This window comes from Triplophysa rosa, linkage group LG8 (genome assembly GCF_024868665.1).
Source record: "Triplophysa rosa linkage group LG8, Trosa_1v2, whole genome shotgun sequence".
Taxonomy (NCBI): Eukaryota; Metazoa; Chordata; class Actinopteri; order Cypriniformes; family Nemacheilidae; genus Triplophysa; species Triplophysa rosa.
In genome coordinates, this window is record NC_079897.1 from 1,311,635 (window position 1) to 1,450,418 (window position 138,784).

The 138,784-nt window shown below is 38.7% G+C and overlaps 8 protein-coding genes and 4 long non-coding RNA genes across 16 annotated transcripts in view; 5 read left to right on the forward strand and 7 right to left on the reverse strand.

The window, feature by feature from the left end:
• The window catches only part of LOC130557580 (mannosyl-oligosaccharide 1,2-alpha-mannosidase IA), a 150,960-nt gene extending 144,435 nt beyond the window's left edge, over positions 1-6,525 (reverse strand). Inside the window, exon 1 of one of the 2 annotated variants that reach the window (XM_057339462.1) lies at positions 4,827-6,523. In XM_057339462.1, coding sequence (XP_057195445.1) covers positions 4,827-5,375 — 549 coding nt within the window. In that variant the 5' untranslated portion in view covers positions 5,376-6,523. Of the gene's footprint in view, positions 1-4,826 lie in introns of both variants that reach the window. The other variant, XM_057339461.1, reaches the window with a different exon arrangement.
• A 2,343-nt stretch (positions 6,526-8,868) lies between these two features.
• Positions 8,869-39,707, reverse strand: slc9a1a (solute carrier family 9 member A1a). The gene is made up of 12 exons (XM_057339582.1): positions 38,434-39,707; positions 22,724-23,184; positions 22,336-22,586; positions 20,426-20,643; positions 19,632-19,834; positions 18,111-18,200; positions 16,910-16,980; positions 16,545-16,721; positions 16,347-16,461; positions 16,155-16,253; positions 13,899-13,980; positions 8,869-13,217 (listed from the first exon to the last, which is right to left on the reverse strand). The coding sequence occupies exons 1-12, from the start codon at positions 38,690-38,692 to the stop codon at positions 12,925-12,927; spliced, it is 2,319 nt and encodes a 772-aa protein (XP_057195565.1). The 5' UTR covers positions 38,693-39,707; the 3' UTR covers positions 8,869-12,924.
• Positions 39,708-60,724: 21,017 nt separating this feature from the next.
• On the forward strand, positions 60,725-73,222 carry fam110d (family with sequence similarity 110 member D). The gene is made up of 2 exons (XM_057340995.1): positions 60,725-61,008; positions 71,136-73,222. The coding sequence occupies exon 2, from the start codon at positions 71,771-71,773 to the stop codon at positions 73,049-73,051; it is 1,281 nt and encodes a 426-aa protein (XP_057196978.1). The 5' UTR covers positions 60,725-61,008; positions 71,136-71,770; the 3' UTR covers positions 73,052-73,222.
• On the reverse strand, positions 68,101-71,947 carry LOC130558535 (uncharacterized). The gene is made up of 5 exons (XR_008963437.1): positions 71,837-71,947; positions 71,121-71,259; positions 69,993-70,126; positions 69,001-69,129; positions 68,101-68,848 (listed from the first exon to the last, which is right to left on the reverse strand). It is a non-coding gene; the product is annotated as an uncharacterized LOC130558535 (long non-coding RNA).
• Positions 73,223-77,492: 4,270 nt separating the features above from the next.
• LOC130558134 (uncharacterized) lies at positions 77,493-81,137 on the forward strand. Of its 2 annotated transcripts, none has more exons than XR_008963396.1 (3): positions 77,493-77,708; positions 77,978-80,148; positions 80,260-81,137. It is a non-coding gene; the product is annotated as an uncharacterized LOC130558134 (long non-coding RNA). The 2 variants fall into 2 exon arrangements; XR_008963397.1 differs by having other exon boundaries at positions 77,978-78,092; positions 79,716-81,137.
• A 4,668-nt stretch (positions 81,138-85,805) lies between these two features.
• Positions 85,806-89,997, reverse strand: LOC130558335 (uncharacterized protein C1orf232). The gene is made up of 4 exons (XM_057340697.1): positions 89,734-89,997; positions 88,311-88,388; positions 87,796-87,905; positions 85,806-87,138 (listed from the first exon to the last, which is right to left on the reverse strand). Exons 1-4 carry the CDS (start codon positions 89,812-89,814, stop codon positions 86,790-86,792), a joined length of 618 nt encoding a protein of 205 aa, XP_057196680.1. The 5' UTR covers positions 89,815-89,997; the 3' UTR covers positions 85,806-86,789.
• A 5,151-nt stretch (positions 89,998-95,148) lies between these two features.
• Positions 95,149-99,885, forward strand: LOC130558034 (leukocyte elastase inhibitor-like). Of its 2 annotated transcripts, none has more exons than XM_057340243.1 (8): positions 95,149-95,199; positions 95,569-95,745; positions 96,403-96,900; positions 97,034-97,156; positions 97,257-97,374; positions 97,484-97,626; positions 97,730-97,897; positions 98,832-99,885. In XM_057340243.1, exons 2-8 carry the CDS (start codon positions 95,578-95,580, stop codon positions 99,234-99,236), a joined length of 1,623 nt encoding a protein of 540 aa, XP_057196226.1. In that variant the 5' UTR covers positions 95,149-95,199; positions 95,569-95,577; the 3' UTR covers positions 99,237-99,885. The 2 variants fall into 2 exon arrangements, with proteins under 2 accessions (XP_057196226.1, XP_057196227.1); XM_057340244.1 differs by having other exon boundaries at positions 97,037-97,156.
• A 1,126-nt stretch (positions 99,886-101,011) lies between these two features.
• On the forward strand, positions 101,012-103,430 carry LOC130558592 (uncharacterized). The gene is made up of 3 exons (XR_008963445.1): positions 101,012-101,092; positions 102,104-102,170; positions 103,308-103,430. It is a non-coding gene; the product is annotated as an uncharacterized LOC130558592 (long non-coding RNA).
• Positions 103,431-107,658: 4,228 nt separating this feature from the next.
• Positions 107,659-110,977, forward strand: LOC130557865 (leukocyte elastase inhibitor-like). Its single transcript, XM_057339970.1, has 8 exons — positions 107,659-107,766; positions 108,039-108,215; positions 109,161-109,322; positions 109,564-109,722; positions 109,812-109,929; positions 110,005-110,147; positions 110,240-110,407; positions 110,482-110,977. The coding sequence occupies exons 2-8, from the start codon at positions 108,048-108,050 to the stop codon at positions 110,884-110,886; spliced, it is 1,323 nt and encodes a 440-aa protein (XP_057195953.1). The 5' UTR covers positions 107,659-107,766; positions 108,039-108,047; the 3' UTR covers positions 110,887-110,977.
• A 13,186-nt stretch (positions 110,978-124,163) lies between these two features.
• LOC130558030 (uncharacterized) lies at positions 124,164-127,260 on the reverse strand. Its single transcript, XR_008963378.1, has 3 exons — positions 127,127-127,260; positions 126,525-126,649; positions 124,164-125,093 (listed from the first exon to the last, which is right to left on the reverse strand). It is a non-coding gene; the product is annotated as an uncharacterized LOC130558030 (long non-coding RNA).
• Positions 127,261-133,571: 6,311 nt separating this feature from the next.
• hmgn2 (high mobility group nucleosomal binding domain 2) lies at positions 133,572-136,402 on the reverse strand. Its single transcript, XM_057340113.1, has 6 exons — positions 136,194-136,402; positions 135,036-135,071; positions 134,852-134,881; positions 134,698-134,748; positions 134,426-134,485; positions 133,572-134,275 (listed from the first exon to the last, which is right to left on the reverse strand). The coding sequence occupies exons 1-6, from the start codon at positions 136,206-136,208 to the stop codon at positions 134,240-134,242; spliced, it is 228 nt and encodes a 75-aa protein (XP_057196096.1). The 5' UTR covers positions 136,209-136,402; the 3' UTR covers positions 133,572-134,239.
• Positions 136,403-137,116: 714 nt separating this feature from the next.
• dhdds (dehydrodolichyl diphosphate synthase) overlaps positions 137,117-138,784 on the reverse strand; it is a 23,528-nt gene continuing 21,860 nt past the window's right edge. For both annotated transcript variants that reach the window (XM_057339109.1, XM_057339110.1), the window contains exons 8-9: positions 138,226-138,333; positions 137,117-137,847 (exon numbers count right to left, since the gene is read on the reverse strand). In XM_057339109.1, coding sequence (XP_057195092.1) covers positions 137,605-137,847; positions 138,226-138,333 — 351 coding nt within the window. In that variant the 3' untranslated portion in view covers positions 137,117-137,604. The remainder of the gene's footprint in view (positions 137,848-138,225; positions 138,334-138,784) is intronic.

The following is a 138,784-nucleotide window of genomic DNA, read 5'->3' on the forward strand; positions in this document are numbered from 1 at the left end:
GAACGGTACGTCTGAAATATGGCAATATTTTGGCTTCAAGAGAGAAGACGTGTCACAAATGCAGGCAGTGTTGGGTGTAACTAGTTACTAAGTAATTAGTTACTGTAATTTAATTACTTTTCCCTTGAAAAAGTAAAGTAAGGGATTACTGTTATTTTTTCTGTAATTTAATTACAGTTACTTCTGATGTAATTAAACTAAATACTTTGTGTAATATGTGTGTGCAATAATGGAATTGACATCAAAATTCAAAGTCTAACTTTAAAATCCTTGCTTTAATGTATAATTCTCACATTTGTAAACTTTGGTCAGTTAATAATACTACTTTATGTAGTTTATATTATTTATTTGAATGAATTAAATAAGCCGTTTCATGTCTATCCCTGAATCACTTAACTAATCAAGGTTGATGTAGGATATAGAAAGTAATTAGTAATAAGTAACTAAATACTTTTTGGAGAGAGTAATTTGTACAGTAATCTAATTACACTATTGAATAAGTAATTAGTAACTAGTAATTAATTACTTTTCCAGAGTAACTTACCTAACACTGAATGCAGGTACTGTGTAAGTCGTGCCGCAAAACTGTGGTCACGTCGAGAAGAAATACAACTAATCTCCGCAGTCATCTGGAACACAACCACAGCGAGTTGTATGAAGACTTCCGAAAGTTTAAGGCCAAATCTACCAAAACTGCTAACGAATAGCCAAGTAACAATACGGGAGTCGTACAGACAACCATCGATCGAAGTTTTACAAATGCAACGCATTATGAAAAAACGTTGAAACGCCACAAGGAATTAACAGATGCTATCACACGCTTTTTAGCTAAAGCTTTAGCTTTTTTAGCTATTTATTTTTATTTAAAAAACAGGCAGGGCAAGGAAATATTTTGTTTAAAAGATGCTCTTGTTTTAAGCTGATCTTGATGATTGTATGGTTACATGTGAATAAAAAGTAATGTTTGAGAGTAACGCATGTTGTGTTTGCAGGTCTATTTTAACAGCAAACCAGAAATCAGAATATCTGCTGAGTTTTTAGTCATTCATAGTGTTTTAAACTAAGTCTAAATGTTTGTCTCTTCCTCAATAGTTTTTTTTATCCTGAATTAGATTTAATTACATCAGAAGAATATCTATTACCTGTTTATTACAGTACGATAATTACATGAATAAATGATTTTTAAAAAATAGCTTATAAAACTAGCATTTCTTTTGGAAATGTTATATCGCAAAAAATACCGTTATCGCAATATTCAACAACAAAACCGCATGTCGCATATTTTGTTAATATTGTGCAGCCCTAGAAAAAAATTCCAATCCAATCTAAACCCTAAACTAACCAAATGGAGTACAAATTATCACATCTTCAGAAAACTCTTTCTAGTCAACTTTTCTTTTTTTCCCGATTTTATTATTGAACACAGTTGTTTAATCAGGTTGTGTTGATCTGTCAGGACGAGACACACACTCCACAGGTGTTCGTCAAAACACATTGAAAGAGCACACGCACAGGATTCATGAATATTTAATTCATCACGTGATGTTAATGGAAAGCATATGACACAGTGGCTGAATCTCCTGAATCACCTGATGATGAATCGCTGACATCACATATAACACAAACACGCACAGATTCATTTCATCCTAAAATCAACATGTTATTTACTGTCCTAATGCCTACGAACACAACAGCTCTCTCATCCTCTCAGCTGACCACAGTCTCAACCCGTAAATCCCTCCGATTCTATTGTGCCGTGTGATGACCGAAGGTTTCCATACAAACAATTAACAGTGACTTTGATGGATTGGGTTGTAAATGATCCATCACGCTCAATTTTTGTCCATTAGAAACATTGCAACAGTTTTTTGTTGTTGTTGTGTAACTTTGATATCGATTCTCTTCTTTGCCAAACTACTAATCCAAATTAACATCATTTACTGCTGGAATGTTTCTCCTATTTTCTGTGTCCAATAGTTATTATTAAAGCATTTGGGAAACCAAATGGAATCAAATGACAAAGGCTCAAATCAGATTCTTCATTGAATGACTGAATGTCCCGTTTCATTCCGAAGCGCAACCAATGCAAACTGGGCTGCCAACGTCGACTTCAACTCAAACAGATTTGTTTTGTTGTCAATTGATTGTTTTTGCATTTTTCTTTCTTTTCAGAGTCCTGTCTACAGTATGAAACACAGGCCGCCCTACGGCTCTGGAAACTCTCCAGCACTTCTGGCACAGTGAAATATAATATAACAATAGAAAACACAATGCAGGATTTCAGACTATAGAGCAAAACAAAGATCTCAGTAAACATGGCACATTCGGTAGAAACCGTGACAGAACGTATGGACAGATATTCAGATCCGACGTCAGCTGAAACACTGTCATTCTGCCGCTCAACACTAACAAACTCTGTCATCACTTACTCATAGTGATCTAAACACTAACATCCTTCTGTCCACACCACACAAAAGATGAAAACTTGATCATTTGTGTATATACAGTATAGAGACTCTTATGTATAGAAACTTCAGTTTAGAACGCGATATAAATAAGAATATAAGCAGTGTTGGGTGTAACTAGTTACTAAGTCATTAGTTACTGTAATTTGATTACTTTTCCCTTGAAAAAGTAAAGTAAGGGATTACTCTGATTTTTTCTGTAATTTAATTACAGTTACTTCTGATGTAATTAAACTTAATACTGTGTGTATGTGTGTGCAATAGTGGAATTGACATCAAAAGTCGAACTTTAAAATCTGTGCTTTAATGTATAATTCTCACGTTTATAATACTTTGGTCAGATAATAAGAGTACATTATGTAGTTTTATATTATTGATTTGAATAAATTAAAAGAGCCGTTTCATGTCTATCCTTGAATCACTTAACTCATCAAGGTTGATGTAGGATATAGAAATTAGTAATAAGTAATTAAATACTTTTTGGAGAGAGTAATTTGTACAGTAATCTAATTACACTATTGAATATGTCATTAGTAACTAGTAATTAATTACTTTTCAGAGTAACTTACCCAACACTGAATATAAGAGACCTGCGTGTGAGATTTTAGATTCTGAGCTCAACCCAGTATGACGTGTCAGTGTCACGCTTTGCCTCGTCTAGGCGTGAACATGACACGCATGTATGAAGGTGGAGTAACGTTAGCAGAACGGGGTGATTTTCGAATGTTTTTATAATTCATGACGCGTACTGGTGTACATTGTATTTTGTGTACATTTACGACTTTGTGCGCACACTTTAGACGCATTTTAGCACGTAATCCCACCCCCCTACACCTAACAATTGGTATATTATATGATATAAAACACAACACATAACAGGCAGATACGGCTACAGATGCTATTTATTCAAAAAGTGCAGTTATTCCAAGCGTTCTGTTCTTTGTCCGCCGTAAAACCGGTTCCGGTTGCGTACAATTTCAAAAATTGCCGCCGGTACGTCAGCTTCGATTGTGAAATGGCATTGGCTCTCGTGAGTCTCGTGACTGGTTAGGTCATTAGGTTGGCTTAACGCCATTGGCTGTCCTGCTCCGATTGCGTCACACGCTAAACTGGGGTGTATACGCCACTGCGTGCTTTCCTGGCGCGCGGTCGTCTGGGATTAAACCTACTGTGCTCACACGATCGTGCGGCTTTAAAAGACTCGGAATGCAACGCGACCTGTTCGTAGTGTTTTTAATAAATGCTCGTGGCTGACTTCTATTTTCTTGTTGCGTGTTTTTTAATCGCCGTGAGGTGGGTAGATTTAGGGTAGGAGTGGGGTTAAGTGCTCTAAAATATATACAAGTACAAATAATACGTATTTATAAAACCGTTTCAGTTTTACAAGTGCTAAGAACTGAGCGCGTCATGTTGACGCCTAGGAGGAGGCAACTGACACGCATTTTCGAGTAAACCGCCGTGTCTACAACGCTTCGGCGTGATACCGGGTTGCTGAGCTCAACAGTAACTGTACTGTGACCCACTGCAAACACCAATATTGATCTTTTTTCCAATAACAAAAGACATAGTGTACAACTGAAGTGTCTTTTCAGTTCAACAACACTCGTTGTGACAGAAGAAGAGCTTTACACAGCACACCAGGACGGCTCTGATGGATATTGATTCAGCAAAAGAAAGATTTGAATGCCAGACTCCGTGTAAACTGTGCCTATTATAAACGCAGAGCTTCAACCAAACCAACTAAAGCCAAGCATGAGAAGTCACAGATAGATGTCAGCTAGAACAGCGAGATACCAGTAAAACCATCTCACTGCTTATGAGAACTGGATTCATAGGGGAGACCGGGGCTAGTTGTCACAGGCACCGTGTCTCAGTATCTATAACATTTTAAGTCAAAAATCTTCCATTTTGAATCATTGAATCATCCAATTCACAAATGTCTCACTCCTATTGGTTAGTAAGGTGAGCACAATAAAACATGCAGGTCAATAACACCATACAAGCGTATGGTGTCTAATAATAATTGTCATCGTGACAACTTGCCCCAGGGGCTTGTACAAGGGAGGTCAAGGTATGTTAAGCAAATGATATCCCCTCTCCAGGGCTCATGAGATAATCGTATGTGTAGTGAAACTCACTTTCAGTTATGAAATGTGACAACTTGCCCCAGTCTCCCCTATAGCTTGAGTTTAAAGGCAATAAAAAAATGTAATCATTGAACTTCTATTTTAAGTACGCTCTTTACAAAAACATTCTTTTAGTCACGGTTTCATATCTTGCCAGGTTTGAACCTACAACCCTTCGCTTACCAGCACAGAACCGCTCGGCTCACACACACTGCGTGCACGCAACACGTCTTACCTCTTTGACCTTCTCTCTCCTCTGAAGCGTCTGAGGATCTGATGGCTTTCCCTGGTCCTTCCCCAAGGGTGCTTTCTGCAGACACTTTTTAAAACTCTCAAAGTTGAATCCGCCGATGTGTTGAGCGCCCGAGGTTACCCGCTCGTCCTTGGGCGTCTGTTCGTGCGCCCTCGCCGGGCTCCAGTCCTCCTGCGTCCTACTCCCAACAGATCTCTCCACAGTTCTCGCTCCATGGGTTACCGAAGGCTTGCGGCTCACTTTCAGTTTAACATTCGCGTCAGCACCCTTTAAACCCACCCGTTGGTGCTCTTGGTCTCCGGGCACCTTTTTGGAAAGCTCCCGGGCGTCGCTGTCGGAGCCCACGGTCACCGCCGGGTTCTCATTTTTGGAGAGAAAGATGCGCTTCAGGCGCACGGAGTCGGGTAAGAAAAAGAGTGCCCCGAAGCACAGCGTTACCAAACCCGAGAGAAAAAGAAGAAACACGAATTTCTGAGAGAGACGAAGCCCCATGCCCGATGCGGAGACACCGGGTAACTTTCGAAACACCATCGAAACTTTCCACTATTCACGCTACGCACGGTACTATACAGTAGATGCTCTCTATGTCTACTTAAAACTCGCGTCTTGGTCAGAAAGTCAAAATAACAGCGCTGTTGTGCAACCTTAACTGTACACTGGACAAAGTGACACAATCTTTCCAAATCTATCGATTTAAGAGGCCACAGGTTGCGTCAACAAATGTGCACACTGCAAGAGCGTCATTGCGCATCGGTGTGGCCTTTTAACCAGCTTCCTGTCGTCATCTCATCCGATAAACTAAATGCACTCAATCTTCCAAATTAAAGCACCAAATTATAGTGTCTAATAACTATTAACATGCGCTTTCAACACACTGACAACAATGCTTATAGGAAACCAAAATTGAAACTTAATGGCCTTAAAATGAAATCAGCTTTGAAACAGAGCGCAATGTTATATGCACATGCAAGAACACATATTTAAACGCCTGTTTGCTTTACATTACAAGAAAACATCAATGTGTTTCCAAACACGCTGCTGCTGTCTACAGATGCTCTCGCATACGCGCGTTGCCAAATAGTGCAACGCTGAAGTTTTTTGCGCAGAGTGAATAAAACAGCACATATCGTGCAGATAACCTCGCAAACCGCAGCGTCAAGGGTCGCTTCTCAACATCTATGTGCGTTTGGCACGCTGCACATCACTCCAAGAGACGAGCGCATTGAAGAATACATCCAAAGATCAAAACGAGCGTCACAGCACCGACGAGACGCCGATAATCGTTCCGAGTGTTTGTGAAAACTGTTGGTTTTCCGTTCAGACGCCGTGCGAAAACTCTCCCGCGTTCCCAAAGTCTACGTCCGATGCATGGAGAGGGATGCGCGCGCTCCTAAAATATGAACGACGAAAGCGTGGATCGTTCTTCCGAACAGGAATGTAATGAAAACGCGCTGTTTCTTATTCCCATCAGCGCCCGTTCTGCTCCGCGCTCGCCTGCTGTCACCAGTGAAGAAAGAAGCGCAATGGATGTCGCGGAAACGCCGCGGATGGTGTGTCGATGCAAAGCCGTGAAACGAAGCCGTGATCAGATGTGTGATCCGCGCACATCGGCCGTTGTGGAGCTGTAGGACTCCGCGTCTATCCGGGCGGTCTGCTGCAAACGCCTTTGATCAGCAGCGGTGAGGGGGAGCGCGCCTCTGAACACCGCGACGCGCGCAAACGCGAGCGCATACAGCCACCGCGCGGCGTGTTTGGGTAATGCAGGTTTTCTCTAAGAATTAGGTTTGTTATTGTACAACCAATGGAACACTTTAAGGAAGATTAGTAGCGTTGAACCAGATTACACTCGCTGTACAACATAAACATTTTATAAGCAAAGTTAGAATATGAGTTCAACAATAAATTCTGTCATCATGCACATCACACTCATCTGGGTCAAAACCTGTGTGTGAAGATATTTTGAGAAAGGTCTCAGTGGCTTTGAAAGTGATGAATAATTTACCGCATTGCTAATATTCTGATTTGAGAACTGCACACATTTAAACTCTTCCAGCAGTTTGTCTAGATTTAATTTGGCTTAAATGAGCGAAACGATTTGCACTTTTAAAACAAATCAGCAACACCAAATCTAGGCAGAGATCAATACAGAAGTGTAAGAGAATTCCAATCAAACGGGACCAAGATGGAGAGCAGTTTTCCCGAAACAAAATAAGACAAATGGGCCGATTAATGTGGTGCTGGTCATTAGGGGTAAACAAAGACCCAATCACAGCAGAAAAGTTGATAGTTACAGAGAAGTTTAGCAGAGGTCGAGAGAAAAAGAAGTAGAGTGCAACCGGCAGCAGAAAATTTCCATTCGGTGTTGATTGGTCAGGTCCCACGGGACGACTATTTAAAGGCAAATCTAACGGGAGATTAGACCAGATGTTTCATTTAGATGAAGAGGGGAAGGGCCCATTTATAGCAACAGTGCATTAGAGAACAGAAACTTAAGTCAATACTTTACTCAGCAAAGTGTACAAGAATAAAACGAAGGTGTTTGGTTCACATTCAAATGATTTGGAGAGCGAGAGGAAAACAAATATAAAGTTTTCAGCATCATGTTTTACTTTACAAAAAGAAAACTTTTTAAGAATATTTTGCGTACTAAGTACTAGTATACTTGTGTTTTTTTCAATGAGAAAGACATTATGTCACAACATCCCAGTATTGTCAATAACACAGTGATATAAAAAAATCATAATTATCGATACCATATTACTTCTAGCCATATCATAATGTTGTAAATAATTCAGCATTCGCTTTGTCTTTTAAGTGTAATTTGTTTGCCAAAAAAAAGCACAAAATGAAATTAAAGATGAATGAACGTTTGAATTTGATTAGCCTATCTGCAAAAACGTTTTAAAAGATACCGTTATAAAACCGTTGCGGCGGCGGCGTTTTGTCGTGATAACCTTGACGTGAAAATCTGATATTGTGATAGCCCAGAAAGACATAAAAAGTAGACTGAACGCATACTTTTATTTTTATAGTTTAAAAGAGGTATACTAATAGCACTATTGATTGAAAACTACATCAATACTCTTATTGCTCTATTACATAAATATCCCTAACCCAAACTCTCTGAAATAAAGAATAAAATGCTCATCTATATTCACAGCTGCGTATTCTGATTTATTATTTGAATATCTCAGTAATGGGATCTCAATATTACATTTCTCTAAACACCCCAGAACAATCCCAGGAAAATAAGCAGATTTTGATGCAAATAGGTCACATTATCCTCACTCGAGCGTATCGAGCTTCACGGTTCAGCTTCTCGTCAGCAGAAAAAAACCGACAAGCCAATGAGTCACAGCAATTGAACAGACACCCAAACAGAAATAAATACACATTATTGCGGCTGCTTGGCGTTCTACAGCATAAACTTTGGCGGAGAAGTCTGGGATTATTCTAAAAAAAAAACTCCACAGGTCTGAGAATATTGAAAGAGAGACTTTAAAGTCTGATAGATTTAACGGGATAGTTCACTCTGTCATCATTTACTCACCCTCATGTCATTTCAAACTTGTATGACTTTCTTTCTTCCGCAGAACACAAGAGAAAATATTTTGAAGAATGTTGTTAACTGGACCCGTTCACTTGCATTGGTTTTGTGTCCATACCATGGAAGTGAATGGAGTCCAGTGCTGTTCGGTTACCAACCTTCTTCAAAATATCTTCTTTTGTGTTCTGCGGAAGAAAGAAAGTCATACAGGTTTGAAATGACAGAGGCGAGTCGATGACAGAATTTTCATTTTTGAGTTAACTATCACTTTAAGCGTCCAACACTCCTTCATCAAGAGTTGAAGTTCGGCTGTAAAATACAGACACTCATATTTTAGTATTTGACAATTGCCATTAATAAAATCAACTTTGATGTTTTATATATACATATTTTCGTCCAATCTATTCTATTTATTTGTAATCATACAACAGTCAAAAAAACAATGTTGCAGTTGTAATTTTGCATTACATGGTATAGAATAAATAATCCATTATTCAACATTAAATGAACAAAAAATAAAGTAGATTACAGTACATAAATGTTGAATGCCTTTGTCAGGCTCAAAATCTAATTGTAATAGTGCGAAACATTATAAAAAATGTAATGTTTGAAGCTTTTCATATATTTAGTATTTATGTGTTATTTTTACTGTTCATCTTCAGAATTTCGTAGGGTAAACATAACACACAAAAAAATCTGCAACCCAATTCTGCAGCCCTTGCAATACAACAGCTCATAAAACAGATGAGGTCAGGGTGGAGAAGTATGTGCGTCACACATCGACTGGTGAAACATGGGCTCTCTCCGCTGGTTTATATCTGAAGCACCAGTTCAGATATAAACCAGTACAATGAACATACAATGAAATAAATGGAAGGGTAAATATCATTCTTTTAGCAAATGAACTTTATTCGCTTTATCTTCCAGGACAAAAACTGTTTGTTAGTTGTCAGAATGCAATGAAGTGCTGAAGCTACAGGCCACAAAACAGTGAAGTGTCACATTCGCTTACATTTTGATATAGATTTTATTTCCCATTGTATATAAAATAAATATTTGATGGAGAATATACGCACATTATCAGTCGAGTCCAGTCAAAAGAGGGCTACTTAAACGGCAGAATAGGCAAACATCACGCTGAAAGCACATCAGTAAACCCAAACACAACGACGCCGTCAGTAAACACCTGCCGTCCTCATCCGAGTTCACCATATATTCACACAGAATGGCTTTAGTTATTGCTATATTTTAAATGGTTTAAAGGTTCTGTTATGATAAAGTGCTTTTGCCTCCAGACTGAATGAAGAGTAACACAGACAAGAGATGACATGTCTTCAAGGTCTAAAGGAACACCGAGAAAACAAGCCAACAGTTACCATACTGCACACGAACCAAAACCCTTAAGCCTTTCACACATGCAAACACCTTCTCTACTGTGTATTTGGTGTCCTTGGGAAAACAGAACAAAATTCACGAACATTTGAATGAATTTAAATAAAAAATATAAAGAAAGTACATTTCAGAGTTAAATTCTTATTAACTACAAAACAAAATGTCCTCCAAGTTAAACTCCTAAAGCTTTCACTCGACGAACATTCCCATCTATCCATGACCAAGAAAACTTTTTAACTTCAGGGCTTTTCAAACATTTTTCTGGCACAGCTTTGTCAAGTCAACATTCAAACTTTGTCTGAACTTTTCTTTAGTTTAGTTATTTATAATCCATTTGGTGCCGCTATAGTAGCACAGAAATAATACACAACCTTTAAAACCCAGTTCATCACGAATAATCCACAACCAATAAAAAACCCTAATGGTCACCCTATGAATAAACTCTGAAACTGAAGATAAAGTTCAGGATTAGATCACATCATTTGTTTTTTGCTTGTCAGAATGCAGTAAGCACAATCAGGACTAGTATTAACACGAAACACAGGCACATTTGTACCTTCGTCTGCATTTTACATCACTTCCTACTAAAAATACAAACAAACAAAAAAAGAACAAGGAGCTCATGCAATGAACTGTGAGATCCTTCTTGCAAAAACAATAAGCAGTGATATGAGAAATAAAGAGCATGTACGGTCATATGAAGCATCTGGAAGATTGAAGATTTTGTAATCAGCATTCAACACCCGCACTGGTCTATAGATGAACACACAGCAGCTTCATCTTACAGCACAACAGACACACAAAAAACAATGTAAACACAAAACGTTCATTTGTAAAAACAAACTCAAAAGGCAACTGAAGGCAAAATAAAGCTGTTATAAATCAAATATCAAGTAAATGATGTTTTCCGAGGCGCCTCACAGACAGGCATTAAGTGAACATAAGAAAAATCTCAACTCAAGACTGAGCTATATAAAAAGAATAGGAAAATAAGATCAGACGAGCCGAAATGCAAAACCAATATATAACCACACTTATTAATAGTCAGAACACCCGCATTCAAAACCAACTCCAGAACGAGCCGGAGGGCCGTTCCACACCATCCACACCTGCACATTTCCACTGAATTTAAATGTGTTGTTTACACACGTCTGCATAATCCACACCCCTCTACCGAGTGTTTGTCAAGTGTTTCAGCTCTATTTAACACATTTTAAAAAGGCATTTAGCTCAATTCTACTCTAGATTCTCTCCAAAATCCAGCGCAGTCAATGCAAAAGATCATTTAAATGACATTTTTCTCCACACTCCTCTTTTTGGTATTAGTATTATAGTGGTGCGTAGCTCCGTTTCAAGAACAAAAGATAATGTGAAATGAAAACTCTCGTGAATACTGAAGTTTGTTTACATCACGACTACTCGACCCGGTATTGACATACTCGACCCGGTTAAATAAACAGGAACAACATAAACCATCCCATGCCCCTGAGACTGCACCGGCATCGGCGACACAGACATCTATTTTAAAGGCAAAAGAAGCATCCACGAAGGCAAAACAAGCACAGAAAGTTTGAAAAATAACTGAGTCTGTTAGCATTAATACTCCGAAGCACATCATAGACATCAATGGATCTTTAGAGTTCACATGTAAAATATATCGCTTTTTCTCAACATAGCTCACAATAAAATAAGTCTAGTCTACTCTCTGTGCATGCAAAATAGATTTGGATACATTACATTTTGAATAAATTCATTTTAAAACGTCCTGCACTTAACAGAATGAAACGAGGACATGTCTGGATCTCCTCATCTGAAGGACAGCGTTAGCTCACTCGGTGCAAATGTATTCAGGATGAAACTTCTTTCATTATTTACTCGCCCTCATGAATATCTAAACCCATCTACCGTTATTTGATTTCCCTGAAAAAAAACGTGTTTTTACATTTATGGGTGCTTTAAAGCATCTTGCATGCACGTCAGCTTTACATTTGGTGTTTGGGATCGCAGGGAATAAAAAGCCTGATATTGGCGTCGCTAGCACCTTAATTCTTAAACGTCTCCTGCAATAAAAAACAGCATACGGGGTTGAAAGCGAGTAAATAATGACAGAATATTTGTTTTGGGATGAACTGTTCCTTTAAAGCAGCGTTTAGAGTTTCAGATCACTCTCTGTGTTGTCATGACCAAAGCACTTGAGTGCTTTTAAAGGGAAAGCAGAATAATTCCACGCAAATCCTCTTTGTCATTAAATAAAGTAAAAGCAAACAGTTCACGACAGATGAAACTGGTGGTTCAGATGGATAATTCTGATGGTCCTGCGCACGTCCGACAAATGTACAAAGGCAATAACGTGTCCGGTTTTATATTGCTCCTGAAGTTTAAAACCCCTCGAGGTCAAACAGAAAACATAATTCACTCCTGATAAAATAAAAAATCAAGGCAACTCATGTCCTAAAAAACCACAAAAGTGTAATGAAGGCAATCGATGCTTTAAAAACAACCTGAATCTAGTGTGAAATTAAACCTTTGGTAATGCATAGTTCTCTTCTCCATCATTCATGTGTCTATCCCACAATAAGACTAAACTACACCGTGTCTTAACCAGAGGTGCTGCGACAAGATCGAACTGAGAAACGCTGAATTTGATGTCAAACAGAGAATAAACGTTGGATGACCAACAATCGCTTTGAGATGAAGCCTGATGTCTGTCGTGTAAGACTCTTTCACGTCTTTGCATTCGATCATATTTCATTCAAATTTTAATTGTGAGTTCACACATTATTTAACACTGTGTATGTACTCTGGGTAATATACTGTGAAAATACTCACAGGTCATACAGAGCGAAGTTGAACTTTTAGCGTTTGTTTTATCAATGTTTTTATTGTTGCCACACTGTTTCTGGTTACGACATGGTGTCGAGTTCAAAAAAAGAAGAAGATAATATTAATAATATTTTGATTGCTCCTTTTTCTTTTCTTTTTGGTTCGTCTCTTTCCTTTCCCTGACGTCCTCAATTTGGCTTCCTGCAGAATAAATCTGTCCTCCCGTCTCAGTGTTATATACAGACGCTCTGTCAGTCTCGCGCGTCTCAGAGGAAGCTGATGGACCCCCCAGCCTCTCAATAACGCCCACCGGCTGGCTCACGGGAGGAAGGGCTCATCTTCCTCATCCTCAGCGCTGGGTCCCGGGTCGCTCAGACACCGCTGCAGACGCTGCTGCGGCTCTTTGTCGTCCTCGCCAGTCTCGTCTTTCTTCGCGACGAGAGACGTGGCTTTCATGACCAGGCCGTCCCCGTCCTCGTCCTCCTGCTCATAGCTGCTCTTCTTGAATTCATCCACCACACTGACGGACTCTGGAGACTGCGGAGACGCCAGTTCGACCTTGATGGTAGGGATGTCCCCGGTCACAGGTTTGATGACCCAGGCTTGAGGGTCTGTGGCAGGGGAAGAACATACTTAAATCCACAATTTTATCTCAGATAATACTTTTTTTTTCTTGAACTACTGCAACACGGATCATTTCTTAACTTCCGAAGTTTGTCTTTTGTTTGTGCCAGCTTCTGTGGCTTTTTTCATGGTGAGAAAAAAAGTTAACTGAATTCAGTTTTTTAACTGAATAAAAAGGTCTCTTACATGTTTAAACCCAGCATAAATAAAACGCGCTTTAAGGAGAAAGGATTTTAGAAGCACGTTGGTGGATCTTAAAAAGGTAAAGACTAAGTACAAAAACAGGTATAAATCTGATCCCATTGGTATGAAAATTGAACTTTTGGGAGATTTTTGTTGGTGTATAGATCAAAGTATGTTGATGTATTCTAGCTTTCAGATCCTTAGGAGGCATTGTGTGATTTTCAAGACCTTTAACTTCACGGGTAACCATAGATACCATATTTTCAGTGCTTTTACTTTTTATTTGATGTCTGTTAAGGTATGAAATCCTGGGTTCAGTCCAGTATGCTCAGCTGAACTCTATCAGTAGGGGGCGCTGTGAAACCACCTCTAGTCTTACTAGCATGCACAACTCGATGGAGTCAAAGACATTGAGCTCTGACAGATGAGAACGCTCAGAACTCAAAAGGGATCCTCAGAGTTACAGCAGAATAAATCAACCTCACCAGAAGCCAGACGCGCTCGTGCGATGGTCGGTGAATCAGGGGGCGGAGCTGGAACGGTGAGGTAATTATTCACGTGTGACATCTAAAGACAAAAATATAAATCCACAAACAATTATGTAACAGCTTTTACATAACACTGCAAACAAATTATTTTCCAGACATCCTTAAAACAAGACTTAATGTCTCGAGATGCAAAACGACACAAGCATCTTGATTTCAGAGAAATCGGACAAATATTTTGTGGTGTTTTAGCTTTAAACAAGAGAAAGGTGTTTGCCTTTTTCCTTTTGAATAAAACCTTTGGAACCCCACTGGCAAACAGCTTCAGCATCTTGTTTTGAGCAAAATTATAACAATCGTGTTGGATTTCTCTGAAAGCAAGACAAGATTATTCGCTTCTCAAGTCAATATATCATGATTTAAGGATATGTAGATAAACGTATCGGAAAAACAATCCCGAAAAATATTACAAGAAAGATTTTTTCGCACTGTGCCAAATTTAAACAGCCAGTGGATTATGTACATTTGTTATGAGATAAAAATCAAAATAATAAATAAAATGCACGCAAAACTGCTGGAATCGAATGCAAGTTTTACAGTATTACTCTTAGAAATGTTCATTGCTCATTGAAAGATACACTGGGAAATGTCTACACTGGGTTCCAAATTATTATGCAAATGATATCTTTCTCTGGTTTTCCTAATTTGTCGATGCAAATGACAGTCAGTATAATTTTAAAGTAATCAACAGTTAGGGTACATTTGGAATTTTATTGAACAAACCTCCCACTGACAACAGTATTTATTTAAAAAATGAAAAACTCAAAATGCACTGTTCCAAATTATTATGCACAACAGAGTTTGAAAACATTTCATAGGTTGTAAAAAACTGAAAATGGTCATTTGTTGAATTTGCAGCATTAGGAGGTCATATTTACTGAAATCAAAAGCTATTTCAATCAAAAACATCCTAACAGGGCAAGTTACATGTTAACATAGGACCCCTTCTTTGATATCACCTTCACAATTCTTGCATCCATTGAACTTGTGAGTTTTTGGATAGTTTCTGATTGAATTTCTTTGCAGGATGTCAGAATAGCCTCCCAGAGCTGCTGTTTTGATGCTAACTGCCTCCCACCATCATAGATCTTTCGCTTGAGGATGCTCCAAAGGTTCTCAATAGGGTTGAGGTCAGGGGAGGATGGTGGCCACACCATGAGTTTCTCTCCTTTTATGCCCATAGCAGCCAATGACACAGAGGTATTCTTTGCAGCATGAGATGGTGCATTGTCATGCATGAAGATGATTTTGCTACGGAAGGCATGGTTCTTCTTTTTGTACCATGGAAGAAAGTGCTCAGTCAGAAACTCTACATACCTTGCAGAGTTCATTTTCACACCTTCAGGGACCCTAAAGGGGCCCACCAGCTGTCTCCCCATGATTCCAGCCCAAAACATGACTCCGCCACCTCCTTGCTGACGTCGCAGCGTTGTTGGGACATGGTGGCCATCCACCAACCATCCACTACTCCATCCATCTGGACCATCCAGGGTTGCACGGCACTCATCAGTAAACAAGACTGTTTGAAAATTAGTCTTCATGTATGTGTGGGCCCACTGCAACCGTTTCTGCTTGTGAGCATTGGTTAGGGGTGGCCGAATAGTAGGTTTATGCACAACTGCAAGCATCTGGAGGATCCTACACCTTGAGGTTTTCGGGACTCCCGAGGCACCAGCAGCTTCAAATACCTGTTTGCTGCTTTGCAATGGCATTTTTGCAGCTGCTCTCTTAATCCGATGAATTTGTCTGGAAGAAACCTTCCTCATTCTGCCTTTATCTGCACGAACCCTTCTGTGCTCTGAATCAGCCACAAATCTCTTCACAGTACGATGATCTCGCTTAAGTTTTCGTGAAATATCTAATGTTTTCATACCTTGTCCAAGACATTGCACTATTTGACGCTTTTCGGCAGCAGACAGATCCTTTTTCTTTCCCATATTGCTTGAAACCTGTGGCCTGCTTAATAATGTGGAACGTCCTTCTTAAGTAGTTTTCCTTTAATTGGGCTCACCTGGCAAACTACTTATCACAGGTGTCTGAGATTGATTTCAGTGATCCAAAGAGCACTGAGACACAATACCATCCATAAGTTTAATTGAACAATATAAAATCAAATGTTTACGACACTTAAATCCAATTTGCATAATAATTTGGAACGCAGTGTAAATCTCATATTGACCAAATATCATCTCAAACCTTTTCCAGATCCTTCATCCTCTTGCGTTTAATGAGGAACTCATTCCATCCGTCCTCATCCGGATCAGCCACCAGAGTGTGTCGATTGTACGACCTCAGCTAAAAAACACAGAAGAGAGTCAAGATTGATCACGCGATATCAGTCAAGAGGTTAGTCACGTGAAGACAGAACAGGAAGTGATGCGTGCTCACTCTCAGACGGGTCTTCTGCAGGTTTGTACGCAGGATCTTTCTGATCTCCTCCTCGCGGGCTTTAGACACCTGAGGCAGCGCTCTCTCCTGAGACGGCTTCTTGGGTTGGATGTTTCTGGAAGACATTTCAGTAAAGTTCACTACAATGTGATATTCCCTCACGCTCGCATGCAAATGTAGACGTCCGGTTTCACTCACTGCATGGATACGGTGGATGGCATAGCAGAGGGAAGTTTGGAACCTCCGCCGCTCTCCACCAGCTCGATGGCCTGTTTAAACTCCATCTTGTGGTAGAAAGCAATGAGCTGCGGTTCTTTTGAACGCTCCCCCGCAATCAGACACTTCTTCACATACTTCTTATTGAAGCGGTTCAGCCTGAAAAGAGGAAGGACGGGGTGAGCCACCGAGATGAGACACTGAAACACGTCTGAAGGTCCGCGCGGAGATTCCGCGGATTCTGACTGTGTTATGCTACATAACAACACAATTCTCTCAAAGAGCAAAACATCCTCAAACAAAGCTAAAAACATCTCATAAACTCTTCACATTTAAATGGAACATACTTGTCTTTCCAGTGATGATGTCCGTAATGTCCGCAGATGTCCTCGATGCCCGTCAGCAGGTGGTCCAAAAACTAAAGACAGCAAAACGACACGATTGAAAAACAAACAACATCTACCCAATAAAGCCGAGAATATAAAATATTTAAAAAAGGTGATCTGCCGACAGAAGGATGACAGACGAGACTGAAAGAAATATCTGCCCGCCCCGCCGTCACGAGATGCACTCAAACAGATGTCGCCATAGCAACAATCAGTTTTATAAGTGATGAATAAATTCAGATTTGTGAGCAAACGCTGTGTTTGGACAACAAAAAGCCTCTTTTACAGTAAAACGTTCACAAAACTAGTTGCAAATAAAAAGCAGCAATAATACAGACAAAATATCTATTATGTATTTACATTGAATATCATGGCGATTGTGACAACAGTATGGTCATCCCTCTCAGATACAGACACACGTCGAGAATTATAGTTGTTGATAGTGAGATAAAATATTTCAAGGAGTTTTTCATGGACACAAACTACCCAATAGCAAAGCTCTGTTCTGTACATGTGGTTCGAGTTCGATCTAGACGTCTGCACGTGGTCAGATGACTCCAACGGCTGGATCTCTTTTCCTGGAGGTCCTCACAAAACCAGTCAAGAATGTGTCTGTGTTTCAAAATTCAAACATTCCAAACATTTAGCATCGTGACCTGATTTTCAAGACGGTTAAGTGAACGTAAGGCCTAAAGTCTCGCTACCATAATGCACCTGGACATTTGCCTCCAGATTCTTAGATTTCCAACACTGTAACACAATGATTTTTACTGTACTTTATCCTTAATAACTGCAGCAAGGTGCAGGTAACGCTAAAGCTTGGACTAAATGCTTGTTTGAGCGGTCTTAACTGAAAACAACTTGCAAAGATTGGCCACCAGGTGGTGCTCATACACAATCTTAATGTTGAAGAATGTTGGTAAGCAACAACGGGACAACACTGACTTCCATTGTGTGAACAAAATCACCCAGATAATTCTTAAAATATCTTCTTTTGTGTTCCCACACGAGTTTTAAATAACATGACGTAGCATAAATGAGAACATAAAAATCTCTTTAACGCAGCATGGCTACACAATATATACATACGTTATCTCTAGAAAGGTCATCGAGTTAATTCACCGAGCGTGACGTTAGAGATGATATGAGAAATGAGTTGAACCTGTGTGTGAATCTCTTCATTGATAGATCGCTTGGTTTCTTGTTTTTTCTTCACTGCCAGAAGGTCAACCAGAGGTCGAATGGTCATACCCTGCCAAAACAAAGAGACAAAACAGACAAATCATCATGTGCTTCTGCTCACATTCAATCCCATTTAAATGTACCACACCGTGATCCCAGAGCAATGACGTTTCACTGTCTATACATCTGTGATAACATGCATCCAAACCGTCTAGACCGCTAAAAGAGCGGAAGACCGCCGGCACTTCCTGTCCTTGAGGAAGGAGCTGTAATTCATAGCGTGTCATCGCTGGTCAACAGCAGGATTTGTCATACTGTGCCGAACAAACATTAAGGACAGGAGGGAAGCACTGCAGCGTCTGTTACGTTTACATTTTCCGAGGTGGCAGGATTTTTCCTCAAGGTCGGAAGCTAGTGGAGATCAAACTACGCCGCAGACGGCGATAACAAATGCACCGTCATCCCTGCCAGAGCCAAACCAGCTCATGTGCAGAAAGAACTCAATGTAAACCACACCTGCATCAATATACAGACACCCAAAATGTCTGTGGATTTCCAAGCTAGTCCCAACAAGAAATGTTCTTTAAAACAATAACAATATGCTTAAGATTCTAAAACGGATTGGTACAGCGTGCTTAACAAGAAGATAACCTCATGAAACAAAGCAACAAGAGCAGAGAAAATCCAACATTAAACTATACTGATAACCATTTAAAGATCTTTATTTACTTTAAAATGTTGTGTATATTTTTATCGTGGCAGTGTCAAATCCTGCAGGAACAAGTCTCTGAACCACATGTATGTTGTAATGTGTTCAGATTTTGTTATTGAGTACAAATGCATTCACACACTACCAGAAACACTTGTGGTGCTCTTGTATAACATACACCACTAACAAACATGCTACATATTCACAGAAAACCACAGACTTCGACTTCCTCAAACATAATTCAAATCTAGCATCAATTACGGCAGCGTTGTCATTGCTGCAAAGTGCATCGCCACATCACGGTCACGGACAGTGGTGAAGTGAGGCACAGAAAGTGAAAAAGCGGGACAAGCGCATCATCGTCTAAGGCGAAGAGCATTGCCGACTGTGACGAAGTGCATGACCACTGACACCAAGTGCTTCACCAACTGTGTCGAAGCGCATCATTGACTGGCTCACAAAACTAAAACCACACACCATCGTATAACAAGTTTTACACACTGACCCTGAACCACTCCAAGATAAAACACCTGTTGCAGTATAAACATCTCACACTTGTATCTCATTATGGTCTGTGTACCGTACACACGGAGTTCCTGCAGGTCCGGGTCCGTTTCAGCACAGAAAGCATCACATCATAATACGAATCATTACAAACCAAAGTGATGCGGGTTACTTTCTCCACGGCAGCTCAGATCTGTAACTACAGCACCATTAGAGAGCCCTCACCGCGCTGCCATACACCAAACCTTCATTCAACCGCCTGCGACAACAAAAGCAACGGACACTGACCTGCACAAACACCGTAAAGAAGATGACGGTGATGATGGCCGTGAGGAACATGTCTTTCCTGGCGAAATGATTTTCGTCCAGGAGGTAAATCAGAGAGAACGCGATCGCCCCCCTCAGGCCGCCGTAAGCAATGATAAACTGGTCTTTAGTGGTCAGTTTCACAATACGAAACTTATTGATCACCAACGTCAAGCCAATGACACCTGTGGAGAAATTAAACACTGAATCAAACACAAGCAGTGATATGCGGGTCACCAGGTTAACCTTTAGGATATTAAAATGAATCATTTCTGTCATTTGCATTTACGTCCATAAATACCGATAGCGCTCAGTTAAAGGGATGAATGACACCGTGTTTTCCTCACCCTCAAGGCACCCTAGGAGTACATGACTTTCTTCTTTCAGACGAATGCAGTCGGAGTATAATGCATATAATGCCATGGATGCACTTTTTGGAGCATCAAAATCTCATCCCCCTTTCACTCCCCATTATAAAACTTGGAAGAGCCAAGAAAAATGGTACATAACTCCGACCGTCTGAAATTCGTCTAAAAGAAGAAAGTCATATACACCTTGACGGCGAGTAAAACATGGGGTCATTTTGGTTTTCCACTGAACTATCTCTTTAACTTCAGTGTCATCCTTGCAGGTTGAACATGGCAACAAACATGGCAATGATTAGAAACTGATTCTTTATAAAGACACATTTTTTTGGCCTGACAGTTTGATCGCACGGGTCTCTTATTGAGACTGAACAGGTTTAGATTCTTCCAGATGTCCGGAGCATCACTCACCCAGAACACGGGCCACCAGGCAGAGAACGACCGTAGCAATCACAAAGGTCCAGTTCCAGTTGTGCTTCCCGGCCACCGTGGACACGCCCAGGAAGATAAAGATGAGCGTGTCGCTGACGCTGCTCCACATCTTCAGGAAGTACTTGATGGTGGTGTGGGATTTGTGGGATATGTTGGCCTCCACGTAGGGACGCATCACAGCACCGCATGCGATCAGACTGCAGACAAAAGATGAGGTTTACGTCATGCAAAGTGCACGACACTATTAAAATATCATCACAATGCTTTCTAATCTAATCTCTAAACACCATACAGTATTAATACAAATGATCAAAAGAAGCAAAGAACTCTGCGTCAAACTGTAATAGACTTTTGTGAGCTGTGTTAAATCCCTTAAAGATGTTTGTCAAAAGGTACGTGTAAATGAAGATTATTTTCAGAACTGGAAAGAGTTTAGTAAGGGGGATTTTGTCGTGGTCCTGATGTGACAATAGCAAATTGCTGCACTTTCAGTCATTCGTTACCGTTCCGTACAGGCGCTTTGCATTGCATTAGCACACACAGCACTGAAAGGAACAGTTCACATTTAGCTCAACGTGTGAGGAATTAATTCACCATCAGAGGCAGCGGGGGTCATGACAACTTACAATTACGTCAAAGTGTTCACAGACATACGGGGGTGTGATTCTTTAGAAATGTTCCACCTAATGAAAGTATGTCTTACAATGAACTTTACAGGCCTCAAACCGCTGAGGGTCTCAAAAACATCATCGGTGCTGAACATTAAACTCCTGTGCCTCCTCTAAAAGACCCTCTCAAGGGTTTGAGTATTTGTGATTTCATGGACTCTAATAGTGTGTGGCTTTGACGTACGTTTCCTTCTAAATGTTCTTTTATAGCTAAAATGTCTGCTTGACCCAGATAGCACAGGTACATCTGTACGACGTCTCATAAAGGTCTGAAAAACATCTGCTAAACGTCTAAGAAAGAGCATTTTTACATTCATTCTAAATCATAAACATCTTACAGATGTCTTCTAGATGTCTATGTGACGTCTCAGAGACGTACTGCAGATGAGCACACAATGTCTTGTAGATGTAAATGCAGACATTAAATAGATGTCTGCCAGATGTGTGTCAGCTATCAGGGGAGAAATTATCAATATCTGTCTGTCTGTCTGTCTGTCTTTTAACGGACAGAATTTTAAATAATAATTTCCAGACCATTCAGTTATTTCGACCTGTCCAGCCTTGTCTGTTGGAAACCTTCAGACGTGTGGTGATGTACGGCTCGGTCTCCGAACCCGTCAACGCCACGCACTCGCTCCATCACTGACTTTCCTGTCACTGCATCATAACTCAAGAGCTGTTTACAGCACTGAAGCGTTGAGAGACCGCTGACATGCTTTATTTCATGAGCAGATGAAGCAAACGCAAACACGGGCTATTGATCAGATCTCATCTCATAGTGTCTGTGACGGGCCAGCACAGGCCAATAAATCGCAGGATGTTTTCAGTCTGAGATATCAATTGATTTATTATCAAAAATAAAATAAGATCGTGTGCAGTTCTGTGCAAATGTTTCTAAAAGACACCTAAAACGCTCAACCTTTAAATGACTCATTAAAATGACCACAAACCTTAAAATAGGCCTCATTTACTAGATAAATATGTGTTTATTGGTCTTACTGTGTATGGATTTTCCCTGCACAATATTTCAAATATAACATTTATCTTCTGATCATCTTTCATTAGAATGCAACAACTGGATCCACCTCCGAAACAAAGTTACTTTTTAGATGACATCACAAATCCCTTTGATGCAGCGAGTTTGAATCTTGTGACCCGTTTCATTTTAATATGAATATGTAATATAACATTTCCTAGTGAAGTTGTTGCAGAACACCTTACGCCATAATGCCCGACAGGTGGAACACCTCTGCGGAGAGATACGCCAGGTAGCTGTAGACGAAGACGAACAGCGGCTCGATGACACGGGTGTGAGAGGTGAAGCGTGACGTGAACGCTGCCAGGATGCCATACATGGCACCCACCATGATGCCGCCCAATGACACCACCAGGAAACACACGATACCCAGAAACACATCTGTGACGGTGATGGTGCCCACGCTAGAAAACTCCTCAAAGAGATGATAAAGAACCTGCGGAGCGGGAACGACATCCACACTTCATTAGACACGAAGGCCGTACATATCATCCGCACCGTATGGAAAAATCAACCGTAACGGATGGAATTAGGATGAAATAAATATCGAATTTGTATGCAAAATGAACTTACCACAGTGACGGCGTCATTCAGGAGAGACTCTCCGAACACCAGGATGTGGAGCAGTTCATTAATGTGAATCTCCTCGAACACGGCCAGGACGGCCACGGGGTCTACAGCCGAGACGACGGAACCAAACAGCAAACACGACAGAAGCTCTACCTTCCCCAGGTAATCGCCCTCCAGCTGACACACGCCATACAGAGCACCGCCGATGAAGAACGCATTCCACAAAGTTCCCACCACCGCAAACATGAGGATGGTGCCCAGGTTCTCCGTGAATGGCCGCATAGGCAGAAAATAGCCCGCGTCGAGGATTATGGGAGGCAACAGGTAGAAAAAGAAGACCTTGGAGCTTAGCACTGGAGGATCCTCGCCCACCAACTTTATAAGACCACCGATCAGCAGACCCACCACGATGAGCAGACAGCTCTCGGGTACGATATTGGAGACTCGTGGAATCAGATGAAACCCTGTCAGAGAGAAACGAAGGGTCAGAAAAAAGGATGAGAAATGGAAAATTCGCACCTTGTGGTAGTCATGCCAATTTCGCATCATACAAGCATACTAATGGCGCTACAAAAGGCTTTTTTTGTGCATTTTTGTGAGATTTACTAACTTTGAAAACTGCAAATACGGCATGTTTTTTTAAGAGTAATGTTTTCACAAAGCAAACACAAGGCTTAACTCATGACAGTTCACAAACTAATGACACGCATCACGACCTCACAAACACTTTACAGTCACAAAAGCAAAGTTCACTATCAGTCTGATGAAAGGCACCGAACTGGTCGAGCACAGCACAAAGAGAACACATTTCTCTGGAATCACGTTTCTTTCTTTGAAAGTGAAGTCAAGTATGTAACTGTATGTTGCAATTCTGTGGTTTGAGCTGGAACTAACAATATCAGCAGTTCCATCGAATAATGGAATGCATAGTCGATATAAAAAACTGGATGAGTAACAACTTGTTATTACTGAACTCGGACAAAACAGAAGTGTTACTTATTGGACCGAAAACTGCTATACGTAACAACCAAGAATACTGCTTAACTATTGACGGATGTTCCATAAAATCCTCGTCATCAGCAAAGAATCTTGGCGTTTTATTCGATAGTAATCTGTCATTTGAGAGCCACGTCGCCAACACCTGTAAAATTGAGTTTTTCCATCTTAAGAATATATCTAAACTACATCTGCTGTCAATGTCAGATGCAGAGAAGTTCATTCATGCATTCATGACATTGAGACTAGATTACTGTAATGCACTGTTAGGTGGTTCCCCTGCAGGATTATTACAAAAACTCCAACTGAAACGCGGCAGCTCGAGTTCTTACACGTACAAAAAAGTATGAACATATTAGCCCGGTTCTGTCAACCTCGCACTGGTTACCTATAAAGCATCGCGTTAACTTTAAAATCTTGCTTATTACCTATAAAGCCCTACATGGTTTAGCTCCTCAGTACTTGAGTGAACTCCTTTTGTATTACAGTCCTTCACGTGCATTACGCTCTCAGGCGTCCTGTCAGTTGGTAATACCTAGAATTTCAAAATCAATTGCAGGTGGTAGATCCTTTTCCTATCTAGCGCCTAAACTTTGGAATAGTCTTCCCTGCACTGTCCGGGAGGCAGACACACTGTCAGTTTAGTTTAAATCTAGACTAAAGACGCATCTTTTTAATCTTGCATACACTACTCTTCCATAATATAAATCCTCTGAGGGTTTAGGCTGCATTAGTTAGATCAACCGGAACCAAAAACACAACTGATGTACTTGTTGCATCAAAGAGTGCAGAAGAGTACTCTACTCTCAGCCAGTCTTGTCTCATTGTTCCAAGGTGACCACAGCGAGCAGAATGCAGTTCATGGCCTGACCTGATGGTAGAGCGGAGACCTGACAAGAGCTGAGATGATAGAGCTGGATAAAGAAGGACGCGGTCACCTGACACGTCTTCACCACAAAATTGCAAATGCTATTAGATTATTAATGATAATCTTAAACTATAATTTACCTTATTAGTACGTTTATTTATTTTTATTTAGCCTTGTTGTGCAAGCACTGTCGAGCTGCTATGATACATTTCAGATTTTTTTATTTAACAGGTATTGATTTATAGGCGATGTCATATTGCCGCAGTGGGTCTCCGAGGTGAAATGAGTCACTACGGAGTCAGTAATACTGTAGTGAAGCAGGTGCAGCATGTGTTTGTCACACAGATCAGAGATCAGTCCCAGGAGACAAGCGGCTAAATTAAAACCACGTCAAGCCTGGAAGAATATACGACTCCGAGGAAAGAACAGATCTGTCCGTAATGTCTTCAGACCTCCACCTGAACATCCATGTTGTGACAATCAAACATCTTTCACAACATGAAGATACTGTAGTATACTACAGTGCTTACTATAGTATAGTATAATTACTACAGTATTCTGTAACATTAACTGTAGTAAAGGCATATATAATAGTCAATATTGTTGTATACTACAGTACATACTATAAGGTTTAAAAACACTGTATACAGTTTACTATAGTATGGTTTAAAATACCATAGTATCTTATCATGTGGGCACCTGATGTCACTGCATGCAAGTGTAAGTCTTGGAGCTATTAACTTATTACCCAGTGGTACCGTGTTTTTATTCTAAGCTTATTTTTTGCACAATTACACAAAAATAGACTTGATCATTTGGTTTTAATACATCAACAAAAAACAAAACTGCGGCTATATTGTGAAACACAACGACTATAACATACGGCTTTGTCCAATCTTTAGTAAAACCAAGGGTACTACACTTTTACTATAGTAAAACGTGGTTAATTTTCTTAAGGGTACATTGATAAGCGTTTGGGTATCAGAAGGTTTTAAGCTTCACACTGGCCTCAGGACACTGAACGACGCCCCCCAGGACTGAGTGAATTATTCAGAGCCGTGGGCTGCTGGCAGGGTGGCACACACCCTGAGGCACGCTGGAAAACAGCGTGAGGTCTGTAAACATGGTACCTGTGTCCTGCGTGCCAGCGCTCACAGAGTACATCCAATTAAAAGGTGCTCATTAACACAGAACAAATGTCAAACATCGCAGCGCTACACAAATAAAATCCTCAGACAAGCTGCCATCTAGATAACTCATCCGCTTCACACGGGTACTTGTTCTTCACCACAGCCTGGAAACCGTGCTTATAGCTGGAGAGAAAACACAAACCAGAAATACATTTGCATTCAAAATTAGTTTCATTTTATCTTCATCAAATGTGTCCAAATTTCAACGGAGGAACTACTTTACAGATAAGAGCATGAGTAACAAACGATATAACCTACTGTTTTGATACATGATGTATTAAAGCAGCTAATGGTTATAATAAATTGTTTGCACAAGCATCGTGTCGGAATAGAAAATCTTATGTGCCAAATATTTAAGAATCTTGCATGATTACTTTGAACAGCTTTGCATTAAGAAACTGAAAGTAATACGATCCACAAGAAACATTTTACTCCGTTCTTTACTGCGATACTGATCAACGACATGAGAGAGAAGTCAAACTCTCAATTAATTCAATTTCACTGGAGACTGGAGATATATATAGAACATAGACGTTATCTTCGTGATGGTTTTCTGCCCTTTGTGTTCGTTTCCAACTGATTTTAAACAGACAGCTAATACTCCACACGTCACAAACACGTACATCAACCAACCTGAATTAAAACTCAATGTAAATATTTATTCTGTGTTATTAGCAAAACTCATTCTGCTCAAGGGACATTTTTTCATTTACAACAACCACAAAAGCTGCTTACAAATAACACAACGGAAGGCAAAGTTTAGATTAAACAGCAAACATCTGCTTCTCTTTTTGTGCTTGCGTCTCTCCTTTAAAGGAGACATCAGATGAAAACCCCACTTTTTCTGTGTTTAAGTGCTATAATAATCGGGTCCCCGGTGCATCTAGCAACCCAGAAAACGTGAAAAATAAGAACCCAGTAAGTTTGTTTTGGTGTGCCTTTCCCTGCAAGCATGTGAGAAATCGAGCCGTTCAGATTTCGCTCCGGTTGTGACGTCCAAAGCGTATTTTATTATAATGTTACCGCCCCTTAATCTACACAGTTCCACCCACCGCGCTCCGCCATTGTTGTTTTCACAAGCGACAGCGGTGTACGTGACACCATGGCTAAAGTTCGTGGACAACATGCAATGTAGTCGCTGCACAGAGCCCAAACCTAGGAAGAGACAGGAGTGGATTTATTTTATTTTTAGTGGAAATCCATCAGAAACCTTAAGTAAAAACCTGCTTGTTTGCGCGAATCACTTCAAACCGGAGTGCTTCATCAACCTGGGACAGTACAAGCAGGATTAGCTTCAAAGATGTTCCTCAAGAGGGATCGAGACCGACTGAACGAGACAAAACTGCCGATGTAAGTAATATTTATCAACAGTCTGAATTGTTGTAAATGTACCGTATATGTAGGAGGATAACGTTAGCATATGATAGCGAAGGGAGCTAAGTCAGTCACGGGCTAAATAGAACATTCAAAGCCAGTGTTAAACTTTCGGTATATAAGTGCAGATGGACACGTGGAGTTTAGCTGTATGAATGTTAATACATTATGTGCGTTAATATGTTCAGCTGCGGCTAGCTGTTTGTTTTGTTGAACAGGTGCGAACACTGGGGTTAGTTTCGTTTTAAACGTCTCAAATCATTCGAGCTTAGGCTGAAAAATCTGTCACAGCAAACTAGCTCTCAAGTTGTGTGTGTAACGTTATAACTTGTCAATGACAATCGCTAAAATCCATGTAATTCCGCTGAGATCTGCAGTGGAGTCCGTGGATTTTAGGTAAGCATACACGCACAACGTAAGCACATTAGCTGTTTGCTGTGACTTATTTTTTTGTCTCCGGACGAATGATTTGAGACGTTTAAGATGAAACTAACTGCAGAGGAATTCAGGAAATATCATTTAGCTAAACCGTTGCCATGGCAGTACTACACGTGTGTTGTGTTGACACGCCGGACAGAAGGGGGGTGGGGTTCGCTGTAACTCATTATCATTTAAAGAGACATGCACCAAAACGGGTTGCTGTGAGCATAGCTGTTTTTGACGAGGCAAGAAGGGTTTTGTTTACACAGCCATTGAGTGTTTTTAAGCAAAATATGTTCCAGACATTTCATGAAGACCCTAATAAATCCTACCAACTTGTTGAAAGTGCTCGTCTGAGGAGACCTTTAAAAGAGTCTAAAGGCAAACACATTTGCAAGCAACCATGCAAGCACACAAACGCAGACATGAATGTTTTGGCCGACACATTGCGAGACTTCTGCACCGTTCTGCTGGTCCTGGGGTGCAAACAGACCTCCAGACTCAAGGGGGCGCTGACGTGTTCATTAAATGCAACAAGTGCTCCGGTACGAAACACAAACACAAACTTGTGTAATTCATAACATACTGCATTTCACTCAACTGGACACAAAATCAACGCTACGCAGCAATAAATATCTTCATTTACTTGGGGAGGCCTAAGTGCTGTAGTCTAAACAGCTAATAATCTACTTTATTAAGCACTAGAGCAGATTTTTTGTGGCATCTTATCTCAGTCTATGACACTGTGTTTTCAGAAGTATTTTCCTGCGGTTCAGAATCTTCAGCCACAAGTGTTTGGATTATTCGGAGAGAGAAATGAAACTGCTGTCGCTCCTGACGTCCCATAATTACAAACTGCAAAGTCATCGTGATTTCTACTGCAGACCACCGGAGATGGACACATCCTGAATGTTAAACTGGCTTTCACACAAGGGCTGGGGAAGAGGACAGTATACACAATGTGACGGTAGAAACGTCACCTGGCAGAGATTGCAGTTAATCCACAGTACATAAATGTGCACAGCTAGCGGTGTGCCAGACCGGTTTAGCTCAACTAGACATAAACCTGTCAAAAGAAACATGGAGTAATGTGAAAATACACAGCAGAACGAGTGCTGAAGTCAAAACAAGGAGGAACTTATAAGTACGTCATTCCAGAGTCACCAGCATCACTACACCACACCACAAAGTCAGGCGGGTCTGCGCAAACTGCGCGTCCTCTTTATACAGCGCGAGCTCCAGTTATAAAGTCAGGCAGTGTGAGGTTTTATGCCCATTAGCTTTGTTCATATTTGTTTACAACGCAATTTGTAGCCCGCAGAGCAGCGAGCGTCACGTGACGAAAGTGAAACATTTGTTGAAATCACGATTCCGGCTTAACATTGTCACGTCTATCAGCCCCTAATCTAATATTATTTAAGTGTTCCCTTCATTTTTCTCCAAATTTTTATGAAAATTATTCATAGATTTATGTAATATATTATTATATTACACTTAGGCACATACTACAAATAGCAGATTGTGTATAATACAAATAACCTTGAAGTCAATGTAAAAATAACATTACACATACATTATGTATAATGGTAATAATAATATATATACGCATAAATTTACCTTACACATCTTCACCTTAAATTGTAAAATAATTTTACAGCTTTGAGTTTAATTTACGTTTACAATATTAATTCCAGTCAAACTTTCACAGCTGCATTTTCAGCATCCAAGACCTTTTTCTTCACTTTTTCAATCGAGATGGTTCGTGTTATATGTTGGACTTCATCTGCCCTTAAGTTAACTCTGTCTTCAGCCCAGACACCCCAATTACCGTCTAACACGGAAGAAATCCCTGGTTACAGGTTATCACTGCTGGAGATTTCACAGAACCCTCTCAAGGGCACACGGTAGTCTGCAGAACGCTTTCGTCTCCAGGCATTCATCTGCAGTGAAACACATGGTTGCCTGTTGGGAGGACCAATACTGCAGCAGTTTGCCAGAAGTCTGAGGACAAACAGCCTGCGGGGATCTAGTGTGCATGTCATTCACTCCATCTGTATATCTATACACCTTATATACCTGGGCTAGGTATCCATTCTGATGTTTCGATTCCGATTCACAAGCTCTCGATTCGATTCCAGTGATTATAGATTTAATACAAATCCTATAGATATTTCTAAAAAAGATCAGTAAATAGCACATTACAATAGTTAAATACAAAAATGAAATGAAGAACCACAAACCTGTATATTAAACTTTAAACACACTTGGGTATATTGAAACAGAACAGGTTACTTTACATTTAAGATAACAAACAAACTTGAACAAAATTAGCTGTAAAGAGGGGCTGCAATCATATGAACCCTTGCCTTTTATGTGAAGGTGATGTTAAATTAGACGACACTCCCGCATCCGCCATGTTAATTAAGCAATAAATGAGCGATATGCTCACTGTTGTAACATCCATCCGTTGTAAAAAGAAAAGTGACATCTAGTGGATAGTAGTAGCAATAACATTCACGTTAATGAATGTTGAGTGCTTGCGGGAATATGAAAGAAAAAAAATCGATTCACAGCTTTTGAGAATCGATATTGAATCGCATTTTAAAAAAAAGATTAATCGATTTTAGCGAATTATATAGACCCCTTTCTCGCCGACGTCACGCTTACGTCACGGCTCTAGTTTAAAAAAAAACCCAGCACAGATCCAGCTACACAAGGAGTTTAAAATATCATCTTGTTGTGTTGTTTAGTGCCACAATCGACAGAATACAGTCTCCAATTTGATATTTTAACACATACCTGCTGCCACTGCCAAACAAAAACACGGAAGAGAAGCTGTAGTTAAACACAACAAAACTAGCGGACTGAACCGAAACGATCATCAAAAATGCTCGCGTTTCACTTCATAACACTTGAGATTAAAAAGATACTGTCTTTTGTTGGTGTGGATTATGATTTGGGTATGTGTCTAAAAATATCTCACGTATGCCCAAATCAGAAACAATGTTACTTTTCACGTAAGTTAGCGTTAAGTAGTTAGCTTTTGAACTCGTAGGGTATGCTCGCTAACTTTGTTAGTTATACAACTAGCAACTATCGGCCAGAAACTAAACAAAGGAAACTGTTTGTCATCTCTTTTTCTTTAGTTGTCACAAGTGCATTCATATAAAGGGAGAGGGAACAGTGAGAAGGCTCATGTTATGCATCAGGTTTGTGTTCAAGTAAATGCATTTGCTAACGTTTGCCACTGTTAGCACACGCAGGCATCTTTAGATGTATTCGCTCTCAGGTTATCTTTACTATACACGCTTGGTTTCTCTGTCTGGTAGGTGTAATAGGTGTACTGTAGATGTCAGGCCACTTAAAGGCTGAGTAGGCAATCCTGTCCAGAAACGTTTTTTGTTATGCTGGTTGGAAGTCGCTTAACATCCTTATAGCAATCAATAAGTAATGCGAAACATTGGTATTTTTTATAATTATATAGCGTCTGTGAAAGGCGTAGGGTCAAAAATCGTTGGACCAATTACTGCCCTCGGTCCGAGGGCAATGATACGTCATGTGTACATTTTCAGTCAGCGTATTTTGCATCCCACTGCGCACCCTGTTCACGCAGACATTATACGTCATCAGCGCGCTCATGTGCGATGTACAGGCCAGGCAGCGGGACAATGGCGGACAGAGAGCTGGTACCTGGAAATGTTCTTTATTGTAGTAATGTAATTCACTTTGTACTGTAATGTTTTCTCACCGGTGAATGTGACATGACTTCACTGGAACCGATCCAACAGCTTCTGGTCTGTGCGCGCGCTCATGTGTTTTGGAGGAGGCGTGGCTTTGGATGGTGATTCGCGAGAGAGAGGGATCGTATGATTGCACTGCTAGCAGGCAAACGTTGGCATTTTCCAAATGATCTACTCTGCCTTTTACTGGAGGTAATCCTTTCAGTTCGTCCCTGGATCCACTGAGTGAGCGCGTACAGGTTCATGGCGTTAAAGTTAACTTTTTCAAAAACAATTGCAGTCCTAGACAGTGAGTGACCTTAAATGTTAAAACTTAATCAGATTTTTTCTAGTCATTGTCAAAAAGCATGCAAACAAAACGTGCTACCTAGCATTAAAAAAGCGGTCAGTGGGATCTTTCTGCCTCCAGCTAAGCTCCGCCCACAAAAACGCATCACAATGTTTACTAACAGTAAAGGCGTCTATAGGGTGACTGTCCTCTATATACCTTATACATAGTGCAATAATTAACTAATTTAACTGATATATTTTAATTTTAAAACTGACCGCACACTCGCTTGCGCAAGGTTTTTCTTGTACATAAATATTTCTCTTCCTTGACCGGCACCTCCGATGGTGTGCGTTTGCTTCTTTACACTTAATATTTTAATAGAAACACAGAAATCAAAGCACAAAGCTCTGCTCCATTAGATCAGAAGTGTAAATAAGTCAACCAATGTAAATGTGACGGGCTCAAATGCTCATTACTCTGAAACCAGCGGACCATGTTTTCTCATCCGGTTAAGTCTTACATTAGATACTGGCTCAGTCAGTCAAATTTCAGGCCTGGTGGGTGGAACATGATAAACAAACATCTGTCATGTAAATCTGAGGGGTGAACGAGCAAGAAATGCAAATGAGAAGATGAAGCAGAGACCTTGCAATCATGTGTCATGCCATGGTATAAGTTAACTAATTAAACGTGTTGCATTGATGCAAGTGCCAAAACAACAACAACCAAAAATCATCTGACCAGCCACCCGCTCACCAATCTTCATGTTACAATCGAGGTTACAATTAAGTGTTTATCCTTTAACTTTATTATAGGAACTAGAACAAGAAAAAGTATAATTAAATTGTAAAACAATCGTTTTTATCTTTAGCTGATGTACTTAAACAGATGCAGGAAACATCAGTCATCTACAATTTTGAACTTATCCATGATCATTTTGTTCAAAACTTGATTTGCTTGCAAAATGGATGTTTGTGGCAGCTGCAGTCTTAAATACGCACAAATAAACACTCAATCACTGAAACGCTGAATTTAAAACCTGAACATGTAAAGATCAGAGAATCAACTGGTCTCTCTGGTTTCTATGAGGTGAGAGCTGTTGTACTCTCACTCTGACTGGATCTCTTTCCTCTCTGATCCCCAATCAGTAGATCTAACTAATGTGAACTGCAGGGGACGGTGGCAGGAGATACCACTAAAGTACTGACCCTGAAATCAGCCAGTTTCATACGTGATGAAAAGGAAGACGACAACACTTCTGCTAAAAACCACAAAGCCACAACTTCAACACACATGATTCACTGACAGAAAGACATTACTTGACGGACCTGAGCCATTTCAAGAAACTAGAACGTCAGGTTCTCGGGGTGGGCTCTTTTGACTTTCAAGACCACTCACGGGTTATGCACGAGTGAGCATTAAAACGTCAGTTACAGAGAAGTTTCATATGCTGTCAAAGGCTTAACAAGACCACAGCAAGCACAGCACACGCTCTTTAAACCCCATGACAGATGACAACTCTAACCGAGTTTATCTCTAGTTTATAACAAAGGTTTTCTGTTTTCATGCCAGTTAGACTGAGCACACACCAGCCATGAGTAATACCATGAACAAACCCAATCGCATTAACTACAACTCCTCTACTTCGGGCGGTGAGATGTGGCACTCCCCACGACAAGCATTTATTAATAATGAACAGACTCTGAAACATTAATGCTCAGCACTTTCCGACGAATTGTGATGTAAACACAACCACTGGAAAAACAGCGGAGAGAATTTCCATCTGATAGCTGCACCCAATGCAAGCCAACCGAGAAACGACATTTACTCACAGACAGGGCCAAGCCTATTAAGAGATAAGCTAATAGAGAGTATAAATGAATCATAACGTTATCACCAAGCAGTGTGCATGGCAACTATCAGAAAGCAGAGGTGAGATGGATCCAGGCGTCAGTTTAATGCGTCTGGCAGGTGTGTTTCTAAAAGAAATAACAATCTCTGGACCTGAAAAGAGCTGCGGCTGAACCTGTTAAAGCACAAAATGTACAGCTCAGTATATGCACGGTGCTCTTTTTGAACAGAAGAATGATGTTTGCATTACAAATTGTGAATTAATGAAATGTGAACTGGCTGTCATGTTGACTATTGACTCAAGGTCTCCATGTGACGGAGTTTTGACCTTTGGGACCTTTCAAACCTGTTTGAAAAAAGGCGTCTTATCAACGTTTATGAAGCGTTTCTTTGTGCGGTGCGATAAAATGACCACTCCCTATCTGACCTGCAATGTTGATATATTAATAAATCCAGCATTTTCTCACGGCCGTTTTATGAGGCGGCTAATTTGAATGAATTAGTCACAAGTGAATCGAAGAAAAAAAAAAAAACGATTAGAACAAGCAACAATGAAGCTCCTCTTCTAAAACAAAACATATGCAGAAGATTTCACAAGTTCATACGTTTTAGCAACCTCATTTTTATTTGTAGGCAAAATCTTTCATCGGAACTAAAAATATGAAACGGAAGAAAACATGAATACACATTAAATACAGAAGTGTTTTTTCTGCTGCTATTTGAAGACCGAAGAACAGACGCTTTCAGACAGGAGGGTCTGACATCAGGAAGTGTAACGGTCACAGCAAATACAGTCTCACTCACTCTCTTTTGTGAAACAGGAAGAACTTTTGCACACATCTGACCTTATCTTCCTGTTTAACAACACTACGGTCTCTTCTTTAAAGATCTCAAAGAACCGCAAATGTGAGCTGAAAATAAAGTTGATGTGATTTTCACATATCACACGTGACATAAAACATCACTTAATAATAAACCACATTACAGCCACTAATTAAGCAGTATTTAAAGAACACAACATAACCACGCTAAGCTTTTAATAACACACAGGGCCTACATCCACCACCGCGTGGTTTGAGTCGGAGCTCCGTCAAGCTTATTCTTAATACACTGTTTAAATTGTATTATATGTTAAGATTTGTGCTTTACATCATAACTAAAACTTATTAACTCACCCTAAACTGTGTCTTTAATCAAAATCATAATAAAACGCACTGATAATTACCATTTTTATCCTGACATTAGCCCACAGGCTGCTAGCACTACTAGCGTTTCCAAGTGTTTACTTTTTTAAATACTGCCCTCCGTATTGTTATCGTCGATTACATTACAAAAGGCTAATGTTCCAGATCTATTAGAGAAGCAGGCACGGCTGCGAGAGCGGAAAACTGCGTTGGAAACATCCAGGTTTAACACTAGCAAGCCTGCGGTAAGTTTTCTGCACAATCTTAATACTACCACCTCTTCTACTCCACGTGTTTCTCTGCACAGAGCCCAGGCTCTGAGATCGCGAACAGCCCAGATGAACTTCACTCCAGCACCGGCACACCCACGTCGAAAGACACGAGCCAGGACCGGAGCGATGACTTCTCCCCCAGTGCCGCCCAGGTCTTTGAGATCCCCACCAGGAACCGCTTAGCCACCCTTCGCAAGACGGAATCCAACGCTGTGATCATCGGAGACTCGATCGTCCGGAACGTACGCGCTTCCTCCACTAAATGTATAGTGCTCGTGTTCTCGTTGTTTCTGCGCAGGTACCTGTGATCCTAAAGGGAGACGGGAACATCGGAGCTGTCGTGCTGCACACGGAGGTGAACGACATCAGAATTCGGCAGTCGGAGATTCTGAAGAGGGATTTCAGGAGTCTGATCGAGGAAGTACGCCATATGTCTCACTCGGCGAGGATCATCGTATCAGGACCGCTTCCCACGTACCGACAAGGACATGAAAGGTTCAGTAGACTATTCGCTTTAAATGAATGGTTACTGTCTTGGTGTATTGAACAGAACCAGCTCTTTGTAAATAATTGGGAACTTTTCTGGGAGCGTCCTAGGCTTTTCCATCCTGATGGCCTGCACCCCAGCAGTATCGGAGCGGAGCTGCTATCAGACAACATCTCCAAGACTCTACGCAAATGTTTGAAATGTTTTAAGTTCGGGCTACTAAACATTAGCGCATATACACCTAAGGCAGTCATCGTAAATTAAATTATTTCAGATAATAAGTTTGACATACTCTGCCTAACTGAAACGTGGCTTAAACATAATGATTACACTGGCCTAAACGAGTCTACTCCCACTAGCTACTGTTATAAGCATGAACCACGTTTGGTTGGTCGTGGAGGCGGTGTTGCAACAATCTATAGAAATATTCAAAATGTTACTCAATCAACAGGACGAAGGTTTAAGTCCGTTGAAGAGCTTGTTCTTAAAGTCCCTCTACCAGATATAAGACAAAAACTATTAGCATATCTCGTTTAGGCGACTGTGTATAGACCCCCCGGCCCCTACACTGATTTTCTAAAAGAGTTTGCAGATTTTATGTCAGACCTACTGGTTCATGCTGACAAAACACTAATTGCTGGAGATTTCAACATTCATGTAGATAAATGATGCTTTTGGAGTTGCATTCATAGATTGAGCGAACTCATTTGGGGTCAACCAAAACATTAACAAACCCACCCGTCGCTTTAATCATACCCTAAACCTAGTTATATCACATGGAATCGATCTTAGCGATATAGAGACTCTACCTCTAAGTAATGATGTCTGCGATCACTACCGAGTGTCGTGTAAAACGCATATCGGAATTGAAGGCTGCATCGCTCCGCGTTATCGACAGGGCTGAACAATTATACCAACCACTAAAGATAGATTTACAGATAACCTGCTCGACCTGTCCCAACTACTTAGTACACCCTTAAACACACGTGATCTTGAAGAAGTCACTATTATTCATATTATTTAACTTAAAAAAATAAACATACCTTTTAAATCGTTTAACTGATAGCATTAATCGGTCAAAATGTTTACTATCGGTTAACGGTTAAACGGTCAATATGAGCATCCTTATACCATATAGACTATAAAGTACTTCTAATCACCTATAAAGCATTAAACGGTTTAGCTCCCGCTTATCTAAGAGAGCGTCTATCACGCTCTCTACCATCACAAAACTCCAGACTTCTGATAGTACCTAGAATAACTAAATCCACCAAAGGGGGTAGAGCTTTCTCATACGTAGCACCTAACCTCTGGAATAGCCTTCCTGATACTATTCCAGGGTCAGACACACTCTCCCAATTTAAATCTTGATTAAAAGCACATCTTTTCAGCAAAGCATACATATGATGCATACCAGTATTATCTCTCGTTTATAAGTAAATGAACAGCAGCTACGCTAATTGTTCTCTCTCTGCCCTCCTCCCCCACCTCGGGATACCCACCCCGAGGTAAAAACTGATTATGCCGGCTCAAGTAGGACCACCTGGTGTCATCCTCCTGTGAGAGCCTGCGGACTGACTGACCATCGGGACACCCATCCAGAGGAAACTACACATTACACCAGCTGATCGTCACGTGCCATCCTATGAACTTAACTGATCATCCCAGCTCCAGCCCAGGCAATCTCCGTCAACAATCAAGAGCAAAGATGGCCCCTTAGGTTATTTTTGTTTATTTTTGTCTTGCTCCCTGTAAAGCTGCTTTGCAACAATGAAACACTGTGAAAAGCGCTATATAAATAAAACTGAATTGAATTGAATCATTTCAAATTGACATTACGCTATAGCGTGAATCTCAGACGGGACCGCCCACAATCCGATCGAAATTTTATGCGTGTCAATAAACTGTAAAGTGGACCAGATATGATGCTGATGATCAAAAGTTCGGCTCTGATTGAAACTGGCTGCAGATCGAGCTATTGAACCAGAACAGTGTGAAGGGGGATATTTACGGAGGAGAGGAATTCCCGGGGGTCATTTAAGGGGACTCCGTCCTCTACGCCAATGAGGTCACAGCACACAGATGCTGTAAGCTGACATAACATTAACATAAATTACACAGTCAATAAAGCATCGTGTTATCTCAGTGATTTACAGCAACACTGCTTACATTACATAGATTAACAAGTGTACATAAAACTGGATTTATTTCTGTTTGCATTTTTTATATTGATATGCATAGCATCCACAAAAGACGCAATTCACTTTAAAATATATAATGCAGCCGCTTACATAAATAATACTGATTTTGCAGAGCAAGACATGCTTGTGAATCAACATCATGTGTTGGCAATGCAAAGCAAACACTGCACACTTAAATAAAAACGGCACTCACGCATTTATTCTCAAAGTGTGGCTTAATTCTCCAAATAATTTCTAGGGCTACTACTGTACATAAACCACGTATACAGACAGGTCAGGTTTTGCCTGTTCATCCCCACGAGGAAAATGACTCCATAAACATATTAAATGAAAATGCAAAAAGGGTTTAAAGGGTAGGTCATGTATAAACTATTCTATAACTTCTTTACCTATAAATTCTCATGGTTTTCATTACAGAAAAAACACTATGAACTATCTACCGTTTACCATAAAATCCATTAGAAAATTCCTTTACGTTTACGTTTACGCAGTGTGTTTTGGGTCTTATTCCAGAAGAATTTAATGGTGTTTAGTTGGTTCACATCCGCCATATAACATCCCACCAATAAAAGCACACATTGGGGTTTCTATTAAAATCAATGCTGTTCCCATTATGACCATTACATCCATTAGAATTTCTTTTGATTGTGTTTTTAAGCAGGGCAAATAAACAAATATCATATGTACACACAGGTCAGGTTTTGCCTGTTCATCCCCACGAGGAAAGTGACTTGATAAACGTACTAGATGAAAATGTAAATATCCAAAAAGGTTTTGGGGGGGTTACATAATAGGCTGTAAATAAGCACACACATTTAGACGATGAACCTGTAGAGAGGACAAGGACACAACAACTCACCTAACTTCATGAGGGAGGCCAGCAGCACCCATAAAGAGATCTCAAAGGGGGTACGAACGTTTTTATAATCGAATGACAGAACCGGAAAGGCCTTTTTCGTGTAGTTGGCTTTGTGAGTCGTGTCCCCGTTACCTTGATGATCACGCACTTTTCCGTTACCGGTTCCCACCTCCGGTGAGCTGGCGTGACCCCCGAGGGGCAACAAACTGGCCACCAGCATGAGGAAGAGGATAAAAGTTGTGCGCTTGAGACGATCCATGATAGAGATCTGATGTACTGACACGATATTATCTGACCAGGTCGTCCGATGCGCGAGCTGCTTCTGAGGTAAAAACTGTAACGTTATGTAACTTACTGGATAACTCCCGCATCATTTTATGACTTTAGATCGAGTTTCCAACTTCCTGTCGACTTCACCTGAGCTGCACACCTGAGCGAAAAACCCGGAAATACCAGCAGGTATGTGTGCAGCCTTGCATATAAAACCCTGCCAGCAACTTCCACGAGACCTCAATGTGACCCAACCCTGTCTAAAGGGCGAGGAAGAAGACAATTAAACGTCATCGATGTTAAAACAGTCCCTTTAAAACACTGACTGCACTGTGTCTGAAAGGTAAAAGCGCGCGAGGTTTACGTTCTGCCTCAAACGTCAACAGCATCGTCTTCGTCTCCTCAGAAACGCGGCGGGAAAAGGACATTCAATGACAACTGTAAAGATGACGACTCAATGCCGGATCGATGTCGTCCAACGGGTCCGATCAGGCATTTTTGCGCTAGATCATCTCTATGTCCGATCTCATCTGTCCTGTCCGATGCGAACAACGCAAAAGTCGCATGAACTCCGAATGACGCCGCGCGCTGATCGGTCTTCCACTGAGCGCGTGACTGTCCCTTTAAGGATGCGATCGATGGGTTTTACCGGTGCGTCCGATCCTTCAGTCTGATTTAATCCTCTGTCAGTGTAGGAGAAGTGTGAGACGCTGAGTAAATATATAGCATTAAAACACACCCTTTTGGGCAGGTTTAAAAAGAACCGAAGAGTTTGGGCATTGGGAGGGGTCTGTTCACTGGGACATCAGCGACATCCGGTGGAGAGGAGGGTCACTGCAACTGCCGGCAGGGATGCCAGATCCTCAATATCCTGTATTTCACATTAACATAACATCAGAGCATTTTGCTATTATTTACTCACTTTCGTGTCATTAGTCTTTTTAAAAATTGCAACATGTAATACGTAATGTATACATTTTGTGATACATAATATCATGTATATGGCAAAACTTTATGCTCTCTTTGTAAGGCTCAAATGTTTTTGAAATTATTAATATGTGTTTAATCCTGCTGTTTTATAAAGTGGATATACAAATAAAAGTGTCAAATGTGTAATCTATTAATTATATTCGTTTGCTTTTGAAAAGGGTAGAGTTTGAGTTTTTTTAGGACTCGGCTTGATTTCTGCACGCAGACCTGGCAACCCTGCAGAATGATTCAGTCAATTCAACAAACCCGTGCTTTATTGTTCATTCATAATCTATTGTTTGTCACAGGACAATAATTGTGTGTCTGTTCGTTTTCCACCCTGCGTGTTATCATCTGATATTCTTCATTTATCATGTCTGTATAGCAGTTTTACTACATAAGGCAGTCTGCCCTTCAATCTCAGCTCAAGGGAGGTCAAAACCTCCAAAAACTGCAATGCAGCTCCGACACCAGCCAGCACTTTGTGTCCAAATAATTGTTATTTATTTTAAGACAGTTGCTGATGTGTTTTTAAGGGGGAACCAAGTGATCTAACGGGTGCCAATTTGGCCGAATGAGGCAAACTAGTAGTTTCATAATCCTGTTATGAACAAAGTGCCCAAGTAAACAACTTCAGTAACCACAATCATCAGAAAGCAGAAGTTACAATGACTTATCTGTGTATAAAAGTCTTATATTGAAATGATGTTATACATGAACTCTTTTATTATTTAGACACCTCAAATGACTGGTTGCCCATATATATTTACAGAAGTAAAGAAATCTGTGACCAACAAACTCTACTCAAATGCTAAAAGATCCAAAGCCTACAAAAACACGTATGAATCGTCAATGTTCCAGAACAAGGAATCGCATATGACTAACAGGCACTTACACAGAGGGTTTCAGGGGGAAAATGTCAGATAAAATGAAGAATAAATATGTTGCAGCCAGTATTGTTTGGTTATCGACATTCTTCAAACTATCTTCTTTGGTGTTCTGCTGAAGAAAGAAAGTCAAACAGGTTTGGAATGAGTGAATGGATAAATCAAATAATTTTGGGGTCACCTGTCCCTTTAAGCTTGAACAAAACACATGATCGATATTAGAAAGAAGCCATGTCTTCTGTGATGTGATTTGTATCTGGCCTGAAGATGGAGGAAATACAATTAAATTAATGATAGAATCAATTCTTTGTCTGTAACCGCAGCCCCCCACACTAATGTAAACATGGCCAGGGGAAATGTTCTTGCTCTTTCGTTAGTTCATGAGACTCAAGAGATCTCAGTTGTGTTTTCTTGATTTGTTAAATGTACATTTTCTTTCATACGGGGCATCTGAAGGCAAATGTTACAAAAGACCCTTAAACTTAAACCCTATCATTTCATTCTGAATTATTCCACTTTGATCTACAGAATGAATCTAAAAGTTCAATGTTAAATGATGCTTCAAAATGTTTTTTAGTTCCATCTTGTGATTTGTGCCGGGCAAAATTATATTTGACATTTATATATAGATGCTTGATCCTGGATTTTTGCAACATCCTGCAATCGTGATGTGGCTGCAGTCGTGTACATTTCGTAGGCTGGAAAAGTTTCTCTGGACTGCTTTAAACCCGAGAAAATAAATAGACACAAGTTATGTGTGGTCAAAGATTTCATTGAGCCCACGTTTGGAACACATGCCTGGTTTATTTTAGCAACTTTATTATTACATAGACAAATACAAAGAGGTATAATGTTATAGCCAAGAATGAAGCGAATGAAAGAACGAAAGCCGTAACCTTATATTCCAGTACATATTTCACAGCGTATTATTACAGTATGAGACAAACAGATGTAGGCTACCGACAAACATTCAACATTTTTAAAACACTAGCGTCAGCAAAGCCAAATATGATCATGTTAAATGTCTTCTTTGCAGTAAAGAATTCACAAACACCGCTGTCATTGTAAAAGGTTTTAAACATAGTGTGTGAAAGCAACAATTACTGCCAGAGAAAACACACACTTGTGTAACTGGTGGTGATGTTTACAGCTCTTGTGGGACAGCCGGTGTCTTCCATGTACTGAAATATTCCTTTTCATCTTTTACAGTAATGCCATTTCACAAGTGTGACTCATCTGAAAGTAACATTAAAAAGTCTTCAGTCGTCAAAGCTCATTTGTGTAAATTGTGAAAACAATGTGAGATTAAACATTGTGTGTATGAAAACATTTCTCTGGAAAGCAAATTGACATCATAAACATTTGCTTTGCAGAGAGTTTCTCTTGTTCTCTAAACACTGACTTGTTCAAACACAAAAAAAAACATGTAAAGCCCTTCCAGGATCCACCTGTTGTGATGAGATCAGGAACACTTCTGACAAATGTCTCATTAAACAAGTGTGTGTGACATCAAGAAACCACAGGATTATACTCGAGGTGTAATGTCTGACCAATGCAGTCAAGCCCTTGCACATGATCCAGAATGCAGCTGCACGTCTAGTTTTAAATCAGCCTAAAGAACCCGTGTTACACCCCTTCTGATTTCACTTCACTGGCTGCCAGTTGCAACACTCCTCGTGGCATGGCCTTGTGAACTAACGGTGCTGTTTAGCGTGTTGACAAAATGTTTATATGCTCTCCTACTTGTAAGTCGCTTTGGATAAAAGCGTCTGCCAAATGAATGAATGTAAATGTAAATGTGTTTATTATTGTACATACGCATAGGTCAATGGTCAAATATAACACAGCAACTAAAGTTACTGAGTGTTACTAAAGTGACTATATTTCAGTGGGTTTTTTCTGCACCGTCTTAATGTTAACTTGCTATCAAATGTTTTTAATAAACAGAATATAGCCTATTGTATTTTGCAACTGACATCATTTTTTTTAAAGTATAGTATTGTGTTCAGATTGGTCAGGTTATCACAATGGAGCGTTTTTATTAGAATATTGTACCGAGAGAGAGTTTAAATGATTTTTTTTTAATACACTGGTCTCAAAACTTACAACATGTACTTCTCATGTCTAAATCCGTGGTATATCCAAACAATTGTCATTAATTTTAAGCAAAACATTAACAAAGTTTAAAAGTAATAATAAAACAATAAAAATGAACAAGATAAGGATGTTCTAGAAAAGAGAAAATAAAGAAATTGATTGTTTTATGCACAGCAGTGGTTCTTCAACTGTGGTGTGGATAGCGGCCCCTGGTGGTAGGCTAGATGACACGACAAAAAATTAAAATCACGCAAAACTTTAAATTTACAGTTACGTTTATTTAAATCTTACACAACAATTTAAATGTTTTAAATTGGTTTACTTGTGATTCAATTTATAAAATACAATTTAGCCCAGTTTTATGCTTCATTGTTCTAACTATCATCGGACATCGTAACTCGTTCTTAAAACGCAGAGCGGAAACAGGCTGCTCACGTGACATTGTTGCATCTTATCAAAACGCCACAACATACATAATAAAAGTAAAGTTCGCAGAACACTAACAGCAATAAAACAATTAGCAAAACAATACACTTTTAATTTTATAGTGGTGTGCATGTGGTTTTCAATGGGGTCGAATAGTTTTTATACTTATTTTTTCATAGGCGGTAGGACTACTTAACCTAAAAACCACAGAGAACCAAAGCTCTTACAGTTTTTCTCGATTGCTAACACACAATTCATGAAACAACTCACCATTTTCTGACAACCATAAACACATTCTCAGAACAATACACCAACTTGTACAAACCCCACACACAAACAGCCTCAATTTGCAAAGGTTTAACCATGTTCTCATTCAGAAAACACAAACACACAATATAATGAACTGAAGTGTCAAGTTGTAAACTCAAATAGCACATTTGTCCATCAGTAAACATTCAGTTGCAAAACTGATGACACACCAATCAGAATCTCAGGATGATAGCAATAGGAGCACAGGCAAGTGTGCATCCTAGAATCATCTACTGCGCTTTATACTACTTACAGTAAACATTATAGACAGTATAATCACAGTACACACTTTATATGAGAGACATTTCACTATTCTGTATCCAGTAAACTGTAGCATGTGTACACCCTCAAATTTGTGATTATCAAGTTTACAAATGTGCATTTGTAGCCTTTTTTACCTGTTCCGTATTTTTGCAGAAAATAGTACACTTTTACGAAATTGGGCCAAAGGTGCAGAGGATGCCATATTTTTTACATCGCCTCCTATTGACAAATCGCCTCACTGTTTTGTTTCCTTTATCTTCTCTGTAAGTCGCTTTGGATAAAAGCATCTGCTAAATGCCTGAATGTAAATGTTATTTGTGCAGATGTGTACTGAATTGTGTTGCATGACCAGTTTACTGTAAATTGTTCTTTGGTTTTTGAACTTTTCTTGTCTTGTAAGATCATCTTCATCTACTTTCCAATAGTGTAATGTTTTATTTTTATTTTTTCCTAAAGCTCATTCTTGTACTTTGCTCTATGTGCACTCTTTTATGTTGTATATTCTAATAAACACTAAGCTGTCAAATTATTCTTAAGTCCCACAAAGAGATTTTAATAACAGTGTTTTGAATTGATCTCACCAGTGTCGAAGACTATGTTGCAGTGTGGGTGTTTTTGAGGGCTTGTGTGTCATATCTGGGGGAAAAGTTTGGTTTTTCAGCAAGTTTGAATGGTTTAGAGAAGAGAGCTTCATTTTGACCTGAAAATAGGATGTTTGGGGAATTGGGTGAGATGTTATGGATTTGTGTTCACTGTTTTGAGAATACGAGGCATAATTTCAAGAAATGTGTTTAAGCAATCGAGAAAAACTGTAAGTTTTATATACCAAATCTTTTGCTTGAAAATCTCCTTAAATATCATTTTGATATTTTTCCAGCAGATGTCGCTGTCTGCCTTTGGGAGACAGCACCATAAAAACTTTTGTTAGCGACCCCTTCAAAATGAATCGCATTCAGGTGTGTTTTGGATGGAGGTCTCTGACTCTAGAGGGTTAGATGTGTTCCAGGCACACTGGCAGCAGACCATAATACACAGACATTATAATGATGAAATGTGTTAAAACACGTGTGGTCCTTAAGGAGAGGCGGAAAACTCTTTGAAGTTAGAACAAGTGGGCTGTCCACTTTAAAACTATTCTTCAAAGATGTTTGGTGTTTTATAAAAACTCCACGAAAAGTCTGGATCAGAAATCTGGACGAATATAATGAAGTGATCGTTTATGAGAGACAGAACTATATAACCTAAAACATGGCTCCAGAGGCTAGATGCATTTCTAAAGATTTTGATTTGATAAAAGACACCAATTAATTAATTATTAAAAAATCTAACTAAACAATTTTCCTTCTGCATAATACAGAAAAAAACTTTAAGGTGTTCGAAAGTGGTCAAACAACTCAATATTCAATATACAGTACATTAACATACAATGTGTGTTTCTTAGCATTTTGACTATGAACATTTGAGTCGGACTGGTTTTTACAATAAAAACAATCAAACTCAGTCAACTGCTGGTTTAAAGATGTCCACTAGATCAGTGGTTCTCAAACTGGGGGCCCCAAGATGGATCCGGGGGGCACAGATTTGTGGCATTCTATGAAATATATAACTATATACGTTTTGGTTTAAAAAAATCCTAAGTTTAACATTATAAGGCTTTATTTGGGGGGCCGCAAAGCGATGTATCTACACAATGGGGGTCTTACAACGAAAAGTTTGAGAACCACTGCACTAGATGACTTTCTATATTCACTTCTGCTTGCTGTGATGTTCTGCAGATGTTCACTGACTTTATTGAGACTCAACATGAGTACTTTGCTGAATCTTTTCTGCTTTCAGTGACATTTTAACGTATCCATCATATATCACATATTTAATAAAAGGGCAAAAAAAGGGCAAAAAAGTTTTTAAAATAAGAGATCACACACATCTGTCAATGTTGATGTGATATTTCCAAAGCACCAGTTTGAATCTGAATGTGTGTGTGTTGTGCATAAACAGATATAATGATGTGAATCAGCTGGCCTAAAGTATCTTGGTCATTCAAATTCAGTTACAGTATATTTCAATACAAGACAGCGGACGGATGCTTCCAGACCTCTGACATGTGTAAATGTGAACAGATGTATGAACATGTTCCTCCACACGCCTGAGCTCAGTGTCACTGCTGACTTGCACATCTATAATTCACAGACAAATATATTATTAACTAAAATAACCTCTCATTTACTGCAGCAGTGAAGTGAGTAAAACGGGAAAGTGAGAGACACGCATGAGAACGGCACATAACACGTCTCACTGCCCACAACAATGATAACAAAGACATTTCTGTGTGCGCACGCTTGCTGAAAGTGTTCACCACAAAATGAGAGCGTAACTTGAACAACAAAGTTGAGCACTGGGGCTCTGTTCCAAAACCTTAGACGTGACTCTTTCATAGCTCGGGAGACTTGATGGAGATCTCAGTTGTATCAAGTTAGTTTAAACTAAAACAAAAAAACAAAATGAAGACATGAAGAGTGTGGATGTGTAAAAATGAATGTAGATTGTAGAGGTGAAATAATCTGGATTTGAGTCAATGTGATGAGAATTCATATTGAGATCTTCAATAATATTGACTTTTGATTGCAGACTTGACAAATCTGAGCTCAGTTTGACACATGGTGGACATTTCTTCTCAAAAAAAACAATTTCGTTTGAAAAGACACAGATGAAGCATCAATACAATACAAAAGCATCATTTGCTGCATCAGTCCCGAAAAGCTTCTGTTCTTGTCAAGAAGTGAAAAAGTGCACATGAAAGTATCTCACAAAAGAAACATTTCTGATGCCAACCATTTCAAACAGCCATCGAGAGCAAACTGGTGTTGTGAGCTTGCCAGCGTTGGGGAGCAGAGAATGGAAGTGAGCACGGATGTTTTCCATGAAACCGCTGTGGAGTCTCGCCCGTGAACCTGGCACCATCAGCACCGCAGCGATCTCCACCGCATCACCCCACATGAGAGACGCACGCTATAAACGCTCTGTTGCTCACCATGAGACCGCCACAAACTAAACAGAGGAATCCTCCAAACATAGAAAGGTAAAGTCGAGATTTCTATTCCTGGAGCGCCGCTTGAAACTGTACGTGCCGAAGGGAGAGGCACATTTACAGACATGTTTTCTGTGTGTTTTCTCTCTGAAGACTCGGTAACTACAGGTCGAGCAAACACTCTGTGCTTTATGGGTAACCAAAGACTAATAAAACACACAGCAAAGTCCTGTCTCTGCCAGACCGGTCGAGAATCTAAAGAATCTATGTGAGGGACAAGCCATGATACACGTATGTTCAAATGAACTGAGGAACCTGCCCGCTTAGCTGTGTTTGGGCAAATCTGATGATCTTGAGATCTTCAATAATATTGACTTTTGATTGCAGACTTGACCAATCTGAGCTCAGACTGACACATTGTCGTCATCTCAAGCAAAAGCTCTTCATTTGATCTCATTGATGTCCAGATCTCATCTTATGACAAACATTACACGCATGACCTTTATGTGAATGTGAAGCGCATTGTTTTGTCTGTCCCAGCGCGTGCGTGAGGCACGAGAATCTCAGTGAAGCGAAATGAGAAGAGACACTGCGAAGATGCCCTTTAAATATTGCATTAGTACCCTCTTCAGTCCAGCATACGTCCTCTCTCCGGTTAACACACTGAATGATGTCATGCATGTTGAAAAAAACTGCATTTGCTGGGTTAGGCATGTTTTGACCATCTTAAACCAGCACAAACCAGCATCAAAATATACCTAACCAGCATATGCTGTTTTTTCAACAGGGATGCATGTTAGAAATCACACAGAATTTCATGTTCAGCTGCCTCATCACAGTCCTCACACCTCCGCTGCATTAAACACACGTTCTGGATGCAGTCCGCAGGGTCACATGTCCACACTATTCGAGATTTAGAAAAAAACAACAACAAAAAAACATTTTCTATTATCATGGTTTTCGTACATTTGTTTGAAGTGACTCAATGAGCACTTAGAAAAAGTACAGTGGTATTACCATGGTAATTCGATGGCATTTTTTGAAGTGACTCTTAGAGAAATACAATTTACTACATTGACCGTAGTGTCGCCCGTTTCATCGGACGCGCGCGCGCCTGACCCCCAGTTAACTTCCGCTTTGTGTTTGGCTAGTGTCTCTAATAATATAAATATTTATATTTTATTTAGTTTATGTTCATATTCATTTGTATTATTATTTTACTTAATAATAATTGTATTAAATAAACGATTTGTTGGATTTTGTTGTATGTTCATTTTATTAAATAAACAAGTTGAATGGGTCCTGTAGTTCGGTGGCATTTAAAGAAACCGTGTGGTACACTGACATCTAGCGGTCGAGCTTGGTATCGCAGTCTAAATTCAAAATGTTGGAGAGACGAGTTTAGTTTAGCAAAGTAACGCTTCTTCTCGGTTTCTTTTGATTGTTGTCAGAAATAATCTACAGGCACTCCATTGTTTGTGAATGTGGACCGGAAGTTCAGTTCTTTGAAGAACCATCTCGTTCTTACTTTTTTACAACCTGAAGAACCTTTTTTCGCCAAAACAGAAAGGTTCTTCAGGTGTTAAAGGTTCTTTATGGAATCAAAAGGTTCTTCTAAGAACCTTTTTAAGAGTGTACTGCTGTCAAGCCCACAAGCTCACAGAAGTATGAGTAAAGCCCTGTGACGACAGAAGGAGAACACTGTTGTCTGATGAACAGCCGGGTGTCTGAGGTGAGCGCAATCACAAGAGTCACATTCTTCTGTCTGTCTATCACGCTCTTGTGTTAGCATTCCAACCCAAAACATATGTTCATATTCAGACATATGAAATGATTCTCAGGTCAACACAATGAACACATTGTTGTCGCTGGTTCTCCTGTAGACGTGCCAAACTGCTCCGCCTCAGAGATTAAAGAGGAAAACTCTCTCTCTCTGATAGTCATTTCACAACGACGTGAGAAGAAAACGCTCGGAACATACTTATAATACACAACAATGACAAATACAATCAGACACTTCAGATCTGTTTGCGTGGTTTTGAAGACAGATCTGTATTGTTCAGGAAAATGTGAGGTGACGTCAGCTGACAGTGTGGGACTGCTGGGAGACGGAACCTTTTGTCCTTCTGTTTGTTAACGTCTTGTTGTGTTGGGTCAGAAAACCGAGTCACAGTTTGAAAAGACTCCCAGTGAAACCATTTGGAGGTCTGGTGCAGTATTTATACAACACAACACAACACTGAATCTGAATTTAAACATTCATAGTGAACATTTCCTAAATATATGCTTTTATAAAGGAACGTAAAGCAGCATAACATGATAAAGAAAACTATTTGTTAAGTTTCACAAGCAGCAACACAAACTTTTTCCCATCTATAAATCTGACTGGACCCAGATACACTTCTAGTCTCACATAAAAAAACACTTTAGTATACATTAGTAGTATTTACTAAAGTAAACTGCTAGATACTAGGGTTTTTGAACATTCCTACAGTAATTATAGAAGTATACCAGAGGGGGCGCTATACGCATCAGATTAAATTGACTTTAAGCGTCAGTTTTCTCTTTCAGGTCATTTCATGTCATGTCATGTCATGGCAGTGCAACCGTTTAAAGAGAATCAAGGCCATAAAAGTATTTATGACTAAATTCACATACTTATGGCGTACATTTGACTAATGTTTAACAACTATTGACATCCTTTGACAAATGTAAACATAAATTCACTAACACATAAAATGGATGTCAACTGTACAGATTCATTGTAATAAAAACATACATTTTTATTTTATTTACACATTTTGTTACCATTGCAGTCAATATACATGCAACATTTTCTTCAACATTACATTGACATTTATTCATTTAGCAGACAATTTTATGCAATGTGACTTTAAAAATAAGAAAACATTTAAATATTTGACATGATAGTTTTCATTAATATGTAGAAACAGAGTTAGGTTTTAGTATTTTCTTGTACAGATTTTAAAAATGGACTCTTGTAACTGAACCACACAAACCTCAACCGTGATAACAATCAAAAACCATCATTCATTAAAAAAACTCTAAACACAATGGATAACTAACAGTAACAACAATATTAAAGTGTAAATTAAGCGAGCAAGAACTAAAACACTAATCTTTAAAAAAAATAATGAAAAACACAGAATTGAACATGCTGCAATGCATCTTGGGAACTTTTAAACTCTTGCAATATTGTTTGTTCAGATTACACTGTTTTACAAGTTGGGCAAACTTTTATTTGACACATTTTGGCCGAAAACTTGAGAATCTAAGTACAGTCAACAAAATAATCTTCGTTAGAAACATGTTTAGGCTAATTTTGTTTGGCATATGCAAAACAATAATTCTTTAACTAAAAATGATATGATCAAGTTACTTTATTATCTTTGTAGGGAGAACATTTTGCAAGTTGGATTTTTTACAGTGAATACATTCATGATAATACTGTAAAACCACTTTATTCATATTACTGATGAATGACAAATGTGCAATTCACACCATGCAGGCTGAAGATAATTGTGCCGATTGTCTGTTGCCGTTGCAAGGTAAATTCCTCGAAATAGCTAGCATACAGGTTTCACTGTGAAAAAGAGGTGATGTGAATGACCAACATCCAATGCAAAGGCCAGCAGATTCTCCTCACATGCATGTTCATGTCTGTCACTGCGCTGGGATAAAAATACACCTCAAAATACTTTATTCAAGAATTTCTTTTCTAGGTCACATTTCCACGAGAACCGCAGCTCTATATTTACAGAGCGCACAGACCTTTATAACTTCTGTCATCATGTACGAGTGCAGCGCTACAGAAACGTCCAGTCGCATGACACGGGAACAGCTGGAACTCACTGTTTGACTAATGATGTGTAACGCAAGACCAAACACTCACAAATATATTGACAAACAAATATTAATGGTCATGTGTTTTTATAAAGCAGAATTTATGAATCCGTAGAAAGTTCTGTAGAGCCTGACACAGGAAAGAAATGTTCTTCTTTTCATTTTGATATCTGCATGTGAAATGTTAAATGCTCAAGCGTTTGAAAGTCGCTTTGGATGAAATCATTTGCTAAATGTCTAAATGCATGTCATTAATATCAATTTTCTCAAATGATTGGATGCGCCACATGACATCCAGGATGACTGCTGCAGTGCATTCTGGGATTGTTTTGTCTGTTAAAGGGATACAGAAATAAAAAATTCTGTCATCATTTACTCACCGTCGAGTTGTTCCAAATCTGCATAAATGTCTTTGTTGTGATGAACGCAGAGAAAGGTATTTGGAAGAATGCTTATAACCAGACAGATTTACAGATTTTGCCCCCCATTGACTCCCATAGTTGGAAAAACTACTTTATAATATTTTTGTTTTGATGAACACAAAAGAAGATATTTTGAAGAATGTAGGACAGCAAACAGTTCTGGGGCACTTTTGACTGTCATTGTCATTTTTTCCTACTATGGGAGTCAATGGGGGGCAAAATCTGTCCGGTTTTAAGCATTCCTCCAAATATCTTCCTCTGTGTTCATCAGAACAAAGACGTTTATACAGATTTGGAACAACTCGAAGGCGAGTCAATGATGACAGAATTTTCATTTTTGGGTGAAGTATCCCTTTAAGGACAAATGAAAAGCTGCCTTTGATTTTGTCTGAAACAAACATTAAAAATTCAATTCCAACGCTGAAACTAAACTAAAACACAAAATTCACGAATTCAATTTTTAATAAATGTAAATATTAAAGTGAAGCAGATGTGCACTTAATCTGTGACCAACGAAATGCATGTAGTCTTTGAAAAAACGAATATGTTAATGATTGAAATATAATTGCTGGTGTGATTTAATAAGTGAAATCACTGAACACTTTGATGTGGTGGACTGGAGTTTGTGTAGAATCAGCTGATGGCGTCTGTGTCGCAGTGGGAGCTGTTGCTCCAGACCCATAAAAACTAACAAGAGCTAAAAGTCCAAACTCAGCAGCTCACAGCTCTGAAGTCTCTGAAGCTGTGAGTCCTTCCGGCTCTCAGAGGAACCAGAGGAGACCCTCATAGCCCCCCGGGACCAGTGCTGAGAGGAAGAGACAATACAAACAAACTCCTGCATTTCCTGTTTCCTCTTCTCTTCCCTCATCCCTCTTTCATTGTTTCTCTTTAGGATTGGCTCTGTGCTGATACAGCTGTGGACTCATAACACACTCCATCTGTGAGGCTGAATGTGCTAAGTCAAGCACTCTGTCTTTATGAATTTTGCTTTCGCTACAGAAACGTGGAAACATGGAGCTGGGTTTAACATTCTCTTAAAGGAATAGTCTGCTGTAAAATCGGTCACGTTCGGTCACTATAGTCAGAAATCTGACAAATGTGTGTGTCATTAGAGTTTCAGAAGAGATGTCAACAATGTGTCAAACTAACTGGGCTCAGATTTGTCTCGTCTGCAATCAAAAGTCAATATTCTTGAAGATCTCGATATGAACTCAATCAAATGTACTCAAATCCAGACTATTTTTACAAATCTATTTTTATTCCTCCTAAACAATTTTATGCAAAACATCTGAGACGTTGAAGTTGAAAAAATGTCCTCTGAAGGATGCGGTATACGGAGGATCCTCAACTTGGAATTAAACGAGACGTTCTTTGTCGGACATACTGAAAAGGAAACAAAGGGGTACCACGTTGCTATGACAACACTTTGGGCTCTCACACCTGCCAATTCAAATGATTCTAAGAGGTGAAAAGTTACTTTCTACCCTAAACAATGCCAGAAGAGTTAAACAAATGTAGCATTTCTTGTCTCACTGTTTTAAACGTTTAAGAATCACTAAACACTTTTAATCCTATTTACTACATATGTCTGCTGGGGAAAAAAAACACGTAACACGAAATTGTAAACTGTTCCTTTAAAACCACATATTTGATAAAATGTGCAGCTGCTGCCATTCATTTTAATAAAAGACATTGGGCAATGCAAAGAATTGTGGGTATCACTAGAAAAGAAAGATACACCTCCGAGAAAGGAGGTCGCATTTGAAGGGTGCATTCGGAGTGTCCCACCTGCGTTTATGAAACGAGACGGCCTCGATGACGCATGCAGCCTTCGGATGCGACCTCCGGAGGACGCAGCCTTCTGAACAAGACAGCTATTGACAGACTACAAAGCTGTTGATGTGAACGGGGTTAGGAGAGTTGGGTGGTGAGAGGCGTCACATCATCTTCACACTCCTCAACTCTGGGAATAATCCAAGTTTTTATGATTTCATTCAATTTGCAATCTTTTTAGTGTGATTAATGCCACAGTTTAAACCTTTTTGGCTCTTGGTTTTGAACAAAATGCTCTCTCATTTGAAAGTCACTTTGCATTAAAGACTCTGTTCAATAAATAAATGTAAATAGTTATTTTAGTCAAATGTTCTTATAACCATTTCCTCTTTACCTTTTTACAGTCTGTGGACACTTTATCAACTACAAAGAACTTGTGATTCTTTCATCATTTATTCATCCTCACGTCATTTCAAACCTGTGAGACTTTCTTTCTTCAGCAGAACATAAAGGAAGATATTTTGAAAAATGTTGATAATCAAACAACACTGAACTCCATTGACTTCACACCAAACATTTCTCAAAAAATCTGCTTTTGTGTTCCACTGAAGAAACAGAGACACATGAAGGTGAAAAAAATCATGACCGGATTTTCCATCAAGTCATTTAAGGAGTGTAGATGCCATGTAGTTTTGTAAACCTGCCGAAATGTTTCCTGTCCACAATGTCAGCTCAGCCTTGACTGGAAGCAAACGGAAAATAAAGTCGTTGAAGCTTTGACACATGTCATGCTTTTGTCAAGTGTCCATCACCTTTGGCATCCTTTTATTCTTTGTCTGACCGAGAGTTTCATTTCAAGAGGGTTTCTTCTGTTTGACTCGACCCGTGACCTCTTCAGGCGTGACCGAGCTCAGACACAAACGACTTAAACATGCGGTAAATAAAGCTGAGAGAGGTCTGCGAGGATCAAACTGTATAACTGAAGGACTTGGAAAAGCTCTTCCTCATGTGTCTGTGGTGTGGTTTGTGTGGTACGTGCTGATGTGTCCGGTGACTCCGGAACCGTGTGTGTGTGTGTTGTGAAGTGACCGTCTGAAGTCTGAAGCGAGCCGTCACTCCGTCTCCATTGGTTCATAACCTCGGGGCTTCCAGCGTCACGCTGCTGAAGTTTAGTGACGGCTGTTAAACTGAGGAGGGGCGGATTTTGACGCCGCAGTCCGCCACACTGATGCCCTTTATGTGTTCATTACAAGGCCTGTTGGTCAATGTCTGTGCTGGACGGTTGACATAATGGGATCCTTTAATGGACCTTTAGGGCAACATTAAGCCAACAGGTCACAGGGTTTGACCAGCCGGGGGTGATGGTGCATGTCAGCTGACTGTCGTGCTTTAAATGAACTCTGCATGAAAGAGAAAGAAAAGAAATTGAATTCATTTAATCTGTCTGTCTGCATATCCATCTATCGATCTATAACTAAGTATACTTCAAAGTAATGTTATTAAGAAAGCTTAAGTAAAGTTCTCATATATTTTAAAGGAATAGTTCACCCAAAAATGGTCCCCGTTGACTTTACCAAAGTCATTTTTATTCTTACTATTGGAAAGTCAATGGGCATCATTTTTTGGGTGAACTATTCCTTTAAGTGTACTTTATTAAGTAAGTTTACTACTAATGTAGTAGTATGCTTTTAATAATAATTAGGACCAAATTGACTCACTGTTTAGTTTATAAAAGTGTACTTTCACTTTAAGTGTAACAATACCCAACTTTGAATACACAACTATGTTTCTCATTTCTCATTTGTCTGTTTTTTGGGAGATGGCATAAGGTAACAAATTAGTGACAAAACTAAAGGTCACAAAACAAATGCATAATGAATCACCTTACTAGACAAAACTGTGGGACAAAACCTCTTAAAACTCTTTGAAACTTTCAAAATCATGTTCAGTAAAATCATCACGTCCAATCACTTCAGCATCTCAATCACAGCCTGAAAGAAAGAATAGGAGCACATGAGGTTGAGTAAACAGACAGCATCCGGTGCTGGAAGCAACCTGTGAAGGGAAATAATGGCACACATCCTGTCCTTTATGAGCTCACTTCCTGTTTGACCTATAAAAGGTTTTACTGGTATCGCTTTTATACAGTTCCCTGAACCTATCTGCAAAAAGTACAATAACACTGAATCAACCAGTGAAACCAGTCTCTGTGAATTAAAGAAACACTTCACCAATAAATTATTAGGGATAAACCGAAAAGAAAATTGTTGGCCGAAGGCGAAAACAATATATGACTTGGTCGAATCAAGAACACATTTCTTCTATTTATTTAGCCAATTTTTGACTATTGCATAAACTGAATGGTCAAAATGTGCTTTTTTATACATTGTCTTTGCTTTTCAGTATATTACAATATAACTTCAAATAAAATTGAGCAAAACAAGTCAATCAATATTTTTTTTGTAGTTAATTTTGGTTGCCGAACATTCGGTGCAACCCTGTAAGTGATTATCAGAATGATTGTTTTTATTCATTCATGTTTCCTTTATCATGCTCTTCTTTTGTACTCTATGGAATAGGGAAAGGGATACGTGTCTGAGACAACACAAGGGTGTTCATAAAAGCAGACTTAGTGGGGGTTTGCGTACTTCTTTTTTTAAAGTCGCATTCCTTTCAATCCGACCCAAATGGTCATTTGAAGACATGAGCTTGTCATGCACCAGTAATGGAAATCCAAAATCACAGGAACAAGGTGCAATCTCCTCATCTCTTGTTCTTACAAGCCCTGTCCACTTAGCAGCGTGTTTTGGGAACAGGACGGGTGATGATGCTTCTCCACCTGAGCGCAGCTACATCTAAACACACAGAATAATGGAAGAAAAGATGGTGAGGATGTGTTGCCCGACCGCCACAAACATCAGGAGAGGCCACCGGAGAAAGACAAGACAATGGCAGGTGTGGAGAGAGACCACCAAAGTCTAAATCCAGCAAAGATGAGTTGTGTTGTTTGTTTGCATGCGCTGTTGTGCTGTTGGACACGAAACCAGAAATGTGCCAAACTCTGCAGAGACACACAGCATTACTCCACCATTGAAAATAAGAGAAAACAAAGAGATATTTCGATAACACTCATGTCCTATGTGTTACATAATAGACGATAAAGAATGCGTCTCGTGCTATACTAGCCGCTGTAAGTAAACTCATAAAAACGTATTAATATTAAGATAACCATGTGACAATGTCCAAATACACAAATGCTTGTGTTCTGCAGCAGTAATTTTGTAAAAATATTTCAAGCATCTAGTTCAAAACGGCTTTAATTGAATTCTGTCCTTCAAACAAAACATTTAAAATATTCATGTTTTTACTAACACAGTTGGAATATGAACACAATGAAAATTCACGACATATTTTTGACTGCATTTTGAGCTTTATTTAAACATTTTGCTTAATAGACTATAATAATAAATACGATATAATAGCCTACAGGTCAGGTCCTGGTCATCTCATATTAAAGTCTCCGTGAACCGGAAATTGCGATCGTTTTTACTTCCGTATTTTGACGCATTTCTGAGTGAAATGGAATATCTAATGAGAAAAATAGTGGGGGTGGCTTTCGTCTTTCTCTGCGATTTGATTGGATGTTTAAAACCGGCGTTGCATTTTGAAACGGAACTGGCAGCAGACCGACAGTTGAAGGGGAGGAGTTAACGGATGCTCCGCCCAAGTCGTCAAACATACGTCAATTAAAACGGATAGTCGTTACAGGAAGGAAGTGCTTTTTCAGATTTTAACTGAAGATTATGAGGGCACACAAATTTTTAAAAAGAGAATGACCCACATTGATCAACTATTTACAATAAACGCTGCAATATTTCATGAAAAAATAGCCATTGTCATTTTTAATTTCACTGGGACTTTAAATATGTCATTTTGCAACACTCGGGTTAAGTCATGAAAATGTGATTTCTGAATGTTTCAACAATCCCATCCTATCAATAACAATGTTGATCAAATAAAATAAAGTTTTTGGCAACTTTAAGAGAACGTTTCCTGTTGATTGGTATGGTAGAAACATTCTCCAGCTCTTTTGTGTTCAACACCTTCACTTCAAGAAATAAACTCCATGATGTTGCATCCTAATTCCACTTTCACTATCATGAAGTAGACTCTTGAAACAGATGTCTAGACATCAGATTGTGACATTATATTTAGATGTGTGTAAGTGTAGACAAACGCCAGGTCTCCTGATAACTGCTGGTGTAAATAAATCCTTTCATATTCACATTTAACTGCATCGTACTGCTCATCCAAACAGAATTTAAGCCGGATCTTATCTGTTTTTAAACTCTATATTAATGAGCAAAACCATGTTTGGAACGTCTGAATACAGTACAGAAACACGTAAAACAGTTTTTCTTATTTTCTCCTGTAAAGCTGCTTTGGAACAATGGACATTGTGAAAAGCGCCATATAAATAAAACTGAATTGAATTGATGTTAAACTATGAACCAGGTGTCCTTACGAACCTTTATTTTGCTAGCACAGAATGGTTAACATCTGAACATCATTTGGATTTGGTTTGATTTCGCCAAACACCAATAAGGTCTAAAGAGTTTGAAAACACATGGAGAGAAGATCAGAGATCCGGTCACAGAACCAGAAGACAAACATTCTGTCCAACTCTCTCTATCAATCAAATAATCAATCAAAGCTCGAAAGACGTGGTCCTCACCAGACCAAACAACACATTGAAGTCAACAATGCGAGACACGGTCGGGCCGGGAGGATTTTCTTCCTGGTTCTGTTTCTCAACTGGGAGATTACGAGCGCTAAACAAAACAACATGAGGACGCGGAACTCCACACCAGATGTTGACACTAAACAAAAGCCGTGGTGATGGGGTAGGTAGAGAGTGTGGTAGGTCAAAGGTCAGGGCAGAGAGAAAAGAGTCCAGAGAGAGAAATCTTAAGAAACTGACCGAGAGCTGCGCGTCATAAACATTTCACCAACAAACTCTCTTCAAGTTCAAACAAATTTTCTGTCAGATGGAAACCTGTTATCTCCATATTTTGTCCTTTTGGTTTTTTTAAATAAAAACTGGTCAGCCTTCACATCTGTCTGCGAATATTTTAACAATGAAAAGTACACTGTAAAAAAAATTGTTGAGTCAACTTAACATAACAGAGACTGAAGTCCGCCAAACTTGAAAGAACACGTTTAAGTCATCAGTTGTCACAACATAGTCAAGTTTACCTAAAGAACAACAAACACATTATTTTTTGTTGTCTGAACATACATAGAGAATATAGATTGATTATTTAAAAATAAACACCTTTATTTGTCTTTTACTACAATTGCTTACTACAAATGTTTTCTGCCTCAGACAGACCAAACTTTTGATTAAATATCAGTTTGTGTTGAGTGCATTTAACATTGAAGTAACATTGAACACACAAACCTCAACCATGATAACAATCAAAAACCATCATTCATTAAAAAACTCTAAACACAACAGATAAATAACAGTAACAACAATATTAAGACATAAATGAAGCCAGCAAGAAGTAAAACACTAATCTTTAACATAAAAAACACAACTGAACATGCTGCAATGCATCTTGGGAACTTTAAACTCTTGCAATATTGTTTGTTCAGATTACACTATTTTGCAAGTTGGGCAAACTTTCTGACACATTTTGGCCAAAAACTTGAGAATCTGAGTCCAGTCAACAAAAATGATCTTTGTTAGAAACATGTTTTGAAATTATGTTCAAGTTACTTTATTATCTTTGTAGGGAGAACATTTTGCAAGTTAGATTTTTCACAGTGTATTAAAAAGAGACTAAACCCTTGAACTCCTCTAGATCCTCGAACCGTCTGTGAAACGTTATGACTTCACCCCATCTCTATTGTGAATGTATACGCATCCGCATTGTACTATAAATCCCAAACCCTGTTCTATACATTGACCTTCTCTACCATCCATTAAAAACCCCACTAATCTTATCACGGGTTGTTCATTGGGACATAACAAGTAAACAGGCCCATTATCAGACAATCACGGACAGCCGGACGTTGTCTGTGTCATTATTCGTCATGATCATCAGAGATTAACAGCGCATGATAATCGGAAGTAAACAGCTGCCCGGCACCGCAGATTGTGTGTGGATTTCATCACCTGCTACTGTGAGAAGACAGCACTGGACTGACGTTTAAAAGATGATTTCAATTTTCATCCCTCCAGAGACACGGCGTGCGATGCTGTCACACAGGTCAGAGCCCTTACCACCCCACATGCGGTGGCCTTCAGGAAGTCTGGTTTCCAGGGTTCACCCGCGTTTAGGTCAAGGGTCAGTGGGGTATCAGGAGCGGGTTAAACGGTGTTGGGTTTCTCACAGATGTGTTGCGGAGATCTGGATCAGCAAACAAGAAAAGCAAAAATAGCATGGGACGCCAGAGGACGTTTTTTTTTCCAAACGTGCAAAGATGTGCAGAAATGCAACATGATTTCTTAAGTGGACAATTATACGTGGAGAAAAGGCCGATGCAGGATCCACCCCCGGTCACTGGTCTCTTTACACCCTCCTGACGGACCCCCGCAAGGCTCTCATTGTACCTCGAACAATCACAACAACATGAGTCAAAGTACAACAAACCCTCAACGTTTAATCTAATCTTCACGTTTCTTCCATGACCGCGTGAAGAGCGGGCTCAGACGCAGACGGTTGTTGTGAACGTTTCTGAGTAATGTTTGCTAGAAAAAGAAGCCATTAGTGATAGATGATCATGGTTATCTCCAGTTATCTATTCACCGTCCACACTGCAAATCTGTGCAAAACAAAGCCGTCTATGTTTCAATTATTACCAACGCTAGAATTAGAGTTTTTTAAATGCATTTTTTTAAAGGCAGCATCACAAAGGCAAAGACATGTTACATATGTCATATCAACACAACAAAACAGACAATATTACACCTTTTCAGGTGTAAGATGTATGAAGTCAATTATTCTCGCAAACACACAACATGTATGAACAACAGGTGTACTCGATCACATGGACACGTGTGCAAATACCTTTCTATCATTTCATCACTTTAAAGGGACAGTTCAGCCCAAAATGAACATTCTGTCATCATTTACTCACCTTCAAGTTGTTCCAAATCTGTATAAATGTCTTTGTTCTGACGAACACAGAGAAAGATAGTTCTCGGACCCCATTGACTGCCATAGTAGGAAAAATTACTTTTTTTTCTGTTGAACACAAAAGAAGATATTTGGAAGAATGTAGAAAAGCAAACAATTCTGGGGCACTTGACTACCGTTGTCATATTTCCAGTCAATGGTGCCCAAGAACTGTTTAAGCATTCGTCCAAATACCTTTCTCTGTGTTAAACCAAACAAAGACATGTATACAGGTTTGGAACAACTCGAGAGTGAGTAATTCATGGCAGAAATTTCATTTTTGGGTGAAGTAACCCTTTAAATCTAACAAACTTCTTTTGTGAAAGCTATATTTTTAAATAAATCCTGCTTATTTTGACATGACTGTACAATGCAGTGTGCACCAGATAAACACCACAGTTCAAAAGTTTGGAGTCAACTAAGTGAAATGTTTCTCATGAGCTTAAAAAAACTCTTTACTCAAAATTAGTTTTGTAGACAAACATATTAATTACATTACAAAAGTAAGATTTTATGTATTTTTAAAGAGCATTTTAGAAAATGCTTGAGAAAATACCAAGAGAACAATTTTGTAAAAACGGCACAATTGATAAATACCAAAAACAACTTTTTAGTCACAACACAATTCCCCAAATCTTTTACTATTATAACTTTTTTGTGTTTTAATATGGAGACTGATCTGTCTCCATATTTAAAGTTGACTTTTATTCTGACACTAAACGTTTGAACACACAGAAGACAGCAAGACAATTTATATGAACTTACATAACGATCAGAGCCAGTAAAAAAATCAGACGTTTATTTGCACATGTATTAATATAAACAAAAGTACATATTTATACACAACATGCATGAACACAAGTTGTACAGATTTGAAGTGCGGGGGTGTTTGAGTTTAGAGACTCATACCTGCCCGCGCCGTGTCGCGGTGGGATGGTCTCGTGCCTCACAAGCACGAGAAGCGAGCGCGCCTCCAGCATTCAGTCAGTGCGCGCGGCTCGTGCCAGGCTGCAGCAGCTCCACTCGAGATCTCATGTGGGAAATTACACGCGTTTAAACGTGGATACGGATCTCGCTGTAAGGTAAGAATAAAAACCACCTCTTGTGTTACTAGTTACTCTTATCCGATTCCGTTTTGAGGCGACAGTCAGAAGTCAGTTAACGTTACTCAGAAATCTCGCGTCATTTTCGCGACTAAATAAACTCGTGAAGTAACGTGAAATAAATTATAATTCACTTTTTATGCGTTTGTCTGAGTTAAATCTAGACGTGGCCTATAACATTTACTTATAAACAGCATTTTCTCTTCGTTTGTGTTTGTAGTTCAGACAGTTTGGATATGAATGAAACTTATGGTCATTAATTTTTTTAAGATTGATGCCATTGGAGATATAAAGAGGTGGAATTAGTGCGAAGTACAGATTATGGATAAAGTCCGTGTTTTGTTTTAATAACGTTAACTAAATTAATTAACCCTTGGTTTTCATGACATAAACGCACACGTGTTGTAAATATTTCGCATCTTTATCAGCCTATATTGTGCAGTAGACCACGAGTACATTTTACATTAAATGATGTTTTGATCTTTACGTATTCAGTTTTGTGCATGTTTGTAATGATACAGTATGATTAATAACATAGGTACACAGTAAGTTTATTTAAGAAAATAAAGGTTGCTTTGTGTAGGCTATAAAACAGTGGCAGAATAGTGAAAACGTTCCCCTGTCGGCCATTGTTGCGTCAAACAGTTAGCACCACCCCCAAATTCTATTGCTAAAGCATCCTTTTGCTGTTGCTGAATTTGGTGAATCATTTCAAATAGCAGAATAATGCTTTAACAGGCCCATACCCAAATGTTTTACACTCAAATGGTATTAAACGAATGGCTTTCTGATGGTTATTTCTGTTTTTAGAAAGAGTGGAATATGACATCTGCAGTAGACTAGACCTTTATAGGACATCACCAACGTTTATATCATGTATACAGAGTTAAAGCACTCCGAGTTGGAGTCTTTGGTCAGATTAGTGTAATGCGAGATGTGTTAAAGAGATCTGCGACTAACGCACGTAAAGTGAGCATGTGTGTTTTTGGAAAGCATATAGCCCCAAACTGTTTTTGTGTGACGCTTTACAGCATTGTTTTTTCTTGCATTGTGTGTTTATAGATCTGGCCATTTTAACCCTCCCACCGAAAAGGTTTTATTTGGGTGAGATGTGCAGACCGTGCATTCACTTTCTGCCAGGTCAGCACTATAAAGCCCTCAGGATTAGTCTAAACACACCATAAAACTAGACCAAACGCTGGGATTTCACCTGTTCTTCAGCCACACTGGTGAAGTTTGCTCATGCTGGTGTATTGTCTTTTTCTAAAGTAGGATAAACACGTGTCTATGGGGAGGTCTTGCTCTGTCGTCTCTGTGACGGGCTGTTGGGTGTAAGATGTAAATACTGGTGTGATGCCGAGAGCCGTGATGCTTCTGTAGCACTTTCCGTCTCAAGAATGTGTTTGAAGACATTTGTTGTAACTGCAGCTGGGAAGACCAGCGTTACTTCTCTCCTACGAGAGAGAAACATCTCTTTAATGTTGATATGCTTACCTAGACACCACTGAGAGTCAAGAACAAATGGAAACTTACTGAAGTCTTACAAAAGAGATCGATATTATCAATACAAACATTTGTGAAAACCACCTCCACGTCAAACTTTTTGCCGGATTGCCGAATGATGACGTCCAACATGCCCAGAAGTTCACAGCCCAAGTAACAAGCTCTTAAAAGTCTTTTGAAGGTAATAGCAGGCATGCAGACTTTTTATTAGTGTCAGCGAGAGCTCCGGGGCAGAACCGATGTGTGCCAGACCTGGCCCGTCCCCATCTCTCATCTGATCCATTGACAACTCTGACATCACTGACAAGACCTGGAGGGGGTGACGGCCAACATTAGGCTTGATCTGTGACTGAAAATGAACCTTAAATGAGAAACAAACCTCTGACCACATCGGTCTCTACTTCTGAGTTTATGGGTCAGACGCGGAAACCCGACAGCTGTTTTATTTTTTGGTCGAAACTTCTAGAAGCCAAACGTCGCTCGTCTTTCAGTCCGCTATTTTCTCCTCGAGCGTAATGGTGTAAACAGTCATTTCCCCAAAAGAAAAGGTTAGATTTGTAGTGCTAATGTGTGGTTGCAGGACGGCTGTGTGTTAAACCCCCCGCAGTAAGAGCGAAGCTCCGGTTACTAATGACAGGGTGAAGGGTCCCGTCTCCGCGTCTTTATGTGTGCTTGTTATGGGTCGACTCATTCATTTCACTCCCTGAGTACCTAGTCCTCTTGTCTTTTCCCTTTCACCGTTGCATCTATTACTTATAAACCTCATGGTTTATTGATTAGTGTTATTATTAATATTAAATCAGCAAATCTGAAAGGAACCCCAGGTGGTCGGTCTGACAGCTGTGAGAGCGGGTCAGTCTCGTGTCCTTCTGGGAACTTTCTACTTAAAAGCTTGGAAATCTAAATGAGATGCGGCGTATACGCTCAGCTGATTTCAATTGGAAAAAAGGATGCTAGGAGCAATTCTTTCTTGTTTTATACTTGCTGACATGGACTAAAAGGTTTTTTAGCACTAATGCAACAAAATGAAGAGCAGATGATGCATTAGATGCATAATTGATGCTTTTTGTCGTGCCACACAGAGAATTATGGGAAAGGTGCCTCATAAATTGTCTAAATTAATTGTTTTTAAGCGAGCTTCATTGCTATTTGTCAATAACACAAAATACACAGAAACTAATTGGACCACAAAAAATTCACAGTTAAAAGTTGTGCATGACCACAATGAACTTATTTCTGCCGTGATTCTTTAAATGACAACATAGAGGAGAATGTTATTGCTCAGTAGGGGTGTAACAAAACATCGATATGGATTGATGCAACAATTACATTTCTAACGATGCGATGCATTGATGCCACACGTAAAATAGCGATACGAGGGACCTTTATTTTGACACTCCACGTCCTCATTCCTCACGTAACGTCTGTGTATTTGTTAAAAGTATGTTGTTGTAAAGGTCCCAATTGGGACGGAGTGTGCAATTTTTAAAAAGAGGTCCATTAAACGTCTTAATTATTTTATTTTGATTTCAATTGTGAGTTATTCAAAATTTAACTGCTCGTGTAAACTAGGCGAGTAAAATAAAAATATCGATAAGTTAATTGAATCGTAATCGTATCACAGAAACTCCAGAGGTATCGGCAAATATCACAATATCGTGAACTGTCCGATTTGAACCCCTATTGCTCAGATGTTGCTCTTTCGTAGCTCAGGAGATTTGATTGAATTCGCAGTCGTGTCTCATTTAAGTATCAAATTAGTCACAGATGTTTCTCCTAAAACGTATAAGTAGGAGAAATAAAGAATGTAGATAGAGGTTTTTATAACATTGTGGAGGTATTAAAGTTCACTCATCTTGTAATCACAATACTTCTGACGTGACTTAAAGGCAGCGATGATCACACATCATCTTAATTGTCCTCGGCTCAACCCTCCTGTCAGGTCCAATCAGAGTCGTCGCTGCCGCCTCCGTCTTTCAGCACAGATGAAGGAAGCTGTGCCGCGTGTCATCGCTCTGACATGATCTTTGCATGATGCTTTGAATGATGTAGTGGGGCACCGAGGCAAGATCTGACGCTATTTCTGAGTCTGGACAGTTAATGAGAGAAGACAGCTGACAGCTTCACTGGAGGTTAAGAAGGAAGTGAAAATGGCAATGATCATGTGGTCTGTTTAAAGAAAAAGAGCGACTGAGGCCTTACCTGTCTCTGGCATTCACATCATTTAAATTAGGCCCAATCCCAATACTATTTTCTACCCCTTCGCCTACCCCTCGCCCTTTCCCCTTGAAACAAAGTGGCAAGGGGAAGGGTTACAAATTTTCCGCTAAGAAATGGGACACCACTACTACACTGGTATACGTCATCATACGTCGTTGCTAGCTCCTAACGTTACGTCAGAGGACATGCGCCGATGCACCGGGTATATGACATAAAAATATATTTTCTAATATCGTTCATTCAGTGCTGTCCGCTAGCAAACTTTAGCGATTTTTTTTGCAAACGTTAAAAGAACATCACCGTAAATACAAACACAAGATTGAATGTAACATACATAAAATGAAAAATTGTCATAAAAATCCTTATTATTGGCAAAAATTACTTACATGTGGGTCTGCTTGCTCGAGTGAGCAGCCATGTTGGAAATTTCTCTTAGCCCTTTGTTTGAAGTGAGGTCCCGAAAAATCTTCATTTGAAGGGCTATCTGGCCCTTCCCCTTACCCCTACCCCTCCAACCAAAAGAGAATTAAGACACAAAGTGTAGGGGAAAGGGGTAGAATTGGGATTGGGACACATACGGCTGTTTTGATGTCCATATTGATGCACTGAGTCACCTACAAAACAAAACACAATGCAATGAAAAATTCAATCGATAGTGTCACGTAATGTATACAACAGGGCCTAAAACATCAAAAACATTTCACCAATATAAACACACGTACAGTGACATCACAGAAAAACATTTGCATTGAAAATAAACCGAGTAATCAGAAATGATACATTTCAGAGATTATAAAGAGTAAAGGTCTTTGCACATACAGTCCGAAATGTTCTTATGAGTTTTCTCATATTTGGCGCTCGTTTGTACGGTGTCTCTGAGTTGTCAAAACGCCTCTCATAATGCTTGCTACGGATGCGAAAAACGCAGAAAATCGAACCCAGTCCGAATTTTTTTGGACGGACGAAAATATCGGATGCAGTGTGTAAATGTGATTGACACGACGTGAGGTCGTATTTATTTTTTAACGTGCAGATTTTTCAGACGCACATTTCGGACTCAATGTGCAATGGCCTTAAGACAGAAATAATTCTTATTGGAAACTCTGAATGAGAGGATCTTTGAGGAACCAAACATGGTTCTTCTATAGCATTGCTGTAAAGAAACTTTTAAAGCAACTTTTTCTTTAGGATTGGATTTAGAACAATGTAGCGGGGAAACTAGTTGTGTACTCAAACTTTACTATTGTTGCACTTTTAAAATCTTAAAAGTGGGCCAATTTAATTTAAAAAGCAGTTTTAAAATAGTACACTTCCAAGTGCACTAGTCTTAGTAATTACAACACAAAGTATACTTATATAAACTATACCTGAATTTTGCTAAAGCATACGAAATACAATTAACTTTGAAGTATTTGTATTTTTTGTAAGATCAAATCGTCTGAGTGATGCTATTAACATTTATTATTCTCTTACCAACAACTGATAACAAGTTTTTGATAGTATCGACAAAATTGACAAAGCAACAGGGCTAATAGATCTATATTGCTTTTAACAATATATACATAGTCTGGCATGTGTGATTTTGAAGTGTTACGTGCTGGTTGTTATTTAGGTCACATGAGAGCAATGGTACAGTTGAGCGTTTGTCAATGAGAGAAAAGAGAGATCAGGATTATTCGTGTCATATTTAATGGGTTGATGGGAGGGCAGCACACTGGATTTTTCCCTCTGGAGATGTTAGTACACCTGACAAGTTACATTGGTTTGGCTGTTAACACTTGTTTGGACTTTCAGCGATGGCTTTGACGTGTGCCTGGCACATAAGAATATCACGTAAATGAGCTCTGAGTGCACGCGTAAGCCCTTTTCTAAGGAAAATATCCAAACGCTGACAAAACAGGAGGTTAGCAAATGTGTTGACTTGTCAGATCCTGAGAAATACGTGATAACAGTGAAAACAAAAGTTATCACTTTGCCCCAGAGAGGAGATTTTTCTTACACGGACAAAAGCAGATTAAAGAAATCAAGTTAAGACTTAGCCTTCTATCCTGCCACAACACATTGAAATAATACTTCTGAAAAGCCTTTTCAATGCGCACAGGTCAGATCAGCGTTTCTTTACACGCCTCAGGTTTATTAAATAAGTAGTTCACGTCAGAGGCTGAAAATATTTCCACATGCCGAGCTTTTGATATGGGCAAAGTAAGAACACGGTGCTCCCTTTGCAAGATTGATATGCATAATAAAATCAGTCTGTGTATTGTGACTGGGGAAATTTCAGTGTTGAAGACAAAAAAAGATACGACATGTATGTGTACATACACATCAAAAACATATTCATCTGCATATCATGATTCTGTCCCCGATCGTTTAGATCCGAAACAAGGTTGCAGGGTTTCAGGGTCAGTAAAGATGCCAGGTCAGGATTCTGAAGAGAAACGTGCAAAACAAATTGTTTTCGTAAAATCAGAGCTGCTAGTTTTATGTGTAGCATTAAAAACATAACAAGGCTCCATGACAAAAGTAATGGAAAATCAGTGAATAAAATGCAAAAATATAAATATTAGTATTTGTCTACATAACAATTTTAAAGGTACAGTACAGCCAGGGCAAGAGAAGTCGTCAAAATGAGGTCTGTTTTGGGCTTAGAAAAAGCCTCCAATGTTTTCTAACACTTGTATTTCTATCATAACGTTTTGTTATCTTAAAGTGATTTTTCCAGGGTGTGAACCTGCGAGTTGATAAAACCAAAACAACCTTTAACTTGGCCTTCAATGGTGTTAATGGTCCTGTATTTAACACCGCATGATTCATAGGTCACCAGATTGAGTTAAGGACCACAGAAACATTTTCACATTTTAGATCAGATTAATCCAAACACGGCCCCGTTTACACCCGGTATTAATTCGGTTATCCGATCATGAGCGGTCAGTGAAACACATTGTAAATGACATCTGGTATTTACATGTGTCTCAAAAAGATCATTTATTAAAAAAAGTTACATTTTGTATTGCAATTGTAGGACAGAAACAAAAAACAACCTGATTTTCTTTTTAATATTCAAGTCAGGATTTAATTGAATACGTACATGAAATACTGCCATTAGGTTTGGTTACAGGACCATCATAGTTATTATAGTTTTATTCATATTTTAAATGAACTTTTATTTTAAAAGTTTGTATGTTAATTTCAGTTAAAGTTTTGGCAATTTTGCTGTGTGCTTTTGTCATTTTATAATGAATTTGTTTATTTTTTATGTTGCTATATAAGATCAATTTTTATTCTAGTTTTTGTTTATTATTTTAATTTAAGTGCTTTAAACTTATTTCAGTTTAATTTTGAGGCAACATTTCAATTTTTCATTTATTTTAAGTTTTTCCAATCAATTTTAGGTCAATATAAATGAACAGAAACGTTTTTTAATTTTTTAAACTAAAATAACCTTTACGAACACATTAAAATGCCTAAATTATTTTTTGTCAAAACGGCAATCAATTTAAAATAAAACAGTCGTTTACACCCGTGTTTATCACTGAGTCGTTTGATGGGATCACGCGAGACAAAACCGGGTGTAAACAGGGTCACACGACCCGCATGAAAAGACGCCCATCCGCTCACCCTGCCCATCAGTCTCCGACAATCCACACTCACATTTGGCACGTTTGAATGACAATAGCAGCACAGACTCTGTTGAGTGTCCACCTCATGATGTGGAGTGAATTTAGAGGGTCCTGTGGGGGGGGGTGTTGTGTTTTAAAGAGACCCCCACCCTCCCGCCATCATACATCAACTACATAATGACACGCCGCACCTCAGCATAGACAGGAGATACACACCACCTCTGCTTTTGTTCTGAGAGTTTGTCTCTGTCGAATTTTATTGTCATGTCATCTCTTTCTCTCGGCTTCTCTTACTAATGAGCCACGGCATTCAGTCTCTTATCTCCAGAGCCAGAGGGCTCTATTGTCTGGGCCGATAAATAATGCATGAGATGCTCGATGTTATAGTTCCTTTTTGATCAAAAATCCAACATGGGAGCTCTTTGTGGTAGCTTGGCTGGTCAAAAACATTAGTAAAGAATTGAGCAAATGTTCTTCTATCACAGACACATGCGGGACAAAGAAGAAAAGACAGCGTTAATGAGTAATATAATATTACAATTTATTTCAAATACACAAAAAGCCAAATCCACTTAAAAGTCTTAAAATATGCAAAAATAGGTGCATGAGTAAATAGTCAAAGTCTTACGTTCTTGGTTTCTTGGTTTGGTTCTCGTGAGGTCTTCAGGAGACCAGGCTTAGATACAACCCGACAGAACACATCTGGTTTCTCTTTGACCTTGTTGGACGGCTGTGATCACCCCTGCAGGCCCACCAGCTTCACGGAAGTCAGAAAGATGAGAGGAGACTGAATGAACAGAGGTTAATTACAAACCACTGAGTGACCAGAGCAGGTCACATGTCAAAAGATCAGAGCCAATGTTACCTTTCATTTATTTAGAGCCAATGAGGGGAATACAGACAAAAGAGCAGATGCTTTGAGAAATTATGTAATGATGGAGATAAATATGCACAAATTCCCGTAGGAATGTGGATGGATATCATTTATTGTATATAGATCTATAAGAATCAAGTGAGCTTGTTTTAACTATAATAAAGTTTCTAGCCTCTCTTACTGGTTTGGAAAGATCGGTATCACTGACGCGACGCATCTAGAAGCCAATAAAAACACACAGCTAATAATAGTGTTTCATAATAGACTCCACTCTTAAAAATAAAGGTGCTTCAAAAGGCTCGTCGATGCCATAGAAGAACGTTTTTGTCTAAATGATATGGCGAAAAAAGGTTGTTCATTTGTTCATAATTCATTTATTCATTTTTGTTCATGTTATTTGATGGCAATTGTTGGTGTTTGTTCATTGTGCAATAACTAATGTTAACAGATGCAACTTTTCATAAAAATATATATATCAGGAAACAAAGATGAATAAATGTATAATAAAAGTATTGTTTGTTGTTAGCTAATGCATTAACTAATGTTAACAAATATGTTGTTTTTTTAATTAAATGTAAAAAATGTAAAATTTTGCTTTGTCAATATAATATTAAGAGACAAAGTTTAGTCAAAATTCAGTCAATCCCCAATATATACTGTATCGCCCGGTGTGACTCATTATTCATTACTCATTACTCAACTCTCTTTAAAAGCCTCTAAATCTAGAAGCTTCTCATGCTCAACACCTGTTCAAAATTCTTTCCCGGAACTTCCCTAAACAATAGATGCTTTTCCCGTCCTCGCTGACATCTGGAAAATGTTGCAGTTCCCCTTCAGACGGGATTTATTGCGTTGGACTTCAGAGGGGGTTCATGGGAGGCTGGAAGACAGAAAGTCATTTGAAATAAATGCAGATCTCTTTTATGTGAAGCCATTACTTCTTTTCAGAAGTTTTGATTTAGGAGAAGTTTTTTATTTCGTTGAGATAAAGCTGGCAGTAGGCACACCTGGATCGAGTTGAATTCTTGGTCAGTAAATGACGGCGGTTACACCAGAACACGTCAAAGTTCACTGGGTCACAGGGACATGTGTAGCTGAAGTGGCACTTTATAGTTTCTTACAAAAAATCCTTTTCGAAACCAACCACACAGTTAAAACTTAAATTGCTTTGCAATCATATTCTAGCGCTCTTGTAATATTCTTAATGCAGTAAAACCACAGAGTTATGAGGTTTAGTTACAACACAGCGTGTACAGAATTAAATGCAGCATCAGAGGAAATGTCTGTGTTTCATAAGCTCATTTTGGAGTCTCTAGAATACACGCGCTCTCATGCATTATGTAGTAACGGCCTGAAGGAATGCAAATGTGGCGTGAAGGTTAAACTAATGCGGACCAAGTGATGTGAAGGCCATTATTACCGCTGCAGTATGAATGCACAGCGTCTTTCTAAATGCATTCGAGAGTAAATGCATCAAATATTGTGTGCTTACAGCCCAACGATCTCAAATATATCAAGAGTGTACAATGCATGCCATGCATTAAGACAATTTAGCCAAATATAAAAAATTCTGTCATCATTTATTCACTCTCATGTCCATTAAAACCTGTATGACTCTTTGTTCTGTGGAACACACAAGAAGATATTTTGAGAAATGTCTTAGTGGTTTTGTGTTCATAAAATGGAAGTTCAATGTGGTTTGGATAACAACGTTTTTAAAATATCTTCTTTTATATTCTGCAAAAGTGGGTTCAGGGCATGCGTGAAGCAATGCAGTCCCAGACATGAATATCTGTCAACCATATGGCGTGTGTTTTGGGAGGTCAGCCCCCCTTTGAGAAATGCTAAGCAGACTTAACTCTGACTCTTTTTACCTTTTGTCTCCGCAGGGTTCCAGGTACAGACGGAAAAGGACACGACCCTTGTCTGTTAAACTCTGAAGTGCCCCGGTGCCAGCTCTACAGGTCAACCCAAGCGGAACGGCGCAGGACAATAGCGGCGCGACCCAGAGACCTGAGACAGATATCAAAAAGCAAACAGTCAAGCTCATTAGCTCAAGACAAGCCAAGGTGAAACGTTCTTTCAACGTATAAAGGGGTTGAAACGACAAAAAGGAAAGACGTATTCAGAGCAAATGCTGACTGCTATTTATGCTGCTCTGTGGTGAAGAGAACGTCTCATTTTGGATTGGGCGGAAAGGCTTTCTCTAGATAGAAATGTGTGTGTAAATACGGCATGGAGATATTGATTCGTCTCCTACAAAACTGCCCAACAAAGTGACTAAATATAGCAAAGCCCAGCTGCCAACTGTGTTACTTAAACCTCCCCGACTGATAACTCAATTTTGGAATGACACGTCTACATGTATATGGAACCTAAAAATGGATCCCTAAAAATTCCCAGCGATTCAGAAACATCATCATAAAGTGACTGTTTGGTTTCCTTTACGATTCTTGTACTTCTGGAGAGGTCAAAGCAGCCGTTTTGTCTTTTCTTATTGGATGTGTTTTTCCAAAACGTCAAGATGAAACCTTTAACCCCCATTGGTTCGCCCTCTCCCCTGCGGCTCCTTAACAAGGGTCCGGATTACCTGCGCCGGCAGATGGATTCGGGAAGCAGGGGTCGTTCCATCAGCGCCGTTGAACGTCTAGAAGCAGACAAAGCAAAATATGTCAAGAGTCAACAGGTCATCAATACAAAACAAGAGCCCGTTTTAGTGCCCTGTGCCACCCCTCCACCGATACCCCGTCGCAACTTCACAACATCTACCCCCTCGACGCCCGTCCTCCCCGCACGCAGACAAACAATCCCGTCCTCTTCCTCCCAGCTCTCGGGTGATGACAACGAGGGCGACTCAAGGAAAGAGAATTTTCAGAGCGAGGTGGCAACACGCAACCGAAACAATGCAAACAAGCCCCCTGCACCTTCTCCGAGAACCCCAAACACTAAACCATTAGTCGCCCCGCACAGTGCTCCCATGATGCGCAGGAGCACCGGCAAGCGCATGCTGCGCCCGGACTCGCTGGTCATTTACAGACAGAAGAAAGAATGCAAGAGTCCCGACAACGGCGGTGGAAACGTCAACGCGGAGGCCAGGGGCTACAGCTTCGTCCGGAGGCTCTTCCAGGGATCCATGCGCGAGAAAAACAGCACGAGCGAAGCGGCTCACAAAATGGTGATCAGTGAGGAGAAGGCCTCTTCGTCTCGAGACGGGGACTCACGGATGTCCTGGTCCAATGACAGAGACACAGTCGACGGCGGAAACGAGACGATGAGATCGAGCAGATCCGAGCGCGCTCCCTCGACGCCGCACCCTGAAAACGACAACTCTGGCTTTCTAGAAAAACAATCGAAGAACAGCATGCTTAACACTTTACGAAACAGCATGGGTCACTGTAACAATAATGACATGGACCCGTGGAAACCAGTCATTCCACGAATGAGGTCGGATTTAAAACGTTCAAAGTCGGACTTGCGTCTGCGCTGCTCGCTGGCCGTGTCCGAGCAGGAGCGCTTCTTTGATTTCTGCGGACTGGACCTGGATATGGTGGAGAGACTCGGACCGGATAACTTCTTAACAGCCGCCAGTTCGATCGACACGCTCTCGTTGCTCCTGAGGAGCGTGGGAGGAGGCTCGGAACCCAGCGAGTTTTCTCGACACTCCGGGGACAGACTTTTTCAGGATGAGCTCGCCGAACAGATCCCCACCGGTGTGTCTATTATTGAGAGAAACGCACGTGTTATTAAGTGGCTATACGGGTGTAAGAATGCAGCCCAGGAGGGCCCTAAAGAGTCAACGGTTTGATTGTCAACAACAACTAAAATTCTTCATTTCAATTCTTTTATTCTTCAGAGTTGTCTGGAATAACGTTCTGACACTGAAAAAAATGATCACTGCAGATTATACTGTATTTATTTTCTGAACAATTTGTATTTAAGAGATTTCTTTGGCATTCACAACCAGTACCTTTTCATTTCAGACACAGGTGAAGATGCTATATTCACACTGTGGTATTACAAGTGATGTCACTTCCTGTTCTTCGTAAATAGAGTCCGTCCTGTTACAGAAACAAGTGTTATTTGTTTAACATAACGTCACGAACATCTTGTAATTTAAAAAAGAAACCACTAAGCTTTTCACTGGGTCTGGGAGACTAATGCATGAGTCCTAAACGAACCATGTGTACCTCATCTCCCAACTGTTCCCATTTGGTTTGTGTGTTGCCTTTTCTTCCTTAAACGCAGGCGTTGGAACAAACACACAGACCCCCTCGCGGGGATATTAATGCACTGAACTGGAGAGAAAGAGAGAGAGTGCGTGAGAGAGAGAGAGCGAGCTATATGTATAACTTATTTTTAACATCAAGTGTATGTTGGGTGTTAACAGCAACCTGATTCATTAAGAGTGCCAACGAAATGAGCACACATACTCAACGCTGGCTCTGTACCAAACCCTGTTTGTTGTCTACATAGGCAGCTGCCTTCTAAGTCAGCATCCCAATTTACATTTAGTCATTTAGCAGACGCTTTTATCCAAAGCGACTTGCAAATGAGGTAAACAAAGTATTAAACAACTTAATAACATATCAGTCATAATTTAGTAACTGGATTAAATTGCTTTTAAACTTGACTATAGTATATATTGAAGTATACTATAGTACTTACTATAGTAGATCAATTTACCAGTTAATACTATAATATACATTAACAAGTATAGCAGTTACTATTCTTCACTAAAGTATACCACACAATTTACTATAGTAAATACAGTATACTACAGTATTTCATTTAGATTGACACAGCACACATCAAACTTGGCTAAATACAATATAGATTATTTAGAAATGCACCGATATATCGGCTAATAATCGGTTATCGGCCGATAGTTTAGTTTAAAAACAGCTGAATACAACCAATATATCCTTTCAATCACAAGCGGACAGGAAAATGCCATGAATTTGTGCTCTGTATAGGAAACTTTAAATCACCAGTTGGATGTTCAACATTCAAAAAGTTAAGAAATATTCATTTAATCGGCAGAATCGGTATCGGCAGATATCACGCTAAATAATTGTCTATCAGTATCGGTTGAGAAATTTAATATCGTTGCATCTCTAATATTATTATTATTTCAATATTTGACTAATGTAAAATGCTAAAGATATCGTCCAAGTAGACAGCTCACTAGGGTTTGGCACACAGTCACTTTATCCTAAAAACTACCATAACAAAACCTAAACTTCATTCCCATGTTACTGCATACATAGGCATTGCTTTGACTACTCTGATAAAAATGGTTTTCCTCCACATCCATCCTAAGGTAAATAATATCATTGACATTCTTCAGTGAACACTTGAGCATCATGGTTTTGTGTTACGCCCAACGTTTATCAAGCTGGAGAAAAGAAGAGAACTGATGGGGGTCACACACTCCTGATGCAGGAGACGGTGATCTGTTCTCAAACTAAAGGAGACGTCCGACTCCCATCTAAACACCTTCACCAGACACTGATTCTTCTTTAAATCCCCAGACATTCATCAGTCTCTATGATACCACTGATTAATGGAGCAGAGGTCCTCGCCGGCGTGCTCGGGTCAAACTGCGGCCCGCTAACAAACATGTGGAACTGTGATGCATAATGCAAATCTTTCCTGTCTACATTTCCAAATGATTTTGTGGCTTACCTCCAACAGTCGAGCAGCACCTGAGATCGCTCTCCTGCATGTTTACAGTCCAGTTGTGTGCTAGTATATGCTTCTACAATAAAAGACATTTAGATTTGAATCCAAAGAGATGTTACACAGGAAAAGTCGAATAAAGTATATTAAAGTATATAACTGTTTTCTTCGAGTGTGAAAGTCATTTTAGTGAACTGATGCATGCATGGAAAAGACTGTTTGTAAGCATGCGTAGGGTTTTTCCTGTAAACGCATAAAAGGAAAACTCATGGAAATGCATTGAAGATGGAAATGATGTAAGTGGAAAAAAAACGAGGACACGAGCTCATGTTGTAATCCCTGAATGCTGTAATCTTAAACATGACACAGTCGGGTGTACGTGTTAGCACAGGTCTGATAATTACACACCTGTCACTCTTATGTTTCCTTTACTCTTTCATGTTGTTTAAACAAGAGTTAGCCGTCCGAACGTTTACTGGGTTGCTAACTAACTTTGTGCCAGAAGGGAAAACAACACAACTACATGATGTCAAACAGCTCATCGTTGGATTGATGGTTTGTAAAGGATGGGTCACACGCCAGTGAAATCTCAACATCTCTCATTCCGGCTCGCAGCTCCAACTCTCACTCATTCTCAAGTGCTTGTTATCCTGAAACCATTTACACAACATGCAACGACGCACTTTTACAAGGCTGGTTGGAACACATTAACATTTCAATCTCACAGTAAACTTCACTTAATGATCTGGAACAAATGACCAAATACAAGTGTGACGAAATAACGTTATTCTACTGAAAATTCAAATATGTCAGTTATAGGAAAACAACAAATTGCTTAAACGTAAGCCTTCATTAAAAAGATTTAATAACAGCGTATTTGCTCTGTTTTCCTTCAGCACATGTGAATAAAGCAGCTGTGCTTCGGCCTGCTGTGATGTCCTGTTTTCGGTTCTCTAGAAACTGTTTTTGAACACATTTGGTTATCACGCGCTCCATGTAAACAGACAGCTGGCCTGGGCGAGAGATCAAGAGTCGAGGGCGTAGACGTGCTCACAATCTTCCTCTTTATTCTACACGTTATCTCGAAGAGTGATGCCAGATGAATATTAAAACTTAAGCGATTGACTTGACAATCCTCACAAAAACTCTAAAGCCTCTTTTTATAATAAGTACATATCATAATAATAAATATTCCTATAGCTCAAATCTTCCTATAGAGCTTTCACATCTTGCTAGAAATTGTATTTTTTTAAAGGATTCTTCTTATAGTGAATTATTATATATTTACTGTAAAACTGTATTGCAACAATGAAAAACCGTGAAGAGAACTATGAAAATTAATTTGCACTGAATGTACTCCACATTTTGTAAGAGAAACACTCGTAGCTGTACTTTGTTTCAAATGCAGTTTAAAACACAATTCTATGTATACAAAGCATTTCTCAGACAAACTCACCGCGCACATCTGACACCATGTCTTCACATTAGAACCCATTATAATTTTACGTTTTGTCCAGAATCCCATTAGAACAAGCTGTGTCGCATCGCGTCGCATCGTGCCGCGTCCGGTGTAGACACGGTGTGAGTTTAGTCTGAAAAGGCTATTGGGCAAAGCGTGCCAAGATTTCCACTCTAACTGTGCCACAGCAAAATAATGGCATTCTGTTTATAGTTGCCCTCATGCACTGGAAAGGAATGCACATCGGGCCGGACCGGGGTTATGAAGTGTGTCAAATCTGGCCTAATTCTTCTGGGCCAGCAGCTCCAATATGCCAGAACCGCACATGAGACGCGACCATGAGTCATGATAACAAGCCCCACACACCGACAGAACAATAAGGTAAAATGATGATCTATGTATAATCGTGTTTGGAGAGAAAGGCTGGGGAAATATAACAACAACGCTAAAAACAAAGTGTATAGAAGTGCAACAGGAAGAAATAAAGACATACAGCTGCAGGAAACATGACTGAAGTGTGAAAATAAGAAGACAACATCCTCATACAGGAACTAAACGTGTCATATTATAATATACTTCAGACTTTAAACTCAGTTTGAAGCCATTACAAACACAAATACAAAGACTGTACTTTACAGAATAGACAATATATATATATATACAATTTTATACATTATTTTTAAATTATGATTATTTGACTATCCTGAGTGTTAAAATTAGGCTTGTCACAATATCACGATTATTATGGCAAATTTTTTGGCAATATCTACTGAATTAAATAATAATAATGCTATCAGTCACAATCTTCTTTAATTTTGTTTATTTTATGTTTTCTATTTTTGAGTGTAGGAAGGTGGAGAGCGTTTGGCTTTGTTAAAGTGTCAATCAGATAAGAGATATTTACCATATTATCATACGTGTAGTATTAACATGATTTTTAATATCACGGTTACTGAGCGTTCTGGTAATATTGTGACAGCCCTTGTGAAAATAAATGTCTTCCTGCCTTAAACAGGTTCTTGGCAAACTTTGCACATGTGCTCATGCTTCAAATCTTACTTCAACGGCCTCCGGAAACTTAAAACTCTTGAGGGTTTCGGGGAGTGTCTGTTTCAGTGCTTCACAAAAACCATCCCGGAGCAGAAGATCCAATAGCAGCAGAAGGTCATAAATCAGAGGACAGTCCTTTTCACTTTGGTTTCTCAGGCGTAACCTGCCTTCTGAAGGGTCAGAGAGAGAGAGAGAGAGAGACTGTGGAAACCTGCTGGTGAATTATGGCTCTTTGAAATGACCTCATGACATCAGCAGAGACCTGAGAATGAAGGTCAGTGTGTGTGTTTACTAGAGAATGTCTCTCCTGAAAAAGAGAAACGAAATGAAACAAGTGATAGTATAATCGTTGAAAGGTATGAAGAGTACGGAGGTGTAAATGAATGTAGATTATAGAGGTAAATTCATCTGGATTTGGGTAAATTTGATGAGAAATGTTTGAGTTGATATTGAGATCTTCAATCATATTGACTTTTGATCGCAGACGAGACAAATGTGAGCTCAGTTTGACACATTGTTGACATTTCTGACTCTTTTTCTCAGGAAAAATATCTGAGACGCAGACGAGACTGAAGCAAACGTTTCCATTTGATCTCATTCATGTCTAGGAGAAACAATTTCGATATTAAAGAGATCTCACCTGTGATTTTACTTATGGGTACAGTAACATATACATTTATCAATTTAAAGAATTCAATGCTATCAACGATGTGCTATTACACAAGACATATTTTGTTTTGATTATATTTGAATGTAATGACTTCTAGGATAAAACAATCAAATCAGTGATTTTTATTTTGTCAAATAATATTTTTACAAATGTTACTTGCCAACATCTGAAAACATCCAGGAGATTATTTTTGGCTCACCTACAGGATCCGTACGGGAACCAGAAGCAGACAAACAGAAACGAACACACCAAAAGGACACAAATGCAATAACGGTTTTACCATGAGTTGAAAGAGCAACACAAACAGGACAGAGCTTAACTTGTGTTATTAGGCAGAGATACGACGGCTGTGTTGGAGACGCTCAGAGATCCAGACTTTGATGTTATTGGGGGTTAAAGGGTAACACGATGCCTAACGTCTCCGCACAACCTTGTTAAAGTTGCTCATAAGCTCTCCATACAAATGGAGTCCGTGTCAAATAAATCTATCGCATTACTCTGTTGAATATGCTGTGCCAAATAACATTTCTGAATTTGAGAAAAAGGTGTTATCTGTAAGACGGCACATGAAGCTGGTGGTGCCCTTCGGTTTCAAGCGCTGCTGTTTTGAGTATAGCGGTCACATTACACCGGTAAACCAGGAGTAACATCAGGGCGACATCTGTGCTGTGTTTACAGTTCACCGCACTACATCCACAAGCGTAGAAACCTTATTAATAATATTACTGCGTGTGAGTATTACAGGCGTTTTAAAACATGTAGGTAAATCAAACTCATAAAAAAAGAGACTTACAGTCAATTTTAGAATGCATACACACCAAATTGGTTGTGCTTTTAATTTCTATCCATTTAAAGTGTGGATTTGATTTATTGTTATATAAAAGTCAACCCGTTCTCATCAATTGCGTATAAATAACACGCTGTTGCAATATCGTGTAATACGTACGCCAAAGTTCAATTTTGCGTGCATATGATAGGCTAATGTTTGCGTGCACCTCGCTGGAGAGCAGCCATTTTGAAACGTACATGAAGAGGGAACACTGAAATAATTAAAATAATACTGTTAGGTTTAAGGTTTGGGACAGATTTATAAGACAAATTGCCGTTTAATATGCCCGCACGCTAAAATTTGCGTATTGTATGCACACAAAATTGAACTTTGCCGTATGTTTGACACCATATTGCAACAGCACGTGTTATTTATGAGAATGAGTTTTAAGGAGGACTATCATGAAAATCAATGTAAAAAATGTAAAATACCAACACAATCTACGATACATTTCACTACAATCTGCTTTCACGCAAGTAACGGTTAGGTTTAGGGTCTTTTTTCAAATCTTGTACAATTCTCATCATAAGAATTTAAACAAATTTGCCGCCTTTAAAACTAAAAATGTCCATGAGATCGGGCTGAAAACACGCTTCATTTTCTTCATACATGTGCAAAGTGTGTTTGTGTGCGAGCAAATGCTTCATGTCCTAAAAATGTCCTTCATGCATGTTGGAGGACGGGTGTTTCTCCACAGAGAGATGTGCTTGATTATAAAGTGCTGTGTAATGATGGGCAGTTGGATTTCCGTCTAATTCCGTCCTCCTTTCTGTAATTACCAGTTTTTGGTGTAGGAGGAGTCAAGCAGACGTTCCCACAGTCTCGGGTCGGTCACGCTGAGCTTTGCGGGTATTTCTCCAGGGATCAGGTAAGTCTGGGGCACTTCTGGAAAGGTTAATCAGACGGATAAAAGATCTGGGGAATTTAGTACATGTAGCCTGGAAAAAGCCCATATGCTTTCTATGGGAAAATTCCATCTGTTTGTTTGTTTGTGTGTGTGTGTGTGTGTGTGAGCCCATCTGTATCCTCGCCTGCACTGGAACCATCTGCAGCGCTCCAATGAAACGACGCATCAAAGACTCGTTGGGGAGTAACCGTGCCCGCAGTTTTTGGGGTGGGCTGTTCTGTATTTAACCCAGGCCGGCGTGACAGAGGGATACGTGTCTCCACCGCAGTTACAAGCTTCAAACCAACCCCCTGATGGTAGACAGCTAGGTCAACATGTTGTATTACAATCAGAGCATGTTTGTGAACTCTACATATACGTTACGGTGTCATGGACACATTTGGAACATGACGAATAACATTTTACCTCTCTCCGTGAAGTTTCTGCAGGTGGGTTCTCAAGACAGCTTTTCCTGAGGAGGGTCAATCTGACAGGCGAGGGTCAATCCAGGTCCGGCCCAAAACATCAGACCTGTGCAAGTTTCATGAAAAACGTTAATAGTAATATACATATAGATCTAGATATACAGTCACTTTAACACTTTGGTAAATTCTAAAAGTCTTTGCTTTTTACCCCAAATATATTATTGAAGATTATTACATTAATGTTGCATAGTTGTTAGTATAAACTGCAGTTTAGCTTTGAGAAGAATGTAAAGAGACCAAAAATACAAATTCTGTCATCATTTACTCACCTTCAGGTTGTTACAAATCTGTATCAATGTCTTTGTTCTGATAAGCACAGAGAAATATATTTGGAAGAATGCTTGTAACCAAACAGATCTTGGACCCAATTGACTGCAATAGAATATAATATTACTTTTAAAAAAAATGTTGTTCTGTTGAACACAAAAGATGACATTTTGAAGAATGGGGCACGTTTTACTACCATTGCATTTTTCCTACTATTGTTGTCAATGGGGTCCAAGAACTGTTTGGTTACAAGCATTCTTCCAAATATCTTTCTCTGTGTTCAGGCAAACAAAGAAATGTATATAGGTTTGGAACAACTAGAGAGTGAGTAAATGATGACAGAATTTTCATTTTTGGGTGAACTGTCCCTTTAAGCAGACTTGGCAAAAAATGACAAAACAACGCATGAGCAAGGAGAGTGGCTACAAAATATTACCACAAAAGAGAAGGAACAAATATTCATATATGAATATATAATATATTACAATAATTAATAAATAAATATGATTATTTTTCATATTTGAATATAACCCATATTCCCTGCTGTATGTTGCCTTTGTCCAATAAACACGTTAAAAGTTTAGTTTTTTGTCCATTCTGTACTATACACATTTTTTTGATGACGGTATAATTAAAAATGAGAGGGAATAAAAAGCCAATATTGTACCAATATGCTCTCTGGACACTACTTTTGTCCAATTCTGTATTCATATTGTCTGTGAAAGTAAACCCGTTGTGTTATCATTCAAATGAATAGACTACTTCACTTGACACTTACGTGAAAATCATGATCTTTAAAAAATCTTTTCATCTGAAGGTCTCATTGAATGCTTTAGCTGATCGCGCAATTCCTTGAACATTTCCCACAAGCTCAAATATAACAGAAAACAGCCTTTTTTCTAATTCCGGGAAATCCACAACACACCTTCGGCAACACTTTTGATGAGAAAAGCGCAACTTTCTTTCATCACATCCAGAAATCAAGCAGATTTAGATGAACCGCACATTTCGTTCAGGGTCAGTTCCTCCGCGGATCTCAAGGACAATCATATCGTTTATATGAAGATGTGTTATCTAAATCTCATCCGTCTTCAACCCTACAGTAACAACACAGGGATCCCACCTGAGGCTTATATTGTGAGCTTTCTGAAAGCCACTCCAACCACAAAGCATGTGCGTAAAATCCTAATGTGAACGTCTAAATAAATGCATTTCTAATAAGAAATAAGTTAGTTCAACTTAAAAATATTAGTCAACACAACGAGTTTGCAACAAATTCATTAAGTGAACTAATATTTTTAAGTTGAACTAACTTAAAATTTTAAGGCAACCAGGTAACTTATTTTTTTAAGTTGAAACAACAAAAAACAACAAATCATTTTTTACAGTGCAACAATACGCGATCCAGAAATAGAGGCACACGAGTGATTTTATGAGGAACGCAAGAAGCAACTCTGTTTTCAATGGCACGTTGCTGACAGGTGGGACACGCGGGAACGTTTGACCCTGAGCAGATCAGACTGGGTGAAAATAGAGTGGGATATCTTTTAAAGTGAAATGGCGTGGAGGACCAGGCACTGCCAGGTACGCTGTATATCAACTACTTTTAATCCTCCCTTTGACTCCGGCTTGGCCTTCGGGGGGGGGGGCTTGTAGGAAACAGGAGGAAGGGGATTTAAAGCGCTATTGGCAGCACGGGTGCAAAGTAAAGACAACATCCCAGACAGCTGCAGAAACAGTAAACGGACACCAGCGCGGGGGTCAAAGAGAGCTGTCAAACTCGTCCCAAAATACAGGACACACAATAGCTTCATCTGCTAAATGGCATACCTGTTACCTGCACCATGACAAAAACTTTAAGAAAGTATGCAATCACAGATATGAAAACATTTTTAAAAATTCTGATACTAACTCCAAAGCAAACTCAAAAAATGTTTGTGCCATTAAACTGGAAAAACGTGGGATCTGACACGGAAACAATGCATGCAATGTTTGTGTTGATGCATTTGCGTATAGAATGTTTCATCACACAACGTACTGAAAATGCTCATGTATCAATATTCATGCTCACAAGCAATGCACACATGACATCAATATTGATTTGTGAATGAGCATCATGGGATAAAAGCTCTCATGAGTCCTTTTCACTTCCCATCAGCATCATCCATCCGATGTTCACCGGCTGACTAATAACACAGAAAAATCAATATGTTTGGCTTGAATTGTCGGGTCCCTTGAACTTAAACTAGGTCACATTTCGGAGTGAAAATATTCAGAGGGGTGAATGTGGAGGAAAAACGAAACAAGATTACGGGCTCCAATGAGTTTGTAATCTCTTAAATCTTTGAGCAAGCAAAGAAGTCTCTCAGGAAACTGCTCCCGTGGCCTGCGGGGTGATATAAATGACGAACATTTTTCTCCCACATTCAGCTATTCGGTGGAAACACACATTCAGCTACAAGAGTCCTTTGAGGTGAATTCACTAAACCGTCTCCAGTTTAACCAGATGCAATTTGTACAGACACAGCAGAGACTTGTTATAAAATATATACTTTGCGAGGCAAAATTGTATATTCATACAATTATTTTTTATTCACAAACTAGCATTTGTTGACATTTTCCATTGAACACAAAGGCAGTAATTCATTAAGATGATGGTGAAAAGGAGCATTATAACCACACATAGCCAAAGATGTGTTTTCAAAGAAATCTGAACGAGTTCACCCAAAAATACAAATTCTGTCATTTATTTACCCTCAAAACCTGGAAATTTTTCTTCTAACAAAGATAATTTGAGAAATGTCTCAAATGGTTTTTTGTTGGTGCAATAGAAGAGTTCAATGTTGTTTGGTTATCAACATTCTTTAAAATGTGCATTTTGTGGTGAATCTTTAACCAAGACGTTTGAGTTCCTGCCTGATTTGCATGATTTCTTTAATGAACAGTGCATTAAAACAATGCAGGCAGTGCGCCCTGTTTATTCGAACGGACGGCCTTTAAAATAGTCAAAGCGAAAGACTAAAAGCCTTTTTACTGGCACATCAAAAAGAAACAGATGGCCGATTCTGCTCCATCAGAGAAGAAACACAGGTGAGGAGGTCAACGCTCCCCTCAATAACAGCTCACATTTGTTCACGGCGGTACCCGGCAGTAATTGCATTTGTGTCTGTGCGCGGCTCAACGTGGGAAACTACACCTGGCCTCAGGCAGGTCTGTATTGAAAACGCAGAGAATATACCTGTGTCTGTGCGGCGCTGCTCAGACAGATTTCCTCCAGATGGGCCGGTTGCCTTCACAGATGAGTCACGAGCCCTCATTCAGCCACAGGCGGCTCTGTCTGCTGCTTTATGTGTGCATGACTAAGGTCCGGGCTGAGGTGGTACGCGTTTTATTATGGTTGTCTCGTAATTTCACTTACGGTGATGTCTCGCCTTCAGACGACAGAGACGGCATGCATGAACGCTAGACTAAAAACAAGACATGAGAAGAGAGAACGCAGACATGCTTAAATCACATTTCATTCCAACATGAAAGGGAGAAAAATTAAGATACGACACTTTGCATAATAAGATTAGGACAGTATGGAAATTCAACACATTCCCTAACAAATTCTCAAATGTTTTCCTTCAGAGGATTATTTCAAGTGATTCTATTATATCTTAAGGAAGAAAATGTAATTGAAATCATTACTTACCAAAAACCAGCTTTCTTTTGTATACACTGCTTGATCTCTTCTGTGCAAATACAATGAAGGGGACTAAAGGTTTAAAATGACACAAAAGCCAAAATAAAAGCTTTATAAAGGAGGTTCGTGCGTTCAGTGCAGTAAAATGTCAAACACACGTTTTTGTGCACACGTCAAACACAAAACACAACATGTTAAGCATCGCTTTGACCTTATAATTTGTCTTGGGTGGGTAACTTCAGTAAAACTGAAAGTCAATCCATCCTGACCCACATTAGCTTTGTTTCCATTAATGTTCATTTGTCTGCAGCGATTCTTTGTGCGCTTCTTTTCTCAACACCTGTATGTTGAAAAGCACACCTGCAGGCCATAGACGTGTAAGTGAAACTACCGCAGGACAAATGGAGCCATATGTTACGACAGACTTACGGGGTTATATTACCTGTGAGACAATAAACAACAACCTTCATTAGCATGCTTATGACGTTCATGCAAACAGTCCAAAAACACAAGTGACCAAATATGAATGAGGCTTTAGTCAACGAACAGTAGAAATGACACTTTTTCTGAGGTAACTGGAAGCAGTCTGCCCTGCTCGGGTGTTGTGGCCGGTTACCAGGGTGTTGCTATGGTGTATAATTCATGGTAATGATGATCTCTGACAGCATGTGTAATACAACAATGGTCACCTCAACAAGCAGCACGATTGACTTCTTATTCATTCATTCATGTTCCTAAAAACAAATAACAACCATGTTATATGAGACCAGTGGGGTTAAAACGTACAACAGTAACGTTGTGAACGACAAAAACTTCATTCACTCTAGTTTTATAAGACGTTTAAGCTTTACCGTTATCACCGTATCATTACTTTATATAATCATATGAACAAAACACAAGTGTAGATAGAGTTTGAAGTTTTGTACCAGACCAATCTGACACATTTTCCCGCTCAGTGTCACCTCAGCGCTATTTTAAATGGAAAGTACCGCAGTCGCCGAATGACGCCAGATGACGTCATGCGCCAATGAGCATTCGTGACGTCAGCGCGTCGTATTAGCATTTTGTAAAGCAGGGGCATTTTACAATATTAATTTAGATATCAATTGCTTTGTGTGTTCAAATTCGGTGTTACAAAACAGCCCAATAAAGCTGCTCTCCCAAACATTTATGCCTACTGTAGCCTATACCGATCTGTTGTCAGACAGAACCTGTGAAATAGTGACTGAAAGCGACCCATTAAAACCACTGAAAGAAGCTGAGGTTTGTTCAAATATTTAGTGAATGTGTCGCTAGTCAGTTTTACACGAAAAAAACTAGTGTGATCTGAAAAGTGTGTAAGTTGTAACTTTCTATTATAAATCCTGCGGCGCCCCCTGCTGTTCAGTAGCGGACATTACAGTCAAACCTGAGCTGAACACATTACTGTTCTTTCAAAATCACGTCAAAGAATTCTTTTTTTTTTCTGAAAACAAATATGAGATATTAAACTGTAAAAACAACGTAGTGAGAACTTGCTGTCTTTGCAACATAACTTTATTATGCCATGGAATGAAACAAAAAATCTGGACAACTCATTTAACATGATGTAAAAACAGAGCAAGGTTTGAATGTAGAAGGACAATAGAAGTAGACAGAAAGCACCTTTGAGACACTGTGCATACATCACCTTGAACACAAGGACAAAATAAATTGATGTAAATAATTTGTAAGAAACATGAAAAGGACACCACACTGCATTACAGCCAGACACATATTCTGTAAACCTACACCTCAAAAATAAAGACAAAATAAATAAAGATATAAAACATTCTCTAACAGGGGTCAACATGGTAAACCGTTCAATGTATAACCCAAATGCACTCTAAGTGACTTCTAAATTAAAATGTCTGACAAATGCACGAATGTTTTGTCCAATACACAAAAAGTATTGTGCTTGATAAAACGCACACACACACAGGATACAACGCATATGTGTTTCCTTATTGTTAGCGTGTTCTGGTGCTTTAGAGGATGTTTTATTAGGTTATATCATTGAAAAATAAATCTGTAGTTTCTATCGATGTTATTCTCGTGAAAATATATTGCAGTTGAATTGTTGGTACTTTTTGTAAATTAGCTTTACTCTAGCTTGCATTCTTTGCATGAATCTTTTGATGAATAGTAACGGAATGCAATCTCAAATATGTATTCTTTGGTCTGATAATTCCCTGATGTGTTATTTGTTATTCCCTAAAGGTGAAGCGTGTCATTTTTTGTGCCGCTTGCGTCATCAATTTGTTTTTAAACCACAGGTGTCCAACCACTGTAAGATTCCACCCATTTTCCATCGTTTGGACAAACAGATTTGGACAACATTTGAAAAAATGACACACTTCACCTCCAGAAATCCAGGTTTACCAATCCAGGCCAAGAGAGGCCAGATTGTTTTCTTAACTGGTTCAGTCAAACGTGATCATCATATGCAGGATAAAGCACTGAACCCTTCTCTAGTTTTTTTGTATTTATCAGCCCTCCTCTTCTCGACCATTGGCTAGTTGCTCTTGGCCATGCTTCTGGTCTTCAGATCAGCCAGCTTACTGGTGACAAAGTTCCACTTGAAGGTTGGCGTGTCCTCGTCTCCTCCCAGTGTCGCATACTTGGAAAAGCTGTTGCTTACCCCGCCTTCCCCGGCAGCGCTTTCCTGCCCAGCCTGAGTTTCCCCATCTTCTCCCCTTCCTCCGGTCTCATTCTCCACCTCCTGGATGCTGCCGTCGGCTTCTTCCTCCATTCCTGAGGCGACCGATGCCTCCGCCTGGTGCCACTTAGTGGCGAAACTATCCCAGAATCCCATGGCGCGCTTGTTGGGTCTCGGAGGCTCCTCTGGTTTCACTGCCAGCGGACTGCACACAAAGAAATGAAGAATATGAAGAGAAATCTCCATGACGTCATTCAGCGTGATTACATCATTAAAAAAAAGTTTTCAATCCCAAGAAAGGAAGTCTTAGCTATTCTGATGTATTGTACGATTGTACTTGATTTTTTACATTATGATGAAAATAGTACATAGTGTTACAGTAGATGTTTTAAGGAAACGGAATTTCAAAGGAGAAAATTAGTGGGCGTGGCTTGCGTTTTTCATTGCGAATTGATTGGATGTGTAAAAACAGCTGTTGCATTGATTTTGAAATGAAACTGGCAGCAGACTGACAGGAGAAGGGGAGGAGTTAACGTCATTTGAGATGGCTCGCCATTTCAGGGCGGAAGTGCATTTTAAGATTTTAATTGAAAATTATGAGGGTACATGAATTTTAAAAAGAAAATGGCCCACGTTGATGAGGTATTTACTATAAACGCTGCAATATTTCATGAAAAATAAGAATTGTCATTTTTTATTTCACTGGGACTTTAAAATAAATATATTTGATTGTGTCTTGAGGTCATACACATGTGAGATTTAAATTCCTTTCAGGCAAAATGCTCCCTCGTTTTCATTATAAAAGTGCCTGCTAAATGAATAAATGTCATAATGTAAAGTGTAACGGATTATTTTCCCATACTGATCTGCAACAGGCTGATTCTCCGTCTCTGCCTCCAGCAGCTGGTGTTCATCATCTTTATTAAAGAGTCCTGAAACACTCTTCCAGCCCTTCACACTGGCCCCCTGCATCTTAAGAGACACACGAGGACACATTCACAAAAACCATAATGTCCAAATGCACTACACTAAGCTTTTTAGCATTTTCTTGCGAAAATTAGCTGTGGTTTTACTACAAATAAACCCAAAACATGGTTACTATAGTAAAACCATGGTAATCATAAAATAACCACAAAATTGCTACAGTAACTAGTTAACCCGGAATGTTTTTTGTAGAACTGTGGTTATACAAATGAAAATAAAAAAACATGGTTACTCCGGTTTTATTTGAATAAAACCATGGGAAATTTGAATGACGGGCACACAAACAACATATTCAATATGAACAGCATTTCCATGAAATTCAATATTTTCTTCTGATGGTAACATGAATTACATTGAATTCAACAAATGACTAAATAAAGGGAACCAGCATACTCGCTTGGCCAGTTGTGACATTGCACTGGGAGCGTCATCTTGCTGGATGGGAGTCATGTCTTCAGCAGCATCACTGACCTACACAAACATCCAGAAGAACAATGTCACCGATAACAAACGCTACAGTTTTTCTTTCTTCTGCGGAAAAAAGGAAGATATTTTGAAGAACGTTGATAACCATACAACATTGAACTCCACTGACTTTCATTGCATGAACACAAAACCACTGAGACATTTCTCAAAATATCTTCTTTTGTGTTCCTCTGAAGTTCAGACGGACATGAAGGTGTATAAATGATGACAGAATTGTTTATTTTTGGGTGAAACAGGTACATTAAGAATGTGATGTAAATATTCTGTCTCCCTCTTGCGGTGAAACTACAATGGATCTGTTCAGCGTAAAAATATTGAGGGTTTGTTGGTTTCTCGTCTATTTTAACTTACTGGTTTTTTTCTGAATATTTACTTCTGCCTGTATTGTACACAAAAAAATAGCCTGAGATACATTTCAATGAAGTCATTTGTTTGATCTGTAATCGCTTGTCATTGTTGTGTGTCGTATCCGTTTTAGGATGCGGAAACTATGTGAGTTGGCTGTTTAAAGAGAAGACAGGTGAGAACTGTGTGGAACCTGCCAACGGTCCACACACACCCTCGTGTGTATTATCTGTCTGGAATCAGTCACTGGAATGCCATCCTAATCCAAACGCAGAGTCGAGATCCAGTTACAGGGCCTTTGAAAAGTGGGTCAAGGTTTCCCTTCATCAGGCTTTTAAAAGAATAGTTGAAATATTTGAAAGCATCCTGAATTCATTCTTCAAACCCGTGGGCCTGCCACTCAATATAATCTTTAAAAAAAATGAATGCATTTGGACATTTGTAACAATTTTATTGGGTATAGTCCTGACAACAGCTTAAAACATTCATGAAGTACTAAATGCAACTGTACATTTAGTTTATTTAGTACTCTTATCTTATAATGTGTAAACTTTATCAGACTTTTAGTTGTTGCGTTAGATTAAAGTTATGCAATGAGAAAACTAGGCACAATTGTGCAAAAAAACTAAAAAAAATTTAATATTCTTTTTGATTTCCTATGGGGGCATAGCATTATATTAGTTCTCATAAACTCCTATAGGGAACCGTGTGTTTTAGAAGATCTCGGTTTTCTTTTGCATTAAGTTACAAAACTTTAAGGTAAATGCCCAAAAGTTTAGTTTAGATCCTATTCAAATACTATTAGAATTGATATTCATATTCAATGTGAATTATTCACAACTTGTACTTGTTAAATGTTATGATGTTCATTTGAACACCAAAAGCTCTCTCACCAGAATGGGCAGCGTTACGTTGTAATACTGATTTACTTGAAAGATTTGCTCTAAAGCACGCAGTTATCAGTCCGTAGTGTTAGTAGATTTACCTCCTCCACTGGGTCGTCCTCCATGTCTGGGTTGAGGGTCTTCATCACTTTACTCTTATACACTTTCCACATGGGATTCATGATGGACACCTTCAAAAACTCCTCAACGTGTGCAAAACCTCATAAAAAGAGCTCCAAATAAGCCACAACCAACAAACTCCAGGCCTTCGACTGGATCTACAGATCAATATTCCTGCTCCATCTGTGAATGCACAAAAGACCGATCACGCAAGACGACATCGGGGTTTTAGTGCAAAATCAGCATTTCCTCATATTTCTACATTCATTTGTGCTAAGAAAAGCTCAGTGTTCGAGTCGAGTCCTTGATTTCAATGAGGACAAGAAGATGAAAGAGGCGAGTACGCAGAGACATGCTTCAGAAGCCCAGCATTGGTTACCTGGAAACAGGTATGGGTTTCCTACTGAATATTTCAGGCAGGTCTGCTAATAGTTGAGCCGTCATTGTTGGTTGCTGTAAGAAGCGCATGTAACATTAACCCCGCACACTGAACATATAGAGATAACAAAGAGGTCAGACATTGAGGATGTTTCATTATACTTTGTTTAATAATATCAAAACAGATACCCAAGATCAAAAAAGTTCATACATTTAAATTGAAGGATCTGTGTATTTGATTATCTATTAAATTATAGCATTATGCCGAAAACCATGGTAATATAAGTTTAAAGTTCACAGACAGCTTTCATTTGTGTGAAGGTCTCACTAGCCTTTACTTTCATTAACACGATAGAAGTCAATCATGACAGAATCCAGCTCGCAGAAGGAAAATAGAATAATGTTTGTCGTGAAACACTTTGGTTTCCTGTAGCTTGTTGATGGTAACCTGATCTGAAGTGGCCTGCTGTGAAATATATGGAGACAGATGTTATAAAAAATGTATGCTTTTGAGGTGTCTGTTACCTCTGGAACATCTTATGCAGTTCTGCTAATATTAGAAGACAATAATTGCTTGTGTACACGTAATGTATTACGTATGAGTACGCCTTTAGAGGTACCTAAAACGTTTGCATTAATGTAAATTCAAAGAAAAAAAACTTTACTTTATCTTTGAAACACTCCAGGCTGCAGCATTTGACAGTGTGTTGGATGCAGAACTGTGTTTTGGCGAGACCTCACACATGCACACCTGCACACAGATCTCTCAGAAATGCAGATCTGCTGCATTAAGTTTCGCTAGTTTTTCATTATTCAAAAAGCTCTGGAACGGCTATTCATGCCTGGCAATCTAATCCCTCCTCTGTCGCACACAGATCAACCAATCACGACAACAGCCCTGAAATGACATGGGCTGACCAATTGTGTTCAAATTTCAATCATCTGGATGTACTGTAAATGTACTTTGGTAGATAACAGAAACAAAAACAATAGAATGTTCACATCTTTTAACTTTGAAATCTTTGTTCACAATGGGTTAAATAAGACTCTATCAAATAAAATATAAAGTTACTGTATGTTGTTTTAATCAATGTCTGAATATGCTAGTATAGTATAATATACTAGCGTACTCGTAACTGTTAATTAAAGCTGAAAAGGCATGTTTTAAGGTTGATCGTTTTACACAGCACTGACTTACTATAAAAGTCAGCATCAGTTTCAGCGCACGTGCGTTTACCAGGGGCACGTTCAAGCTTAAACCGGTAAGTAAAAGAAATCTCTTTTAAAATAATTCATAAATGTTACCCTGCAAATCACTTTTTAAAAATAAAAAAATAACATAAAATAACATTTTATGTTATTAACTTGGTTTTGTTCCTTGCTAAGTTCCACATTCATAAATCTAAATTCTTGAAAGACAAACCTCTCTTTTTTGTTTTCATGAAAGAATTTGTCAAAATAATTCAATTCAATTCAATTCAATTTTATTTATATAGCGCTTTTCACAATGTGCATTGTTCCAAAGCAGCTTTACAGGAGCAAATAAGAAAAACACAGAAAGGTAAAACACAGCACAGTGCATGGTGTTTATAGACCAAGCAAGATCATTATAATAAATAATATCTAATAAATAAATGAATAAATAAATAAATAAATGCAGTCTCCCGGTGAGCAAGCCAACACTGCACTGCTCTGCTGTGGCGAGGAACCCAAACTCCAATGCTGAATAATGGAGAAAAAAAAACCTCGGGAGAAACCAGGCTCAGCCGGGAGGGCCAGATCTCCTCTGACGTGTCATGGCTGCACTCAGTGACCCCGACCAAAGCCACCGAGCAACGTCCACGAAGAACAGGGAGAGCCCACGAGCCGCGACCCAGGAAGCCCCACCCGCCGAAACCGTGCAGGTCCAACCCGGTCTCATTCCGCGATCGACAACAGACAACAGAGGAACAACCAGGGAAAAGTAGTAATGGCATAATTAACTTTATTCCTCTGTTGTCCGACATCGACCACAAAACAAGACCAACCAGACCAGATCCACACAGTCCCAACAAATGAAACGCCCCGAACCACAACCAACAAGCCCCCCCACTCCCCACAACACCCACCCAGCTACCTCCAATCAAAGTCACTGAGTGCAGCCATAACTTCAAACTGCTGTCGTGTGATGTAAGTTTAGCATTAAATACCAAGTATTGTAAATTTAGCATTTATGTGACAGGTAGTCCGTCTTTGCTCTCGGCTGGGGATGGAATTGTCTGAGCTGGGCCGGCCAGATGGTCGCCTTTTTCTTGGGTGGTGATGGAATTGCCTTGGATGGAGCTGGATGGTCAGTCAGTCCGCAGGCTCTCGCAGGAGGATGGCACGGGATTTTCAGATGTAGCTGGCGTAATCTCTAGTTGTGGATGGGCATATGACGTTCATCTGGGTCTGGCGGAATCTCTCCCTCATTTCAAAATACCTCATTTCAATCAAATTGTCAAAGAACAAAAAAGCTGTCAAAGCATTGTCTGTTTGTAGTTTTGTTTCCTTTTTTAATCTTATGTAATTCTCTTCATTTCCCCCTGGTCCTTTGTTTTGTTTTTTTGTCATTTGCATTGCATGTTTGTTCAAGCATCAATAAAAAAACGGTGCGCAACATTTTGCTACGGTTCCCGGGTTGAACGACACGTTTCCTGGAAACGTTGTGCAACGCCACGGTGTGCAACAGGGTTTGAGATACGTTTTCTCTTGTTTGGTGGGTGTGTCAAGAACGTCAGCCCAATCAGCAGCAACATGTATATAACCCACGCTATTAAAGAGACAATGGGTCCAAGTAAAGTCGTTTACAAATGTGTATATGCAACAATTGGAGATATTAGAAGACATGTATTTTGCAGTATTCAACACGTATTTATATCGATTTCATCAAGCTCCGAAAATTCTTCAAAAAGAACACAAAGAATGGCCTTCTCAGCTGCCATAGTTCAACTTCCGTTTAAAAAACGTTTTGCAACGTATTGTCGGGGCTGATCGGGGCCCAGGCCTGCTGCACTGCTATTTTTAACGTTTTAGTTTGATTCTTAACATATGTTTATGCTTATTGCTTACCACGAGTCAAGATGATCTTTTAGTCAATAGTATATATCGACAACAATAATGAAACCCGTTTTTACCTCAAATGCAAACGAATCGTTGCTGTGACGGGTCAACGGTGCGGCCATTTTGGACAGGGCAAGACTGTTTACGTAAAAGTGCAGGAGAGCTGCGGATTTTCTAGACATTTTTCACCGGTTTCAGTGCTTTCAACGAATCTACGTGGAGTACATAAACGTTTCGTTTTCGGTTACTTATTGTCATAAACAATTTTGAAAACATACGCTTCTCAAGCATTGGTTTGGTTTCGCCAGATCGCTGTACATCTGGAACGCGCTTTCAACGAATTCAAACGAATTACAGTAAAAAAAACGCACGAAAAATTTAGGCGACCATTTGGAGCACAGAGGAAAATATCATGCAAACGGAAAAGACCTCCGAGAAGAAGTAACTTGATTCCAGGTCAGTCTTATGTGCACAAACACAATTCAATATATCGAAATTGTGTGGCTTTTGTTAATGAACTACAACAGTAAACATGTCTGTTTTCTTTTAGAAGTAATAATGATGACTTTATTTGTTTTGTGCGTAGGCCTATATAAAACAATACATGTTTATAGATTATATCAGTTATATAACTCTTCTGTCAAATATAGTGCTTGGTGTTATGGTGTGACCGTTCTCTTTTCAGTAGTCCAATTGTTTTCCCACAGTGGAAGATTTCTTGTGACCTGACTGGGGTGTGTGCAGGTAATGTCATTGTTATGTTATGAGACTGTTCAGGTGGGGCTCTTCAAACCCACGGGCTGGACCTGTCGTGGGTATCGGCATGACCAATGTGTGTTAAAACATCCCTCTTTTCATCAGTAGGATTAAACTCGATTTATTTGCTTACAGCACAATGTTCCATGATCCAATGGAAATCATCCAATCAAAAAAGAATCTAGCTATAACCTGCTTAATTTTGAGTTCATTCAGAATGATGTGATGTTTGTCATCCAGTTATGAAATGTAAACATTTATGAGGTATGAAGTCTTTTCAGAGAACAGTTGGTCATCATGAGTCTTTTACGAGCCAAGTGACATTCTCTGAATAAAACATGGGTAATATTTTGAAATTTGGTGAGTCAAGAGTTTTTGGCTTCAAATCAAAACAATACACAAGCAAATACAGTCCAACACCCATAAAACACAATTCTTTCTTAATGCGCACTGTTTTACCAACATCATATTCGGAAACCTCACACGATTACACCCAAGATGACTCACAACTGTTTATTTTATTATTATAGTTTATTTCATTTTCATTATATGATACGTGGAATTAATTATGAATAAAGGGAAAGAGTGTTTCGATTTTGAAGTTTAGTAACATTGTCTAACAATATAGCAAAGTCAGCAGTTATGAACATTGCCAGATGTCAAAGAAACGATGGAATTGCATTTATTTTTATTTTTGAAAAAAATTAAATCAGTTATGTTGTTGAAGAATGTTTGTTATAGTAGTTGTCGATTGATATGTGCTGATTCATTAGCCGATGCAGATATTGATATCCAGAGGTTGGCAGATATATAGCCCCTTTTTTATGGGTACACGGCCAGAATATCAGTGTATCACCAGTTGACAAACACAGTTAAATTTGTGCATTTTAACATACATAAACAGTATTTTTTCTGGAAAGCATTGAACAGGTTTTGTTTGTTGAAATGTGTTCATGTGGGAACATCTAAATGATAGGTTTTACTAAAGAATTTGAAAATATGCCATTTATATAACTGCATTATCGACAGAAGCAAATGCAATCTTTATGGGTGAGGTCAGGTAAAATTATCTGCTGCATGTATCATTTCTTTACAATGTGGGCGGGCTAGATTTGGGACGAAAGCAGGGCGTTTTAGGGAGAGAAATCATTTATTAGACTGACACCCATTACAGTTAAATCATTCGCACCTGACACGCAGCGGAGATTCAGGGTTCCTGCTAACTTTTACAGGTACAGTAATGATTTTATTGAATCTCTTTGTTCTATGTTGTTCTAAGTACGGCATTGCAATTTGTTTATGAATATATTATGTATAGTATTTTAATGTATTATTGATTGATTTAGACAGACCATAATCAAAAGCTTAGTAAATTTGAAATTGTTGTGTGTATACTTCTCTTAGGGATAGATCACCTTATATTTAAATACTAATATTTAAATATATACGTTTATTATTTGATGAACTATCCTCCTAGAAGCAAGACAGATGTCATAGAATTGTCATCTTGACTCTTCTGCAGTGTTGCGGGCTTAAATGGAAAACGTTCTGTTCTGTATTGTTTCAAACATAATACATCATACATCTTTCTTTTTGTTCAGGTTGTGAAAATGGAGCCTTTTTCTGCAGCAAACACGCAATTCTCTCTCAATCTGTTCAAGAAGATCAGTGAGCAGGAAAAAGGAACGAATGTCTTCTACTCTCCTCTCAGCATCTCTTCTGCTCTGGCTATGGTGTCACTCGGTGCCAAAGGAAACACACAAGATCAGATGTTACAGGTCACATATTATAAATGTCTGCACTTTTATGATCATTTTGGCGTTGATTGAACGAGAACTGTTGCAAGTAATGGGATAATAGGGAAGAGGTAAAATGCGATTAAGAGTTAAGGCTGGAGCTGAAGAAGAAGAAGCTTGTTTTTAGAGAAGCATTAGCAGTGATCGCAGCAAATAGACAGTGACTTGATGCAGCTTGAGTTGTTAAAAGTCGATAAACAGATATTTATTTAGATAAATCATTTGGAAATGTGTCTGAGGAAATGCGGCTCTATCACAGATTTCTTACCCGAGGGAGGGGTTTTAGCACACCAATCACAGCGCAGAATTGACGTATTACATTTTGGAGAGGGGCACACCCTTTAGGTTCAGTATATCGTCTTTATAAGGGTCCATAAATGTGCTGCTTATGTTATATGAAAGTTCAGGCTTTGTGTAAGTAACAAGAAAATGCCTTTTTCAACTATTGTTTTTGCATTTACTGATGTATGTTTGATCAAATGCCTGTGTGCATTAACAAGAAATTAAAAAGTCAGATCGTTTAACATAATCAGATTTATATTATTTCTAGTGCATATTAAATTATTCAGACATACTGCTTTTGAGCACGTAATAGTGAGGTTATCCATAACTCTTTAATCTTTCATCAATGCTGTGTAGGTGATGTGCCTTAACAATCTTGTAAAACCTGACACTGTGACTCCAGCACCTAGACCACCAGCTCAGGGTGAACCTCCAAAGCTACAAGAACCCCTGAAGCATCAGATACCCGGTCAAGGTCAGTGTGAAGTTCCGAAGGTACAAGACCCCTTGAAGCCCCAGAAACCTGTCCACAGTCAGTGTGAACCTCCAAAGGCACAAGACCCCCTGAAGCCCCAGAAACCTGTCCAGGGTCAGTGTGAACATCCAAAGGTACAAGACCCCTTGAAGCCCCAGAAACCTGGTCAGGGTGAACTCCCAAAGGTACAAGACCCATGGAAGCCCCAGAAACCTGGCCAGGGTGAACTTCCAAAGGTACAAGACCCATTGAAGCCCCAGAAACCTGGTCAGGGTGAACTCCCAAAGGTACAAGACCCATTGAAGCCCCAGAAACCTGGCCAGGGTGAACCTCCAAAGCTGCAAGAACCCTTGAAGCATCAGCTTCCTGCCTCTGTCAAGGTTCAGTATGAATTCTTACAAGAGATGTGTTTGTTGTCTTATTTATGTACATGTAGACTTCTTTGGTTGTGTCTTGATCTAGGTCAATAGTTATATTTGATCATTTTGATATTAACTGAAGTATTTTCCTCAGCAGGAGGATCTTATTCATTCCAGCTTCAACAAGCTCATGAGTGCGTTGAACAAACCAGGAGTCCAATATATGTTGAGTCTTGCCAATCGTCTCTACGGAGAGAAATCCTACCAGTTTATTGACGTAAGAGCAGTTGATTCATTCACAACTCAAATCATTCTTACTCATATTAATTAATGTTCTCAGCTCTAATGTGACTTATTTCAATCGATTTATGTTAAAGAAATTCATTAGAGACTCACAAAAATACTATCAGGCTGGACTGGAGCCTGTGGACTTTATTACAAATGCAGAAGCTGCACGAGTCAACATCAACAACTGGGTGGAAAAGCAGACACAAGGTTTAAAACTAGAGTAAAATTATTCTGAACTGCATATGTCATCAATGTGTGAATAGAATATCAATAAATGTTTTCTATTTTTTTACTTAAAATTGTGTTTTTGTATCAGGGAAGATTAACAACTTGCTGGCAAAGGGGGTGGTCAGTCCAATGACACGTTTGGTCTTGGTGAACGCCATCTACTTCAAGAGCAACTGGGAGAAAAAGTTCCCAAAGGAAGCTACGGTTGAGAAGCAGTTTAAGTTGAACAAGGTGAGATTATATGTTCTTCTTGTGTTCTTTATATGAAGTTCAGTATTTTCAGACAGTCATGAGATATGAGGGGTTATAACTTGTTCTCATTGATTGTTGACAGAATGAAACTAAGCCGGTGAAGATGATGAACCAGAAGTCAAAGTTTCCTCTGACCTTTATCCAAGAGGTGAACAGTCAGATCCTGGAGCTGCCGTATGTCGGGAAGAATCTGAGTATGCTGATCGTCCTTCCAAACCAAATTGAGGATAACACCACTGGCCTTCAGAAGGTGAGTCAGGAGGAAGGTTTGGTAGTGCAAATTTTATGCTTTGTTTTGTTTGTAAAGGGTTAGTTCACTAAAGAATGAAAATTCTGCCAACAGACAAGTGTTCATATTCAGAACACAAATTGAAATAGTTTTGATTAGATCCAAGAGCTTTCTAATCCTCCCATAGACAGCAATGCAACTTACATTTAAAAGGCAGAAATTTAGTAGAAGAACTGTTGTTTTAAAGCTGCAGTCCTTAACATTTGCCTCTTTGTCGCCATCTGTGTTTTAAGCTAGCAATTGCAGTTGTTTGCGAAGTTATTTTCTTTAACATGGGTTGTGCTTTTCTTGGTTTTAACAACAGATGATTTCCCAGATGTGATCAGAGTACGAACTTAAAGATTTAACGATTTTTACATTGAATTCCACAAATGATTGTTGTGTAAAACAAATCAAACGTCTCCATCTAGATGACATTTGAAATGATTAGCGACTTCTGTATTCAACCGAAATAGCAGCCGCTTCTGCTGTGTTCTGTTTATGGACGTGATGCCATGACACAAAGAGGAGCTCCTGCAAATTCCAATTTCCAGCGAAAACCGACACAATTGTGCAAACCGTAAATCATTAATATGAGCTTTTTGTTATGAATCGGGGTAAGAGAAGGCAAGAGCTTTGAACGCTGATATGTTTGTGTTCTTGCTCAATAATTGATTTCTGTTTATTTTAATGAAAAAAAGATACAGGTAGCAGCTTTAATATCATTTGAAAGGAAACAATGCAAAGCAGAAGAATTTTTACTTTCGGCCCATATTTTTTGGAACCTCACTTTTATGCGATGTGATTGTCTTTCGCACCTTATAAGCGAATTTACTTACAAAACTGCAGTTCACAAACGTTTCTAATTCTTCATTTTACAACAACAGACAAACATTAACTTGATTCTCTTATCCAGCTGGAGAAAACACTGACCTATGAGAAGCTCATGGACTGGACCAAACCCGACAACATGAGCGTACAAGAGGTTCGGATATCTCTGCCCAAATTCAAGATGGAGCAAACGTACAACATGAAGAGTCTTCTGAAGAGCCTGGGAATGGTGGATGCTTTTGATGCGGGGAAGGCAAACTTCTCAGGCATGTCCCCCAACAATGATCTGGTGGTGTCTGAAGTGATTCATAAATCTTTCGTTGAAGTCAACGAAGAAGGAACAGAAGCAGCGGCGGCTACTGGTGTTGTTGTGGGAATCACAAGCATACAGCATCCACAGGTCTTCAATGCTGATCACCCGTTCCTGTTCTTCATCCGACACAATCCCACCAACAGCGTTCTGTTTTTCGGACGCTTCTGTTCTCCATGAGCTCTTGCTGGTACAGCCTTTTGGAAAGTTTAGCTGCTGAAGGTTCTGATTTGGTTTAAATGATTCTTACAGTGATAGTTCTGGACTAGGGTTGTGGTCATGGGTTTCTCATATATAATCAAAGCTTTCTACATAAAAAGAGTTTGTAAGTTCTTTTATTGTTTGTTCTTCTCAATAAAGGGTCAACATAACACTCCATTGCTTGGTATAAAAAGTTTAACGCCCATCAAATGCACTCTATTACAAAATCAATAGAAATAATGATTTTTATTATTTGCTTAATGAATTATATTGTAAAACCTTTTAGGTGCAGTTTGTAATCATTGTAAATACAAAAAATCTAATAAAATGTGTTATATTCATGACGTGCATATAAAGTGTACAGTAGGCATGAGAAAAGGTTATTAATTATGATAGTACTAGGGTATAAGTTACGATAGACTGGATTTCATTTAGTTTGAATCGTGATAAAGGTGTTAGGCAGCCAATCGCAGTGCAAAACGATTGCAGGTGAATTGTGTTGTTTTTATTCATGTGCTTCAGTCAACCGCCTTAAAATGTTTTCAACTTTACAACAAAAATAGAGAAATAGTATTTCTACGTCATTAAAAGCAAATTTCTGACATTGTTAAATGTTAAATTTCTTTCAATAAAAGGTCAGATGTGGAGCCACAATTATTACAGAGGGGTTAGTCTTATGTTGCGTATTTACATGCATATAACTCATACATATTCACTGTTGTAAATAGGAACAGTCAAATACAATTTGTATTAAATTGAATACTTTAAGAAAATTATTTTGGAATCCTAGAATCGCCCCTGGATCTATGATAAAACGATCCTCTTGCGCTCTTAAAGAAGTAGTACACCTTCAAAATGAAAATTCTGTCATCATTTACTCCGCCCTCTTGTCATTTCAAACCTTTCTTTCTTCTGCAGAACACAAAAGAAGATATTTTGAAAAATGTTTCCAATATTTCATGTAATATATCCCTTTGAAATGAATGTATTTCAAATATATCCTTTTTCATTTTTTGGTTCGACTTTTTGGCTACAAGGCCATGGCTTTCCAAATGTTAAAAGAGATGGAAAAGGCCTATCCTGAAAGTCCAGTTGTAAGTTGGAGAAAGACCTTTTAATACTAAACTGTAGGAGGAGGCTGAGGATCAGAAAGACATTTTTAAGGAATACAGTCAGTATGAAAAACCTTAAGTCTTTTGATGTATTTTATTATGTAAATCGATTTAATGTTATAATGAGAATTTAAATATGTGAATAGTATGCCATAGGTGATCCCATTGGGGGTCACCTAGTAAAGCCTTGGAATCGAACTTGCAACCTTTGAGTTTTAAGTCTGGCTCTCTTACCATTAGGCCACAACTATCCTTGACCCAATGAATTATGAATAATGATATGCAATTGCTTAATAAATTGTTCTGCAGTTAAAAAACTTCACTATTAACATCCTTTAACTTTTGGAAATTGTAAGGTGTGCATATACATCCAGTGATATTTGGAGATGTTTTAATAAACCCAAATTCAAAGTATATACAGTATGCAATATAAATACATTAGTTTAATAATAACAGCTTACATTATTTTATTTAAATATTCTTTCATTTTAAAAGGTTAAAATAATCAAGTTAATAAGAAAATTAGTTGTGAATGATGAAATGTAATTGTAATATTGCTGTAAAATTATAATATATTATACGTAATCTGTGCGTCCACGCCCACTTGACGCTCATCAAAAGTGCACGCATGCGCAGACAACCCCTAAAGCTTAGTAGTAACATTTCCTTGAAATGAACTAAGCCAGGAATATAACGTGCACCGGAGCATGTTATCTTCAGAGAGTAAGTTGCTATGGTTACTTACATACCTTGAAAGTTACCTTTGTGTTTGTAAACGAAAGTTGAGGTCGTCAGCTAATCTACCCTTACATTTACCCTGGTATGTCACATAACCAGCTTTCTGGAATACCCCCCAGGTATAGTCACTTCCGCATTAAGTGATTGAATTTGACACACTCGTAACCATATCGCTGTTCTAGCGTTTTGCAGCTGTAAATAAGAATATAAGCCTGATATTGATATGACACGGCTAAAACGCATGTTATCGTTTGTTTTAGATGTAATTTAATGCAATGTGTATACACGATTTAAGGTTCAAAAACGCTGTATTTTCCACATAGCGTGCATGTTTGTATCTCCTCTTTGCCCTGCCTCTCTGAAACTTGCGGATTTTTGACAAAGCTCATGGCTCTGAAAAGCGAGGTGTGCTATGATTGGCCAGTTAATCGGTGCGTATGATTGGTCGAATACTGCAAGCGTGTGATAGAAATGTAACGCCTCTTACCATATTTGGAACATCAGGTTCCAAAGCAATTGTAGGCTACTGACACAGGACAAGTTTGAGGAATACTGATTTTATTTCACTCCTCTGTTTGTTACTGTAAGGTTTAGATTCTATCCTACAGATTTCTGAAAATTTGAGGCTTTTCTTCTGTTTAATGTGTAAAAATCTGTCCGACTTTAAAACTGCAAAAGAGAGGAAAGTAGATGTCATTACATGTCATTAACGTTAGACGTTTCTTTGCGCTGGAAATGACATGAAATGAGACATGTTCTGGTTAAACTCTTGACCATCTTAGACATAAAGATCTTAGATATCTTTATATGGTGGGATTTCTAACAAGCATGTACATTTTATTTGTACAGAATGTCAGATTTCATTGCTTCCACTGAAGCCCACAATATGCTCCTTTAAACATTTTAATATCATAATAAAGCTAAAATAACATGTTATATTGATGACATAATTTTGAAACTCTCTTAATCTCCCATTCTCTCTTTTTCTTCGCTCAGGTTGTGAAAATGGAGTCCTTGTCAGCAGCAAACACAGAATTCTCTCTCAATCTGTTCAAGAAGATCGGTGAGACGAACACAAGAGCAAATGTCTTCTACTCTCCTCTCAGCATCTCTTCCGCTCTGGCTATGGTGTCACTTCGGTGCCAAAGGAAACACACCCCAGATAGCACAATCCATCTGGTTTACGTCTATTTGACGTCTGCATTTACATCTGCAAGACATCTTAAATGCATAGTTTGCTCATCTGCAATACGTCTCGGAGACGTCTGAACGTCTGTAATACATCTGCTAAAGATCTGGAGATCTGCTGCTTAAAAACATCTGCTAAACATCTTAGAAAGAGCTGTTGTACATCCATTCTAAATCATAAACATCTTACAGACATCTTCTAGATGTCTATATGACGTCTGACAGCAGACATCTCCGAGACGTATTGCAGATGAGCAAACGATGTATTGTAGATGTCTTGCAGATGTAAATGCAGAGGTCAAATAGACGTAAACCAGATGTATGTGTGCTATCAGGGACAAGATCAGATGTTAAACGTGATGTCATGTAATCTGATTAATTGCTTGCTGTGCATATAGCTGAAAGAAATATACTGGATTTGATCTTAATGACTCTCTCTTTAACCATTTATTAAAATGTATCAAAACCAGAAATTAAATATTGGAATGCAATATTATTGAGAAATGTCCATAGTTTTCTCTGGTAATGCTGAGCTGTTTTGAGCATACCTGACACGTCTTAAAAGTGGCCTTGTGTTGCAATTGATTCTCTGGAAGTGCTCGACACAAGATAAGATCTCGTGCTGGTTTTAGTCTTGTTATGGTTTTAGGGAAGCTGTAGGTTTGATTTTTATAATCACAGTTTCACCCGTTGCCTAAACGTGTCTGAAATCAATGGTGCTATCCAGACGTTATGTCGTCACAGCAAGCACAGTGCGTTAGGCTAGCTTCGATCTTTATTTTGTTTACTTTATTCCGAGTCACTTTCTTGCTTTTGGCTGAAAGTACAGGTCATTTTTTTCCAGAAATGATTATTTCACCATAAATGTTCTTTAGGGCAGTGGGAGCGCTTTGGCTGATGTCGGACATGGTCAAATTGAATATACAGTACATACAAAATGTATACAGAACAGATGTTTGCGTTATTAGAATGGTGAAATTGTGATTATGAACTCCTTTTTCTGCTGGTGTAGGTTCTGTGTCTTAACGAAGAGGAGGATCATCATTCCAGCTACAACCAGCTCACGAGTGACTTGAACAAACCAGGAGACTCGTGCACGCTGAGTATTGCCAATCGTCTCTATGGAGAGAAATCCTCAGTTCATTGATGTAAGAGCGGTTATTCATTCACAACTCAAATAAAGGTCTAAAAAGTGTTCTCGGCTCTAATGTGACTTGCGCGTCAATTGATCTGTTATAGAAATTCATTAGTGACTCACAGAAATACTATCAGGCTGGACTGGAGCCTGTGGACTTTAAAACAAATGCAGAAGCCGAACGAGTCAACATCAACAACTGGGTGGAGAAACAGACCAGTGTGAAACTTTTTACAATTTAAAGTCCCTGTGAACTGAAAGCAATGGTCAGCTTTATTTTATTATTGTGATATATTTCTAAGTGAAACAGAATTTCAAAGACAAAATAGTGGGCATGGCTATAGTGTTTTCCATTGCATCATTATCATGATCAAATGCGTAACGACAATATGTCAAATCATTAACAAGCTAATTTGCTTAATAGCCCAAAAATCTAATTTTGTAAATGCATAAACAAAAGCAGAAGTTTGAATGATTTTCCAGTCATACTGTAATTCCCCTTTTAAACCCTCTTTTTATCAATTTAACCATTCATTGTAATTGTAGCAAAAACATACTCAAAGTAAAAATGATAAACCCAAAGTACTAAACATTGAGGCTTATAAAGATATATTAAATCATCATTTAAGTTATGTGTTTTACGGTATGACATCGGTTCAATCCTATTTGTTGAGCTGCCGACATGGAACCAGCATCAACATATATAATGTTTTGTTTCATTTGCTTAATTTTGTGCGGTAAATGCTGTAAGCAGTTTAGCTTTCTTAATTCCTTTCCTTATTTTATTTTTTATTCAAATTCGTTTTTTATTTTACTGTTGCTGATGTATTCCCTTAGCCTTAAATGTTTCGATGATTTCTTTTTCAGTTTGTTATTTTCATTTCAATTATTTATTCAGATTATTTTTTACATTTTGCTCAAAATAATGTGAAACATTTGTAATTGTAAAGCCGTGTGTCATTAAATTGTGAGTTGAGTGTACTGTTATACACTTACGAAACAGATTTGTTTACTAACAAATTAAACAAACTGTATTTCCATCTGCTCATATAGTAGTGCATTTCACTTTCATTTGATTTTCATTGTTCACGCAGTGAATTTAATATCCATGTGTATCAGGGAAGATCAATGACTTGCTGGCACCAGGGATCGTCAATGATCTAACGCGTTTGGTCTTGATCAATGCCATCTACCTGAAGGCCGATTGGGAGAATGATGATCGTCCTTCCAAATGAGATTGAGGACGACACCACTGGCCTTCAGAAGGTGAGACAGGAGAGTTTTGATCTGTGCTCTTTCACAAATAACACCATTAAGGTATGATTGATTCATCACATTTCACAAAACACATCTCCGGGCATGCAGTATTATTAAATGCACACCACAGAAAGAGTGTACTACAGATGTAGTAAATTATTTGAGTTGGAGTCATCATGACTAAGCTAAGCAGCCCAGTGCAGTTTTTTAAGACTCGCTCGAACACCTTCGCTCACAACAAACCTGTGGAAACACAAACGCTTTTTTGTAGTTTGGTTCAGAGGTGCGAGGAAAACAAAGATGCTTAAACAAACAGATCACGTTGGCCCTGTTGAAACAACGACCAGACGTGATTTGAAATTCACAGACGTAAAAACCTCTCGTGATTATGTGAGCGGGAAACATGTTTGACCCTCAGGGCTGCCATTGAGGTTCGAATGATTCATAAAAGTCTGTATAGGTCAAATACATATTTTTTAATACTGATATAAAGAAAGTGTGAATAAGAAAAGCTATATTTTTACTTGCTTTGTTTGGTCATGTCATGATCCTATAAAATAACTTATAAATACAGTCATGTGTTGCAGCGGCGTAGCCAGAACTTTTTTTTAGAGGTGGCCAGGTGGACCCTGTGATTTTATTAGGGTGAACAAAAATCCTTACAGACAGAAATTCTACTGTGATTTACACCAATTCTTCATTACACATAGTTTGCTGGTCAAAATCATGCACAAAGAACGTAAAGTAAACAATTTATTTGCAATGCTTTCATGTGCTAACATTATTTTAAAATAATTTGCTAGCTATCATTTGCAGTAAGTTAGCTTTTTTTATAGAAAATAAACACTGCAGTACCCCAACTTAAACTTTCGTGAAAATGTAATTAATGAATGAAATCCAGTTAAACAAGACTGATTTTACAAACCCACTTTGAACAAACCCACAAGCCTTCACCTGCTGCTGGTGAGTCAGGAGATGGATTTGGCATAAATAAAGGTTGTCGTTTTTACCCGGTGTGTAGTTTAAAACACATTGCTTCATTTTAGCAGACTGATCATGACATATTGTACTTACAGGAAGCAACAAGATTGTTCATACTTCATACAGAAAACAATGTAACACCCAGATAACATCTCTGTTGTCAAGCATGAACATGACAACATCACACTTTCACACTCGAGTATTCTTCATCCTGGTCATTACTGAGTTTCACTTCAGAACACAAAAGAAGATATTTTGAAGAATGTTGATAATCAAACAACATTGAACCCCATTGACTTCCATTGTAGGGACAAAAAACCACTGAGACATTTCTCAAAATATATTCTTTTCTGTTTCTTTTGAATTATAAGATGAGGTGACGAGCTTTAAAGTTTTTGCATTCCATTTGACTTTTTTTCCCCAAAAAGTCAAAATGTACACAGCGTGAAGAAAAATACATCACATACTGTAAATCATTTCTCGCAGAATATACGAACATGTCAATTCCAAGGCAACGACACCTAGAGGACTTGGCTTTCCTCTGCATATTATTTTAAACAACACCAGTTTTACCGTTTTTCCTCATTGGACGTTAGCGTATGTCTCACAATTCTAAGAAAAGAAATCAGAATTGTGAGATATACTGTATACTCACAATTGTGAGGAAAAAGTCAAAACTGTCAGACAAGATGTCACAATTACCTAAAGAAATGACTTAAACAAGAAACTCACAAACAACTATCACAAAACAACTGTCGTTGATCATTCAGGTAAAGACAGATAATAAAGATTCAAGGGTATGTACAGTATGTACATTTTTTAATGTGGCAATTTGTAAATATTAAGTCATTTTGTCTTGTGGAGTATATGTAAACTTCTATTATGTGAAATAGCTTATTCAGGACAGTACTAAATAAAATTACCACACCATTTCTATGAAACCAGATCCCTCTTATTTTATTAAAATTATTCCAATTTTCCATATTCGGCAAGAAGTATGAAACTTATGAGCATAGCTGTAGTTCAGGATGCTTTTGCAGATGGTCAGAGTCAGAGAATCACAGATCACTGTTTACATGAATTACCCGTTACAGTTTATAATAATGTTTAAATGACATTAAAATTCAAAGTAATCACTTTGGGTATCTAAAATACGTTTGGGATGTAACTGTAATTTGATTACAGCCCATTTAAAAGTAACTGTAATGAAAGACAGCTACTCGAATTTTGTATTTTAAATACGTAACTAAGTTTCATGTATTTGGTTACTCCTCAGCCCTGGATATAAAGAACACCAAATGTGCAGTTATTGGAACACTTTCTAGAAAATGCCTTCACAAAGCTGACGGTTTGTCACACTGTAACTCCTGTGCAGTATTTCCCATCATCTATTTTCTTAGTTGAAACCAGTAATCTATAACATATATCATATAAATAACATTTTGTTAAGACCATATTAATAGGAGCCCCGATAGCAGGAGAGCGTGTGAAAGCCATTGAATCATTTGTTAATGTTAATGCATGATAATATTTCCTGTGGCTCAGTGGTTAGAGCGTGGCGCTAGCAACGCCAAGGTCATGGGTTCGGTCCAAGGGATTGCACGTGCTCCGAAACAAATGCACAGTATAATGCAATGTAAGTCACGTTGGATAAATGCGTCTACCAAATGCATAAATGTAAATATCACTTTTGCACCCGCAAACAATGTTGAAAAATGTTTGAAATTTCAACAAATCACCATTTTTGTGAAAATGCTGTATTGGCTACTATAAATGTTTTAAAAGAGTTGTACCTTAACATAGTACAACATGAAATATAGATTTACATATTTACTGAGTGCCACAGTGTGACATTTCTAAGAGCGTGTGCTGTCTTCTCCTGCCCCGACCCTTAGTGCCCTTTTTTTTGTTCCGGGCACTGCCCCTCAAAATGTCTGTGCACGGCCCTGCATGAATCAGTTTTCCCGTTGTCATACGTCAACATTCCTCTTTCACGAGGTTGGGCGTTTCAGGGCGAGGCGTCATTCTTTAAAACAACACCAACCCAAAACATTTCATTCAGTTGTGACACACAGGAGAACTTCAGAGTATTTTATAGGTAAAGCTTTTGTTTCATTCATCTCTTGGCTACATTTGACACTGTTTCGTAATGTAATATCATTTATTGATTGTAATACAGCTAATAGAAGTAACATATTTCTGCAAAGATATGTCTAACAGTAACTATAATGTGAGACTAAATTGACACTGTGATTTTATTTCGTACCAAAATACATTTTTTGTTTATTTTTCTACTGAACTTATATGCATCTATTGGTTATTTGCAGTGAATCGTTTTTGTATGATTAATCTCTCTTTTTCTTCGCTCAGGTTGTGAAAATGGAGTCCTTGTCTGCAGCAAACACAGAATTCTCTCTCAATCTGTTCAAGAAGATCGGTGAGAAGGGAAAAGGAACGAATGTCTTCTACTCTCCTCTCAGCATCTCTTCCGCTCTGGCTATGGTGTCACTCGGTGCCAAAGGAAACACGCAAGCTCAGATGTTACAGGTGATGTCATGTAGTCCGGCTTTCTTTCTTTAACGTGCAGAATTGTTGGGCGTGACAAGAATCTTTTCTTGCTTAGAATAGTAGTACAGCTTGATTTCTCTTCATTATGTAACCGTGACTGGGTGGGCCGGGGTTTGGAACAGGAATAGGTGTAGATGACAACTGATATTGTGGACATATTTAATGTTTGATTGCGTTTAATGGCAAGTTTTTAGAACGAATTGTTTTGCAGCTTAGTTTTAATAAAAAGTCTTTACCGTATGCTTCCAAAGCACAATAAATTCTCTTTCCTTAAACATAATGAACAATCCTCTCATGATATGAGCCCCACAAACAAGCAAACCTTACAAACGTGTCAGTGCAGTATTTGCCTGTTATTGACCATGAGGTAATGTTTGAATAAAGTTTGTGCATGTTCAGACGCAACTTGGGTTGGGTCATGTTATGGTTTTAGTAAAGCGTGCAAACTGAAATCCCTAATTCTGCAGTCTAAAGGCCTGTCCACACCGGTACGATAATCGCACGCGCTTATCGCCAGCGGTTTTCGGCGTTCATACCCAAATGATTTTCACGGCCGATGAGCCGAGTGAACGTGCAAATTCACTCCCTGACATACACCCCGGTACACAAGGTGGCGCTGCGTCTCGTTTCGGAATGCTGCGTCCTCCGGAGGTGTCATTTGAAGCCTGCTACGTCGCCAAGGCGCGATTATCGTCCCGGTGTGGACAAGCCCTTAATGTCTTAAATCTGAAGTGTTTACATGCAGGTGGTCACAGCTAGCTGAAAAATAAAAAAATCCTCATCACCTTATGTCTCATTTCTATTATATTTGAGTTGAATCTCGAGCTCTCTATTATGAAACAACTTTTACATTCAATTCTATTCTGTTTTGTTATATTTGTATATAAGTTGTAGTTATTTATTTTTCCACCAATTCTGCTTTAGGTTCTGTGTCTTAACAAACTTGTTAAAGCTGACGGCGCAACGCCTGGACCATCAGCTCAACAGCCGAGCCCGAAACCCCAGACAGCCGTCAGCAGCAAGGGTCAATCTCAACCGCCAATGATGCAACAGACCCAGAAATCACTGATACCTGACTTCCTCAAGGTTCATATATATATATACTGTATATATATATTCATATATAATAACCTCATGTTTCTGGTTCTCGTAAACATACAAAGAGAAAGTGTATGTGTGTGTTTTGAAGGCAAAGATATGCTTACAAATATGTAGCTGAATGTGAAGATTTTGTGTTGTGATCATTGTGTTGTTTTGTTTGTATTTACTGTGGAAGCTAGGTGAGATCTGTTTTGTATCACTGTGTTTTTATGTTGTTACTCTCAAGTCGAAATTTCCTGCTCAGCCAAAACCCGGAAGCAAAAGTGAAGATCTTATTCATTCCAGCTTCAGCAAGCTCATGAGTGAGTTGAACAAACCAGGAGTCCCATATATGTTGAGTCTTGCCAATCGTCTCTACGGAGAGAAATCCTACCAGTTTATTGACGTGAGAGCGGTTGATTCATTCACTCAAATCAATTCTGGACATGTTCTTAGCTCTAACGTGACTTTCGCCTCAAATGATTTTTGTTCTAGAAATTCATTAGCGACTCGCAAAAATACTACCAGGCCAGACTGGAGCCTGTGGACTTTAAACAAAACGCAGAAGCGGCACGAGTCAACGTCAACAAGTGGGTGGAGAAGACGACGCAAGGTAAAACCAGGGTGAATTCTTCAATTGTGCTGTGTAAGTGTCTTGAATTGGCTTTAACTTATGTACTTTTATCAGGAAAGATCAAGGATTTGCTGAAACCCGGGGTCCTCGATAATATGACGCGTTTGGTCTTGGTGAACGCCATCTACTTCAAGGGCAACTGGGAGAAAAAATTCTTAAAGGAAGCCACTGTTGAGCAGCAGTTTAGACTTAGCAAGGTGACATTACATGTTCTTCTTGTGTTCTTTATATCAAGTTCAATATTATGAGATACGAGGGATTATAACATGTTCTCATTGATGATTGGCAGAATGAAACGAAGAAGGTGAAGATGATGAACCAGAAGTCAAAGTTTCCTCTGACCTTCATCCCAGAGGTGAACAGTCAGATCCTGGAGCTGCCGTATGTCGGGAAGAATCTGAGTATGCTGATCGTCCTTCCAAATGAGATTGAGGACGACACCACTGGCCTTCAGAAGGTGAGACAGGAGTTTGCTCGTTCAAAAATGATCATTCGCAAATCGACAGACACTAACTTGATTCTCTTATCCAGCTGGAGAAAACACTGACCTATGAGAAGCTCACGGACTGGACCAAACCCGACAACATGAGCGTACAAGAGGTTCAGATATCTCTGCCCAAATTCAAGCTGGAGGAAACGTACGACATGAAGAGTCTTCTGGAGAGCCTGGGAATGGTGGATGCTTTTGATGTGGGGAAGGCAAACTTCTCGGGCATGTCCGCCAGCGACGATCTGGTTCTGTCTAAAGTGATTCATAAATCTTTCGTTGAAGTCAATGAAGAAGGAACAGAAGCAGCGGCGGCTACTGCGGCCGTTATAATGACCAGAAGTGTAATGATTCCTCTGTTTTTTAACGCTGATCATCCGTTCCTGTTCTTCATTCGACACAATCCCACCAAGAGCATTCTGTTTTATGGACGCTTTTGCTCTCCATGAGCTGTGTCATTCTGTTCCTAAAAGAGTGTTTATTTTTGCTTGTGCTTTTCCTGTGTTAAAAAAGATCAATTAAATTGTTCTGGAAAAACTTCTCACCATCTTTTGTAGAAATGCGTACAAGATTCCTTGAAGCAACTTTCAAAACGCAAAAAGTATTCGTAAAATGTAAATAAAAGCGTTTTTAAAGGAGAAGGAATGTTGAGGGTGGAAATATTAGTATATTAGTATAAATATTAGTATATTATACTATAATATATATAGTATAGTATATTAGTATATATTAATAGTATATTATATATAATATAGTATATTAGTATATATTCAATATTAGTATAAATATTTCATATTGTTTTAACTAGTAAGCACTGATATATTTGATTTATTTTTCGGATTAAGCAGTAATTCTGCATCGCGTGTTACACACATCCACCACTAGATGGCGATTAAGCTTCTTGTCTTCCTGACATGTTCATTGTTCTTTTAATCAGTATACTCGCAGACATACATGCCCTGCGTCCGAAATCGCCTTCTTCCATACTATATAGTAGGCGAAAATGAGTATGAGTCATGAGTAGTGTGTCCGAAACCTCAGTATGCACAAAACAGTAGACGAGAAATACCCGGATGGTCTACAAAGTATAGAAGTGGATTATGTGGGCTATAATGACATAGCCTACAGGTCAATGGGGAGCTGTGTTTCCAACATTTACATCGGTTGAGAAATGTAAAAAAATGTTATTGTGCTTTTTATCCAGAAAAAAAGCTGGTTGGGTGAAATATAAACAAACCCAACCATTCATTTAGAAAATGTCTCAACGTCTCAATCTGACTCAAACTTGTTCACAGATGAAGTTTTGTTATATACCTGTATATTTTATTTTCTAGAGTAAGTGAGTCAAGAATAGGTCTATCCAGTGTTTCAGTTTGTCGCATGTTTTTTACGTTGTTCCCATCTTTTCAGTTGTTTCAGTTTTCATGATCCTTTATGATTGCATTAAATCATTTGATATAAAACAGCACTATCTGGCCCATAAAAATATTTTAGAGGTATAAAATTTATCCTTCACTGATTTTTCACAAGATTTCCATAATCATGAGAACCCTGCCTATCAGTTGCTATTAAAAAGCCAATAACGACTCCCATGTGACAACTTTATATTGTGTTATCTTCAATTATATTGACTTTTGATTTCAGACTTGACAAATCTGAGCTCAGTTTAAGACATTGTCGAGATCTCGTCTGAAACTCTTCTGGATCTAGTTCTTTGCATTATATATTTCTTTCTTAAAGGGAACTGAGAGAGACTCAATATATTCACAATGGGATTGACTTTATAAATGCTAAATAAAACGGTGTAACTATCACAGTGTTCATAAACTTTGAAAAATATTTTTACTCGGGGGCCGCCATTTTGTTTTGCTTCAAAGTACTTGACGTCAAATGGTGGCAACCTAAACCCGTTCTCTTGACATTACAGCGAGGCAAATGTTTTCCGTAGATGTAAATATATATCAGTATTGTTCACACCAAATGCGAAGCATCGCGTTTCTCGCTCTTCATTACCCACAGGAATGTTTTTTTATTTTTGCTTGAGTGACACAAAAAACATTGCGCAACGTGAAATGTCTTCATGCATCTGGACGTGTTAAACAGTAGGTGTCAATGAGCTCTTCGCGCAAATTTCGCATTGCCCGGGGCAAGTTTGTGTCTGTTTACGTCTTTGCATTGATTTCTATGTAATTTATTCGCACTAATCACTTAATTCGTGTTTGGTGTGAACGCAGCATTAGAGCACACAAATGTCAGGTATAGGCTAAACAGCTCCCGTCAGATAATGACTGAGACAGAGACAGCATTAACATCAAAAAGTCCAAATCTGGATTTGTATAAATTCACAAAGATTTTTGATTATTAATATGTTTGTATTGTTTCTGACCAACAAGATTAAAATAGACAAAATAGATTAAAAATACACCAAGTATCGTCTTTATTTTCTCTGTTATTTTAGCATTATTAGCATTACATATTTTTATTTTACAGCACCTTATTTCTACAGAAAAACTGATTACTGTCTGCATTAATTGTTTCAGTTTGGCTGCCTGTGCGTGAAACCGCTAACGTAATCGAAAAAGAAAACGGCAGCCTCCTTAGGTTAAAATGAGTATTACATTTTGTCTTTTTTTTCAAGAAATGAAAATATTTGATGCGTTTGACAAATGCTAGTAGTGTGAGGCTATTACAACCTATTAAGGCATACAAGTCTTCCTAGTCGGGGATCCCTTTAAATCTATATTTTTAAAAATTAAATTCACAATAACTTGACAATTAGGAGAAGAATCCTCATAACACGATTCACAAACCATAAGTCTTCTATGTTCTAGCTATAATGTCAAACTATTGAAAATCAATATTTTATTGATAATTTATATAAAATGATTTTAGTTTGTACTGTCTCGCATGCATCTTTTCTACAGAATCTAGATGTGCTTACATTATGATTTTTTTTTGTATTGGTTTACACATATTTGTCATGGTAAGCACCCACAGAGTCCAAAAGTCAAACATGGCAAACGCAGTCAACAGTGCTATTCATAGAGGGTTCAGTATTAAGCAGAAGACTCCACACGCCTCTTTTCATAAAAGTTGTGGGGTTTTGTTACTGTGTTGAACGTTTTGGCTTCCACATAAAATGATATTTGCAGAAACTGAACACATTGTAACACATTGATGACAAATATTTGCTGCCAGTCGTGGTGGTGACAACTTTATGACTGCACACATAAATATGCGAACCACACAGTTACACCCAAGAGAACTCATGTCTTTTTATTTGGGTTTTTTTTTTGTCCTTGTTCAACGATAAGGACAAGTTTATTATTTACATAGATGGATGAGTTTATAATTTTTCATGTCAATTCTATTTGAAATGACGACTGATATGCAAAGAGGGTTGGATAATGACTGAAGGCTATGACGTTTCATTTGAATGTTCACAGATCAACTTTATCTAACATGCTGTTTTATGGCATAATCTAATAAGATTAACTAATGTTTTGGAAACTGGATGGATTTATATAGATGCTGGTTGAGCGCCAGACATTATTTATAAGAACGACAACATCATCAATACTGCTGAATATTCCAGGTGAATCCAATGATTTCATTTCATTTCTCTGCTACTCTTGATGCAGTTGAGACTCTCTTCAGCATAGATATTGCACATTTATTGATTTAAATACAGTTTAGCCACATTTCCACATAAAAGCAAAGTTTTACAATGTAATTTTTAAACACCCTTGAATCTATTTTGACCGCTCATTGACTGTCTTGTACTCTCCTCTCAGCATCCCTTCTGCTCTGCTGACACACAAGCGCAGATGTTACAGGTCAGATGTCACGTTGAGAACGAGGAGAAATGGAAAAAAAGGGATGGAATTGTAGAAGTCTGTTTGTGTGTGTGTTCAGATTTTTATGAGCTTGTGTATCGCTGTGAGAAACCTCAGCACTGGAGGGTGCGACTGACTGACATCATGTCACACGCTGGATGTGTTATGATTCAGACAGCTGAGTATAGATTGTTGACTTGCTCGGTAAAATTGTCTTTAGACTGTTGCTCCACCATGAAGAACTCGTGATATTATAGGTGTCCAAAAATGTTTCTCAAAGAGAAATCCAAATTTAAGATTAGAGTATTATGGGAAAATTATAACGTTATACATTTAATAACAAAAAGGTAAAAGCCTGTTTTACGTTCAATTGAACTTTAAACTTTTTTCGTTCACATGAGTGTAAAGAAAAGGCTTGACATCATTAGTTCTTAAAGCTGTCATTATTTTAAGCTTGTATAAAGGGATTGTTAGTGATGTATTCACAATGGACGTTTGAAACAGTGAAGTTGGAATGATTGATTTCTTCATTCTCTCATCAGGTTCTGTGTCTTAAGATCTGGATCACCAGTCCAGCAGCAGACCAAGACATCTGTCCAGAGATATTAACTTCACGAGTTTCATATCACAAACTGTGTTCGGTGTTTTTTTAAAATGATTCGTCTGGCTGTGGTAGATTTTTATGGATCTCAATGTGATTTGATGATGTTGATGTAAGCTGAAGTCTTATCATCAGCAGGAGATTCATTCCAGCAGTGATTTGAACAAACCAGAAGACTCGTGTATGTTGAGGCTTCGTCTCTATGGAGAGAAATCATTCCACTTTATTGATGTAAGAGCGGTTTATTCATTCTTACACTGTAAAAAATGATTTTAAATGATTTAAAAATGAAGTTAGTTCAACTTCAAAATACTAGTCAACACAACGAGTTTGCAACAAATTCATTAAGTGAACTAATATTTTTAAGTTGAACTAACTTAAAATTTTAAGGCAACCAGGAAACTTATTTTTTTTAAGTTGAAACAACAAAAAACAACAAATCATTTTTTACAGTGTACACATGTTCATTCTGTAAATGTTCTCTAGCTCTAATGTGACTATCAGTTCACTTGATTCATTAGAGCCTCGCAGACACTATCAGGCCAGACTGGGATCTGTGGACGAGTCAACATCAACAACTGGGATAAACAGACACAAGGTAAAACCAGTGTGAAACTTTCCGATTTTCAAGGTTAAACATTTGTGACCATTTCCGTCCTTAAAGATGTTTTTGACATAAACAATAATCTCAGATTTTTCAAATCTGAACAGATTTTTTTAAAAGTAGACTTCATACACTTGCAGACTTTTGAAAGTTTCAGATAGAAACACACCAAATCTGCAAACTTGCACAGACTTTCTGCAACAAGTCCAGACTGAAAATCTGAGCAAAAGTCTTGTCGTGTATTTTAGCTTTAAAGTGATCCATAAATCTTTTGTTGGAGTCAATGAAGATGGTACAGAAGCGTCGGGGCAACTGGTGTTGTCAAGAAGTATACAAATCTTCAATGCTGATCACCCGTTTCTGTTGTCCAGACGACACAATCCCACCAACAGCATTCTGTTTTACAGATGCTTCTGTTCTCCATGAGTTCTTCATGCTGATGTGATCACTTCATACTTTAAAACCCTTGTTGCTTTATTGCATTACAAATCATTTAGTTTTCAACACGTTAGCCTATTCCTGACAGCTGAAAGTGTGAGATACATTTTGCGAATCAAGAATCGTCTACTAATTGACTACTTAATTGAATTAATGCTAACTACTTATTATGTAGATTCAGTCTTTTAATTCAGGTATGAATTTTGTTTGTGATTCACCAAATGTGAATGTTGCAGTTGGGTCCAATCTGGAATGTTAATTTTAGATCAAACCCACTAAATCTCTTATACAATCAAAGGTTTCAGTTTAAATCAAAATAAACACATTTGGAGCAAATTTATCTGTGTGAACTTTATTATTACGTTTACTGAACCATGTCGTCTTGGCATTCAGACATGTTGTGATAAAGGAAACAAACTTTTTAAATCTTTAAAATGTATATATATATTTTTGACATTTGTTAAAATCCATGCGTTTTCAGTTTGATTTAAGGAGCAAAATCTATTTTGCACACAAGCTTAGAGCGACCCTTTCGCGTGTTCACCGGCAGGGGGCGACAGAGCGCTTGTTAAAGACGCGCGTCCATCGCGCTGCGCGATTTTCTGTACGTGTAGGACCAACATGTACAGAACACAATGTTCTCCTGAAACTGAACCCTGCTGTCACATTATACAGATAGTCTTTGTCTGCATGTATATCTCTGTCCTTTCTTTAAAGCCATGCACGTCTGCTCTTACTGCAACTATGCCATTTACATTTATTCATTTAGCAGATACATTTAATTCTTCAAAGCGACTTACAAATGAGAGAGCATGTAACATTTTGTCACAATTCTACATCAAAAAGTAAAGCTATGCTTGAAGGTATACAAAGGGACAAAATATGAAGATGTACAAATACCAATATGCAAAACACACGCAGATTGCAATACAATTTTTTTTTAAAGGATGTATATAAAGCCATGTTTATGCAAATATATATGTGGAAAGGCTGTGGAAGCTGTAACAGCAGATTAATAATTGTGTTTCTTTGTGGCCTGCTTCTGCCTCAATATGCTGAGAAGTTGATTTACTTTTCTGTTTTCTACACTTGAACGTATAACAACATACAAATAAATATTACAATGCATATGCAAATACTATTATGTGAAACACATCAAAATGTTGACCTTGTTTTCATTCAATAGCCTTAGGATTGTAAAAGGAAATATTTTGCTGTGACGTTTCTTTTATTCATACGATGGCTTGTTCTAGTCGAGCTTGCAGATCAGGAAAATGACTGAGATGTTTGTAGTTCTCTAGATCATTTGTTATACGTTTGCAATGCGTTTGCCTTTTGTGCAGACAACTCAACAGTACATTTGCATACTTCAAACCACATCCTATCAAGAAATAATACATCAATTGCAAACAATTCAAAATGTTCCAGTGACTTGCATCAATTTTTCAACTGGCTCAGTTCAAGTTCTGCAAATATAATAATCCGACTGTTGCCACAAGTGGCGCACTTATAGAATCACAGCTGAGCACTTGAACACTTTAGGTGCAACAAGTCACTGGAAACTGTCAGAATTTTTTTAGTCTGCTAACGAAAACACATGTGTAAACACATATATAAACAAATATATACACGTGTGCACTATGCTGTTGGCAGCACAGGGTGTTCTCTCTGTAAATAGATCTTTCAAAACAATATGACCCTACAAGAATCCAAACGCTGCGACCTTCCCTGACGTCTGATTTAACATTTCTCATTTTTATTTATTACGTTTAGAACGATCATGTCATAAACCAGAAGACGCCGATAAACGATTAGCAAAAGAGCTTGACAGCTTTTCTGTGACAGTAGTATTTCCACGCAGTATTCAGCGCCGTATTCGTTCTCTCAAGTTCTTGGAGCTCAGTTGGTAGAGCATTGCATTGTGATCGCAAAAGCCATGGGTTTGATTCCCAGGGACTGATAAAAATGTATAGATTTAATGCACCAAATGACAGAAAAGTGAAGAAGGAAATTCATACGGGTTTGGAATGACATGAGGGTTAGTCAAATACAATTCGATGTTTTTGTGATTTGTCAGACAAGATTTCTGCTTTGAGGGTTTGTTGATCATTTACATTTTTTATCCAAAGCGACTGACATTGCATTATACATTTGTTTCTGACTATGTGCAATCCCCTGGGATCCAACCCATGACCTTGGCGTTGCTAGCGCCACGCGCTAACCACTGAGCCACAGGAAAGCTGATCAGAAATCCTATAGGTGTAGATAAGGGTATGTAAAGGTGTTATGTAAAAGACATGTGGGTAAATATAGACGAGAGAAAAAAGAGCTGGTACGTGACATACATCAGCATATGGCACATGCTTGGATGTAGAGTCCTATTGCAAGTTTGACCTTTAACCTCAGTCACCTTCACCTCCCCCAAAACAGCTGAACTGGTGTCCAGGACTCACACATACTTACCGCACTTCTACCGTAAGAATCCAGTATTCCAAACCTGCTGCATGAATCTCAAGAGTAAATCTGCAGGGCTGCTCATGTGACACACAGAGATATTCTCACCGAGAGATTTAAGAAGACGTTTTGTTTGTGGTCTTGTCAAGGAATGTTGCACTGAGTCAGCATTTTTCTCTCCTGTTCGTGTTTGTATTCCCTTCACCCTCCTGTCTCTGCTTCTCATGATAACTGGTTCAGACTGGCTTCAGATCAGTTACTCTTCAGGTTTCCCTGCATGTTTCAACTCACTTCTTAATCAAATGCCTTGAGCGCATGTCCTGGCAACCCTGTGTGGCCTCTCTCAAACACGCACACACACGCACACGCACGCACGCACGCACACACACACACACACACACACACACACACACACACACACACGCGCGCGCACGCACGCACACGCACACACACATTTATTCTTATAGAGTGATGTTTGCAGCACTGTGTGCATATCTTACATAAGCACAGAAGAAATAGAATAAAATAAAATAAATAAAGACAGTTTGAGACTCGGTCTGCAACAGAAATGTCCTTTAGTGTTTCTCTGGGGTTTCAGTATAAAGAGGGTTGAAGAGACCCCGGTGGTACGTGACACGATAGAAAACTCTATATATTACTGTCATTTACATTTCGTGTTTGAAATACAATTTCAAATGTTTAATACATGATTGATAAATACGGAATACATCTCATTCTATGTGCAATTTTAAAATAGTTTAATGAATTATTTTGTATTTATCATTGGTCGATGGAACTCAAACACAGAGCGGGAGCAGACAGGCGCTTGTGAGACTCTCTCTCCCTCTTCCGACGAGCTGCGTGCAAATTAAGTTTACTTTGTATTTCTGCACTTGAACCGCTGTTTAAAGCTGTTGTTATCGCTAATTCAACACGCGTCGATGAAGCGCGCGTTGCGATGTATTTTTGACGCGTCGCTTTGACAAGAGCCGCTGCAGTAAAGTGAAATGCTGGGTTCACACCAAACGCGAACAATCGCGTTCCACCCTCTTTATTACTCGCGGGAAAAGTTCGTTATTCGATTCGCGTCATTCGCATCGCCTGCCGCGACTTCGCGTATATAAGCGTCTTTGCATTGACTGTATGTAATTTACTCGTGCAAACCGCTTAATTCGCGCCTTTTTTTGTCTTTATCATAAGTTTGTAGTTTTTCTGCAAGTCCCCTCAAAGTCAATAAATCCCCCATGTTTACAGTGCACTACAGAAAAGTGTTTTGTGTTCACTATTACTGACTAACTTGAGAAACATGAACAAAACAAGGTTCTTTAGTTTGAAAACAGCTGGTAAATAAAGTGTTTGTATTATTAATAATACATTAGAATTGGAAGACGAGGTGTAAAGATAAAGGTTCACAGCTCTAACTAATTTGAGTGTTTATTCCTGTGATTTTCTGTGGTGGTCATTAGGTGGTATTAAAGGTGGGACTTGATCTGAAAAATTTGAGGACCACTGGAGTAAATGATGAAAGAATTTTCATTTTTGGTTCACTGTGCCTTTAAAAATATGTGCTGTCATATATGTACAATGGAGAAATTGGTCATGAATTAGTATAAAAATGATAACAACAATCCAGGACAGATTTGTGCATCTTATGTAACTCTGTCACATGACCCGGCATCAGACACACACATGCCACATTTAGCTGCTGTCGCTGTGATAAAATCTTCATCCCGTTCCATTTCAGATCAACATTTGTGACTTGTGTTGACCGAAAGTAGAAGCGACACCTCCTGCATGAAGCGCGTGAATGAAATAAATTTGGCCGTCGTCTTGTGCCAGTGGCAGTTTCGGCTCAGTCGGTGCATGCCGTGCCTCAGATGTCTTCCAGCATGTGGCGTCCAAAAAAGAATCTAGCGGTCACATGTCAGTCAATGCGTTTTTGATGAATTGATCGGGGGTGTTGTCTACACATGTCACAGCTTAATAGTTTAATAGCAGTTCTTGTGAGGCTGCCAGGAACAAACACCAGCTACATAACAACTGTATTTTCAAGTTCATTGAAAGAGGTTGTTTTTGTTAGGACTTCAAAAGGTGTTTTGCCTTTTTATTTCTTCATTTTAGGAGAAACATCTGAAGTTGATGCTTAATAAAACAACGGAGAACTTCATCAAATCTCCTGAGCTGTCAAAGAGAAACGTCTGAGCAATAAAAGTATTGCTCTTGGCAGTGATAAATCCTCTTAAATAGCCCTCAGAAGCTTCAGTCATGTAACAGTCATAAATCCGGATGTGTTACTTGCTCTTCAGTTGGCAGGGTGCTTTATGGGGACCATCTCTGTACATCTTGGGGGTTTTTGGATGTTCAAAAGGACTAACAAAGCCGGGATTTCCCTAATGTGGCATAAAGGAAGACGGTTTAGGTCTCTAGTGTGTTGTGTTTGTTTTGAACAAATGTAAAACAGCCTAATATCTGATGTGTGATTTATGTTTTGCACTTAGTCTCAAAAATCTATACTTATGAGCAGAATCTTAACACTTTAAAAACTTGTGAAAAGCATTCATCTCTATATGTTCACATATTTTGTGTTGTGTAGTTCGTGTCATGTTCTGTTTTTCTGTGATTTACAAACGCATAACCGTGCCAACACAGTTGTGGTTGATATTTCCATAAAACATCAACGTTTCTTTTTTATTGCATCAGTTTGAAATGCACTCGACTTGTTTTTAAAAGATGTCCGAACTGATGGGAGAGAGTTACTCACAATAATCTTTGAATGAGATTAAATTAAGATCCAGGGGACGGATTCACAAAACATTCTTAAGAAAAAGATTCGTCTTAACTGCCGTATTTTTTCTTAAACTGTCATTTAAAAAAAAAAGTTTTATTCCCGAAAAAAAAATCTTAAGGCAGTTCTTACATTTTTTTCTTAAGCATGCGTCATATTATTCTTATGAAAAAATGAATATGTTCTTGAGAAAATATTTGAGAACTCTTATGAAGGAACATTCCTATGAGCTTCCTATCATTTATCTGAAGAACAATATATTTCTTATAAGAACTTATATTTCGTCTTGAGAACAGTTTTGTGAATCCGGCCCCAGATTTGGAAAGATCCGAAAGGATTATGTTGTGATCTTTGTTCTCTTTACATTTCAGTTTCTCTATTTTACAACATGGGCCCAAAAGTTATTTATAATCCTTCCAAAACAGAGCGGATAATGGCTGTTCATGTTGGCAGGAATGTTTCTCTGTGTGTCTGTTGGCTGAATACCAGATCGGCTCTGTGCATGAAGTATAACAACGACTGCTTAAAAAAACATGGAGCAGGGAACTAAACTAAACTAAACTAATAAAAAAAATATATATAATAAAATAAAATATAATATACAATAAAATAATATGAAATAAAATACAAAATAATATATGAAATAATATAAAAGAAATCATAAAATAACATACCATAACATAAAATATAAAATAATAAATAAAATGTGATGTATTTGGGTCAAATCAAAACAATGACCATAAGGTCAATAAGGTCATATGAATGTAAGATTGCAGACTCCAAATCTGTTGCTGTTGATGGTTATATCATCGCGGGTCACGGCCCACCAGTAGAACAACTGAGATGTAGGACACACAGCACAGTGTGTGAAGTAAGAAAGCACAACGCGTGATTTAAACGACTTTAAAAATGCACGAGAAACAACACATTTACAAACATTTAGCTGATGCTTTTATCCAAACTGAAATCTTGACAGCATCAGTCTCACGGTGTTCAAATACCTCAAAGCTTTCATCATATTTTTTATATTTTAAATCAAATTAAAGCTACTGTTAACTCAACTTTATTTATATAGCGCTTTTACAATTTTCATTGTTACAAAGCAGCTGCACATGAGACACATTGACTATAAGCAAAATAATTAAAGTTGTACCTGCAGAAACAAGAAAAGGTTGAAAACACAGAAGACAGACATACCCACATACAAAACACTCCACACACACAATACGCACACGCACCAACACACACACACACACGTACGTACACAGACAAGTACGCACACAAACACACACACACACACGCTCAGTGAGAGCACACATTTAGGATAAAGGAGAGAGAAGCACAGGTCAAATATAACAGACTATAAATTCCTATATGCAATATTAATTAAGTAAAACTTTAAGATTCTAAAGCAGCCCCCCCGGTCAGGCAGATAGTGCAAAAACAGTATGCAAACGGTGGCGAGGAACCCAAAACTCTAATCGAGAAAAAAAACCTCAGGAGAACCCAGGCCCAACCAGGGGATTCCAGTTCCCCTCTGGCAAAAGCTGCTGCCTCTGCACAAGCTCCAGAGAGCTTGCACAACAAGGCTAAATAAAATAAATAAACTTAATAATAAAATAAATTATAGTTTAAGATTATCATTAATATAACGTTAACGTATATAAAGGTCTTGTTTTTTATATCCGTCTCTTCTGTGTATTAACAGGCTTTTTGGGTGTGTTTTTAAAGCACAAGCAACCATGTGCACAGCCCTGTCGCCAACGTGATCCCCATCCTTTTGTTTCAGCAGCTCACAACAGCAACGACATCATGACGCATCACCGGGCGGCGGCATTTGGGTTTATGTCCTGAGCTCGCGTGTCAAAGCGCCCCAGCAGTACTTTTGGGCACATTTGCCCAGTGATCAGAGATGAGGGGGAGGAGCCAAAGGTGGCGGGCGGAACAAAACGTGTCACGCAATGCGGCCTCGGCCTGTCACAGGACATCACATCTGCCCTGAGCATCCATGCGAACACGGAAAGCAACGTGTCTGATGTTTTGTATTGCAACGTTTTAGGCCTAAATTACTCAGCAGGACAAGTCTGCAACAAATTCGCATGTTGGGGTATAGGTTTGGTTAAAAGGAATAGTTTACCCTGACATGAAAATTCTTTCATCATTTACTCATGTCATGCCAAACCTGTGTGAGTTTCTCTCTTCTGCAGAACACAAAAGAAGATATTTTGAAGAACGTTGATAACCAAACGACACTGAACCTCATTGACTTCCATGAACACAAAACCACTGAGACACTTCTCAAAATATCTCCTTTTTGTGTTGTGAAGAAAGAGTCATATGCAGAATTATAACCACACGAGAGAGAATAAATGATGACTGGATTTTTATTTTTGGATGAACTGTTCCTTTGAGAAAATCAGTCACTAAACTGAACATCAGCAGCAAATATCGTGTGCCGACAGAGGAAGCGGTTGCTCGAGGCTATGACCACTTCCTGCTCCACCGTATATGCTTCTGTGGACACAAACTTCTTTAATAATCTTTCCGAGAGAGACATTCAAAACAGATTTTATAACAACATTCTTCTAAACATGTGTTCTTTATTCAACCCTCTTTTGTATCTCGGTTATTTCTCCTAGACATCAATGAGATTAAATGGAGAGCTAATGTAAACGTTTACTCAAGTCTCATCTGTGTCTCAGATATTTCTCTTGAGAAAGAGTCAGAAATGTGCCTGTCATTGGAGTTTGAGAAGAGATGTCAACGTCTCAAACTGAGCTCAGATTTGTCTCGTCTGCGATCAAAAGTCAATATTCTTGAAGATCTCAATATGAACTCAAACACTTCATACATTTGTTTTAAACCTCTATACCCTTCATGCGTTTCAACAATAACACTCATTCGATTCTGTTTTAAACAATTTTATGAGAAATATCAGAAGACAACTATGAAACAACTTATGAGCAATAACATTTTTTTCTCTGAGAAAAGACTTGCAGGCCATAACGTTGAGGTTGTTCAAAAGGTTCACAGCTTTATTTGTTCATCGATTCTTAAAAACATAACAAACATTCATCATAAATCACAGTGTTATATTAAAAAACTATTAGAAATAATGTCATGGATTGCATGCGATTGCACAAACACACAAAGTCAACTTTAAACGTCTAACAGGAACTGCTGGATTATCCACTGATCAAGACAATTAAAGATGATATGAAATCTTGTGTTTAGTTAGAATGAAAAGTCCCCAAAGCAGTCATGGTGTAGTATCGTAATCGCTCTTGATAACACATCGTCTAATACGGAGATGACAAGTGAGGTGATGCCTTCGTGTCCTCAGGTCTGTGTGAGTTTTGGGTGATAAATCTAAAATAATCTCTCATTCTGCTGTCAATAGTTGATCGGTACGTCTCAAATCCAGAGGTCGCTCCCTTTATGGCTCACAGTAGCAGCAGTATTCCCTACATGATATGCATCTGGAGGAGATAAACGTCTTCTCTAGAAATCTCCGGTAGTATCGATCGACTCTCTGATGCATGTACAAAGTCAACTATCAAGATATAAAGACCAACAAACCCAAATAAAGCAGGTTGCAACCCGCTGAGAGCTAAACTAAAGTGACCCTAGCAGACCCAGATTGGTGGTTAGTGAATGCTCAGAAATCAGTTTCTGATAGATACAGAGAGGGTGTAGTGTGACAGAGACTGGACGTGGTGATCCCGCTTCAACTTCACCTCCAGTCTGGCTTCTTGCTTTCCTTTCCAGAAACAAACCAACGAGGAGCACCTTCATGGCGCGGGCTCGTGCCCAACCTTCTCCGTCATCTGTTTGGCACTGTAGTAGGAAAGGCTGAGACCCATGATGGCCAGCATCATGGCGATTTGGTTGGCGGAGCGGTCGCGTGTTGGGGCCTGCACCTCACCAGCTACCTGTCTCTGCAGAGAGAACATCAAAACAGGGTCAGAAAGTTTTTTTTAAGGAGTATAATCAAGGCAAACCTCTCCTACAGCCACGAAAAAAAAATCCCATTTCAAATGGTCATTTAATCATCACTTCTAGATGTATTGTGGTCATTTCAGTCCAGTGTCTGTTGAATTTCATCAAAATCAAACCTCAGGAGTGACAAAGTCATCCAACAGCAATGTGAAAGACTGGCAAAATGCATGAAAACCGTGAGAAAAATCCAGGTTATCAAATTTAAAAAAATATTGAACTGTTCCTAAATACATGTAGAAATATGACCGTTGTATTGCTTTCGTTTGCATTTATGCGCATAAAATACTGCAAAATTAGGGAGAAATATTGCAAGTAGTTCACAGAATTAAACAAAAAATGATCATTTTACCTAAACACACTAAAAAAAACGAAAATAATTTTTAAATGTTTTCCTCATTTTTATGCACATCTAAAGTTCACATGCCCATCCAATCATAACAAAATAATACAAATAGAAAATGAGAGACTCGCTGTCTTAAAGCCCGTTTACAAAAAGATCGATACTGCAGCATCACCAAAGAACACTAACGCTTTATTTATTATATTGCCATTTGAATGTGTGTGCCCTTTAAATTCAAGTGGATTTTCATTGGTTGGTTGTTTTTTGTTAGCTGAAAAAAGCTCTAAAAATGATCAACAATATAATTAATGTGTATTTTTATTTGTTATAATTGTGGCGTTTCATTTCGAAGTCACTTTGGATACAAGCGTCTGCTAAATGACTCAAAATGTAAATACAGTGTGGTCTCTGCTATTTTCTTAAATTTAGAACAATTTTATAACTTTGGGATGTTGGAAGAGTTGGCGTAAGACGGCTAGTTAAATACACTTGGACAATGATTGACAGGATCCTCCCAAATCTACATTTAGAACTTTAAAACTTTGTAGAATAGTTTGACTTCCTTATAAATGATGTTTCCTCTGCGCGGATAACCAGATCAAAGTCATTTTAAACCGCAGGAGTGGAACAATACTCTCTCTGTATCTAATCGTAAGCAGACAATGGTGTTCGGAGGCTAACGGCAAAAGAATTACAAGTTAGGAAGGCTCCTGGAGGTCTGTTAAACAGCATGTGGCCATTCCATTCAGATCGAGTAAAACTGAGGGCAAATCTTCATGACAGGGCGGTGATTTTAACAAGATTTATTAAAGCAAGCAGGTTAAGACAACGATAAACCTACTTAAAGAGTTTAGACTAGAGAATCTTTCTAATCTTAAGGCAAGTTAAATATTAACGACAATGTTGCTCTTATTTTAATGTAGCTAAACCACGCTCAGTGTTTGTTTCTTGCATCATCTCAGCGTCTATAAAACTCAACGTGACATTACAAATGGCAGAATTTGAACCAGATTTGAAGAAATGTATATACCTGCAAAAGTCGGAAGTATCCAGGAGTCAGTCTGCCAAGTCTGATGATCATCGCTGTCGTCTTTGAACACCAAACAACGAAACTAAATCTGCTGATGGATGTGTAACGCTGAAGTGATGCGAGACCTGCAGATAAGAAAAGACGTTAAATATATTAAAACCCAGATTTCCAAGCAGATTTCGAGCCAAACACAGAATCTTCAATAATGAGAGCATCAATGCGTGAGAACTGAAAATGCAAAGCCGCACATTAGAATAATCACAAAACGTTTATTCAAAGAAACTTGGCTTTGTCGTAAAGTGAACCCAGAGAATGCATGAGGACGGTCGGTACACTTCTAGCCGCAGGCAACAATCCCAAACAAATATCCAGATGAGTCCGGTTACATCTTTATAAAGAGATCTGAAGAGATGCGTTGGTTTGATTCAAAGTAGACAAGACCCCGACAAACTCAACAGAACAAAAACTGAGAAAGATCCATCTCGACGTACAATATCTTTTACAGCAAAACAAAGGAAGGACTCAAGCAGAAGTGGACGGAATGGACAGGGGTCAAAACTGAAGGAGGAGAGAACGATTGACACATGTCTGCATCTACCAACCTGACTGCCCAGAAACCAAAAAATCCGTTGATGTTCCTCCCCAAGGCAAACTATGCAGTTCTAGCAGTTGAAGTTGGACTTAAACGGATGGAAGAACATCATCTGCAGCCTGCGCATGAAAACACTAGAGGAAGTTTTGCTGGAGCTCCGCCCCATTATACAACCTGTCATCTTGCAACCAGATTGGTGGATTCTCGCTCTCTCTCTCTCTCTCTCTCTCTCTCTCTCTCTCTCGCTTTACCATGCACAGCTGTCAGAATTCATCACGCTCGCACATGTGCACGCCTGCTTCACCAACCACCTCAACGCTGATGAAACTTGTCAGACATTATTTTCTCACCAACCTAACAAGAGATCAAAAGAGCGATAAGTGAGAAGCAGAAGAAAGGTTTTTCGTTGGGTGACATCGGTCGCTGATACCCCAACACCAGTCCAGCACGTGACCGCATTCACCTATCAGTACGCTTCGATATTTCCGACCACATGGCCATGCGTGGTGTGTTTTTGTTATGTAAGGCTATTTCGCATCACTGGTCTGAAATTACAGAACGCATCAGGGCATTTTTTCCAAAGTGTGATGTAACCATTAAGGTCATCTCCATGAACAGGACTGACCTAAACCTGTGCTTCCTAACAAGGGACCTATTGGAGTTATTTTCTAGTTCAGTCAGACTAGAAGTTACAATGACTGTACAGAGAAGATCAATTGCACTAAATAATTTCGGTTTCTTTAAAACTACCAAGCACGTGAAAATAACCAGAATGAAAAAGAAGCCAATACCAAACCATAAGACATAAAGACGATGTTGAACAACCCAAAACAAATCGATATTGGCCGATGATTAGGCTACTTTATTTTTAATAGCTTATCAATTGATCAAAACCTCAAATTTTAGATTCCACCCTCGGCGTCAGCAGTTTTTTGGAGATGCAAGTTTGTTGTAGTATGATGAGACCCTCGGGCAGGTCGTGCCGACACTCGACCTTAAAAACACACTATTATTCACACCTCTGATACTAAAGAATGTGTGGCAGAACAAGATTAAACACTTAAATCTTGTGAAACCAGTGGAGAACGTGTCTGGATCATTGACATGCGACTCCGAAATCCAGGCTAAAGTGACCAAATTTGATTATGAAAAAGCACCAAATTTCGATTTTAATCTGTAAATTTACTATTTCCATTTCTGACATGGCCTTACTGCATTGTCAATATCTCAATAGATATCAAGATCATGGTTTCAAAATATTAAAATTATAAATAAAATGATATCTTCTACATTACGTAGGATGTAGAAAGCAGCAAAACACAAAAAATGACTTGGGTTTTCACTAGCAGGGTCACATTTTTGTCTCAAGTCTCTTAATTCGTATTACAATCATGAAATGTATACAATTCATTTCTTCTTTTAAAAACAGTGGAAAACATCATTATTTGTTAGGGATGTAACGATTCACTCAGCTCACGATGCGATTCTGATCTCACGATGCGATTTATTCACGATTTATTTTTACAAAATGAGTTCCCTTGCATTCTTTCTTAAAAGCTTCACGTTTCTTTGTATAATAAAATAATGTTTTATTTCAAATAACAAAACTAAACTGCAATTTTAAAACAAATTAATAATAGAAAAAGTCTCTTTAATATAAACAAACTAATACTGTCTGAGCTTTTCTTGGATTTTTTTGCATTTAAGAAATATCAGCATGTCCACGTTTAGGTTTGCAGTGAACATGGCGCCCCTGCTGTTCAACAAATGTATTGCGATTCAGTTCACACCTCAACCGATTTGAATCGTCACACATTATAATCGATTTTCAACCGGCTCACGGTGAATCGTTACATCCCTATTATTTGTCATTAAAATAAAAAAAGAGAGAGATAATCATTTATAACCCCTACAAAAAAAAAACATTCTCTGGTAATACTGTATTTGCCCAAGCTAAACATTTGTTTTGTAGCCAATCATGGCACAATCCATGCCTTTAACTGGATAATCCCCCTCCCCCCAAACGAGACACGAGTCTGGGGGGCTCCTCTCTCAAACAATGCCGGTGGCTCAGATGCTTACAGTAACGCTCGCCCGACCCGCGGCCGGCCATAGAACTGAACATCACAGATCTGATCATGCAAACAAAACTGTTCGACTTATTTATCATTTATAGTTTAAGTGAAAGTGACCTATTTGTCAGATACGGTGACCCATACCAGAAATGTGACCCATCCAGAGACTAGTGAACACACGTACACAAGTGGGAGCAAGTGGGGGTAAGATGCCTTGCTCAAGAGCACCTCAGTCGTTACCCGCCGGCCCAGAGAATCCAACCGAATTGTATATAAAGTCGGTACACCAAATATATATATATATATATATATATATATTTATTTATTTATACCACGGGGCTGTTGAATGCTTCATTCTGATTGGCTGACGAACGTTCGACGGGTGTGCATTATTTTTCAGTTAAACGCACACCTGTGAAGGTGTTCCAGGTCTGCTGACCGCATTACAGTTCCATATCACTTCGCCAAGTTTAGCCTACTGTCCGCCAGTGAATATGTATCTAACAACAGACACAGTGACTGGCAAATTCCATTGTCTGAGAAGAAATAACTATTAATATTTATGGACAGCATGAACATTTGAACAACAATGGCGAGAGCACTGTACAGGACTGTTGCAGATGAAAAACTAAAGCATATATCAAAGGTAACGGCAAACTACATGACACAATCAGCGGGTTAAAGATAAAACACGAAGCACAAAAATAACAACAACAACATGTTAAATTCGTCTGTGGAATGGGTAAACGGGACTTAAAACACACAGCAGGAAGCTTTCTATGCCACTGCGAGAACCGCAGCTGGCGCAGAAACCTCCGTGTCACTTTTTTCTCTTAATACTTTTCTTATACGACAGGGGTGTTAAATACGACGAAAACAAATCAAATATAGATACTTGTCTTTTCACTCTCAGTGAAGCAAACGCGTGTGCACGTGCACTGTCTGTCTTCCTCTCGCTCTCGGAAAACTGCATATGCAGCTCAAGCAACGCCTTCAGATGAGATGCGTAAGAAATTAGTTCTACCAGCAAGAGCATTCCGGGACAAATACCATACAAATGTCTTGAGATAAAACATCGTAACAACGTCTTGTGGTATCAGAACAACGTCTTGTGGTGTTGTGACCGTGGTATAAGCGGAATAATTGACTCCGGTCCGTTCAATTATCGAAAGTTAATGCACACCCGAGTTGTAACGGCCACTCCGCTTCGCGTCGTGGCCGCATTACCACCTCGGGGTGTGCATTAACTTTCGATAATTGAACGGCCCGTCGTCAATTATTCCTTACATATATATATATATATATATATATATATATAGTTTAAACATTGTGTCTTGAGACATCCGACATGACCCATCAATCTACCATCGACTGCAGACTATTTTTAAAGTACATTTTTTGTAAGTGATGCAAAACAGTTAGTGAGGGTCTCTACCCTAGAAAGGGGTCACAGGAGGTGCATTTGCATTTGCAATGCATGTGAATAGTAAATTGTAGATGGTTCTCTGTCTTGGTTTGACCGTTTGTGACTGGAGACATGAGGATTCATGACCAGCATGGGGTTCTTCTCAGCAACAAACACTGATAGTGGTAACAGCCGATTAACACATTTATGTTACTTTATGAATGACACAAGAGAAGTGGTGTTCATAAAGTTAAGAATATGGGACCATTTCTGAGAGCATATCATTTCTTAAAAGGTGCCTAAAAATCAGACTTTCAATGTTAAAAGGTGACTTTTGTATGATTTTAACACCTACAGTCTGTGATGTGATCTTGTGATGTAAAGAAGCTTGTTCCCTGCTATATACTGCATTAAAAAGGAACAAAGTACATTTGGGCACACTCCTGCTCACAACACTAAATCAAGTTGAAATTAAACTAGTTCATAACTTGAAGACCACCAACACGTGTGCAACTACATCACTACAGTGAACAAACATGAAATGTTACTGTAATGTTTTTTCCTCTAAATTGCATAACAAGCAAATAACCAAGGCATCCATTGAGCTCCTCTTTTACATTCTGAGTTCACATTATTTCATTGCCAAGAATGCCAACTTTGATCGTTTCTTGTTTAACTTTAATTTATGTTCAAGTTTACATAAACATTTCTCAATTACACAATATCTATTGTATTCATCCCCAGTTGCACAAGAGAATTCTCAGATTTGACTTGCACATCAATGAATGAAACGTTAACTTAAAAGTACTTTGCAAGCTAGTTTTAGTTTCAACATGCACAAAGAATGAATTAAACGTTCGTTTGGTTTTTACATTAAGTGGATGACGTATCAGCTATCGTCAACACACTGGTTCACTTCATTGTGTTGTTTTTTGCGTAAGTTAGTTTGTTGCATCTGGCGCAAAGCTAAAGCGTCACATTTAACAACCATTAACCCCACACATGAAACAGCTGTTTGATTGTTATAGTGAGGCGAGTCACTACACGACAAACCAGAAAAATCCTGTTTCAAGTTTATTAAAACGGGGATCTACTATCAACTTTGTATTGCTGCTTTTTGCGCAATATGACTTTTGTAAGCATTGCTTACCTGAAGACAGGCCGCTGAGTGGGATGAGATGAAAGATCCAGAAAACTAAAGGAAGACGATGTTCCTACACATTAGCCCTATATATGAACCAACGTCAGCCTAGGCCCTATCGCTTCAATTGGGGGCGGGGCTAACCAGTCACGTTTAAGACCATGTGGACGTGCAGACCCTGGTTTGACTTGGGGGAACACGGCATGCACGTCTTCCACGTTTGCAGTAGTTTCAATCATATTTTTTCATGCGCTTGGGTCAAAGTTGACCTGGACCTTATAGATTGCCAGTAATGTATATACGTGATGGAATTGCATTGGATGGTCAATAAAGAATGATGATTTACTCATTATCATTATCAACATAGCGTCATTCTTGGGCAAATTTGACTTTACGTTTACGTTTTATCTATCAGTGAATTTGCAAACAAAGGCGTGAATCAGAAAAATGCCGCGAAGACCGAGATTCAGCCCGATATCGAGTCGGTCGGTTTCTAAAGTAAAATCTCTCTTTACAGATTTAAAGCTGTTTACACGGTAAACAAACCAACATCTCCTTTCAAACTCCTGTGCAGGTCAATCAACACAATAAGGTCGATGAAAATGTTGACATCTGGTGCAAAACCTTGCGTAGATTCTTAACAGTAGGCCTGTATGTGACGGTGGGTTTCAAGAAGTAGCCTAAGGACACGTCACTGACTCGACGCGTTTGTAGGTACTCATATGACGTCAATGACAGTTAAATTGAGAAAAGGAGTTATTTATTTATTTCCATAAACGTTTAAATTTAGAGTGGGTTTGTGCTCTCCGTAGGAAATGTTTTTCAGTTTTGAAGGGAATTTTGAGAAATGTTTTAGATTTTTGCTAAAAGTTTCCTTTGGTTAGTGTTTATTTATTTTATAATTAATATGTATAAATTTGCGTTTAAAGCGATAGGAATTTACATGGGCACATTTGCCACAAAGAAAATCGCATCCGTACAAAGTTAAACGGTAAAAAAAAGTCTACAGCCCCGTTTGACAGAAAAGGCTTAGCTTAAGCCAGGACTATGCCTTAGTGGAATTAGGATATTTAAGTAGCTTTTATAAAAATGGCTCAGTAAAAGACATTACTGGTGTGCATCTTGAGACAAAGCAATGGCAATGGTATATTTTAAGGTATGTCAGTGCACGTTCATTTCAGTTAAGACAACTCAAACTTTCATTCTAGTCTGGGACTAGTCTTAAACCTTGTCTGTGAAACCGGGCATACATGTGTCGTTTCTAAATGAATCAGAAAATTGAGCACATGGTTTTAATTAAACGTGTAGCACCGCTTGCTGGTCATTGAATGTATTACAATGTCGTGCTGCGTGCCTGATGTATTATACGACACTGACATCTAGCGAGAAACACGCGTAACTGCAATAATGCACATACGGATTTCCTTTAAGTAAATCAAGCTCTTACTGAATAGCATTTTTATTCTTTAATTATTCAATCTACAAGACTTTCATTGTAAAAAGCCAGTTTACTGCAGCTTTATTTAATTGAGTTTATCACTGCTTTTAATATTTGTTTTTTTTTGTCACAGGTTTGACACCCAACCCTGATGCTCCCCACAATACAGCTCAAATTCAGTTTATAGGTAAGGTAATGATTGAAATTGTGTATTCACAACCACTTATTTCTTCTTAGCTAATATGCTAAGATCCTTATACACTGTCAAATGCATTTAAGATATCTTAAGAGCTTTATTTGTAAGTTTTATTTATGTATAGTCAGGCTTGTAATCAAAGTCGTATATAACATGAACTACACCATGTATCAAGAATGCATGCGAGACGACAACAAGAATGTTTTTTCAGGACAGTTTTTTTATTCAAAACCATTTAAAACAAAGCATTTTTTTCAGAGTCACTGAATATCCTTCCACTTTTCAGAACATAACTTAATAAAAAAAAGACAAGTTCAGAACACACAGCTGTAAAGATAATAAAAGTTCATGTTGCAAATTTATTCATCATTGTTGCCCTATTATTCAATCTTTTGTGACACTTTCATTTCTAACTACTTTTTAAAAAAGAATGTAAAAACGGAAAAAAAACAGTATTTGTAAGATTAAATGCTAACAAAATGGTGAAAAGCCTTCCTGAAAACATTTGAGAAACACTCTTAAGCTGCCTTTGAGAAGGTTTGGTGTTTAAAATCCAAGGATAAACTAAGAAAGAAAAGAAGAAAGATAAAGAAATACACAAACTTTAGAACAATATACTTGCATTCACCGCTTTGAAAACAGATTCAGCAAGGGCAAATTGTTTCGGCAAGACGGCTTGATTTAAAAAAATGGGATACAAATGGATATGAATGAAATATAGTAACTCCGGTCAAATCAATCAATACATCAAAAGCAAGTCAACAAGTCAACTATAAATGTTATTCTTAATATAAAACTTGGTAAAAAATAGTTATTTCAAACTGTACAGTCACCAAGTACATAGAAGGATCAGACACTCGTTAGCTTTTCATTTGGCATCGGCAGAAGCTTCAACCTTCTGTGCCTAGAAGAAAGTGAGAAATAAGACTTATTGATGTCACGTTTATTTCGTTTGATGCCATATTTATGCAATTTGTTGAAGATATAAAACATCATTTTACAGTAAAGACCTAGACTAATGATCTAAGTGCTTTGCGCTATTGTTTAAACCCACCTGATCTGCCTTGGCATCCCCATTTTCAGAAGGGTTGCCCTTCTTCCCCTTGGCCACCTTCTGTATGACGAAAACAACAATAAAACAACAATAATATTAACAGACAGTTTAAACGGACTTTGATGTTTTCAATCTTTTAACACTTTGCAGTTTGTTACGAACGGATCTGTTGACTAACAGGTGGGCAAAGCATTATGCTTTCAATGCACAACGCAATGACTAAATATTTAAAATATTTATTGAGAATAAAAGACATAAACCTATATGATTACCTTAGGGGCTGCTTTCTTGGGCTTTGGTTCAGGCTTAGCAGAAGCTGGCTTCTGTAAACCAATGTAGGGAGATTAATTAGGCTATATTCAAAGTGTTTACATAAAGTCTTACTGTAGTAACCATATGTGAAAAAAAAAACAAATATACACTTACAGCGGACAGCCTTGCTGAGCGTCTTGTTGGCTGCAACACAATAATATGAATTTAACATACACCGAGAAACTAATGATATATGCACAAGAAATATACTAAAATAGAGTTTAGTACAATGGAAAAGCAAATAAATAAATAAATACTAGTAAAAATAAACAGTAGTAGTAGTAGTAAATATGCAAACCTCCTCCTTGGCTTTGGCGGCCTTGTCACCGTCAATCTGCAAAAGAATCAAAGAACACGAAAGATTAGTCAAAAACGACGATTTTCAAAATGAATGAAAAACAAAAATTACTGCCCGTGACAGTTACAGGACATGACGTCAGCGGGGATAAACCGCGGTTGTTTTTCATAACGGGCGAGCCCTTTTCTCTGCTGACTTTATTTCTGCTCCGCGTTCCCGCGCATATTCAAATTCAAATCGGGACTGTAAGTGCGCGCGGGCAACATCGCTTCCTTTTGTTTGGCTCCATCACTACGCGCCTTTTAAAGGAATGGCGATTTTCAGCCCACAGCACAACGTTCTCTCGTTTTTCTTCAAGAAATCGTCGTGACTCGTTTAAAAGCAAATTTTACATTAACGCCGCATGTAAAAACGAAGTTAGACCTCATTTAAAAGCTGTTCACTCGTAAGGCGCCGTCTTCTGCTAGTGAAGACACAGGTGCTGTAAAGATGGCAGCTTGACGTTTCGACTAGGCGTACTGCACAACACAGCATTAGTCTCAGTAGAGCAAAGAAGCTTATAAGAGTATGAGAACATATCGACTTTGCATCGAAAATTCACACTATTGTTATTTTAATATGATATCTTGTCAAACGATAAACAGAATGACTTCAAATCGTAACGCGCCTTTTCTCACATCTTGAACACTAGCACAAATCTGCAGCGTTATAACTGCAGTAATATTGGTATTAAACATAATATTTACATATGCTATGCGACTATGGAAGTTCACCCTGCATTAACAACACTGTATAATCTGCAAAGATAGAGATCCAGACGGATTTTACAGGATTTACCGCCGTTTCGTTTTAGTCCAATAATACTAAAATAATAGCACTGTTATATGGCTATAATGTTTGCGTTTTCAAAGGCAACTCGTTGCATTGTTTCCTTATTCCAGTAAACCATTTTTTCTAGTCTTGTTTTCGTCACAACGCGGTAAGATTGACAAATCGCCTGACAGTATGTAAAAGCCACTGTCCGCCATTACAGAACAACTACACAACCACAACACATCCACGAAAACAGAAAAAAAACCATACATGTTTACAGATACAAATACCAAAAATCCTAACTATTTTCAAAAAATGTTTTAAAATAATGCTATATATCCTTACCTTTCTTTTCGGCATCTTGACTGCAAAAAATCCGCGAAAAATTAATACGTGGAGAATATTTGTGTAAATAATGCGCCGGTGAGCAACGCTGTCGTGCACGCCTCGCCGCGGTTCGCGTAAAATACAATAACGGCTCTATATGTTTTATTTAAGTTTTTATATTGAAATTTAAGAAAGAAACCGGTTTAAACCAGATTTTGCATTTTCGGCTCAGGGATTGGCTGCGAAAACGATCACGTATCGCTGGGCGTTGCTTATCTCTTAAAGCAACAATGACTGAATTCTCCGGTCAGGTTTCAGAGAGCAGAGAGATGCTGCACTCGTCCGGGTCAGAAGGACGCCCTCTGTTGGCCAGAAGAGATTTAGAGCGGGAATTTCGTTTTAAATGTAGTTTAAATACAGATCATCAGTCAAACGTGCTTTAATGTTACTGTGACTATTTGTCTGTAATTTAGAACAATAGAAAAGTCATCAGCAGAATAACTTGCGCACACGGTAGTATGCCATTTTTTATGGTAAAATAAATCATGAACTTCTTAAAACGTTTCTGAGCACATGAGAACATACTTTGATTACTTTTGAAGTAGTGGTGAAAGAGTTTCTATTTGCTGGACATTTTGTGAATACTTTCCCTTCACTATTCATCAAACGGATCTATTAATAAAAAGTATTAAAGTTTAGTTTTGTAAAGGCATGCGCATGTAGGCACATTTTATATTTAATTACAAAACAAGCATTTAAGAATTTTTAAGAACACACAGTCATGAGTACAAATTTTACCGGCAGTAAAAAACAACCAGAACATTTAGTAGGTTTTTATAAAGCTTAGATATGATCAATACAGGCTTTTTTCTGAAAATCAAACCCATGATCTTACTGGCACTATGCAAGAAAATCACTGTAGTTAGAAACAGATCAAACTCATGGACAAAGTACTGTAAGATAAATATATTTTATTTGTTTTCTTATCTCTTTAAGAAATGGCATTGATTGCTAAATGTGACCAATAATTCATCCTTATGGTGACGGAAACACAAACATAACATATTCTTATGTTTTTTATTTACCTAATTTACCTCAAATCTCAACATTCTTCTCGCAAACTATCGTGATCTTACTCTAGAACGATCTCTTGTTCACAAATTAGTGAGTCATAAAGAAACCCTGTGTGCATCTATGCAAAACTGGCAGCCACAGTAAAATGACTCATCTATTGTATTTTCTAGCATTTCTAGTTTGCAAAAAGAAAACCCCGCAGTAAATCAAAATGGATTTATTTAAAGATTGATAATCCAGGTCTACAGGGGTCATTTCAATGACAAACATACATAATCTCTGCCCCATAAAACGGGGTGAAACTTCCTTCCTCATCTCAAGTATTTACATATCTGTAAATACAAAATGTTCAAGTCTAAGCAACGACCGTCTGGCTGCTTAAATCACTGAAGAAAGTGTCTCTCTTGTGCTGAAGGGCATCCAGAAAGCATTGCACCCTCTCCTCTCGTCTGGCAGTGTAGTTTAGCAGCGCTGTCTGATGACTCTGGGCATCCAGAGGCTTTCCATTCCCATGATGCTGCAGGAGTTCAGCCACACATGTGCGGTCCGCTTCCATCTGCTGTCGTACTTCATCTTCTCTGTGCAGCTCCTGAGCTTTCTGCAACAATTAGACACAACTATTGCTTTAATAAACTTTAAAATGAGGTTATGATGTTAAAGTTCCTTATATATTTAATTGATGTTATAATTGTAGTGTTAGGAAAGCATTTAAGCAATATTTCTAACTAACATTGACACAAAATGTACTTGAGCATTAAGCAACAACGGTAAAGGCTGTAATACAATATCCTGTGTCTTAACGTTGGTCATAAACATCTGAATCATTTGGAAAAAAACAATGCAACTCGGAAGCCTAAATTATTAGGACATGAATTATCAAAAAACAAAACTGCTACTGAAACATATACCAGAAAGTCATTCTAGCTGTGTGTCACTATAAAAGCAGAAACCGGAAAATAAGAGTATTATGACATACCTGGAGAGATCGATAGCTTAACTGGTACTGCAAAATAGCTTCACACAGATTCCAGAAGGAATATTCTGGCCACAGGACAGACTGGAACACTAGGCACGAATATGAGGTCTGTGGAGGTTACAGGGAAATGAAAAAAACATTTATAGTCAAAAGCTGCAGGTGAATATTAAAAATAATAGACGCAGCCGACGACATCTTTTTGTACTGTAGTGGCCACCGTCGTGTTTGGACTGAGAGATTCGTTGCAAATCTATAATACAACGCTAGTGGCCGATGTAAATCAAAAACTGCTCCTTTAAATGCTTCACTTAAAAGTGAACATTCTGTCATCATTTGGTACAAGTAATTACTTATTCTGTGTTAAGTTTGATCTTATTTTCAACTTTAATGTCAATGCACTTTTTTCCGTTTTTACAGTAAAGGGTAGTACTGGGCGGTTTGCCAAAAATCTGTATCAGAGTATTTTTGTGGATTTGGACGGTTTCCCGGTTTTTCAAAGTTAGGATAGAGCAGACGAGTCTGACTTTATAGCTGCTCAGCTGTGTATGTATAGAGAAGA

Coding starts and splice junctions, on each gene's coding strand:
- hmgn2 (XM_057340113.1), bottom strand. Junction 134,486..134,697: donor CCAAGAAAGCAGCCCCTAAG/GTAATCATATAG, acceptor TTCGTCATACAG/AAGGTGGCCAAGGGGAAGAA. Junction 134,276..134,425: donor GGGATGCCAAGGCAGATCAG/GTGGGTTTAAAC, acceptor ACTTTCTTCTAG/GCACAGAAGGTTGAAGCTTC.
- LOC130558335 (XM_057340697.1), bottom strand. CDS start 89,814: ATGAATCCCATGTGGAAAGTGTATAAGAGTAAAGTGATGAAGACCCTC. Junction 88,389..89,733: donor AGGACGACCCAGTGGAGGAG/GTAAATCTACTA, acceptor ATGTTTGTGTAG/GTCAGTGATGCTGCTGAAGA. Junction 87,139..87,795: donor AATCAGCCTGTTGCAGATCA/GTATGGGAAAAT, acceptor CTTTGTGTGCAG/TCCGCTGGCAGTGAAACCAG.
- LOC130558034 (XM_057340243.1), top strand. CDS start 95,578: ATGGAGCCTTTTTCTGCAGCAAACACGCAATTCTCTCTCAATCTGTTC. Junction 95,746..96,402: donor CACAAGATCAGATGTTACAG/GTCACATATTAT, acceptor AATGCTGTGTAG/GTGATGTGCCTTAACAATCT. Junction 96,901..97,033: donor AGCTTCCTGCCTCTGTCAAG/GTTCAGTATGAA, acceptor TATTTTCCTCAG/CAGGAGGATCTTATTCATTC.
- LOC130557865 (XM_057339970.1), top strand. CDS start 108,048: ATGGAGTCCTTGTCTGCAGCAAACACAGAATTCTCTCTCAATCTGTTC. Junction 109,323..109,563: donor TGATACCTGACTTCCTCAAG/GTTCATATATAT, acceptor GTTACTCTCAAG/TCGAAATTTCCTGCTCAGCC. Junction 110,408..110,481: donor ACACCACTGGCCTTCAGAAG/GTGAGACAGGAG, acceptor TCTCTTATCCAG/CTGGAGAAAACACTGACCTA.
- fam110d (XM_057340995.1), top strand. CDS start 71,771: ATGAAACCTTTAACCCCCATTGGTTCGCCCTCTCCCCTGCGGCTCCTT.
- slc9a1a (XM_057339582.1), bottom strand. CDS start 38,692: ATGGATCGTCTCAAGCGCACAACTTTTATCCTCTTCCTCATGCTGGTG. Junction 23,185..38,433: donor GGCCTCCCTCATGAAGTTAG/GTGAGTTGTTGT, acceptor TCTCTCTGACAG/GGTTTCATCTGATTCCACGA. Junction 16,981..18,110: donor ATGAAGAGATTCACACACAG/GTTCAACTCATT, acceptor TGCTGTCTTTAG/TTTTTGGACCACCTGCTGAC.